The sequence below is a fragment of the Tenebrio molitor genome, chromosome 4, assembly GCF_963966145.1.
Source record: "Tenebrio molitor chromosome 4, icTenMoli1.1, whole genome shotgun sequence".
Lineage (NCBI taxonomy): Eukaryota > Metazoa > Arthropoda > Insecta > Coleoptera > Tenebrionidae > Tenebrio > Tenebrio molitor.
This window is the reverse complement of record NC_091049.1, coordinates 21,344,711-21,488,889: the sequence shown is the minus strand read 5'-3', so window position 1 is coordinate 21,488,889 and position 144,179 is coordinate 21,344,711. Positions and strand designations below refer to the sequence as shown.

General features: G+C 33.7%; 6 protein-coding genes and 4 long non-coding RNA genes across 24 annotated transcripts in view; 3 read left to right on the top strand and 7 right to left on the bottom strand.

The window, feature by feature from the left end:
- Positions 1-18,009: 18,009 nt before the first annotated feature.
- Positions 18,010-21,378, bottom strand: LOC138129185 (uncharacterized). The gene is made up of 2 exons (XR_011159137.1): positions 19,155-21,378; positions 18,010-18,480 (listed from the first exon to the last, which is right to left on the bottom strand). It is a non-coding gene; the product is annotated as an uncharacterized lncRNA (long non-coding RNA).
- Positions 21,379-32,263: 10,885 nt separating this feature from the next.
- On the top strand, positions 32,264-65,356 carry LOC138130024 (thiamine transporter 2-like). Of its 11 annotated transcripts, XM_069046386.1 has the most exons (8): positions 32,416-32,797; positions 55,793-56,769; positions 56,837-57,252; positions 57,310-57,380; positions 57,440-57,798; positions 63,611-63,926; positions 63,982-64,186; positions 64,500-65,356. In XM_069046386.1, exons 6-8 carry the CDS (start codon positions 63,624-63,626, stop codon positions 65,246-65,248), a joined length of 1,257 nt encoding a protein of 418 aa, XP_068902487.1. In that variant the 5' UTR covers positions 32,416-32,797; positions 55,793-56,769; positions 56,837-57,252; positions 57,310-57,380; positions 57,440-57,798; positions 63,611-63,623; the 3' UTR covers positions 65,249-65,356. The 11 variants fall into 11 exon arrangements, with proteins under 11 accessions (XP_068902489.1, XP_068902488.1, XP_068902487.1 ...); XM_069046387.1 differs by adding an exon at positions 32,360-32,409 and having other exon boundaries at positions 32,698-32,797; positions 56,837-57,798; XM_069046385.1 differs by having other exon boundaries at positions 56,837-57,380.
- On the bottom strand, positions 46,583-48,908 carry LOC138130023 (uncharacterized). The gene is made up of 2 exons (XM_069046382.1): positions 48,632-48,908; positions 46,583-48,457 (listed from the first exon to the last, which is right to left on the bottom strand). The coding sequence occupies exon 2, from the start codon at positions 48,455-48,457 to the stop codon at positions 46,598-46,600; it is 1,860 nt and encodes a 619-aa protein (XP_068902483.1). The 5' UTR covers positions 48,632-48,908; the 3' UTR covers positions 46,583-46,597.
- Positions 50,591-52,914, bottom strand: LOC138130026 (uncharacterized). Its single transcript, XR_011159463.1, has 2 exons — positions 52,612-52,914; positions 50,591-52,576 (listed from the first exon to the last, which is right to left on the bottom strand). It is a non-coding gene; the product is annotated as an uncharacterized lncRNA (long non-coding RNA).
- A 4,779-nt stretch (positions 65,357-70,135) lies between the features above and the next one.
- LOC138128925 (ATP-binding cassette sub-family A member 17-like) lies at positions 70,136-114,535 on the bottom strand. The gene is made up of 23 exons (XM_069045153.1): positions 114,376-114,535; positions 112,278-112,594; positions 112,033-112,224; positions 111,709-111,977; positions 111,413-111,653; positions 111,056-111,229; positions 110,809-111,005; positions 110,507-110,720; positions 110,084-110,238; positions 109,881-110,030; positions 109,504-109,714; positions 109,203-109,452; positions 109,101-109,147; positions 108,772-108,890; positions 108,325-108,562; positions 107,972-108,271; positions 107,687-107,914; positions 107,209-107,559; positions 73,204-73,688; positions 73,005-73,152; positions 72,074-72,317; positions 71,836-72,013; positions 70,136-71,776 (listed from the first exon to the last, which is right to left on the bottom strand). The coding sequence occupies exons 2-23, from the start codon at positions 112,582-112,584 to the stop codon at positions 71,609-71,611; spliced, it is 4,866 nt and encodes a 1,621-aa protein (XP_068901254.1). The 5' UTR covers positions 112,585-112,594; positions 114,376-114,535; the 3' UTR covers positions 70,136-71,608.
- LOC138128926 (phospholipid-transporting ATPase ABCA3-like) lies at positions 75,980-89,293 on the bottom strand. Of its 2 annotated transcripts, none has more exons than XM_069045155.1 (15): positions 89,043-89,293; positions 88,161-88,326; positions 87,990-88,106; positions 78,947-79,263; positions 78,702-78,893; positions 78,382-78,650; positions 78,086-78,326; positions 77,749-77,922; positions 77,501-77,697; positions 77,223-77,451; positions 77,014-77,168; positions 76,810-76,959; positions 76,492-76,702; positions 76,185-76,434; positions 75,980-76,128 (listed from the first exon to the last, which is right to left on the bottom strand). In XM_069045155.1, exons 4-15 carry the CDS (start codon positions 79,254-79,256, stop codon positions 76,029-76,031), a joined length of 2,478 nt encoding a protein of 825 aa, XP_068901256.1. In that variant the 5' UTR covers positions 79,257-79,263; positions 87,990-88,106; positions 88,161-88,326; positions 89,043-89,293; the 3' UTR covers positions 75,980-76,028. The 2 variants fall into 2 exon arrangements, with proteins under 2 accessions (XP_068901256.1, XP_068901255.1); XM_069045154.1 differs by having other exon boundaries at positions 88,171-88,326.
- On the bottom strand, positions 90,238-91,460 carry LOC138129531 (uncharacterized). Its single transcript, XR_011159241.1, has 2 exons — positions 90,432-91,460; positions 90,238-90,374 (listed from the first exon to the last, which is right to left on the bottom strand). It is a non-coding gene; the product is annotated as an uncharacterized lncRNA (long non-coding RNA).
- On the bottom strand, positions 93,301-94,409 carry LOC138129530 (uncharacterized). Its single transcript, XR_011159240.1, has 2 exons — positions 93,609-94,409; positions 93,301-93,549 (listed from the first exon to the last, which is right to left on the bottom strand). It is a non-coding gene; the product is annotated as an uncharacterized lncRNA (long non-coding RNA).
- LOC138128811 (thiamine transporter 2-like) lies at positions 99,791-101,525 on the top strand. Its single transcript, XM_069045012.1, has 3 exons — positions 99,791-100,149; positions 100,205-100,409; positions 100,722-101,525. The coding sequence occupies exons 1-3, from the start codon at positions 99,847-99,849 to the stop codon at positions 101,468-101,470; spliced, it is 1,257 nt and encodes a 418-aa protein (XP_068901113.1). The 5' UTR covers positions 99,791-99,846; the 3' UTR covers positions 101,471-101,525.
- A 24,980-nt stretch (positions 114,536-139,515) lies between the features above and the next one.
- The window catches only part of LOC138128019 (phospholipid-transporting ATPase ABCA3-like), an 11,263-nt gene continuing 6,599 nt past the window's right edge, over positions 139,516-144,179 (top strand). Inside the window, exons 1-11 of one of the 4 annotated variants that reach the window (XM_069044209.1) lie at positions 139,516-139,691; positions 140,457-140,558; positions 141,750-142,066; positions 142,120-142,311; positions 142,363-142,631; positions 142,687-142,927; positions 143,091-143,264; positions 143,315-143,511; positions 143,604-143,826; positions 143,887-144,041; positions 144,096-144,179. The exon at positions 144,096-144,179 is cut by the window's right edge and continues 66 nt beyond it. In XM_069044209.1, the coding sequence (XP_068900310.1) occupies positions 141,760-142,066; positions 142,120-142,311; positions 142,363-142,631; positions 142,687-142,927; positions 143,091-143,264; positions 143,315-143,511; positions 143,604-143,826; positions 143,887-144,041; positions 144,096-144,179 (1,842 nt within the window). In that variant the 5' untranslated portion in view covers positions 139,516-139,691; positions 140,457-140,558; positions 141,750-141,759. The remainder of the gene's footprint in view (positions 139,692-140,456; positions 140,559-141,749; positions 142,067-142,119; positions 142,312-142,362; positions 142,632-142,686; positions 142,928-143,090; positions 143,265-143,314; positions 143,512-143,603; positions 143,827-143,886; positions 144,042-144,095) is intronic. The other 3 variants (XM_069044210.1, XM_069044207.1, XM_069044208.1) reach the window with 3 other exon arrangements.

Sequence of the window (144,179 nt, the reverse complement as noted above, 5' to 3'; positions counted from 1 at the left end):
ATTACTTTGTGCTTAATTTATTTTTTCATACAAAAGCATACGGGAAGTGAGTTTTGGCGTACTAAAAATGGTAGATAGAAGTAAATTTTTGTACTCCTAGCCTCAAAATAGGTATTTCCAGATTTTCCTCGGAGAGCGGGAAAAACGATTTCCCGAACGCGGTGTTTATAATGACTTAGACAGACGAAAACGTCAATTAACTTTAAACAAAATAGACGTTTCGTCACACTGGCAACTGTAACATTAATTCTCACAATAAATAAGTATTTTTTTATAAAACCAATAAGAATACAATTCAAAAAGGTAAGAGTAATAACAGGGCCCTGAAAATAATTATTGTTGTTTTTCAACACTGAAGAGGAAGAACTTATTGTGTGATTGGAGACGCCACCGACGCCGACGCATTAAATTTTGATAATCTAGCAGTCAGCACGGAAGGTGCTACCAACCCAAAAGTAAAAAAGTTACTAACGTTAAATTATTTACTTTTTTAATATAATAATTTTCTTTTTAAATCTTTTTGGATTATACAAAAAATTGTCGCAATATTAACGTATTTTTGAATTACTTAAAAAAAGGCAGAAGTAATTGAGGCAAAAATGATATACAGGGTGTTATTGAAATACGTGACCAAATTTTAACCACGAGCTACTGGGTTCATGTAGAACTCGGAAAAAATGTTTAAAAAATTCTATGTCAAAAAATAAAATAACATTTATTTTTTGAGCTACATTTTTTTTTAAATTGCTTTTAGTCTTCTACAGGTCGCAAAATGTAGCTTGATACTTGGGAAATGGATGCGCAGTGAAATTGTGGGAAGTAGTGGGGAAAGACACACTGTAAACGAAGCCGTTGGAGGCTTTTCGGTCTTTCTTGCAGCTCGGATTTCTCATTCTATCTGCGCATCTCAAGTATCAAGCTACGTTATGCGACCTGTACGTTATCCCACAACCTCGTAGGTAAAACTTTCGGCCTTGAAAAAATGTTTCGATTGGGGCAATGTTTACGGATGTTTCCTGTAATTGTAAGTAACAATTATCCCAGAATAAGTAGTGAAATGAGTTCTATCATTGTAGGCAAAGCATTAATTAATTATTAATAATTAATTAATTAATAATAGATGTTGCAAGAGAAAGGCAACCAATAAAACGACTGTGTATAGCAAGTATACATATGTGTACGATTAAGCTAAGACAGACGTTTTGATGAAACAAAGGATACAGTAGCACTGTTGGTTTGTTTTCTTGTTGATCTCTCTGTACCTACTACCGTGAGATCATTAAATTTATAATTAAAGTAGGCTATGGCTTTTAAATTACATTGGCAACACTGTTGACGTTTAAGGTCCTCATGTTGAATCGTTTTAATTAAAAAAAAAATCACTAGAAAATAATACAGTTTTATTGACAATCACAGAAAATGTTGAAAGTGTTCTCCCCCGGCTTGGATACAACTGTTAACTCCCCATTTCATATTTTGTATTGGATTTACAAGCCATAGCCTACTTTAATTATAAATTTAAATGATCTCACGGTACTACTACACACAATTCCATAGGACTCTTGATATACGACACTTTGTAATCGTTCCAGTGAACTTGTTAACAAATGTGTTAACATATTCCTACGACTTAATATTTACCTGTTTACATTATCCTTGAACATAATCCCGGCCTTAACGATTGTATTATGTAACATAACTTTAACTGAGTTAGGGAAAATGAGAACACCGTGATCCGTTAGCATTTTTTTTAATACCATTTTTTTGAAGAATTTCGGTGAATTGTTGATAGTTAAAATATGTAGACGAAACAATTTACTTAATTAATTTGAAAGAATGGCTACAAAATGAAAAGGGCAAATTTAATAATAATAATATATTGTTGTTAGCGTAAAGTTAAACTGCTAAATTTTCGTGAAGGACAACTTGATTGAACAACTTTTATCACACACTAAACTGAAAAAAACGGCAAAAAACGCGAAATTAAAAAATATGCGTATAGATTAGAAATTTAAATTAGGTATTGATGAATCCTAATTTAGAATTAAGTATAGAAATTGAATATGTATGGATTGAAAACATGAACATTCTAATGTTCATAAAAAAACATTTTTAAATTTGTATTTAAATATTTTAATAATATAATGAACTACCCTATTTATTATTAAAACCTCTCTTAATATATTTTGTTAACGGTCCGCACAACACTTTACCTGAGCTGTCCCTTAAGTGTGACTGAAGCATTGTGAAAAAAAAATTACTAGCTACCTGCAGTAACAACATAATACTAGGGCCTTTTGAATTAGAACCAAAAACTTTTTGTGTAAAGAAAAAGGTTTAAAAATGTTATTATAATATCTTTTTTCCAACATCGATACTTCCATCAGCCAATTTAAAGAGGGAAATAGGCGTTTGCATCACTAGTGAGGAAAATGGAGAAAGTAAACTCACTAGTGAGGAAAATTTATTTAACAATCTACTACATTAACAATCTACTACCTACTTATTAATATAAAAATTTAAAACACTGTTATTTGCATTAACTGTAACTGCACATCCGGAAAATTCAAAAAATAGGGGAGTAAAATAATTATAAAGAAATTTAAAATTGAGACTCATTTCCATAAGCGATGTTGGAAAAAATATTATACACAATTCAGGATCAAAGTGCGATTTTTCAACTCGCAATACTATCCTCACTCACTTTCATCACTTATAGTGTAATATACTACTGTTTAGTACTCAATAGTTAGAAATAGATCTTCTTGAAATAGTTTCATAAAAAAATGCATAATATACTCGTATCGTTAGTCTTTTGAATCTCCGGAGGAAGACAATCCCTCAAGGAGTCAGACCATCACTTTGCGGATAAGTTTAACAAAGAAATTAGCAAAAAGAAATTAGGAATGACATAAAAAATTAAAGAAGAAAATCCTAATTCACCACAAACAGTACAATCATTACAAAATGTACTCACCTCAACTCAACTTACCTTATTTCTTCGGATATGCATCCTTTGGGCTATTTGCTCTTCCCTAGATCGACGAACTAGTTAGAAAGAAGCAGACGAAGAAGGTATTGCAGTAACAGAAAAATTTTGACCGACTTAGACGAAATCTTAATTAAAGAAGGATAATCTCACCACAGTGTGTTCTGGCAGCTGTGTAGGTCTATGTCTCTGTGTAATTTTCTTTCCTTATTTACCTCAGTAGACGCTTCAGACCTATTGATTCTATTAAAGAGTGTTAAATGTCATAAAGTCATGGTGTGCTAACATGAAGTCAGAAGTATTTGGAGTAACTTTCACACATACAAAAATCGGTTGCTTGTTACTGTCACAAATTTGGATCATTGAACCCTAGTTTAGAATATTTTGTTGTCTTTCAAGCTGGTGAATGATTTGGTATTAAAACTCAAGTTACAGAAACATTCTAATTACTAATGAAAACGTTATCAAAACTCGTTCAGAAATTGTTTGGTTATAAGCAGACAAAAAATACATACATACGTACAAATTTTTATTTTAATATATTGTATTAAGCTACATTTTTAACAAGAGCTTTAAATGTATCGTATTCATCTTCCACGTTAAAACACCTTGTTGTAAACAACTGCAGCGTGACATTCGAAGAAAGACCGAAATAAACTACTTTCGGAATTTGGTAGTTTGTCTTGGCGGTCTAGTTCCGCAAAAAGTAGGGATTTTGAGTCATCGGTTTCGGTTGGCATGTCAAGTGTCAATGTCACTTCTGTGGATGGCTCCTTAAAAATATTTTTCAATAACGTACAAACTGCAAAGAAGCAAAAGTTACACAGAAAGATTAATCCCAGTAATATACCTACACAAATAACATAATACAAAGAACTGAACAAAAATGTTTAAGTGTTGCCGAGACAAGAAAAGTTCCTAATACCAGTTATTAAAACAAGTGGTTTAACTTTTACTTAACATATATCCTCAGAAGTCAGCACAAAACATTTTGTGTATCACACGTCCAGAAACGGCTTTACCCATACTTGCCTTGTAGGCCTCGGCTATCGCCTCGGTCCACCAACCTTACTCGCGCTCGCAAAAGTGCCGTTTCTGGTCTAGTGATACAAATAACTATTACGTTATGAAGATTCCTAGTACTCAGTTTTGTTTATGAAACAAAAGTCTAATTCATAAACTATGCAAATCTATCTATGCATAAGAATAAAAGACAATTACATTATTTTTAATAAAATGCGTATCACTTGTGCGTAGAAATAGAAACAATGTCATGGAACTTTAAAAAAATGCTTTTCCATGTGAATAAATAAAAGGCATTGACCGTATTATCAAATTCAACAGTTACAGCATTTTCAGAAAAGTGATTATCTGGTAAACCACGAACGAAATTTGGGAATCGTGGTAGCGGTCTTTTCACATTTGCAAGTCTTTGCTTTTCTACCAATTTCTCCCTTTTCGTCATAAGCACAATAAAGCCGTTCTGCGTTAATGATAAGTTATCGAATTCTCCCCTCTTTTTAAGAAACCGTAGTGGATTTAAAATGATTTTTTCGATTTCCAAAGCTTCTAAATTCTCTATAATATGTACCATTAGAGGTAGCTGTCATGACAATTTAATACATATATTTCGAAATAATTGACCTGTTAAGTGCCACTTTCAATCAGCAAATAAGTCCAATAGAACTTTTTAAACATTGTTCTGACGTTTACGGTAATCTCTTCTACACTGTAGTGCACCGTTAGTACGCCATTTTTGGGACACCCTGTATATTTATTCTGGCATAACGCAGTTCATACCCACAGACGTCAACGTTCAAATATTCTACCAACTTTTCTTGACATTGTGACCTGTTCGATCAGGTCATTACAAAAATATGTTTTTCATGTGTCACATCCTGAATGTGGAAATTTTCGAGATAAATAAATACTTCGATTGTTACCTTAACCTTGAGACAAGTGTTTAAGAGGAAAAATAATGGCCAGAATTTATAAATTTTAATTATGTATTAATTTGAAATATTCTATGTCAAGGTGAGACCGGTTAAATTAGGTAAGGTCATGAATCTTAGGTAAATAGTTCCCGTTTGGGACAAAGCTTTACTACAAGAACTACACATTTATAAAAAAGTATAAAAAGGGACAGACATTTCTTAATGGTCTTGGTTATGGTTTCTGAACTCTCAGAAAGAAGATGTTGCTACATTCAATACTATTAAATGACTTAAAGCATTTTAGAATTTCTAGATTTAGAGCTAGACCTAGACATAGACATGGAAAAAATTAGCAAAGACGAAATTAGGGCGGCACTGAAGCAAATGAAGGATAGGACAGCACCAGGAGGAGATCATATAAAGAGAATTACTAAAAGCAGACACCAAACAAACACTGTCCAATACCATATGGGAAAAGGAAGAAATACCGAACGAGGGAGTAATAATAAAGATACCAAAAAAGGTCATCTCACCAAGCGCGACAACTGGAAAGCAGTAACATTACTACCAATAGTGTCAAAGATAATAGCAAGAATACTACTACGATTAGTAATAATTAAACCAGAAATAGGGAAAAAGTTGAGGAAAAGTCAAGCCGGATTTCAAGTAAGATGCTTCAGGAGAGATCATATACCTTGAAAATAGTTCTAGCACAGCCAAACAATGGCAAAGTGGCGTAAACATTCGACTTCGAAAAGCCCTTCGACACTGTCAATAGAGAACAAATGTGGACAATTCTAAGAATACTCGTATATGGGATGATGGGATGTCAACCAAGATGATACGCATGATAAAACACACTGTTCTTTATTATGATAATAGATTGGATAATCAAAAAGGTAACAGACACAACCGGAATAACATAGAAATTGCAGAAGAAATTGGAAGGTATCGAGTTCGCCGACGATGTGTGGTTACTAACCAAAAAGAGAACACCATGCGCAGAGGAAATAACAAAAACAAAATGGGGGAAGCAAGGCAGAAATACTAACAAATTAACAAGGATAAGTAAAACACAAAACACACTAACAAGGATAGGTAAAGCACAAGAGGCGTTCAACCAACTGGGAGGCATGTGGAGAACAAATGTAGTCTCAGCAGACGCAAAGATCAAAATGTTTAACTGTTAAAAGCTTATTGCTATACGGTGCTGAAACCTGGAAAGTTGCCAAAGGACAACGCAGAAATTTAAACCTTCATGAACAAGTCATTAAGGAAGATACTAAAGATACACTGGCCAGACAAAATCAGCAACATCGAATTGTGGAACAAGACAAAGCAAGAACCAGTAGGAACCACAGTAGAATGAAGGAAATGGAACTGGATTTGACGTACAGTAAGAAAGGCAAATGAAAACATTGTAAGGCAAGCACTAGAACATCAACTGTGCCAGGGCAAATACAAGATTTTTTTTGTCCGAAGAGTGCAGGCCAGAATTTATGATGAAGGAAAATATTTTGAGCATGTATTGTTGCTTTTATCACATCAGGTCAGTAACCTCATTACTAACTACCTTAACGCATCTATCATGTTTTATTGTTCTAAAGCATAAACAGGTTTTAGGATTCAAATTTATTTTAATTTTTACTCTGACACGTTGAGTTTCCGGAAAAAATAATAAATAATCATATCGTATATTTTTTGTTGGTTTATTTGACCGACGTATCTGACGTAACATTGACACTGTTACTTATCAATGATTGAGCTGTTAGCGCCAAGCCGTCAACAACCGGAAGTTACTCCAGTTAAAACCATTTAAAAATAAAATTCAGTGTTACCAACTCAAACAGTCCTTCTTGATCACCTTGTATTATACAACAATTTTTTTTTGCCTGGCATTGGAAGCTTCAGGTTATTCGGCTTTTACGCGAAAATTTTCGTTTCTGTGTAGAATGAGTCCTAACATTTTATTACTAAGAATACTAAGATACAATGTAGAAAAAAAATTGTGTGCAACACGTGCACTAAATGTCTGTGCTGTACTCGAATAAAATTCGGATAAGACTTTCATTTTCATGCAGCAAAGTATCGGGCCTTCAAATAAATATATATTTAGAGTAGGCCTAGGCAACATTCTAATTCTGTTAACAGTGTAAAGTAATTTTTGTAGGTAACCAATTATTCTCCGGAGTTACACAGGTTACATAGTAAGCTTTTTCCCAATTTCATATTGTCATATTCCGTGAAGGGGGAACAGGGAGAATGCACTAGAAAAATTAAAAATATTTTCTAACCTAATTTTATTTCGTTAAAATGTCAGGCGTTTCTTGTGTCATTTTCTACGCTGGAAAAATGTTGCAAACAATTGAATTTTCATAGGTTGCTCTAAATATAAATTTATTTGAAGGCCCGTTATCATTTTACCCAAAAAAGGAAATCATTATTATTGTTATTTAAATGCTGGCAGAAAATTGTGTTTTGTTCCAATTATTAACAACAACATTTTCATGGTTTACATATTCCTGCTAAGATTGTTTGTTTTCAACTTGTCTTGTTGCACTATTTAATTGCGTTCAAAAAATGTTTTTTCTAGCTGCAACACCTGTTGTACAACGTGCTTAAAATGTTTAAAAATTGCAGGTCTATCTAGGTTTACTAGTTGGACACGTTTTATGGCTTTCCATTTTTACAACAAATGTACTCAAACTTCATATTATATTGTCACGTTCAACTTGATAACAACGTGAAAAGGTTGCGCTAAATATTTATTAAGTGTTTATGCTCGTATTATCCTTGGAAGTAATGTAAAACATAGTGACTCTCATATAAATATTAAAATTTTCAGAGAATGAAGCGTGCTAACTCAAATGAGAACACAATTTTATTATCCAGATATTTATTAAATCAAGGAAGAATTGTTTACATCCTTTAAATTGCGCTGAATTTTTTTGATACTACCTATTTATGTAAAACCAGTTCTTGTTGACAATCAAATGATTTTTAGATCGACCAATTTATTTTACGAAACACTCGATTGAATATGGATTTTTATTTGTTGTTCTACAAAAAATTCAGTAAATACATAATCAGAATTATAACGACTTTTTTTTCTTCTCACGTCAGCTGAATCTAACGACCATTTTCTTCTAATTTGCTTTGTTATTGTCTGAGATCGGAATAATGTTCTTACCGTTCTTGATACTTAATATACCAATACACATCAAAACCTAAATCTTTACATAGCTTAGAATGCTTAGATAGATTAAAGGTAATTGAAATCGAGAACATCGCTTTAGGGTAAAGTAAAGTAGGATTTCCAAATAGCCCAAAAGTTGCAGAATAATATCAGTTAATTTTGTCGAAATTTTAAAAATGAAAATTAAAACATCTACAGTTAATATTGTGAAAGACATTTTATATTCAAATGTTTCAAATTAGTTAATAGTTTCACCAAAACATTTAGTGTGTGGCATTCAAAATGGGAATGTAAAAAACTTATCTTTTAAATATCATTATCACTACTAAACGCTTTTCATTTGTTTCTTATTATGTACTTCTTTGGTTACCTGTAAAGACACTATGGGGTCATAGCTTGCTTTGAAGGATTGAGGAGCAATAAATCATCCCAAAATGTGCCAGCTTATGTTTTCAAATGTACGGTGTGCTGCCTTGTTTGTATTTCCTTTTTAATAAAATAATGATACTTTTTTTCAAAGTTTGAAAACCTGACCCCATAGATTTCTAAGTTACAAGATTATAGACTTAACACAAATAGTTATTTGTATCACAAGACTAGAAAATGCCATTTTCCAAGTGCAAGCACGGTTTGTGGAGCAGAGGCGTCCGCCGAGGCGCCACAAGTGCGAGCACTTGCAAAACATTTTCTAGCCGTGTAATACACAAAACAAATTTGCCCCATATCAATATTTCACTCTCAAAAAAATTGTACAAAAATTCCTCATGACACTGACATTTTGTGCTGCCAATCTAAAATCTTCATTAAAAATTCCTCTTTAGATTTCCTGCCAAGGCGGGGAAATGCCATTTTCGACGATTTTGACGAATGGAAAATTAGTTAATTAGAAAATAAACAGTTTCTCAAAAATCAAAAGACTTAGCCAACAAGAACTAACTGGAGTATCCAACTTAACTTCAAATTAAAAAACGTGAATCAAAAACTTAATTTCCTAAGCATTATTTTACCATATACAAAGTGATCAAAAAGAAACAAATCAGAACAGGCGTTAGCGATCATGTCGTAGCGAATTCCATGCAAATAAGCGTTCAACGCATGGACGTAGACAATTTGTGGTTTCAAATCCTACTTTGTAATGAATCAAACCTAATGAATTTTAGACGTTGGAATTATAATTTTGGTGGGTTTTATCGGGACCACCTGTATTCTTATCCGATTTCACTATGACATTTAATTTCACTATTAATTTGTACGAAACTCTGAAGATGATGTTAATAACGGTCTTAACCAAAATAGGTGATAAAGAATTAATTAAAGTGACGTAACATGTCGCACGACTGATGTTAACGGTCTTAAGTGTGGAAGATTAAACCACAAAAATACCAGTGTTATTGACCTTGTCAAATGGTTTCATTCAAAGATATTCAAGAAAGAAATACTTTAATTTGATTCAAAAGGTTCACTGTTCGTAAAAGAAATATATTCACTCAAAATAGATGTTACTAAAATAAACTCATTGGACTTTGGTTTAATTATTTTAACGGTGCCATTTCTACGAAATTGATTTCTGGAAAATCCTAATGTCGCAACAAGAGGATACGCGTCATACCTAACTAGTCTCAGGTTCAGACTACAATGAAAACAAATTTTTCTACAATTGGTTATAAAAATAAGAAATAACCAATAATAAATTGTTTGGCATTTCTCAATACAGGGTGTTTTCGAAGTTGAGGTGTTCCTTTTAACATGTGATAGTATGCGTTGTTCTAAAGAGTTTTAGCCAAAGTCACCTTAGCAAAATGTGTACGGCAATGAAGATACAATAAGTTAATTTTTTTGAAATTTTTGAAACCGGTCCTGCTCAAATTTGCGCTGATTTGTTAGAAATTAGAATTGACAAAAAAAAACAAATGAGCATGGACGTTAATCAAAAATACTGTCAGAGTTGTCATCTAATTAGTCGGAATGGCTTTATCATTACGACAATAATGAGCTCACAGATATGTTGCTAATGTATGGGCAATGTTATCACGTTATCAGAATGCAGTTGCGGCGTCCAGAGAGAGTACGCAGAGCGATTTCCAGAAAAAACACCATCCTGGGCCACGTCAGTTATTAATCTAGTACAGCGGAGAAATAGACAGGACCGGACTTAAAATTTTAGAAAACAATAAAAATATACAATCAATTATCTCCGTTAATACAAACATTTTACTAAAAAGATTTAGGCTAAAATTCTTAAGAATAATGTATAGTATCTCGTGTTACGAGGAACCCCTCAACTTCGAAAACACCCTGTATAACGGATATACAAGGTAACGAAAACGAGACAGTCGTGTTTTTGTGAAATTAATTTGAAAAGAACACGTATAATAGACAGCAGATATCAAGAGATACACCAGTTGAAAGCATCGTGAAACTGTAATATTTTTATTAGTGTATTTCGAGTAACAGTTTATGTGAAAATGTTGTCCAAAAAATAATATCTTTACAGTAGGAAGATTATTATCTTACTACATTTTTTGCATATCGTAATGAAAGTAGCACTTTTTTAAACGAAAAATCGTAGTAAAAGTAGTACTTTTGTGCATCATTTTATTCCATCTCCTTGGAGATGATTGTCAAAGCATACCTACTTTTTTTTTAACTTACAACGATATACAAAAAAACTTATTTGCTTGATTAACTCGGGCTACGCCCTCGTTAAATCAACTTTCATAACTAATAGATAAATAACTATTTATAACTATTTACGTTCTACTACACTGTGTAGTTAGAAAATAAAACAATTTAGTCTTATAGTATCCGTTTCAAAACGTAAGAAGTGAAAACATAGTGACAGGAAAAAGGATATTTTTTGGAGAAAAGTATTGTGAAATTTTATTATTTCATTTTACGTTCACACATTTCTACAGAATGAGAAAAAAAGAATTGTTTTACAATGGGAATGAGGTTCAATGTCACATAACACCCTGTTTCGTTTTCGTTGCGCGACTCGGTATATTTTCAGAACATTATCATTTTGAATCATCATCATCATCATTTTTTCTTTCTTTGCAATGTTTTACATTAAGAATAACTAAGGATTCCTATTCTCGAAACAAATATCAGCAAATGTCATTCATGTCAAACGAGGGAAATTCAAACTTTACACTGTTACAAATGGTTTACTTTTTCAACACCTACTCAGCCCAGGTTTTCATTTGAACGTGTGATACTTTTGTAGTGTGTTAGTTAACCTTTTGTTTATTTTGGTTATTATAAAATATCCAAATAAATTATATTTAAATAGTAATTCCTAAATTTAGCTGCTTAATTTTCTCGTCAATCTTCGACTGCAGCTACGTAATCACTTTTGTTTTCGGCAGAATGCAGAATACAAAATAATATATGACTGGTACAAATCGCTTTATTAGATTCTTTTGTATATTTTCGTCGAAAGAAATGCTCAGGTAAACACAACGGAAGATCCAATTATTTTGGTAGCGTCACTAATAAAAAATAAAGGTTCCCAAAATAAGAGCAGTCATAGGGAACACCCAACGCAACTTTGTTGGAATCTGCGTCACACCTGTTGTTGAAACACAATTCATTTTTTAATGGATTTAGAAAACGAAAAAATATAGCAAAACATGTCTAGACTGTATAATTACAACCACGTTTCCCATTCGATAGACTTATTATCACTAATTATTTACTATAACTTTTTATACGAGTATGTGGACCCTTTTACAATTTGCAGTACTGTTCTAAAAATTTTATTAGGTACGATTTTTTGATTTTTATAATTCATAATACATATTTCATGATATAAGAGAAATTCCTTTTCGAAAGGATTTCCCTTGCTATTCAACGTGGAAACGCTGCAAGCATTCGGTGGACTTTTCCAGATTTCGCATTATTATCGGAAATTTTTGCATTGTAAATCGCAAATGTTATGTAATTATGTTATCAATACAAAAAAATTGTGGTGGAGCAACCATATTTATCACTGTGGATATGAAGTAATGATAATAATTTATGGGAATTTGTTTATACGACATTATGGATTACATACAATACTGAAATCAAGTAAGTATTGAAGTTACAACAGAAAACGTTCTCTGGGTGGCCATCCATCAAAGCACTGACAGCGCCAGATGTTGCTTAACCTCTAAGATCGAATTATAATTGTTACTATTCTTACTGTTATTATTCGATGTTGTAGTTTTGAATCTCGATCAAAAAAAGTGAAATCAGCAGCCGCACATTGTAGTTACATATTTCACCCTAGTGAAAATAAAATACATTTTTATAAAGAAGACAAAATAATAGAACAGACCTAAACATGCAAATATATTTAACACTGACGTCAAGTAATTAAGTTATAAAGTATTAAAGTTATAATGAATCAAAAACAGTTTCCCCGGCGGTCACTCATTCAAATACTGACCGCACTTGATATTGCCTAACTTCATTAATCCAACAATGATAGTGATTTCATGGCGCTATTATTGTTATAATTATTATTCATACACTCTGCCAAGAGGAATCAACGCACATGAATGAAAAATAGATATTATGCAATTAAGTGTCAGTGGTAAACTACCTAAGAAACAGTTGTACAATGCTACAATGAGATATGTCAAAGCATAAATCAACTTAAGAGATTAGGTATTTCTCTAAACCTTTCATTTTTCTTGGAGAGTTCTTTCAACTATGGTAATTAAAAGAATTGTAACAACAACATTTCCACATCGAAGAAATGCATATTGAACAATCTACAACGTCAGATGAGTGAAGAACCGAACAATGAATGCGTAGAAAAAATTTGAAAACAATGGAATGAAATATTTATTAAATAACAATTAAAATAGTATATTAAGTATCAAGAACGGAAAGGACATTAGACCGATCGAAGACAATTGTTGTCTGAGATCGGTATAATGTCCTTAACATTCGTGATGCTTATGACGTTTTTTGGGCGATTGAATATTTATTACAACGTATTCATAGAATAGGCAATGCGATATGTCTTACCCTTCACATCATGTTGCCATAATGTCGATTTTTGTATTGCGTTGCTACAGCAATCTGCAAACAGGTTTTTTTGTGAAAATACTGACGCCAATCGTGTTAACAAAGAAGCAGTAAATTATGAATCCATGATTGCTTTGCTTCCAATAATTTTATTTGTCACAACTGATCTTTACGAAAAAGTTAAAATACGACGATTAAAATGTATTCGAACGATGAGAAAACAAAGCGTACATGATCCTGATTTATGGCGAATGTAATAAAATGCTTCTGCCGTTGTGCGACTATGCAAACAATAAACATTTTCCCAAAAACTCTTCGTTTTTTCACAATTTCATTTAACCAAGCAAATGGCGTTTATGTCAAAATTTACGAAACTGCACTTAAATTAAAAAACAAATATCCACCACGTTAACTTTGGAAATGTATTGTGGGTTGCATTTTCAAATCCGTCGGACTCATATCACTCGTGAAATACCCTGTATACCACAATGAAAAAAGCACTTTTTTTCACGATCGGGAATAGAAATCAACTTCTCGGATGTCAACGTCGTGACAGAAGTAGAGCATTTTGTCCCTAGGAAGTAAATATTTGCTCCCTAGGGTGTTTTTTGACAGTTGTGACAAAAATCTAATTGTATTGTCAAGGCATAAATCTCAAAGACTACTAATTCCTTTAAATTCATAGAAAGATGACAACTGATTTGTCATCATTTTTTTATTCTTAAAATTTGAGATTTTTGTGCTGTTTCTACTCCTTACCGTGAAAAAAATTGTATACATATATACTTCTGGAGGGAATGCTCATTTTTCCCTTGGTGCTTTGTAGCTCTCGGGCTTCGCCCTCTGGCTACAAACTGCACCTTAGAAAAAATCATGCATTTCTCTCCCTCAATATAATAATACAGGGTGTTTTCGAAGTTGAGGTGTTCCTTTTAACCTGTGATAGTATGCGTTGTTCTAATGAGTTTTAGCCAAAGTCACTTTAGTAAAATGTGTACGGCAATGAAGATACAATAAGTAAATTTTTTTGAAATTTTTGAACGGGTCCTGCTCAAATTTGGGCTGATTTGTTAGAAATTAGAACTGACAAAAAAATTCAAATGAGCATGGACGTTAATCAAAAATACTGTCAGAGTTGTCATCTAATTAGTCGGAATGGCTTTATCATTACGAAAATAATGAGCTCACAGATATGTTGCTAATGTATGGGCAATGTTATCACGTTATCAGAATGCAGCTGCGGCGTCCAGAGAGTACGCAGAGCGATTTCCAGAAAGACACCATCCTGGGCCACGTCAGTTATTAATCTAGTACAGCGGAGAAATAGACAGGACCGGACTCAAAATTTTAGAAAACAAAAATATATGTACAATCAATTATCTCCGTTAATACAAACATTTTACTAAGAAGATTTAGGCTAAAATTCTTAAGGCTCTCTATCAGTACCGAAAATGTATACGAGAAAACACCCATTTTTCACCGATAAATAACATCTTTAATCTTCAATTCTAAAGGGAGATCGATATTTATACAGGATGACAAAGTTGTTTTCTATGTCAGGACAGGTTAATTATTTTTAAATTTTGATCCGAACGCCTTAAAAAACACAATAATTGAAAAACTTTTCATACATTTTTCTCCAAACCTATTTCTTTGCCAATCTTCAGACTTACACCAAAATCACGAGCATCTTGCGAACTAGGTAGGTGTGTGTTTACTTTTTTAGTAAATGGAATGTAATTCTCTCTATTTAAAAATAATGAATCGAAGCAACGTAACTTTTGCATCGAAAAATTCCTTTTCGAGGGGTGATTTATAAGCCCTCATAATTTATATTGCCCCCCTGGAGAGCGGTCGGACTCGCCGCCTCGCTACTGCTTTAAATAGACACAGACCTAGGTACCAATTCTGTTTGCCGATTTTGTCTACAAATACTTCGACTGCGTCTTTAAAATTTAATTTCATACTGTCCGGTAGATGTTCGATTACATTATCAATAGAGCATTAAGCATTAAAAATTGGTAAAATAGGCAGGGAAAAAGGCATTAAAAATTCGAAGATAAACATTGACAATTAAATGTTGCTATAAGTATTATTGTTTCAGTGATACATTATAGAAAAAAAAACAAACATCATTTACAACAATCAAATACATTTTCTCAAAATTCACTGATTTTTGACAGATCTTACAAAAAAACAACACGAAAGCATCACTTGAAAAAATAAGACTTCTAAAGTTCCGCACAAATTTATTTAATTTGTCGGTAACTTTCGACATTATGACAGAAACGATTTTTACTGTAAAAAATTTGAAAGTGAACGAAAGAAAGTAATTTCCAGGTAAAACGAGATAAAAGCAGAAAGGGGCATTTAAGTTACATTGTGGATTATAGGAAAACTCGAGTCAGGTAATGTAGATACCGTAATGGGATGGGATTTTCTATGAACTGTAGGTAAAGTTAGTTCGTTGCTGCTATGTATTCCATGAAAAACAAAATTTATGTCAAAATTGGCAGTTATATAAGCCAAATGGGCTTTTTTTAGGAAATGATCAATTTGAGTCCGGTAGGTGAGTTACAACAGGGAAGCAATACTTACCACTGTTTTATTTTTATAAATCAAATCTTACAGTGAAAAGTTAAAAAGTCAAAAAATATTCGGTCATTGTAACCGGTGTTTGTAAATTTCTCCGATGGTTAAACTAGGTACTGATAAGACATGGAAAATTTCTCCGATGGTCAAATTAGCTCCTAATTAGGCATGGTAAATTTCTCCCCCGGATTATGGAAGCATCACGTCCGACCGATCGACTACCCCACATAATCGTAGAATAATATCGATTCATGATGAATGTGGATGAGGGGCGGCTGTGATTTATTTTTATCATCTTGGATAAACTGACACAATTTTATTATTTTTTCTTGTCAGAAATATAACATGTTTGTTCCGACATTGAAATTTGAACAATGTTGTCTAATTTAATTTGATTAAAATTTTTTGTTTGTTTGTTAGAGTATATATTAAGGTACAGTCGCCAGCAATAAATTTTGTTCCTCAATGTCATTTCAAAAGTTGGTTAGATTGTCACAAATTTAAAAAAAATCCCCGTCTGATTATACTCACGTCAATAAAGTGTCAAAAAATTGAGAAAAAAAATGCAATTATTAATGTATCACAATAGAGCATTTTCTATTGCGTCAAAGAATGACATTGACGACTAAGATTTATTGCTCGCAACTGTACTTACCATTTGGTTAAAACAAATTATAAGAAATCAATTTGTGATAGAAAAAATAAATACATGCCTACTCTTGTGTCAAAATAATAAGCGCCTACTGAAGAGTTAATCCTCTCAGGTACCGAACAGACCACCGGAGCAATTTGCCACTTTCCAGAAAGGCTAGGGTTAATCCTTCAGAGCAATTTACATGTTTGAGGGTTGAAATCGGAGGAATTTACGTCTGCCCGTTGTAACATAACATATTTAGCCGTGACAACCAAAAACAAGATAGTGGAACGTATTGATATGAAAATACAGGGTGTGTCTGAAATAAGTACATTAATTTTAACTGGTAATAGAACTCATCAAAAGGAACAACTTTTCTCTCTGCTATTTTGGCGAAAAACGTTGCGTAGTGGCTTAAAAAAATAGGAAAGATTTTCCTAAAACCGTTCATATCTCCAAAACTAAGCTACCTAAAAACGTGAAACAACCAGATTCTTACGAAGTGGTTTTTTTGCTATACGGGTAGATTTCTTTGAATTTCGATTTCTGCGTTAAAACACGTTTTCTGGATGAAAATGGATCTCAATTAGCCATTGCAGTATTTAGTGGCGTAGGGCTATTTTAGTGAAAAATCTCTCCAATTTTTTTTGGAATTAAACATCGTTTTTCGGCAAAATGGTAGATAGAAAAGTTGTTCCTTTTGACGAGTTCTATTACCAGTTAAAATTAATGTACTTATTTCTGTTACGCGTTGTACCTATGTAACCTGTGTTTCAACCTGTGTTTATTGGCGTGTTTATTGGTGGAGTTCCAGTATCGACATACGATTTCGGATTCATGGATAGCTTGATTACAAATTAATTTGATCGCTCTTTATAAGATCACAAAATTCCAAATATATAATTCTTCTGGGAAGTTTTCCTGATCTGCCGTGTCCAAATTACCTTCCACCTGGCTGTTTCGGCTAGCTAAAGGATCATTATTGGACGACACCGTTATTCATCCCCGTTTCAGGTACAATCTTGAATATAAATATGCTGTGTTTGTTTATACATATTTCTATTTATTTTGACTGCGTCCTAGTGACTAGAAGTTGAGTTATTATCCGAGTGCGTTTTAAAAATGGGTGTCCATGGCAAGAATAAGATTTCTACAAACGGTTACCGGAAAAGTATAAAACGTAGAATGAAGGCAATACGTAATAAGAGGTAAATATAATGAATATAATTTCTTTCTCAATTTTACTCTGTCTTACTTTTCGCAACTGTACGACACTTGCAATCTGCAGCTATGTTATTTATTACAATTATGTTATTGTTACATGTTATTCTTATGCTTTTTTAGATCAAACCGTACTTTTCAATTGTTTCATTGCCAACAGACTCAGTCATTGTTGATCACGCTGTACAAAGACAAAAGCAAATAAGAATTAGTTAATTACTTTAATTTAAGCAGTAAAAAAACGTAACAGTGCTTTTGAAATCAACAATGCCAAACCGGACAACAAAACTAAAAAATTATAATCAAGGTTCGCGCAGGGCAAGCAACAATATCATATGCATACACACCGTACTGTCACTATTTACAAAACATAATTACAGAGCCAAAAATAATGTATATTTATTTAATTATGAAAATAAACTGATTTATAATTTCAAAATTTTTATTTTCTTACTTATAAATTTAAATCATATTCTGGGGAATCCGACGGAAATTTCGTAAAGCCGCTCGGGATTTAGAAACAGGGCAGAGTAGCAGGTAGTCTCCTTTGGGCGAAGTGCTCCTCTTCACACTAGGAGGTAACAAATACTAATCCCCTCATTATTAGCACTGCATGGTAGTGCCTGTCGTAAAACGGTCAGCAGGTGTTGTATGGTTGGTTGTATAGTTACGAAATAGATATTTTCGTTGGGTGATGGGCACCCTTAAGGCTGTTGCACAGTAATAAAACTTTTGGGCGAGGTGTAGTTCAAGTTGCAGAAGTATTCAGAATTCTTGGATCGGTCAAACACTGCAGCAGGTACCCTCTCGAGACCCGTCAGTCATAAAATTACCATTTTACAAGAACAGTAAATCTTCCTACTGTGAACAAATTTGTTGGCAAATTTTAGATTTTCTTGAAGGTTGGAGGTATCTGTGTACTTTAGTGGTTTAATCTCTTACTTCCGGAAAATTAATTTAAAGAATGATTTATTTATTGTTGGTTACTGTGCGGTTATTTTATGCTCCTGTCAATTTGACAATTTTTAATTTCTTTCACTTATTACGTTGATTACAAACATAACCTTTCGAAGCAATTGTCAACAAATTTGAGACATAATAAACGTTATTCACGTTGAGTGGAACATTTCAAGGTCAAATAATTTAATTTTTTGGCTCTGTAATTATGTTTTGTAAATAGTGACATGCAGGTAAACACCGTTCACGCTGGATTGAGGATTGCTAAATTCGCATTACGTTGATGAGGTGCATGTCACTATTTACAAAACATAATTACAGAGCCAAAAAAATAAATTATTTGACCTTGAAATGTTCAACTCAACGTGAATAAAGTATATACAGTGAGCGACAAAAGTATGGAATAAATTCCTAAAAAATAAAACAAAATTTTTTTTCAAAAAAATCTTTGGACAAATCAATTTTAGTTTTAAAAAATACATGTTTTAGTATGAAAGAAAATTCCAAGCAGTCATTTGTTTTCGAGTTATGACGTCATCCATAGTTGTTTTTAAATAGAAAACCCCTATTTTTTTTCTTGATTCTGATAGCCCTTTTAATTGTCTAAATGACAGTATAAAAATTTTGTTATCTTACATAAGGAAATTTTTGAGAAAAAAAAGTATAAAGTTGGAAAAAATAAATTTTATAACGAACAAAAACAAGTCAAAAAATCAAGTAGGTAAATCAAACAATCAAACGTATAGAAATTTTAATTTTGATTGGGTGCGGGAATAAAACTAGATAAAACTAAAACAAGGAGAATTTCTTCATAAACTAAAATTGACCTGTTCAAAGATTTTTTTGAAAAAAAATATTGTTTAATTTTTAATGAATTTATTCCATACTTTTCTCGCTCACAGTATACTGTTCACGTTGGATTGAACATCAGTGGTGCAAATCGCACACATGGGGCATTAACTTTCATATGAGTTATCATCAGTGTGCGGACGAAATAGTACCGGACAAGTCGACCAGTACAACTTTGCGTAATCCCTCGCGCGCACATAAACACGATTCAGCTGGTTCCCTGTTATTGTAAACGAACCAGCTGAATCGTGTTTATATGTGAGTGGGGTATTACGCAAAGTTGTACTGGTCGACTTGTTCGGTACTATTTCGTCCGGACACTGGTTATCATAGTAACAGGTCAGGTCATTTGCACCACTGATGTTCATTCCAACATGAACAGATATTGATATTAGTGTTATTTATGACCAATTCAAATTTGTTTCGGATCCTAGCTCAAACATACGTAAAAGTTATTAGCTAGTGACGTCATGGGTAACTGGGTAAAAATTGAACTGTAAATACCGTGCAATCAACAATTACTTAGATAAGAGGCAACTATGACTTTGACAGTGTCAGATTTTTCGTATCTCTGCTATCTTTAGCTAATAAACATCAAACAACTGTCACTATTAATCAAATTTTGATGCAAAAATAGTTGTTAGAGTCCAATTTTTACCCATTTGCGAGGACGCCATTATCTAGTAACTTCACGTATGTTTGAACTAGTCAGAAACTAATTTGAATTGATCATGAGTAACTATTATGTTTCAAATTTGTAACTAATAATAAATAAACGCATCGCATTTTTTTCTGTCATTTCAAACAGGAGAAAACGAGAAAGAAAATCGTGACGTCTTCCCAAAAGGCTATACTATATCTCTATATAAGAAAGATAGGATTACAATAGCGCCTGTTTTCATTACCTGCACAAATAATTTCCAGAAAAAAATCTGCTATCGGATAATACTTCCAACTTTTTCCATTTGCCAGAAATACTTGGAACCCTGTCAGAATCTATCCACTCAGACGTTTATTGAAAAAGATGATAGGTATTTACCTAGTTTCTGTGTAAATTAGTAGGGGTGCTAATATTCAATATTGAATCTTTACTGAGAACAACTAATTACCTACAGTTTGGCCGTTTACTCGACATTAGACACAGGTAGTTCGGCCCAACTGACCAACAACGGCTTCCAGATTGGAAGAATGGGGATAGAAAAGTTTATAAACATGCATTAATTTTATTTTATTATTTGAAAATAGAATTAAGTTTTATTATTGCTTTTAAATGGGGCAAGAAAGTAAAAAACATTTTGCTTGTTCAAGAAAGCGGAAAAGTAGAAAAGAAATTAAAAGAAAAATTAAAAAAAAAAGAAAAGGTTCTAAATGTGTTTTTACAGCTGAACATATAGACAATATTGCTAATTTCAACAATGATATTGATATAAGTTTAAATAATAGTTTAGAAAATTTAGATAACGATGTTTTTTAGAAGAAAGTGCTAATTCTCCAAATGAGACTAAATTTCAGTTGACAGGTCGTAGAATTGTTGACGTAAATCACTTATTTTTGACATTAAAATCAATTAAACACCAAGGTTTCGATTGCAGTTTCTATGATGTAGATATTATCAATGAAAAACGGTATGGTTTAAAAAGTTATTTCAGTTACAAATGTACTATTTGCGGGTTGGAAGGGACATTTAGTAGTGAACCCGACACCGATTCTTCGGAAATTAATAAATCGGCAGTATGTGGAATTATTGCGATGGGTGCCGGTTTTACTCAATTTTCCTATTTATCTGCAGCATTAGATATCCCATGCATGAGCTCGTCAACATATTTTGCTGTAGAAAATCAAGTATTAAATAATGTTAAAGAAGTTGCAATAAATGAGATGATTGATGCAGGGCAAGAAGAACTTAGGTTAGCGCTAGAAGCGGGAGAAGTTGATTCAAATGGAGTAGGCATGATTACAGTCATTGTTGACGGAGCATGGAGTAAACGCTCTTATGAAACGAATTATAATGCATTGTCAGGAGTAGCTTCTATAATTGGTGCTCGATTAAAAAAAGTGTTATATATAGGTATTAAAAATAAGTACTGCAGAATATGCGAAAAATTTGCTAAATTAAAAAAAAAACACCATCACATAAATGTTTTAAAAATTGGAAAAGCACATCAACATCAATGGAAACAGCTATTATTTTAGAAGGTTTTAAAAATTCTGTAGCTATGCATAATTTAAAATATACTAAAATCATAGGAGATGGAGATAGTAGTGTTTACAAAAAGATAAAAGAGTCGATGCCCTACGGTCCACATTGTTTCATAGAAAAAATCGAATGCAGAAATCAAATAATGCGAAACTATTGTAACAAAATTAGAGAAATAGGAAAAATGCCTAGAGTCGATTCTTGCGTAACAATATTTTAAAGTTTAGAACCGCTGTTACAAGTGCTATTAAATATCGTAAATGTCATAGAGGGATACTATCGCAAAAAATTGAGTATTTAAAAACCGACATATTAAACAGCCCTAACCATATTTTCGGCGATTATTCGAATTGTGCATCATATTTTTGTAAGAAGAATTATTATGATTAGTGATTGGTTATGATTGTGACAATCTTTTTATCCAAATGATACCACCGCACCGTCGCAATCCGACCATCTCCTTTACAGGTATATTTTACTTTTATTCATAAGTTGACCATCGCGGCACGCCGGCTCTGCCCCGAGGATGTTCCCGTGAGCCCAGTGCAAGTATCTTCCCAAGAAAAGTTGCATTGCGGGCGTTAAGTAGTGATTATGTCAACCCGAGTTTACGACCTCCAGGTAGTTGAGAAGTATAGTGGACTGCCTAATAACCGAATTTTACGCGTTTTGTTGAGGCTTTTGTTTATTTTTTTGCTTCCAATCTAATTTGTTTTTCCAAAAACTGAGACAGTAGCCCCATGAGATACGTTCTTCTGAATCCAATGCACTTTTTAAATAGTCTCTAAATCAAAAATTGAGCAAAAATAACTAGAATTACTGAAAAACGTTATTAATTTTTTTATAAAGAATGAAGCGATTTTTCAAAAAACTGAGACAGTAGCCCGGTGAGATACGTTAATGTTTAACAAAAAATATAGTCACCATAGCTTCAAACATAAAACTGTGGAAAAATAATTAGAATCCGTTTAGCGCCCTTTACCATTGCTTGGCCATCCACTAGGCAACAGCCTTAAGCCACGCGCCTACGGCTTGTGGCTCAATTCTGCAAACTCGTGTGAAATCGAATTTTCAACACGTGGTATACACGATATTTTTCCGACGACCACAAAAATAACGCTAATATTCGGCATCCCTTCAAACTTCAAATATCATTCGAAAAAGCTGCGGACAAAATAATTATGCCGTTGCGCGGAGATAGACATCGTTAATCATCGGCCCGTGTACAATATAAAAACACACAGCTGTCGGCCAATCAGATTTCTCAAATTTTTCATTGTACACGGTTAGGCTGTTCGTTCGTGTTCGTGTTGAAATCGTTTGCAATTTTAAATTTTCACTAAGGAAAAACCGTGTGAAATGTGCCATATTTCACAGTGGTCGTCTGAAAAAATTATTGCACATCTATTTCTTATTTTTAAACCAAAATATTGTTTTTTCAATTTTTCAATATTTTCAGCTTCAGGTTAAAGATTCTAGTACTTTAATTGTTAGATACAAAATCGTAGTGCAAATCGGTAAATCCCCTCTTTTCCACCACTTTTGATATAAAATAGCCGTGGTGCTTACAATAAGTTGCTGATGTGTGTGTAATGTTACTCAAACTGCGTACATTCCTTTTGAAAGACGAAGAATCGTGATAAAATAAATAAAACTTCAGTAGAATCCCAATTCTCAACAAAATTGTTGAGACAAAAGGTAATTACAATACGACTAATTTGCATTTACGTAAATCTGAATTATGTAGTTGTTTAACCTACCTTGCAAAATATGTGTGCGCAATTGTTTTCATCCTGATAGATAACATCACTTGAGTTGCTGTGGACAAACTTTATTAAATAGCGAACTTCTTGTTTATCATACTAGGAAAAGGACATGCCTGTAAGTAACTTAATCTTAATTATTTTTAATTCTAATCACATCGGAATAAAATTGGTCCAGTGCTGCTTCCCTGAGGAACGCCCGATGTATTTATTTTAAGGCAAAAGAGCAATTAATATTAACAATTTCAGTTCTATGGGAAAGATAAAATAATATTCATGAAAGAACGCTTAGCCCTGCAATATAATAACATACTCGTACACCCTTCCAGAATTGCTCGTCAAACGATCAGTAAATATCAGTTAACAAGTTTGTAGTTTTCTCGTTTAGAGTAATGGAAATATTTCCTTTCACGTTGAGCTTTTAAAAATGAATTGAGATAGGTCTACGTTGTGTTTTTAAAAGAAACATTTTTCCATAATCCTCATTCTTCCACTCCTTCAATTACGGAGCAATGACATTATCGTCATTTCAACGGTGCTTTCCAACTTTTACAGATTTGGATAAATGATAAAATTCTAATTTATGTCCATGTATTTATGTCCTCTGTAGCGATACATTTTTAAAAGTGCAAACATCCAAAAATAATTCAGTCTCTGCGAAGGAATTTTAATATCTGCACACTAAAATAACAAATTTAAAAAGATAAATGATGCAAATTTTAAACCAACAGGTTGAATATAATCATAATATTTAAATTATCTTATGACATTGATAGGCCGGAGATTTCCGTTCTCGAGGAAGTCTGAAATGTTTCCATTTGCGCTATTAAAGTGCAAATTGGTTCGCATTAATTTATTATTCAAAAAATTTGCCAGTGCATTGTCACGATTAAAAAAACTTGATTAACATACTTACGCATTCCTATAAATCAATAAGGAAGTTTCCTGCGGAAATTATTACAAAATAGTTAAGCTTGCTTGAAAATTGCGTTTTAGGAATTTATTTACTTAACCTTATTTAAAATATGTCACTCGGTTTATTAGGTAACCGGTTTACATCAAATTTCGAATTAAATCTTACAAAATGTTATGTTCGAAAAAATTCATTTGACTTTGAAATATTTGACAACGGTTGCCTTTTTTTATAAGTTATCCAAAGCGAAAACTGCATTTACAAATTGAATACTTAACATTTGACGCGGTCATGAACCTAAAACATTAAACTGGAGATTTGCAAGAAAATAAATAAAGACAAAATTTACAACTTAAACAAATAGCAAAAATTTGAACAGCAATAAAACAATTCTCAGTGTTTTTTTGATATAAAACTGTCGCTTACCTGATTGCATTATTAAGGTCTCACAAATGTTAATAAGTCAAAATGTCACAAGTCACTTGTTTATTGACGAAATTGAGTTTAAAAAAATGGTTTGTTATGCCACACTGAATTACTTGATTCATCTTGTTCAGGTTCAAGGTCAAAATAAAGATTAGGAGATTTTAAAACATTTAGATTCCATATGCCATGCCTTATATGTAGGTATGCTTTTTTCAATAATATTATCCGAATTATTCAAGTTTGTTGTCCGTTAACATTTTCCTTTTGTAACGACTAAATATAATTAAATCACTCTTTCACAATTATTTTTTCACGTTCTCACCAAAAAAACATACTTAAGTAGTTATTTAGGTACATTATAAGCTGCGAAAGTTTACTTTTATGTGCGAGGTTATTTAAAACTCCAAGCACGTGAAAGAGCTTTCAGTATTAAACTTTTCATTCTCCCATCGACATTTAATAAAATACAATGATTCAGTGATTATGATAAAATTAGTATAAGCTGGCTTGTTGTTAACGTTACTTTAGTAACAACAATACAAAAACATTATTTTATGACATTTATCAAATATCGTTGTCGTTGAATACTTGGTCATAATTTAGTTTAAAATGCATTTCATTGAAGAAGATGCATACAGGCTGGTTCACGTAGCCCGTTCATTAGAAACTTTTTGATTTTCCAAAATCATATTAATATGATAATTGGTAGTTGCCTATAATCGACTACTCCAAGTTCAAATAAATTTTTTTCAAAATGGCGGCATTTCTGGAAATACCGGCAATCGATGCCATCTTTGTTTTTTTTTTCTACGTTAACTTTTGAGTTTAGTACGTCAATACTTATCTGTTATCGTTTTTGACCTGTCATCTTTTTTTGCAAAAAAGTGAGGTTGCAGGGATTCATTAAAAAAATTATAATTCCTGAACCATCAGAAATAAATAATTTATTTTTACTTTACTGACTTGCCAAATATTTGGCCGCTCTTTTGCGCTATCAACGACATTTTTTTATGTTTCATACGCCTATTGCAATTTTTTAAAATTGATAATCAAAAAATGCCGAAAACTTAATTTTTTTAAATGGCAACTACCGTTTCTGATGTGTACTAGACATAAATGTAAAATTAAATTTTAAGGCCACTTTTATTAATATTATTTATGCCTATTTGCAGCCGTTTAGGCGTAATTTCAATTTTTTGAATAAAATATCCTTTTTTATAAGCAATTGTTTTATTTGAATTTTTATTCAAAAATAGCATTGCAATAAATATTAGATAACAACAAAACAATAAAAAAATAAGCAAATTAACAAACAAATATTTTAATGTAAATGATTTTATTGAAAATATTGTTAATTTGCTTATTTTTTATTATTTCGTTGTTTTGTTGTCCACTGTTTATTGCATGTGATTTTTGAATAAAAAATCAAATAAAACAATTATTTGATAAAAAAAGGAATATTTTACTCAAGCATCAGTGATTCAGTTAAAAAACTAAAAAAAGTAACATTGAAAATTAAAGAAATGGCTCGAAGTGTCTTTCATTTTGCTCTGACATCTTCTCGGTCTCACTTTCTTATTTTTCAAAAATATTTTGTGACATTTGTTCATTGATGTTACGACAACAGTTGGTAATCTCTACAAAGACAATACCTACTTTTGTAACACCACCGGAAATTATCTAGCTTTGGAAGAAGATTTTTCTTTTAAGAATAAACAGATCAGCAACGCAAGAAACAACAAAGCAGGCTTCGAAAACGGAAATGAGGTTTCTGTTGACAGCTTGTGAATATGTATTTGACAGTTTGCAGTTAATATTTCATAAATTTAAATGGGGTGGAAAATTCAAATTCTAGAGCCATCTGTGATCCCACATTCTTTTATAGACAGTTTGTATAATTAATAATTCTCTCTTTAGGTTTATTGTCGTACCTGGTTGAGTTAGTCTAGTGAAATTACCAAATGAAACATACAGATAACTATGTAAATTTTTTACAATCCTCGGTTTTACCAAAACTGATTATACCAGTCGCATAACAAATATAACTATTAATGTTATTCATGCACATTTTTTACGTTGAATATTGACATGCGGAACGCAATGCAGCAAAATAGCATAAAATGAAAGCGAAGTGAGAAAACAATATTGTTGAAACATAATGGAATTAAAATGTTCGTCTCAGAGTATTGTCATTATGAGCGTACGTGTATTTGGGACAGTCTATAAAGTGATCATTGATCAATCATATAGGTACAATGTGATCAAAAAGAAAACAAGTCAAAGCAGGCGTTGCAAATTATCCATCATATCGTAGCGGAATTCTATGCAAATAAGTGTTCAACGCAAGCGTAAACAATTTGTGGTCTCAAACCCTACTTTATAATAACACATACATAATTATGTGCCTCATGAATTTTAGACCTTGAAATTATTATCGTGCATTTCAATCAGTTCATTATTATTATCTGATAATGGAGAAAATTTATAAAATAATAAATTTATAAACAAGAACAACATTTTACACTCGTAAGAATGGGTAATTTACCAGCTTTATTGCCAAACGCGACGTCACTGGTAAGTAGATTTTTCGGTGAAATGTCAAAGAAACGTCAACGATGTGCTGTTGTTAACCTAGAGAACAACTTTACGATTTCAGCAAAGTTTACAGTTGTTGTAGGGAATTTATGTGGCATAATTTTAGCCGGCTGTGAAAAAAAAATTAATTTAAAACGTCAGTTTTTGTTTAATTTTCGCGTTTGATGTTTGAAAATGGATGTTGAAGAAAGTTTATCACTAAGGCCGCCGCAAATTAGGCAAATTGCACAAAAAATGTCCTTACTGCCGGAGAAGTCCAAATCCCAGTATGAAAATGAAATTTTTTGTTCATTGTTATTTATTAATTTGCTTTGTTCTTTGCGAGATTCATTTTTTGACGTATGTCAGTTGACAGTTCACGTTACCAACATCAATACAGTAAATTTTACTAGTCTATTCTAAAGGCTGTATGACACGATGCTAAATTTTGTAGAAAATTTGTTATAAAATGAGAGAGACCCTCGATCAGGACCAATGAACGATCAGGATCATAGTCTGTCTTTGTCATTTTTACAGAATTTTCTGTGAAATTTAGTATCGTGTCACACTAGCCTAACAGGCCGACGACTTATAAACACTCAAATGACGTCATTTGGGTGCTTTATTAGACTTATTCTAAACGCAAAATAGATGTTTGATGGTTTTTCATCAATGGTTCTAGCAATGATACAACTTTTAAAGCTCAGTTAACGGCAAAAAAATTGCCAAACTTGGTGTTTTTCTTTAATTCATTTAGTTAATAAATGATGTTTCCTTAAAGCTACATTCAAAACATTACAAGCCAACTTGAAAACAATTTTATTTAAGAATTAAATCTATTTTAAAATCAAAATTAAACGGTAATAATTTAATTAAAGCAGTTAATACATATGCTGTTCCATTGTTGACCTATTCTTTTGGTGTTATAAAATGGTCCAAAACTAATTTACAGAATATAAATATTCAAACTAGAGTTCTCTTTACAAAATTTTGTAAACATCACCCCAAATCTGCTATTGAAAGATTTAATTTACCACGCGAAAATGGTGGTAGGGGTTTTTCAAATCTAGAAATTCTACAACACAATCAAATTGCTTCACTAAAAAATTATTTTCTCAATAGAGCTCGTGATAACACTTTTTTTAATGCTTTGGTTTCAGCGGATAAAGGTTACACACCTTTAAATTTAAGTGATAATATAATTTCAGAAATTGTTGAGCCAAATATACCTGACACTATAGCAAATATAAAACAAAAGTCTTTACATGGGAGATATTTTAAAGAGCTAGAACAGCCAGAAATTAATATTCAAGCTTCTCATGCATGGCTTAAAAAATCAAATATTCATCCTGAGACTGAGGGTTTTATATTTGCAATACAAGATCGTGTTATAAATACAAGAAATTATAAAAAACACATATGCGGTTTACAATCGATCATTGATAAATGTAGGATTTGCGGAACTGAAGGGGAAACCATTGAACACATCATTTCTTCTTGCACCGTTTTGGCTCAAAGCGAATATAAAAAACGTCATAATATATTCGCAAAAATTATACACATGAATTTAGCAGTTAAATTCAATTTATTAAAGGATACACAACCACATTACATTTATAAACCAGAAAGTTGTTTAGAAAATGACAATTACAAATTATATTTTGATCGCATAGTTTTAACTGACATTCACATTCAGCATAACAGACCAGACATTATTATTTTAAATAAACAACAAAAGCAAGCATATCTTTTAGATATAGCTGTTCCAAATTCACACAATATAACACAGACATATAATACAAAAATTAATAAATATTTAGAACTCTCCGTTGCTATGAGAAATCTTTGGTGTTTAGAAAAAATTTCGATTTTACCATTTATAATTTCAGCAACAGGAATAGTACCGCAATCTCTTTTTAAAAATTTAAAAATTTTGGACTTGGAGAACACATTGGTGGTGGTTGAAATTCAAAAAGGTATATTATTATACTCATGTCACATCGTGAGGAAATTCCTTAACATTGACACAGAACATAAAACACAAAAAAGTCAAAATGTGGAGGCGAGACGTCGGTAATTATGTTGATAAGCATTGCACTATTACTTGATAGTATTATCCGTAATAGTGTATGTACTCCGGCAAAATTGCCGTGCCGCCGGGTGGAGGTGGGATACGAAAAATAAGAATAAGATTTGATATGAAGACAAGAAACAATCACTTATTGATGATGAAAATATTTTTCCACAAAAGATAACAAACTTTGAAATGATACAAATTTATTATTACAGGATCATCAACTTGGCGAATCGATCTATCAGTGAGACATCTGGTGTGAATTGTATGAACTAATTATAAGACACACTCAAGCCGGTAGCTATTCAAATGGTTTGTGTTTTTAAAACAAAACGACGGTTTAATTGACCAGAAGCACTTTTCCATTTATTCCCGCGTTAAGAGGTAAAAACAAAATATGTTTTATCTAATCCCGTGGGATTCCACTCATTTGAGTGGAATAAGGAACTTCATTACCGGACGCATTTCATTACTCCACTCAGTGGGATAAGTGAGCTTCATTACCCCACTCAGTGGGATAAGTAAGTTATTATTCCACTGAGTGGTGTAATGAAACTGGCGGAAATAAATAAGATTTACCTTTTTTTTTAAATTCGGGGCGGTCTTAGATAAAATTTTATACATAACACGTGGGCTAAAGCATATGACAGGAAACTCGTGTGATTACAGATGAACTCGGGCTAACGTCCTCGTCATCTGCAATCTTCACACTCGAATCCTGTAATATTGCTTTTATCCCACTAACTGTGTAAATAACTATTATCTTCAAGCGGTCGAAAATCGCGCCTTTGTGTATCTCCATAGAGACGGTTAAACTGTCATTTTTTTTCTGGGCGTAGTAGAAGTACTTCAAGTATTCAAGTCCTAGGAGTAGAAGTGTCCCAGAGGCGGCTCGACCGAGTCAAATGTAAAGTCATTTGAAGTATTTGTCACGATTTATTTATCAATTGCACAAAATATGTAATTATTACATTATCCCTTTGTAGGCCCGTTGTGGGCGTGTCCACGGCGTGGATATAGTATTATAGATATCATATACCATGATGTCAAAATTAAAAAATAACCCAAGACAACCGTTCACTGTTTAATTAAAATTGTTTCTGATAACAGCAATATTTAAATTAGGACTGCCAACTGAACCATGATAGTTAGGGTGTTTTCGATCGCACAGTATATTTCGATGCAAACAATGAAGAAATGATTAGAGGTAGGAAAAATTTACACGTATAGTAGGATATCTTCCGAACCAAATAGGTTGGACGGCACTTGGGAAACAACGAAAAGAACGGAAACAGTGTATAGGCAACCATGTATGAAGTTGGAAAAGAAAGAAACGTGTAGGCAAACAATTTAACACACCAGTGCAACATGTTGTCTTGGAATAAGATTTAAACTTTAAGATTTACGATACGAAATTTAAATAAAGAGAGATGAAAATATGTAGTTATCAGGTTGTTAATTTAATGCAAATAGATACAGTACTATGTAAAGTTTATTAACAAAAGCATTTTACAATGTTAGCAATAAAAAAAATTGCAACAATTACATTGCGGGTACGAGTTTCGTTAAAACGGATTGGCAAAAATTTGCAGTTTAGACGTAAAACTATTTTCTGCAAATAATACTCGTAATAGCAATGTTATCTCTGAGGGAAATTCTATTGCGGTTGTGTATAAAAAAAATCCGCATTAGCAAAAACAAAATTACAAACAGTTAAATTCAACATGAAGTTAACAATTGTGATGTATAAATATGTTTATTCTTTTAAACCTACTCACAATAATAATAAGAAACTAATGAAAACCTTGAAAACTCGGGGCCAATGACCTGTTGGATCCGGGATAGTTCAGGAATCTGCATTTAGATGAATCATAACCATAACCTAAAAGGAAACAACACAAGAAAATGAAAATCGCAATATATTTTTCATTCAAAGGGGAATAGCGGAAAATTCAGTTCATTTAATTTCACCGATTTCAACTGGGGGTGAACAACTGGGGTATTCTAGGGGACCGGATTGAACAGAACGAGCTGGAAACTATCATGCGTTCAAATGAAAATCTGAGCTGAGTAGGCGTTGAACAAATTGGAACAGTGTAAAGTTTGAATTTCCCGCCGTTTGACACAATCACATTTGTTTATTTTAATGGGCACATTATTGTTTTCAGCAAAGGGTGCCCTAAGATATTTTTTTCGAGAATAGGAATCGTTAGTTATTCTATTTTTAATGTAAAACATTGCAAAGAAAACAAACACAAAGATTTTTTGTTGATACATTTTAGGTTAGCTGTCAACACAACTGTCTATTTACGCCTTGCTATTTACACTTTGAAAAAGCAAAACAATTGACGGTTTTCAACGCCTCCCAGCCCAGGATTTCATTTGAACGCCCGATATTTTTTTCTCCGCTACGATCTAAACGTTTCCAGTGCTAGGGCGGGCCGCTTGGTTCTGAAAAACATTTTCTTTAAACTCCAATACATTATACATTAATAAAATCAGCTTAAATCTGCTTTTGATAGGTTATCATTTTCAAGCCGCGCAAAATTTTTTTCATATCTGTATTTCTTTTTCTTTTAAGATTTAATACATTTCGGTAATCATTTAATTTTTTAACTTTCTTGTGCCTGTTATTGTACATATTGTATTACAATATGTAGGTACTATAGTACTACACTCGTCCGCCATCTTCCTTCCACCATCTTAGCCACGTCATCGTCTACACATCATTTCTCTAACTTTTCAGCAATTGATCTTTTCCAATTTGAGAAAAGACCTCCGTAGAACATGTTTTACAACCAGTCAAAAAATGCACCTTTTAAAAATTGAAATTATTTTTGCCAAGGAAGAGTTACAGTTAATTTTTTTAATTGCATAGAAGTTTCCTTTACATGAGATTTTTCTTTCAATCAGGTCGAGAAAATGTGGTGTAATTTAAAAAAAATACTGTTATCGGGTATCGCGTCATTGAGTAAATTTGGTACACTAATGAATATGACTCATTTTCTTACACTTTTAAGGTGTTGGTGTAAAGATTAGTCTCGTGGTGTAGTTACTAATGGCGAATTCAGGTATAAATTTAAGACTTCTTGCAATTTTAACATGTGCTTGAGCACAGATCGGTATAAATAGCGAAAACAACGATATTTTTGATAAGGCACGACAAGTTCGCAAGTTGTTCATTACCAAAGTAAACAAAGTCAGCTGCTTTGTCCGCTTCAGTTACGTTTTATGCATATTTACATTTCTTATCAAAACTAAACATTTGCACGACAAGTCTTTCCGTCCAGAATTCTTTACATTATCGGAATTCCGCAATCGATTGCTCGACTTGTGCCAATTGTATTTTTGTGGTGTAGTGCGTGAAGATGGTTAAACACGAACCACCACCACCTTACGATTATCACCAGGCAACGCACCCGACAAGCCAGCACATTAGTTCACCATCGGCACCTCCCAGTAAGTATTTTTTCTACCAAAATAGTCACAAGAACGATTAGGTATTTATACAAAAAAAAAATCTCTACGGTAGTGGATTTTGTTTAGAATTACATCCAAAAATGTTGTATTTTGACATATTACAACAATTTATCATTTAAAAATTAATTAGTATTAAAATTAAACATTAATTGGTACTTCTTTAGATGCTTGGTGAACCTATGCCTTAACTGTTTAGAAAAAAAAAACATTAATTTGTAATAAAGTTATAGTTATATACCTATAGTTCAATTATTTCGTCAAATTACATATTTAAAGGTTTTTGCTTTTGAAACGTTAGGTGACGAGGCGATTAGCCGAGCGTTGTTTAAATCCCATAATATTCGAGTTATATTTCAAGCTTTATCGTATCATTGCATCTAGCGTATTATGAGCGCGTAACTAATGTATTATTATGACTAACTAACGTATTATAATTAACTAAGGAAGCTGAGTTATTCGAATATTATGAACTTCATAATTATCAATAAATGTGTAACATAAAGTAATCATAATCGTTAATGATACGATAAAAGTTATTTTTGCGTTACGGACCTGTTTTCATTCGATTCCTGCTTCGTCGGTAAGATCAATCAGAAATCAATGGAAACGTTATAGATTAACAGGACTGTTATAGATAAAAAAGGGAAGAGTGCTGTTGTGAACAGGAAATAAGTTCAAATAGGTAATTAATGAAGGGAGATAACGGGTGTTCAAATGAAAAGTTCATCAAGTTGGTTAGAATGACTTTTTGATGAAAGAAGATAGAGCGAAACAGGGATGATGCCTTCTTTGACGGATGTCAGTTGTGTTTTGGGTCTTTTTTTGAGTTGAGTTTTTGTTTTCTCAACATAAAAAAACACATCTAACCTAAGATCTTACAGATTCCTAGACATCGCTGCAATTTTTGTCAAATTAAGAAGTTTTGTATTAAATATTACCAAACATGTGGCCAGAGACATGTCCTGATCTAATTATAAACCTTTTTAATAACTTGGCACTCACAGTAGGTACACATAAAATAAATTTAGTCAAAACTGTCACCTCTTAACGTGGTCTCCATGCGTGGTCTTAAGCTAACTTTTATCATTGATCAGGTTAAATATTGTGATAATTTCTCCAAATCAATTTTAGTTGAAAACGGGGTTCCTCAGGGAACTGTATTAGGGCCGGTACTATTTATTATATATATAAACGATATTATTAAACATGTTAAACATTGTAAAATTAAATTGTTTGCAGATGATACAATGATTTATGTGTCTGGTAGGGATGTTTGCGATATGATGAACAAAATAAATGAGGATTTAAACAATATCTATAAATATTTATGTAATCATAAACTAAGTGTAAATGAGAATAAATGTAAATTTATTATAATTAAAAACGAATATAATGTTAGTGGGGATAATGTGGATATAGAAATAAATAATGTTAAATTAGAAAGAGTTCAAGAAATAAAATATTTAGGAGTGATCATAGACAGCAAGTTAAAATTTCACAGTTATGCGCTATACTTACAAAATAAAATGTCTAAGAAAGCATTCTTTCTAAGCAGAATTTCTAAAAATTTGTCATCATATACTAAACTTGTACTGTACAAATCACTAATAGCACCACACATTGATTACTGTTCATCATTATTGTATATGCTGCCAAATTACAGAATTAAGGAACTCCAAATTATACAAAACAGATGTATGAGAATTATACTGAAATGTGATAGGTATACATCTGTTCAATATATGTTGAATATACTACAGCTTATGGATGTAAAAACAAGAATAATTTACAATACGTTAGTAACTATTTATAAAATAAAAAATAAGTTAATGCCGAATTATCTGTTAAATAAAGTAACATATAACAGTAACTTGCAGAGGTATAGTTTACGAAATAACAATATGTTTAAAATTGACATCTGCAGAACAAATAGGAAGTTCAATACTTTGTTTTATAAGGGATTATCAACATTTAACATGTTACCTTGGCCCATCAAAGAGTGTACAAATGTAAATAGTTTTAGGAAGGAACTGATTCGTAGTCTAGTAGAATCCTGTGGTCACGGTTGCCGATTTCCTTTCGGATTCTAGATCGGTTCTTTTATATGATACTTTTATTTTTATTTTTGGGATGTCTGTTTATTTGTTATATATTTTTTCATTCTGTATTGTAGCATTTGATTTTGTTTTATTTTTTTTTGTATTTAAATAGCGTATGCTAATAAAGTATTATTATTATTATCTTATTAGAAAGACATACTTTATAAATCATAATGTTGTGAAAAATTCAAAGGCTACTTGAGTGATTATTTCCTTCAATATTGACCAATCAAAACGAGAAAACAAAAAATAACCTGATAAAAAATGTCGGTACCTGATTTTTTTTTTTAAATAATGCGTTTGGTTTCATTCTATTCAGGAAATAATCAGCCGTATACCCCTCGTGCAAAATTTTAATATCGACAATTTTTTTGCTAATGAACTCAAACATCCATAAATTATTCGGTCAGAAGACCAATTATTATCAAATAAAAGCCCTCGACTTCGTCTCGTGCTCTTATTTGCTAATAATTGGTCTTCTGACCTCATTTATGGATGTTTTCGTTCATTATCAAAAAAATTTCCGATAAAAAAATTTGCACTTGGGATATAATATGTGATAAGATTAATTTCAATGCGATAAATGCAACTTTTATCAAGGTATTAATGTTGTAATCTATCCACTATTTGCAACTATCTTAGGTACTTAAGTTACAATAGGTCAGAATAATTATGTACTTGCTTGAGCTTTAGCGAAAACAAAATCGCTTCTGTAAAAGAACCTGTCAGATTCCGTCTGAACTATGATATTAGATATAAGTTAATATTATTTCTATATAAAGTATATCTACCAAAACGCAATGTATGGATTCTAAATTTTTTTCAATTTGAAATTTCAAAATTTTCCAATACCTACAATAATAATGAAATTTGTAAATAATGTAACGAAGGGTGTATTGCCATTTACCAAAAAATTTTAATTGGTAGGTTAAAGTGAATGAAACATTGAAATAAAGTTAAAAAAAAACAAAACATAAATTCTGAAGCTTATTTAAGTATAGAAAATACAATGCACTTCATAGTTTTGACATTATAGTGCATTGTAATTAAATAAATTTATGGAAAAAATATTAGATGGGACTTGGTAAAGTCGTAGTAGGTGCCAAGCAGTCATTTATTAAAAACACAAAAGTCCCCAAAGATCAATTAATTATGTGCTATGATCTATGAAGTACACGTAGCTTGACAGAAATAGCTCGGCGCTTGAGACGCATAGGTGAGGAAAGGAGAGTCTGACAAGAATAGCTGCAGCTTTCATAGATTCAATCTGTGACACAAATCTGATTAATTAAATAGCTTTCGTTTATCATGGATGACCTCTACAACTCATTTTGTATTACCTATATGTATAATTGTTCTTTTTTTTAACTAACTTATAATTTCTACAACGTGTATAGCTTTGACAAGAATTTTGTTTCTGTTTATTAAAGTACATTTTTTCACTAGACTGTAAACGAGGTCAACCTAGGTCGTAAAATTTTATTAGATTAGTATGAGCGATTAAGGAGCAGAATGGTTGGGTTTGATCAAAGGTTGAGAAGCAGGGCCGCCTGCCATTTGCTGTACTCGTAAAATGCAAATATACAAAATGGACCTACAAGGGTGGTATTCGAAAGAATATTAGCCCAAAAACAAATTCATCGAATGTACTCTTTATTTACAAAAATTACAATTGTTTACAGAGTTTTTACTAATGGTATCTGATATTATTCATCATACATACGCAAATGATAAAGTTGACTGCTTTCCAGAAAATAATTCGAATATTTTTGTTTTCGTTAACAAACCGAAACCGAGTTCCAAGCACAACCTTGCTTAAAATATTACTTGCTAGTGGTAAATGAAGCCACGTACCCTAAACCACAAGATCTTTAACTGAAAGTACCGTAAGATTTTACGAGCTGCAACGAAAGTGAGAAAACTGTACTGCGCATTCGGCGCAAACGAGTTCCTCCAAATGCAGGTACCAAGGTAGATGTCAGGTCAGGTAGCGAAATGTAGAGGATTATCAGGGACGGGCTAATTTCACGAAAATGACATGGCAAAGCAGGTACGCTTCAAAGTACTTATTCTTTCTCAAAACTTTTCTGTGCACCTCCAGTGTGTTTTTCCATCTTTCATCACACTAGCTTTAAACATTTTTGCACCATTAATAACCAATAAAGGGTTTCCTTTTTCACTGTAAATAACTTTTTAAACATTCATTGTTCGCAGAGACAGAATGTTAACTTGTCACAAGAAAAATTGATCTAAGTGTTATATACTTACCCTTAATTTTAAGTGGGGTGGGTAGGGGTACCTACGTTATTGAAAATATTGGAAAAAATTAAACATTTTACTAAATTTTAACTGGTGGCTAATGGTCAGTCCAGATGGACCGCCGCCGCCGGTCGCTAATCCGATTACAGGTACTTGGAGGAATTCGTTTGCCGATAAGGATCAAAAAGGTAGAGCCCTGCAAAAATTTGACCGCGTGGAGGAACTCGTTTGCGACCTGCGCATTCACCCATCAAGTGCTAAGGTATTTCCGTCAAGCTGTACATAGTACCAAACAATATTATGTTATCCTAAATTTAGGGTGGTACAGTAGTACCCCCCGGCGTATCCGTACTACCCTAAATTTAGGATAATATTCTTTAGTAGTACAGCGTGATCAAAAAGGACTCTTTGAGTTGACAGTACTGATTTATATTTTTAAATGATATTACTGGAGTAACTTCCGGTTGTTAACGACATCACACTGACAGTTGACAGTTCTAGTTGTTTTTTTGTACCGTTGATTTTTATACATCCATAACCTACAATTTTGTCGCTGTTGATTCAAATATCTGTCAAAAGACGTATCCGGTTGCAGTATTGCAAATAACCGAATAACAAAATGCTCTTAATTGTATTTCCAACTCAAACAGTTCTTTTTGATCACCCGGTATGTACGGGCGTATTCGAGTTCCTGCCCGTGGTCACTTCTTTACTTTAATAAATCTTTTCTTATCAACTCCCAAGTTTATCGGGAATTACCGCGGCAGGTATTCGACAAGTGGCAGCCGCATGAGATTATAATCATTTTTCTTAAATACATAATACGAATTGACAATCAATTTTATTTGCAATATTTACAAGGGTAAATTATAATAACATGTGAGATTTAGTATATTTATGTGTTCGCTTTAGAACGTGTAATCAGGTTATGTAAAGAATCTTGATTTTTCTCTATATTGGATCAAACAATTTTAATATTGGGTGATTCAAAATGGTTGTGAATAAATATAGCAACTGTGTACGAAAATTTATGTGCGTGGGGTAGAGTTGACATTTGTATGACATTTAGTATGCGTGCATTGGATTCTTTTTTATACCATTCCAAATTGACTTGACAATTTTCAAAATTACGCGTCTAGGAACTGTCCGTAAACTTTACCGAAAACGAAAAGTTTCTTTAACATTTCATCGAAAAATCTACTTACCAGTGGTATCGCGTTTGGCAATGAAGCTGGTAAATTGCTCATTATTACAAATGTAAAATATTGCTCTTGTTTATTGAATACATTTTTTCCATTATCAGATAATAATAATAATAAAATGCACAATTATAATTCCAACGTCTAAAATTCATGAGCTTTGATTTATTATAATGTAGCGTTTCAGAGCACATGCATTGAACGCTTATTTGCATAGGATTCCGCTACGACTGCAACGCCTGCTCTGATTTGCTTTCTTTTTGATCACTTTGCAATGCAATGATATAATACCACGAGTAGGCAAAGTTATGTCGATTATTTTTGTGGTAACTGTCACGAATGTCACCCACGCTTAAATTTGAACATTCTCTAAAATTTTTTCTCTCTTCTCGGAAGAAACTCACACGACAATTTGCTGCCTCATTACCTCTCCAGGCTAATTCTCGTGTAACAATCACCAATCACGAAGAATTTGTGTTGTGTTGTAAACCATGAGGCGTTTTTTCATCCCATAATTTAACCATCTTTAAGTATTCTTCATTTCTTAGTACTGTTGAGCTTACTTCCCGCTTACTTACATCAGCTTGCAATATTCTTCTTCTAACATCCCTTGCATTTCTTGCTTCTCTAAACGCTGGATCTTTGAAAGGACCGAACTTAATTTTAAACTTATAGTAATACATTTCTTGTAAAGCTTTGGTCGTTCTGTTTAGTTTTAATTGATGAATTAACAGGTTTAACTAGAAAAATTACTCTCACCATATATGCATTCCTAACAAAAAGTTACAAAAAAATGCATGTTTTATTATTTATTTATCAGCATACAATTATATGTACCAAGAGCCGACTAGTTTGCCGTGCCATATGTACTGGGTACAGGGTGATTCAAGTTTTACCGTCCGCATCATAAACCCTATTAAAAAATTAGTCAAAATTACGAAACGTTGGGGTTACATTCCCTTGATTCAGAGCCATAAAATTTAGAAAAACTTTCGTACACGCTCATTATTCACAATTACATAATTCAAAGAACACATTTATGAAATTCGCATCAAAAGAAAATTATTAGTTTTTGAATTATTCCAATTTTAACATTAACAGCCAAAAATGAATAAAAGATTTCCAACTACAGTGTCATAAATAAATACCTCATTGTTGGTAAACATCTAACAAACATCTGTTGAGAAGTTTTCTAGATATTCTTAAGTCCCTAAAGGGTACCACAAACCCATCTCAAGCTCTTTTGCACTTTTATATTAAATTCCGTTTATTTCAAAAACCGGTGATGTTTTCATGATTTCAATGACACCAAATTCTTCCTAAATGTTTGAAGGGACTCTCAATGAAAAATTATGTAAATTAATTTAGCGGTTATCGAATTTAATGAAATATATTAAAAAATTGACATTTTTCCAGAATATTCTACAATCATTCCTGAATTTTTTGAGAATTTTAAATTGATTAGAAGTGGGTGTTCTCGATCGGGCGCTAAAACTTGAATCACCCTGTACATATCCATGTAAACTTTGTACTCATATGTTTAGTTGTTATCCAGTTCAATATTAAGTTTATATTTTTTATGGAACACTTACATTATTTATGTAACATCGTATATCATGGAAGGTGTAGGTAAAATCTGGAAATTCTACCACCACCTGGTCAATAATCGATTTATTAATTCAGAGGCACAAATTATTTTACAAGTTGCTTATTTTTATTATACTTTCTGTATGATTATTATATTCGTTTTTGTTGTTACACTTTTTAATAACATCCCAATTTATCAATGTTCTATTAACGGTGAACCGAGCTTCAGAAGTAATCAAGGAGTGCAGAAATTAAAAGCGTGAGTGAATCATTCCATGATAAGAAAATGTTGATAACGTGAATCGCGGAAGCAGTGCTTTGCAGATTACTGCAGCTCTGGTTCTTGCGATCGTTTTCACTTCGCCACCAGGGCTAACGTGAGTGGTACCATTTTTGTCGGCGTATGTAACAAAGTGCCCAATGAGCAAATACGAGCAACCGCCCCCATATAATCTGCAACCACTACCCCCACAAGTATTATCTCCGGAAACTCTCCCACCAGCTGCACCGATGCCTCAGCCAGCTAGTAAGTAAATTAAAAATTTCTCCTCTGGAGTGTAATATTTTATGTGATACATTGTATTAACTGTTACGCTTGAAAACCGTCATGTTACATGATTATTATTAACCGTTTTATAAATCGAAATGTGACGCGATGATGTGAGTGCGAAAGAGAATACTGTTGTAGAAAGGGGCAGTAGACAAATAATTATAATTATATTAATCAAATTCTCAATTGATATTACACAACAAACTTGATTCTTTATCAAGGTGTTGTAAGTTGGTAATCGTTAACAAATAATAATTTTAGTTGATATTACGTTAACAATGGTGTCATGGCGGTTTGTGCCGAGGGGAGCGTGGTCTGGGTATCAATCGCAGGGGAATTACTTCCTGTAAAATAATAAAACGGAGTGGTGAGCAATCAATTTTCTGAAAGTATTTAGTAAGCACAAAATACAAATTTTGAACAGTACATTTCAAATGCGGTACCACTTTTTTGTGGTTGCAGTCTCAAAATAGGTACTTCCCGGTAATCGGCAGACGGAAATGTCAGTTCACCTTGAACAAAATGCGCGTTTAATTATTATTAATCGTCTACAAATTAGCGAATCAGCAATGTTAAAATCAAGCTAGTAAGTCACAACAAACACAATCGATATATTGGTCTTGGTCTTTAAGTAAATGTGCGGCGCAAAATAGGATGTTAACTATTGTACGGTATTTGGGCGATAAACCAGTAAAACAGGGATTCTCAAAACAAGCTGGGAAGCTTGATATCGTTCAGTGTGAGCTACCAAGCGAGCACGAATTTCAGTCACATCCAAAGAAGTTCTTTCTTCAGGTTCCATGAGGCCCCCTGAAACAACTCTAAACCTCATTGACGCCTCGCTAGGGGAAACCCCCACGGCCTTGTTCAAAGTTCCATTTAAGCCATTATGAATATTTTCATCCCAACAGTCATCATCTAAATTGGCACCCATGGTTGCGAGGGAATCAAGAACAGCCCGATTAGACCTCTCCACTTGGCCATTACCGCGGGGCGTGGCAACAGCATTGAAATGAATTTTGGTTTGGATGCTACCACAAACCTCTTAATCATATCCTGCAAATACTTAATAGCTAACTTAGACTTAGTACTCTTGACTGGATACAGTAGTATAAACTTGGTGAAAGCATCTATAATGAGAAATAATTGTGTGTTGCGCGCCTTTGTCTTTACAAAGGGGCCTAGATGGCCGATATCCACCGTGTGGAACGGTACCGGAGTTTTATGTATAGGATGACAATTCAGACAGTTATCAACATATTTTCGAACGAACAGGCGCATGCCCTTAAACCAATATTGACTCGACACCAGATCGTAAGATTTATCGAATCCAAAGTGACCAGAATCGTCGTGGGACATTCGCAAAATTTGGAATCGGGAATCTTAGGGGGCACACACCTTAACCCTCGGCCAGTAATCTTATACACCTTTCCACCTTTTAGTGCATAGTTACAGAAGTCATAATTTTTGTTACTCGGACAGAACCTACGAAAATGGTCCTCGCCACCATATTTAAAACAAGTTGGCTGAAAGGACTTGGTACTGTCTTTGGCGTTGTCCGATTTTTTTTTGAAATCGTGCGGATGAGGACGAGGCTTTATATTGTAAGGCCCCAGTTTGAATTCAAATTGCCGCCGCCGAAACAGGCGCAAGAGGAACTATTCCAGTCTTTGATGGTGTACTGTTGGTACCGTGGATAGCGTAAGGTTGGTACACGAAAGACGCGAGGACTCGATACTCAGCTCTAGAAGTGAACGGTGGTGTTTGGTTAATCGGTCACTTTCATTGTTTTAGTTGAAAATGTATTTTTCGCTGTTACGAATCTCGAGTCGTGCTTTTGCTTGTGTATTGTAACAATGTAATCAGAGCCGTGCTGCGTAAAGATTTACCAATCGCAGGTGGGTCGCTACAGGTGCGAACCTCGTGTGTCGCCGACGTTTTGCTCGTGGGAATTCAGGTAGTATGATCTTGCCGACAACAAGTAGTGTCTAGCAGGTATGTCATTTCGTTTTGTTATTCCGATAAACTCGGGAGAAATAAATATACAGCACGTGGGGAAATTCTCGGGGTAAAGTCGTTTCGAGGTCAACGTCGCAATAAAGTTATCCCGAAACGGAATCGGTCGGACTTGTCCATTTTAATTTTGGATGTTAGGAAAGTAGAAACTTTTAACCGATCGGGGTTGCGTCCGTCATGGAAAATAGGGGTAATTGTTCACTTTAACTACTTCTGGAATTTTCGCGTTTTTTCTGGCTAGACAGCCTCAGGGCGTCCCCCTAGATCGTGTCCCACCATTCAAACCTTGTGCAAATGCCTTTTTTTCTCTCTTGTTGTGTTTCAAGGTCGCGTCAAGGTCGCGCCAAGTCTTAGTATAACTAAAGGGTAAGGAAAATTTTCATTTGCACAAGGTTTGACTGGTGGGAAACGATGTAGGAGGACGTCCTGAGGCTGTCTAGCCAAAAAAAACGCGAAAATTCCAGAAGTAGTTAAAGTGAACAATTACCAAAATAGGGAAACGGGCGTCCATTTCGGAAACGGTTATCCATTTGCCACAAGGAAAACTGGAGCACTTGTTTGGCCGAAGTTAGGGGTGTAGACGCGTGGGGCAGTTTTCCAGTTGCAATGAAAAACGAGAGAACACAAAATGGGCCGACGTGAGATTGCCGGCGTGGGGATCTGCGAGGCTTTTTTATGACGTGTGATCTTGACCGTGTAACTTCTCGAGCGCCCTCGGTGGAAGGCCTCTGGTTCATCTGGTGTGAGGATCTGCAACGGTGTTTCGGAGGACACAAGTCGAGGGCACTGCACCCATAACGAGTTAGGTGTCGCAGGAACTTGGACGACCCGACGTTACTAGGGTAGAAATTAGGAGACTGGGGGGTGTGAACTAGGTTCGAAACGACTTTAACCCGAGAATTTCCCTACTTCTTCTGAGTTTATCGGAATAACAAAACGAAATAACATACCTGCTAGACGACTTGTTGTCGGTAAGATCATACTACCTGAATTCCAACGTATATCGTATTGCTTCGTTTATTTCTTTGTTCTCCCCGTTTCCGAATCTTTCAGCCATTGTGGGAAGGATATATCTTTATTGTTTTTTGAAATTTTCACTATTTATTGACGAATTGTTCAACCTTAATTTGGCTAGTCTTTCACAAATATCTTCTTGTGCTCGTCCCTTTACGTTGTTGTTGATTTGTTGTTTCAATATTGAAGATCCATCGACACGAAGATTACGCATTAAATCCGTGCAAACAATTTTGTATTGCACAGTTTAAGAGAGACGGGCGGTTACGTTTTTTTCAGCAGATATGATAATTAAATTATTATAAGTAATGTGATTTATGGATAATATTATTGTAAACAATTTATGATATTACCTTGAGTTCATATGTACATATTTTTACAGTACAAAACTTTTGAATACATGTTATACTTTCACGCTGACGCTTTTTTAAAGCAATAAATAACTGAAATCAAGTGGGATTTACACCTGCATCCCACTAGATAAGAGGATTTTAATCATTGTCGTAAAAAGTCTGTTTGTGACATCCACATAATTACCAAGAAATCTTTAAATTTAATATTTTAGGAATTTGAGGCAATATAATTTCTAATCTAATTCTTATCGCCGCCGCTAATCGCTTACCGTTCACTACCTGCTACAAAGCCCCAAAATGTTTGACCGTCGGAAGTAACTCGGCTGCGTCCGAAACAAATTAAAGATCCGTCCTAACAGGTTCAACGTGGTTCAAGGTACCATTGCAGATATACATACATACAGTGAGTTTTTTTTAAGACTGGCCATAGGGTTTTACATGCTAATTTTTCAACCCCCTGTTAACTTTTGTTCCGATGAAAATATTCAAACCATTTTTGGAACAAAGTTGGAAGATTTTTTAAACTATCGGATAGATTACAATTCAATATCCCAAACTGTCGAAAAAGTTGTGAAAAAAATATTTTTTAGCGCGCCGAAAGCGTCCAAAAGTGGAAATCGGCAGGTGCTGGTTGAACCGACAATGGCGCTACTCTGGCGGCCGCTCGACGTACTATTATTCGGCGCCCTAAATAGTATATTAAGTATAAAGAACGGTAATGACAATGTACGGATCGAAGACAATTGTTTGGAGGAGGAGCTTGCGACGACTCCAATATTGTCTGAGATCCGTACATTGTCATTAACGTTCGTCATGCTTATGAGATTTTTTGCGCGATTGAATATTTATTACAAAACATTCCTAACTAGAATGCAATGCGATACGACGCCCTTCACATCGTGTTGTCACAATGTCGATTTTTGTATCGCGTTTCTAAGGCAATCTGCAAACAACTACCGCCATTGCAGTTTTTGTACGCAAATATCGTCAGTTGTGTTGAAAAACAAGCAGTAAAATGAGTGATATTAGTGATTCCGAAAACGAAATGGATATTGTAGAAGAAACTTTGAATGTGGGTGGCGTCACAGATAAAGAATTTTTGAAACTAACGACCTCAACGTGTAATTAAGAAGACAAGGAAAATTTGTGGTATGAAAATTTTGATAATACTAATGTCGCGGCAAGTTCGCTAATATTATTTCATTGCAGCGGCAAGGAATGCCGACCACAAGAGCCGTGTGAGTTTCCAGAAAGTGCCAACATCTTGTCTTCAACTTCTGTCTACATAAATCAAGAATTTTCGAAACCAGCGAACTCAATATGTAATCAAGAAGACAAGGAAAATCCGGAGTATGAACATTTTGACAATTCTAATGTCACGGCAAGTCTGTTACTAAAATTGTTTCGTTGCAGTGGCAAGGTAGGCCGACTACAAGAGCCGTGTGAGTTTCCAGAAAGTGCTAACATCTTGTCTTCAACTTCCGTCTACATAAATGAAGAATTTTCGAAACCAACGATCTCAATTTGTAATCAAGAAGACAAGGAAAATGCGAGGTATGAAAATTTTGACAATGCCAATGTCGCGGCAAGTTTGCTAATGCTATTTCATTGCAGCAGCAAGGAAAGCTGACTACAAGAGCCGTGTGAGTTTCCAGAAAGTGCTAACATCATGTCTTCAACTTCTGTCTACATAAATGAAGAATTATTTTCGAAACCAACAACCTCAATGTGTACCTACCTAATCAAGAAGACAAGGAAAATGCGGGGTATGAAAATTTTGACAATGCCAATGTCGCGGCAAGTTTGCTAATGCTATTTCATTGCAGCGCCAAGGAAAGCCGACTACAAGAGCTTTATGAGTTTCCAGAAAGTGCCCCCACATCTTGTCTTCAACTTCCGTCTACATAAAAATTATTATAATAATCGATTAATTTTGAATAAACTTTACTTACCGTTCTAGAACACCAAAAATTACTTACCATCGAGTTTATCGTTAGCAACGAGTAAACAGAGCTTACCATCTTGGAAACAGACGTGGTAAACAACCAAATAGAGTACAATCGCGCAAAAAATATTTTTTTCACTTAGCATGTAAAACCCTATGGGCAGTCTTAAAAAAAACTCACTGTATAGTGCAGCCCCCGCCAGTGGATTGTGCTGCAGCTGCACTAATTATTATTGGTTGTAATGTTGGTGACACAATTTAGAATGTAATTGTTTTTTTGTAATTTTGATTTGTGGACCAAACACCCCATTAAATAAAGATTCATTTTAGTTGATGAATTAACAGGTTTTACTAGAAAAATTACTCTCACCATATGCATTAACAAAAAGATACAAAAGTAAAAATGCATGTTTTATTATTTATTTATCATCATACAATTATATGTAGGGGAAGTGGGCTTAAAATGGGATACTTAACGTTTAACGTTATGTATAAAAAAAAATAAGTGTTGTAAAATTGTGTAAAGTAAATCTTGCTATAGTATAGTTATTGATTTAAACATATATTCATCAAAAACAATCTAAAATAAAAAACAAGTAGTTACATGTGGTTAATTAGTAAATGTCTGCAATTTCCCATTTTACCTACACAGTGTCGGTAAAATGGGAAAGTGCTGGAGGTAAAACGGGATATGGATTTAACACGGGAAATTATTCCTATAATAAGATTTATTTAGAAAATATATTTTTCAAAAACTTTATTTTTGTAGGCAAATATCACATGTGAATTCGTCATCATCATCACTTTCTACACCTGCACATTCATCATGGGCCCATTTGCCGCAACGACAGCACATTATCCATCCTTCTCCGCAGTGGTCTTTAGAATAGTTATTACCGCAAAACAGGCATTCCACATCAACGTCAGATTCGCTGCTACTGGATTGGGTCCTTGATACTCGTGCTTTGGTCACATTAGACTCCTGTTTCTTACCTTTCGATGAGCTGTTGTTTGCAGCGTTTTTGTTTTTGAAAGTTATTCTATTCGTTTTCATTTTGTCTGCATTATTTTTTCTGTTTTTCTGAACCAGGGATTTTTCTAACTCTTCTTTATAAGGGGTACTGGTAAGGATTGCAGCTTTACCCTTTCTGCTGACTTTCTTTTTTGATAGCTTTACATTCTTAGCTTTCGGATATGGAGCAATTGTTTCAGGACTGATTAAATTGCACATGCTGCTAGTTGATGGTTTTTCAACTTGAGTGATTATTTGCTCATCTGGTGTAGACTCTCTTACAAAGTCACGTTGAATTTGTTCCATTGCATCTTCCATTTCAGGTGACACAGCTGCAACTGCATCATTTTCAGTACTGTCATTGTTTTGAGGTGGGTCATAACTAGTTGGCAAAGCTGCAGCATACATATCTTCTGTAAATACTGTGTGGTCCAATGGATATAATCCAGTTTTCTTAAAACCATTAATGGCGTTTAAAGGTGTTGAGCCTCTTAGATATGCTTTAGCGAACAAAGATCCAACTTCGTTTATAGTAATGCGGCGTCCTGGATGGTTTCTCAACCATATTTCCACTTCTTGAGTATAAAAAGTGGTGAGTGGCCCCATAAACGAAACGTCGAGCGGCTGCATACGGTGACTGGTATGCGGTGGTAAACATAAAATTGTTACTCCATTCTGCCGTGCTTTTTCTATGGTTGCTATATTTTGGGTGTGTGTTTTATGCCCATCCAGTATGAGTAATACTGGATTACTTTTCGAAGTTTGAGTGTGATGAACGAAATGATCAAACCATTTCTCAAACAACTCTAATTGCATCCACCCAGATTTATGGCAAACTGATAGTGAACCTGGCGGAGTTCCATCAGCAAATTGAGGTTTCATTCGCACTCGAGGAAAAATTAGCATAGGTGGGACAAAAATGCCACTTGGACTCATACAAATTACTACAGTCGTTAACTCCCCACGTTCGGCTGATGTTAGGGAGCCTACTTGTTTTCTTCCTCTGGCAGCAATAATTTTTGATGGTCGAGATTGGACAGTAGTGATACCTGTTTCGTCCACGTTAAATATTCTTGATGGCGGGAAATTATGTTTCTCTTGGAGCGATTTCAAAATATCAAAAAATGAGCCAACTGCTTCTCGGTTGAAGCCTTGCGCTCTTGCCGCAGAAGTTGCTTCAGGACTGCGAAGAGACAAATTGTTTCTCTTCAGAAAGGAATGTAACCAGTGCCATCCTGCCAACTTAGTTTCATTATTAAAGTGATGAACGATATTATTTCTAACAGCAATTTGATACGCAAGACTTCGAATACTTCTTGTTGTTCGTCCATATAACATAGCTTCCATGTTTTTAACATAATCTACTAACTGTTTCTCTAGTTCCATTGGAAACGTTAATTTTCTGCTCCCCAGTTGTTTTGAATGGTCAAGTGCCTGTTTATTTTTGTTTTTAAAACGCCTTTCTAAAGTCGACTTTGGAACATTAAATTGTTTAGCAGCTTTTAAGTAACCACATGTTCCATTTCGCAACGCCTCTAGTGCCCTAGACATAGCTTCTTCGGACCAAGATTGGCGGTCGGTTTTTCGTTTATAAGTGGAAGGCATCTGAAAACAAATAAAAATAAATACTGGGCTGGTGTAGGTAAAACGGGATACTATCCCGTTTTAAGGCGTAAAAATTTCCCATTTTACCTACATTTGTCTTAAAATTTTTAAAATTACCGCGTGAAAAACAAATGTCTTTCAGAGCAATTTGGCCTGCATCGCTTGTTAACTAACCTTTGAAGACAATTTGATGCGCAGTAACAACCCAAGAGCACGAGTTGTTCTCTTCCAGGAGCTTATTCCGTAAACACTAATTATTACATTCACAACTTCCGAAACCAATAAAATCACTCTCTCTGTTTAAAACACAAGCGGATCGCACTTTTGACAGCAGACCACTAACACTAGCGTCCACACACACGCATTAGGTGCTAATACGAGTAGTTGCCAGCTCTCGTTGCGGGTTAAACACTGATATCCCGTTTTACCTACATACCCCATTTTAGGCCCACTTCCCCTACCAAGAGCCGACTACTTTGCCGTGCCATATGTACAGGGTACACGAAAAACTCTATTAAAAAAATTAGTCAAAATTACGAAACATTGGAGTTACATTCCCTTGATATAAGGCTCAAATGTGTACAATCAATTTTCCCGTATCACTTCATTCAGAGCCATAAAATGTTTGAAAAATTTGTACACGCTCATAATTCACAATTAATTCAAAGAACACATTTATGAAATTCGCATCAAAAGAAAATTATTAGTTTTTGAATTATTCCAATTTTAACATTAACAGCCAAAAGTGAATAAAATATTTCCAATCTACAGTGTCATAAATAAATACCTCATTGTTGGTAAACATCTAACAAACATCTGTTGAGAGGTTTTCTAGATATTCTTAAGTCCCTAAAGAGTACCACAAACCCATCTCAACCTCTTTTGTGGAAGTGACGAACAATTTAATAATTAATCATCGCTAAATTTTGCACTTTGATAATAAATTCCGTTCATTTCAAAAACCGGTGATGTTTTCATGATTTCAATGACACCGTCAATGACCTAAATGTTTGAAAGGACTCTCAATGAAAAATTATGTAAATTAATTTAACAGTTATTGAATTAAAATGAAATATATTAAAGAATTCACATTTGTACAGAATATTCTACAACGACGCACAATCATTCCTGAATTTTTTGAGAATTTTGATTAGAAGTGGGTGTTCTCGATCGGGCGCTAAAACTTGAATCACCCTGTACATATCCATGTAAACTTTGTACTCACATACAGGTTGTTTTTGAAATGCGTGCAAAAATTCTAACCACGAGCTACTGGGTTCATGTAGAACTCAAAATGACATTTATTTTTTGAGCTACAATTTTTTTAAATCGCTTTTAGTCTTCTACGTTGCCCTACAACCTCGTAGGTAAAATTTCGGCACATTTTTAAAATGCACCCTGTATATTATGTTTTATAAAATGTACGCCAATGCAAAGTAACCTATAGGAAATATGCTTTAGAACAAGGAAACCGCAATGGTATACGTTTTATAAAATATGATATACAGGGTGTATTTTTAAAATGTGCCGAAATTTTACCTACGAGGTTGTAGGACAACATAGAAGACTAAAAGCAATTAAAAACAATTGTAGCTCAAAAAATAAATGTCATTTTATTTTTTGACAGAATTTTTTAAATATTTTTTCCGAGTTCTACATGAAGCCAGTAGCTTGTGGTTAAAAATTGTACACGCATTTCAAAAACACCCTGTATTTAGTTGTTATCCAGTTCAATATTAAGTTTATATTTTTTATAGAACACTTCCATTATTTATGTAACATCGTATATCATGGAAGGTGTAGATAAGAGCTTGAAATTCTACCACCACCTGGTCAATAATCGATTCATTAATTCAGAAGCACACATTATTTTACAAGTTGCTTATTTTTATTATACTTTCTCTATGATTATTATATTCGTTTTTGTTGTTACACTTTTTAATAACATCCCAATTTATCAATCTTCTATTTACGGTCAACCGAGCTTCAGACTTAATAAAAGAGTGCAGACATTAAAAGCGTGAGAGAGTAATTCCATGAATAAGATAAGAAAATGTTGATAACATGATAACGTAAGCCGCGCAAACAGTGCTTTGCAGATTACTGCAGCTCTGGTTACTGCGATTGCGATCGTTTTCACTTCGCCACCAGGGCTAACGTGAGTGGTACCTACCATTTTTGTCGGCGTATTTAAGAAAGTGCACAATGAACAAATACGACCAACCGCCCCCCTATAATCTGCAACAACCACCCCCACAAGTATTATCTCCGCAAACTCTCCCCCCAGCTGCACCGATGCCTCAGCCACTTAGTAAGTAAATTAAAAATTTCTCCTCTTGAGTGTAATATTTTATGTGATATATTGTATAGCAATATTAACTGTTACGCTTGAAAACCGTAATGTTACATGATTATTGTTAACCGTTTTATAAATCGAAATCTGACGCGATGATCTGAGTGGGAGAGAGACAACTGTCGTAGAAAGGGGCAGTATCTACACAAAATAATTATAATTGTTGTAATCAAATTCAGAATTGATATAACACATCAAACTCGATTCTTTATCAAGGTGTCGCAAGTTGGTAATCGTTAACAAATAAAATACATAATTTTAGTTGATATTACGTTAACAGTGGTGTCATGGCGGTTTGTGTGACGTGAGTGTGGTCTGAGCATCAACCGCAGGGGAATTACTTTCTGTAAAATAATAAAACGGAGTGGTGAGCAACCAATTTTCTGAAAGTATTTAGTAAGCACAAAATACAAATTTTGAACAGTACATAAACATTTCAAATGCGGTACCACTTTTTTGTGGTTATAGTCTCAAAATAGGTACTTCCCGGTTATCTTCGAATTAAATGACGTAAGTCAGACGGAAACGTCAATTCACCTTGAACAAAATGCGTGTTTAATTATTATTAATCGTCTACAAATTAGGGAATCAGCAAATAAATTAGTACCGAATTTGATTCGTTTACTTCAGGTGGCGAAGAAATTTTCAGCGCCACCGAAGGGCTCACGCGGGAAATTTATCTTGCAGCATGCAAGTTAGATAATAGTATATTAAAACATGAGTTTTATAAAAATTATATTAAGACACGAGTAAGATTTGCAGCACGACTGCCGCAGGCAGGAGTACCTGTAAATAACGAGTGCTCTTATGTTTTATAAAACGAATTTTTTTTACAAATAAACTCAATTTTGGGAATTTTGTGACAATAATAATTTGGAGGTTTAGATAGAAGGTATGCAATGGGTACTACGCGACAACGCACCATCTTACTAGTTGTGTTTTGATTATGGTCCTGATGATCAGCAAGATCAATTGTTACTTATTAGAAACAATAGTCTCACCACAACACTAACATACAGAAACAGGATGCTCAGTGATGTGTAAATAAATGCACTTTTGCACAAACTTTACTAAGCAACTTTTATTGAAACTTATTAGGTACTCCTCACTATGTCACAGTTCGCATTCGATTGACTAGGTCCCCCCTTAAAATGCTGAAAAGGCGCAATAATTATGGAATGGATCTCGTGGTCAGAAATACGAGTACATCAGATTTGTTATGGTCTTGACTGTTACGTCATCGGTACAAAAGAATCAAATATAAATACTAGCTTTGTTTAACTATGACTATTTATAGAAACTCACATTTGCACATGATTTAACATGAGTAAAAGAAGAGAAAAAAATTGTAGATTATGCGAGTTGCTAAGTATGATACTATACTTCGTCCAGCGAGAGACTGGGAAATTTTAAATTGTAGACTCGTAACCCAACACTACAAAATGCACTAGAATACATTAATTAGAACATATTTCAGGGCAAAAAATATTACTGCTTGAAGGTAAATAAATAAATAAATAAATAAATAATTTACGCTAGGTAGTACTTTCTCTGCCTAGAATTTAGTGACTTTTACGACAACCAATCTCTCGCTGGACAAACTATACCAAGAGTAGTGTTGAGGTGACGCGCACTTATTGGTCAAAACAACCCTTCCGGTTACAAGAGCAGCGCTTCTTTCTCTGTTGTTTATCCTACTCAGTAAATCTAGCCAGTGTTTATGCTTTGTTGTTATATTGAAAATAACACCTTCATGCTTCATGAAGCTCGGGGTCGGAGGAAGTTTACTTTTTGATTTTACCTCGGCGACAATAAAAGTGATGAATTAGCTTAATAAACGCCAACACATGTGGATAGTCTCAAATTATTATCAGTAATCTTCCTTAGTTTATTTACAGATACTACCGATAAACGAGAGTTTGCGTAGTTTAAAAAAGTTAGGTGGTTCATGTAAAGACACTGTATTTTTATTAGTCAGTTCAAGAGTAGATTTGTTATTTTCAGTGCATAATTAAAAATTTAGAAAAGTTTAATATGCACGGTAAAGAAAATCCGCCACCGCCGTACAGTTATGAGCCGGCCCCGACTACTTCTATGGATCCACCACCAATCAGTAAGAAATTCTATTAAGTGAATGTATGTACTGAACGACAATAAGTTGAATGAGTTTGAAATCCCATTATGGTTATGTTAATTTTAGAGATTTTTCAATAAGGAAAAAATCGAAAACGTAGCAATCTTGTGAATCATATCAGATTACATAATCTGTTATGATAAGCTGATATAAAAACAAACGTTCCAATAATTGAAGTCGGGAAGTTGTATAGAATTTGAGTTGTAGCTGTTCTTTCAAACAATTTAAAATAAAATTTCTATTTTTTTATACAGGGTGGACCATCGTATAGCATTTTCTCAATAAACCATATTTCTAATCATCCTAGAAATTTGAATTTTGCGGTCAGTGATCTACACTGAAAGTACTACAACATGGATTTTTTATTTTTTCAAACAGACGCTCCAAATGGCGTCAGGACGCTAAAACATGAAAAAATTAGAATTATTAATTTTTTTTTATCGACTCCCTGGATTGAAAATACCACAGAGAACTCATTTCTGATATTAAAAATTATGAAGGAAGCATTGATTTCAAATTAATTGACGTAATAATTTTTGGTACCAAAATGTGAGTAATTTATGACGACGACCCTCGATGGGTCATATTCCTGATTGACAATGGTCACTTACCGCAAATAACCAGCTGTAAATCATAACTGGCGGTGCGGTCCTAGATTTGTAAGCTATTGGAGACCCTTGTAAATCAAACTTTACCACCGTTTGATGATTTCCATCATTTTAAAATACTACCATAAATATGCTACTACTTTGCTCGTAGATGTTAAATGTCAATTTATTCAGTTATTATCCTGATTTAAATGCCAAATTTTGTATAATCATAATCGACATTGCCCTGTGGATAAGATTGTAAGAAAAAAGTCCGGATTGCTTTGTTACTTTGATAATAAAATGCTATCAAAATCAACTTTCACATCAATTTTGTTTTCTAAAAAATAATTATGCCATGTTGTAGTATCAAAATTGAAGATCATTTCCTCCAATTTTCATCTTTTTTTGGCCATTTTAAATAGGTTAAATTTAAAAAATGCCATACGATGGTCCACGCTGTATAGACTTTTTGGTCGAAGCAAACAATGTGTGGACGAATTCTCGATTCTGAACGTATCACAAAATATTTATATTAAACTATTCCAGAATCGAATGAATATTTTTTTCTTATTTAAAAGTAGTATTTAATTAATTAAATATTGGCTTGGAGTACAAAAGAATGATTGTGGTAATAAATTAAAATATAAAAAATTAAATCTAGTCACTAAATAGGTCATAATAGGCTTTGGGGAAAAAGTAGAGCTGTGACAATTGAATTTGAATTTCTCATTTTTGGTAATTTCATCCTGTGCGTAATAGTATATTCAATGAGCGGATAATGATGGCTATTACTCGTGAGGATAATTTTCTGTCACGAGCCGCAGGCGAGTGGCGTAATTCATCTGAACGAGTAGTAGCAATCATTATCCGCCAAAGAATACTCCGTGTATGAAGAGAAATTAATAAACAAGTTTCATTATTAGACAAACTGAAACATTGTGAAATTAACATTTTAAAATTATTACTTTGTATACTTGATATTCAAATTTGCGATTGGATTTCATACGCTAGTTGCTATGATATTTGCAATTTTACTTCTTGATATTTGAGCATTTTTATTCAAAGGTTAAACCCTCGAGCTAAAGCTCTCGGGCCTAACCAGAATAAAAATTCCCAAATTCAATTCGTAAAATTGTCAAAACAAAAAGTTTTCGTAAAATTGAAAAATTTATCCGATAAAAAAATTAGGTCTTGTTATTTTACCTTCGATTAATGATTGATAGTTATAACTTATAATGCAATTTTTATGTTATCACTTATCAGGGAAGTGATAAGGAGTTAAGTTCTATTATCTTGTCTTTACAATAGCCATTAAAGCAAGTAATAAAGAATTTTTGGTAAACATAATAGGAACATGTTACCTCGATAATTCCTTTCTAATTTTTTAAATTTATTATCCTTCTTTTTTAATTGAAAAAATTCACGTAGAACTAACACAAAACAGTGTTATCAGATTAACACGATTTTTTGCCATTTCCACCCCTTATAGGATGTGACAGATCGATTTAGGCTGAAAACAAAGGATTTCCATATGTGCGGATTAATCTATTCGATCAAAGTAGACTAGGTATTGGTGTAAAAGTTTCACTGTTTTTTCTTTGCAGATGTAACCAATGTAACTGTATCAACAGCACCTCAGTATGGGGGAACGTGTCCTGTGTGCCATGCCGGCACCTTTAGTTCCGGTTTTACCTTATGTGGATGGTTGTGCTGCATTTTCTGCTTTCCTGTAGGGATTATCTGCTGCCTCTGCATGCGCAAGAAAAAATGCAACCATTGCGGTTTTACAGTTGGATAAAATGCAAACGTGTTTTTTTATTATAAATTTCAGACTAAGATTTTCATTAAATACATATTTTTTCGGAAAGTATATTTTATTCTTCAGTGGCTATCCTCTCATTAGAAAATGCTAAGTGCTTAATAAGTAATTTAATGGATTTAAATCCCACCATACGTTCAACCAGGCATCTAAACGAAATGACAATGAAAACCAATTTTTTAAAATATTTGTCCAAATATATCTTAAAATAAAGAATATTTATTTTACGTTACCATTCGCCAAAATAGTTATTTCCTGCAAGGTAATAACAGTACATTGTTTTACAAGTGTTGAAAGACTAGACAAGCAAGTGTTTTAATTGTAGCACGAAACCAAAGGTCAGAATATCTTCCCTAATTGCTTAGTTGTGAACAAATGCGAACTTGTCCTGCATTTATTTATTTTTATTTATTTCATCTAATATTTCTTCTGTCGACAGATGTAACAAATGTCAATATCTCGACCCACCCTCCAACTGGGGGTACATGCCCAGTCTGCCACGCTGGAACGTTCAGAACTGGATTTAGCATATGGGGATGGCTGTGTGCAATATTTTGTTTCCCGTGTGGCATCGTCTTTTGCCTTTGTTGCATGCAAAAGAAGAAATGCAACCATTGTGGATTCTCACCTTCTTAAAATCTGATTCCATGCCATATTACTGATAGTTAGAAAATAATGTAATTTTTAAGGTGGTGGCAGATTTTGTTAGCAGTAGTAAATTAGGATACATTACTTATTAATGTATGTTAAAGCTCTTAAACATGTGTTTTGATCGTAATAGGTCTATCTTTAGGGTCTTTAGTCCTAATTATAATATAATACATTCTCAGGTAGCAAATTGTGAATGGAAACATAATTGTTCGTGTACACATACCTATATTAATTTGAAAGTGAATACAGTATGTAGTTTTAAATGGAAAAAGTTTTATTTCAAGACATTTAAATAGATTTATTGCTATTAGCTATTGTCGATAATTTAATTATAATTCTGTTGTGCCCCACGTTTGTATTAGTTGTATACCGGATGTTCTTTCGAAGAGTTTGGATGGTTTTATTTCTGGTACCTTTAAGGCTATAATTTGTAATTTTAGGAGATACTTCAGTGCATAAGAAGACGTAACTTAGTACAAATATATACCTAGTAGTTCGCGCTAATCTCACCAACATTCAGAACTGGCAATACCGACGTTATCTTCGAGGTGGACGCCATGGGTGGCAGGCGCATCCCCCATTTCTCCCATCCATGGAGATAGCACCGTGATCAAGATGGCAGGAACACCAGGCGATGGGACTAGGATATCAAGAACAAAAGAGCTACACTCCACCTCCCCCATGGCGGAAGACTGCGTCTGAACGCTCGCTCATCAATGGTATCAATATATATCTGTGATAGTACCCGGAATAAGACTTTGTTAGGTTTGTTAGTACAGAACATAAATAAAAATACTTGAGTTAACTCGAGCTAACATTATTTCTTTTTCAGAAGTTTATTTTATTTTGGACGTCACGATTGGCTGGATCGCCTGGAGTAGACAAAAAGTTGCCGAGATTCCAGTGTTTGACATGTTCTGGTACTCAAGTACTGACGGTATAAGAAAAAAACGGAAAATCTAATTGTCAACTGTGCCTGAACATACTCGCACTCTTGTTTTTATATGTTGAAAAATCTTCTGTAGCATTTCTTGGTTTATGTCATTACAACAATGTGTCATTTCATTTTGCAATTCTAATAAATTATCAAATTCCTATTTGAATAGGTACTTGATCTTTTAAATAGCCAAATACTGAAAAATCTAACGGTGTAAGATCGGGGGAATATGGTGGAAATTGTGGATTAAGCTCCAGACTTATAACTCGATTATCATAAAACTGCAAATAAGCCAAAGCTACCCCTGTAATGTGAGCTGTCGCTCCATCCTGTTGAAAGTAACCTAAACTAAGTTCCTTATCATCTAGATGATGTATGAACAGTTCAAAAAATTCTTCTCTATATCGTTTACCTATTACAGAACCTTGAAAAAATACAGGTCTGTGGATTCTTCTTCGAGAAACTGCTAATAACCACACTAATTTTTTGTGGTTGCAGCGACGTCTCAACAAAATCATGCAAGATTTCTATAAGTACTCCAAATTTTAAATTTTGCGTGTTTAACATAATCGGAAATATGGAACCAATCTTCATCACTGAAGAAGGATAAATACAATATTCTGTCATGACTGAGATTATTTTTAAATCAGTTACAGCATTCAATGCGTTGAGGAAAATCTACAGGTAAAAGTGCATGAACAGTTATGATCTTGTATGGATGCACGTGTAATCTCTTTGGGATATGTGCTCACAGCTACACCAGCTTGCAAAGATATTTTTGGGAAAGATGTTTGTGGGTTTTTGCTCAAGTCGCTTAGAAATGGGAAATATCGTCTCAAAAAACTAGTATTAATCAGGTAAAGAGAAAGGACAGGAGCAAGGGTAAAAACGGTACAAAAACAAAAAAGTTTATGAACAAACTACAAAGTGTCTAAAAAAACGAATATCAAAAGTGTGAAATTCGAATATATTTGATTTTTGCCGCTCTGATACGAAATCGAAAAAGAGAGGTTATGTAACTCCATCAATGACAGATTTTTCGATTTTTATAATACAAGGATTTTCTGTTAGGTACAATATTGAAATGTTTCTACTTCCTTGACTTTTCCTCGATGGAACTTTCCTCACTTATTTGGTGTATTGTTGGTTGCCGCATTCCCTCGGATAAAATTTTTGCGGAAAAATACGAAACAAAAATAATGAGAAAAGAATATTTATGGATCCTACGTTGTGTTTTATTTTTCATTTTGTTTAATTAGGTTCTAACGAGAGGCCGTACCTTCGGAAGGATTTTCAAATAAGTAATGGAATTAAAACGATAGAAAATTCATTCACTTTGGCAGTGACAATAAATATGACAATTTAAATCATTACCAATTGTCGAATTTTCCGTTATTTTGTAAAAAAACCTAACAAAAAAAAAGTTCCAGTTAGTTCGTCATTACAAAAATGAATGCATTATATGTGATCCGATTTAGATTTGAATTATTTCCCCAATTAAATTGAACCCGACGCGATGCCCTGGAAACCTTCAGTCAAAGCCTGGTCTACTCCGGTGATTGAAAATAAAAGGGAAAAAGGTTCTAACAGACTTATAGGGTACCTCTCTTCACGTGTCAGCTGGCCTAGTTTGGTCACTGTCCCGTTTACGGGTGACACGGCGGTTTGTGCATTTATGCCGGACCACATCTAATTGAGTGCGACGGACACTCTCGGTAGCTTCTCCGACGGTGAAGGCCCCCAAGTTATGAATAATTAATGAAGCTATTTTATAATAAGTTGTAACAGATCGCCTTGGCGAGAGCACGTTTCCCCAATCGGTAAATGCAAGAAGATCACATACTTCACGATAAAGAAATTAATACAAGATTGTAAAGAGTGACGTGGTCCTCTAATACTCAAAGAAAATAATATACTTAATCTTTACTTTAGAACGTTGTTTGACTAAATAAATCGCGACTACAAATAATGTACTAGAATTAGAGAAATAATTTACCTTGTAAATGTAAAGCACGTGGTCACAAAATGGCTGCTGGAGGTACCGAACGTACCTCCGGCTACTTTTGGAGATCAAAAGCCTTGTTTCCCGTTCCGCATTCGGTTTTATCATTTCTGGCGCACCCCACTTTCGCAACACCTACTTGACCAAAGTGACCAAAGCTCGGTTCTACTTTACGCCGATCGCGACCCCTTTTCGATATCTCTACAACTTCTGAAATTACAGTTTCCGTTTTTCCACCATTATTTTAAATGTTTAAATTTAGACTTTTGTTAGGACCAGACCGAATGTACAAATTTGTTGTTGAATTAGAACTCTGAAAAAGATCACTAAATTACTGACTCTATCTATACAATAATAAACCTCAACATCAAGAAACAAATACAATTAAAAATGGAACAAACAGAATTAAACAGGAACACTGAATTGTTGACTCTATACGATAATAAAAATCAGCACCAAGAATTATACAGGATTAAAATGAAACAAACAGAATTAAGATGAAACAAACAAAATTAAAATGAAACAAATTAACATTATTTTGAAACCTAAATTGGGCTTGAAACGCTGTTACGGAAGTGCCATGTCATGCAACTAAATTCCGTTGATCTGCTACTTCTAAAAATTGTTCCACATTGGTTTGATTCCCCAAAACTGTTCTAATTACATAATTCGTAATTTTCATTCTCTCTCTCTCACTCACACCTCTGATTTCTACGACTACCTGGCTTTACCGTTACCGTGATGTCCGTGTTTTCTACCGACTCCCTTTCTACTTTGCTTTGTTACTTTTCTAACGAAAAGTGAAAACGATTCTAGTTATTTTCTACGATAAAGCTTTCTGTTTCTAATTTGCAATTCTCGCCCTTTAATTACAAATATGCCACAAATTTGAGAATCCTAAAAAAGTAAATTAACCTAATGAACATTGATTTGGTGGTTCTCTCAATTTGAAACCTGCTGTAACCTTTCGACTCCCTTGACTTTTCCTCGATGATTTTTTTTTCTCCCTCGTTTGGTGTATTGTTGGTTGCCGCATTCCCTCAGATGAAATTTTGCGGAAAAATACGAAACAAAAGCAATGAGAAAGAAATATTTATGGATCCTACGTTGTGTATTATTTTCCATTTTTCTTTAATTAGGCTCTAATGAGAGGCCGTACCTTTGGACGGTTTTCAAAGATGAAATTAAAACGATTGCGCGCACTTCACTTAAATTTTATTTAACAAATAATCGAGTATGGTGGCGTTTGGTCCCAACAAATGATAGAAATAAATAAATGACTTTAATAACAGAAGTTGGCGGAAATTTGACCCAATGAGATTTGACTCGCGGCCCTCGAATTGAGATCTGACTCATGAATAAATGACTAAGCTGGGCAAATATAGGAGTTTATGGCGCGAACAGCATTATACGAGTTGGAGATGGGAACTATGTGATCCGATTTAGATTTCAATTACCCCAATTAAATTGAACCCGACGCGATGCCCTGGAATCTCATAGATCACCCCGGTCTACTCCGGTGGTCGAAAATAAAAGGGAAAAAAGGGTTCTAACAGGGCCAAAGGGTACCTCTCTTCACGTGTCAGCTGGCCTAGTTTGGTCACTGTCCCGTTTACGGGTGACATGGCGGTTTGTGCACTTATGCCGGACCACAGCTAATTGAGTGCGACGGACACTGGCGGTCGCTTCCCGAACTCGAGAATCCAAGACATAAATAATGAATGGAAATGTTTTATAATGATTGCATAATGGTTCCCCTTGACAAGAGCACGTTTCCCCAATCGGTAAATGCAAGAAGATCACATACCTCGCTATAAGGAATTTAATTCAAGATTCTAAAGAGTCACGTGGTCATCAAAAGCTTCAAGAAAAGAATATCATCTTTACGTTAGAACGATAAAGAACTAAATGCTGTTGGGCTAATTAAATCGCGGCTACAAATAATGTACAAAAATTAGAGGAATAATTTACCTTGTAAATGTAAAGAACGTGGTCACAAAATGGCTGCTGGAAGTACTGAACGTACCTCCGGCTACTTTGGAGATCAAACCCCGAGTGAATCAAAAAAGCCTTGTTTCCCGTCCCGCAATCGGTTTTATCATTTCTGGCGCACCCCACTTTCGCAACCCCTACTTGACCAACGTGACCAATCAGCTCGGTTCTACTTTACGCCGATCGCGACGCCTTTTCGACATCTCTAAAACTTTTGAAATTACAGTTTCCGTTTTTCCACCATTATTTTAAATGTTTAAATTTAGACTTTTGTTAGGACCAGACCGTATATACATAATTTGTTGTTGAATTAGAACTCTGAAAAGGAACACTAAATTACTGACTCTATACAATAATAAAAATAAGCATCAAGAAACAAACACAATTAAAATGGGACAAACCGAATTAACAGGAACACTGAATTACCGACTCTATACAATAATAAAAATCAGCACCAAGAATTAAACAGAATTTAAATGGAACAAACATAATTAAAATGCAACAAACATAATTAAAATAAAACAAACACAATTAAAATGAAACAAACATAATTAAAATGAAACAAATTAACCTTATTTTGAAACCTAAATTGGGCTTGAAACGCTGTTACGCAAGTGCCATTTCATGCAACTAAGTTCCGTTGTTCTGCTACTTCTAAAAATTGTTCTACATTTGTTTGATTCCCCAAAACCGTTCTAATTAATGATTACTTCGTAAATTTCATTCTCTCTCTCTCACTCACACGTCTGATTTCTACGACTACCTGGCTTTACCGTTACCCGGTCCTCTGTGTTTTCTACCGATCCCTTTCTACCTTGCTTTGTTACTTTTCTAACTAAAAGTGCAAACGATTCTAGTTCTTTTCTACGATAAAGCGCTCTGTTTTTTAATTTGCAATTCTCGCCCTTTAATTACAAATATGCCACAAATTTGAGAATGCTAAAAAAGGTAAATTAACCTAATGAACATTAATTTTGTTGTTCTCTCAATTTGAAACCTGCTAACATCAAATTCATTAATTCAATTATCCCCTGATTTTAACTGGACCACCCAAATTGTCGAACATGTAATTACAATCAATTTATTGCAACGCTTCCTTTCCCCTGAACACTTGTTCCCCTTGGGCTATGTTTTGCCCCGGACGCGTACCTGCATTTTTCAAAGAAAGGTTGGCAGATTTCACTTGAGGAGTGTGGTGCCACTCTTGTGAACAAAGCAACAATAAAATTTACAATTGACCAGCATTTCCGTCGCAAATGAACGGTATTTAAAATATTTCGTTGAAATCATTTTTAAAAATTAAAAAATTATTAATTTATCGAACCTATTCGGACCGTTACACTGCTAACATCAAATTCATTAATTCAATTATCCCCTGATTTTAACTTTACTCCCCAAATTGTCGAACGAGTAAATTTTGCAATGTTTCTTTTCCCATGAAAACTGTTATCTTTGTGGTGGGTTCGGACCGGGCGCGTACCTGGATTTTCAAAGAAAGATTGGTAGATTTCACTTGAGGAATGTGGTACCACTCTTGCCGACAAAGCCATCAATAAAATTTACAACTGACCAACATTTCCGTGGCAAATGAACGGTATTTAAAACATTTCGTTAAAATTATTTTAAAAATTAAAATTCTTAATTTACCGAACCTATTCGGACCGTTACAATACTTTTCTTTAACTTTAAGTCTTGGAGAAATTTATTTGTTTACTAAGGTAGGTACTTATGTATGACTTGCATAAAATATTTTTAATTTTTGGCATTGATAAATTCAATCTATTTTTATCTAATTTGATTATAATGTGATAATCAGTAAAAGGCGACTTTCAAATTCAAACAATAGGGATAAACCAATTGTATGCAAGTAGATGATTGTAGTTTCAATTTATCGATAAACTCCTTTGACTTAGATCTAAATTTAGTTTTCAGTTAAGTTTAAAGTAAAGTGTCACCCCAATTACAATGTAAGAGCAATTAACAGTAGTTATTTACCATATAATTGTAAATTTACTCAATTAATCCCATTTTTAACCTTACCCAAAGTGATCTTTTTAAATTAAAATCATACGTCCAAAATATATTTTTTAAAACGTCAATATTTGCATCGTCTTCTGTTTGTTCTTGAAATTTTTTTTGAATTATCATCAACAAGCATAGTTTTTGCAAAGTTCGTGAAACAAAATATTTGTCATTCACTTATGAAAAAAAATAGTTATTTATTATACGAGTTTTATAAGACACCATTTTGTCGCACGCGTTTTTTAGAGCACGAGGAGCGCAGCAACGAGTGCAATAAAGCAAACAGGTGCGACAAAATGGCTTATAAAACCAGTATAATACAATATTTTTTTCTGTTGCCCCTTAAATTTTAAAAAAAGTTCAAAACATAATGCTAGGAAAATTATATTTGGCAAAAATAAGGGTTGGTAATGCTAGTAAATAGACGAACAATTGTAAGTTTTGAATTTAAAGTGTCGTGAAATGCAGTGATCACGTAGCAACAACTCACTACGAGTCACTGCCAACATTAAAAATTTAAGTAAATGTTCCTGAAACGCGTATCGAAAAGAGCTCCTTTTCGAAACCCGTTTGAGTGTTATACTGACTGTTATAGCTGCAAAATAGAAACACATATTTAAAAGATGTAAAAATAAGTTGAAATAACATTTCAGATAATCTTACATCATGGAACCGTGGCTTAAGATTTCGCTTACGTTAACTTTGATTGGTTTTTTGAAAGAGTTTCGCCCATCAGAAGCGTTTTACTACGAATATTTCGTCGGTCCCAAAAATTTCACAGAAGATCAAGTCAATAGAGAAGCTCTTCCTATAACCGTATACTCCACTCTAGTACTACAAGTGTTTGCGTTTTTGATCACCGATATGTGCAGATACAAGCCCTTAATTATCGTTGTAGGGTTGTCCGGAGTTATTCTGTACAGTTTAATGTTGTGGACCACGAGTTTGCTTGGACTGCAAATAGCTTTAGTATGTTAGTGTATAACTCAAAAAACACAAAGAATTTAATTGTTTGTTATGTTAGGGTTTCAACGGATTGTTTTACGGAGCAGCGGTAGCTTACTATACTTATATTTATGCTAAAGTAGACAAGGAACATTTCGAAAGAGTTACGTCACACACAAACGCAGCTACTCTGGCAGGACGAACATCTTCAGGAATATTAGCACAAATTCTAGTTTCAGTGAAATGGATGGATGTTGAGCAACTCAATTATATATCGTTGGGTGGTGAGTAAATAATAATAATTATGTATATTCAAATTAAAAATGATAAATTGATAATACAATCCAGAAAAATTATAGTGGAATGTAAAAAAAAAATAAAAATCATGTAAAAATGCTTTCTAAGGAATTATCTTTACTTACTTGATATAAATATCTGTAATGAATGATATATAAATCCGGCCTATTTGCCGTGCCCCTTTTTCATAACAACGTTTTATTTTAAATAATAAAGAATAAAAAAGTGTCGGTAGTATTTTGCTGTTTCTACACAGCGTTATTCAGTGTCATCATTTTAACAATAAACAATATTTTCCAGCTATGGTTTTGACAACGCTGTGGGCCTGCATTTTGCCACCAGTAAAAGAAAGTATGTATTTTCAAACTGAAGAAGTTCGTCATCTACCGTTTTCAAAAAAGGTCGTCTCCGCGTTTGTTGTTATTAAAGGCCACTTGATTCAAGCATTTACCAACCGAAAGGTTATTAAATGGGGAATGTGGCATGGTTTTGCAGTTGCTGGGTACACCGCGATGGAATATTATATCCAAACTCTCTATTCCCTATTACAAACTGAAGATCAAGATTTATACAATGGTGCTGTAATCGCCCTACAAACATTTCTAGGATTTTGTTCATCCCTCTTAGCTGGCTACGTCAATGTTACTTGGAGAAATAAATTAGATATGGCACTGGCTGCTTCTTCTCTAGTTGCAGGAATACTTACGATTGCAATCTCACAAACGGAGAACATTTTTCTGTGCTACTCACTCTACATATTGAACAGCACGTTGGTCTATTTTATGACCACACTGGTTATGGGACAGATTGCTAAAGAAGTAGTAGAAGACAGTTACGGTTTGGTAGTTGGCACAGTTACATTTTGGGGCCAGGCCTTTACTGCAATATTGACAGCAGTAGTATCGTCAGAGGGTACCGGTTTTAACTTGGATGTCAGAGGACAATTCGTTGTTTATGGAAGTTATCAGTTTGGTATTTGTCTCATTTATGTTGTCATAGCAATCACAAATTTTATTGTGAATAAAAGAAAAAAATCTGTGAAATCTTAGATTAGCTGAATCTAGAAATTATTTATTTATTAATTTCATACCATGACAAATTGTACCAAAATAATTAACTAATAAAGAAATAATGGAACGAAAATAATTTGAGGTATTTTTGGACTAGTAATTGTTGTTTAGTTACTAAGGCAGATTATCTACACACTTAAAACTCTTAAGTAGGTACTTAAAAAAGATAATTATTTGAACAATTTGGAACAAACAGATTAATTTACAAAAATTTGCTGAATGTGTTAACTCAGCATAAACCTAAGTATAGAATGTGATAAAAAAAAAAACAAATCAGTGCAGGCGTTGCAGTCATGTCGTGGCGGAATTCTATGCAAATAAGCGTTGAATGCACCAGCGTAGACAATTTGTGGTTTGAAACTTATTATACTTCATACATTTTAGATGCTGGAATTATAATTGTGCATTTTACTCTTATTACCTGATAATGGAGTGAGTGGGTGAGTGAAGTTTTACCGCCCGAGAGAAAACACCCACTTCTAATCAATTTAAAATTCTCAAAAAATTCAGGAATGATTGTGTATCACTGTAGAACAGTCTGTAAAAATTTCAAAAATTTTAATGAAACAGATAAAGATTTTGTTTTAATTCAATAAACGCTACATTAATTTACATAATTTTTCAATGAGAGTCCTTGCAAACATTTAGGAAAAATTTGGTGTCATTGAAGTCATGAAAACATCACCGGTTTTTGAAATAAATGGGATTTGATATTAAAGTACAAAATTTAGCTATGATTTATTATTAAATTGGGCGGTCAGTTCCACAAAAGAAGTTGACGTAGGTTGTTTATGGTACCTGTTACGTTATATTTTTCTATCCGGCCCTATGGCCGAATAAAATAACGATTTCGGTGTTAGCGTCGTGACCAGGAATTTGACCAAAGACGGTGCCGCTGGAACGCAAACAGAAGGAGAAGGTGAATGATGCTAATCTTACCTCAGACCTCGCTATAATGAATTCAAAATATGATAAAGTTTACAAAATTAAAAATTATTAACATCAAAAAAAAAAATCTGACTACAAAAATTGAAGCTACAAACACAATAGAAAATATTAAATATTTATAATGGTAAAGTTTTCAAACAAAAGTAATCCTATCTTGAACAAACAATAAGAAAAAAAAATGTCGAAAGATGGTATAAGAACTTGGTTGATCGGTCTTATCGCGGGCCGAGACCTCGCCGAGATAAGACCGTAAAAAAAAATGGTTGGTTCGCTATTGGTGGACGCTGTCCCTCTGGAGGCGGCGAGGACGACAGGACGGGGTTGCTCTCGAGTACGTTCTTTCGACTGAGAAACCTCCCTCGTACGGGTCCTGCTCAGACGATGATGTAGGACTTGAACGGCCAGAGGACCACGTAGTTGTCGGGGGAAATGCTTGGGTTTGCGCGGACTTTAGGGACTTAATAATTACTAGAAAAGTGGTCAACAGATGTTTCCCAACAATGAGATATTTATTTATGACACTGCAGTTGTAAATCTTGGTCATTTTTCGCTCTTAATGTTAAAATAGGAATAATTCAAACACGAATAATTATCTTTTGATGCGAATTTCATAAATGTGTTCTTTGAATTAATTGAGAATTATGAGCGTGTACGAAAAAAATTTTTTTTTACTCAAAATCGATTTTTTAAATTTTATGATTCTGAATTAAGTGAATAGGAAAAATTGATTACACACATTTAAAGTCTTATATCAAGGGAATGTAACCCTAAAGTTTCGTAATTTTTACTAATTTTTTAATAGGGTTAATCGTGCGAGCGGTAAAACTTCACTCGCCCGGTACAATAAAGAACATTTTACATTTATAAGCTTTATTGCCAAATTCCGCCACTGGTAAGCAGATTTTTCGGTGAAATGTCAAAAAAACGTTCATGATGTACTATTGCTAACCTAGAAAACAACTTTTCGATTTCGGTAAATTTTACAGACGTTTACTTGGGTTCGGTTTGTTGGAGTTCATAGGCGTCTACGATGCCTGCAATATCCGGTTCTAAAGGAAATTCAGCTATCGGATCAACTCGTTGACAATTACTTAATCGGCTTCTAGAGGAATATCAAACAAAAATCAAACAAGCCATTTCTGTTGGAACCTACAGTAACAGGATCATACTCGTGATATTTTTGATAACCGACATGTGTAGATACGAGTATAAGCCTCTGATCGTAATTTTGGGACTAGATGGAATCATGATGCAATAACTTCTCAAGGTTTCGTTTTACTCACGTTTTAAACTGACCCATTCGTGCCAAAAAAATCTCAATTTACACACGAACTCGTTAAATAAACTACTATTCCGTTTTATCGTCGTATTCCACTGTCGAGAGGTTTAACAGTGTTACTAAAAAATAATGTCTTGTGATTTTGATAGTTCGCCATTAAATTTTTTTTTAATATTTTCAATTCTTTCATATTTTGCATTAATTCTTCAGGAGGTTTTATTAGCCCTCCTTCAGAAACTTGGTCGGTCCACGTATTGCTCGTGATGGCAGTTGTGTCCGGTTCAATTGTTAATCTTTTATGAATCATAAATGGAACCGCCTAGAATCCTAGATGTTCAAGAGAAATTACCCACAACTGCTATGTAGTTGTAGAGTAGTCTTTCGGGAATCCGAAGAACTTAATTTCTCCAGAAAAATCCCAGGATTGGTTGCAGGAATTACAACCAAACACTGCACAGCGCATTTTTGTAAATTCTAAGCAAAATTTCGTTTGAAAACACTAGCAGAACACGCACGTGGTTCTTGAATAATTAGTCTCGGTCTCAGCTAGTCTCAGCGTGACGTCAGCGCTGATGCTGGACCCGCGTAATATCTTACCTCCAAGTTATTGTAGGTACCGTATGTTTTAAAAAATTTCTGGTCAAGTAGGTTTTGAAAAACAAGAGCATTAAAAACGTATGGCGTAACTTGAATAATTCAGGCGGAAATGTGTTTATCACAATATTCACAATAATTGTTTTGAAAGAACTGTCATAAAATGACATTTTCAGGAAAAACTTGAGAACGGTTCTTTTCTCCCTACGATTCTACGAGAATGCACCTTTACAAATAAGGATGCTCTTTGTCGCATAATGACGTCACTGCGCAAAGGAATTCTGGGTCCTGTGAGACAACAAAGATGTTGACCGTTAGGTAAAATAACTTGGACGAGTTAAACCAATGGAAATAAATGTAGCGGTCAACTGTTCTCTCACAAAGCGCAGATCTCACGCGCATATTTTCCATCTCTTATAAATGTAAAGGTCCATTATGGTTGGCCCCAAGATTTCGTACTGCACTACCGCGGACGGTGGTGCCCCAAATGTTCGCTTCGTTTACGTAACGGATTAAAGTTAGGTTATGTACCCAACAACAAAAACAAATATGCGCAATATGTGTAAATAAGTAATGTAATAACAATAAATAAATAAATAAACACATTATGCGGTTTGCAATCGATCATTGATAAATGTAGGATTTGCGGAACTGAAGGGGAAACAACTGAACACATAATTTCTTCTTACACCGTTTTGGCTCAAAGCGAATATAAGAAACGTCACGATATATTCGCTAAAATTATACACATGAATTTAGCTGTTAAATTCAATTTATTAAAGAATACACAACCACTTTAGGTATAGTTATACACCAGAAAGCTGTTTGTTTAAATGACAATTACAAATTATATTTTGATCGACTGACATTCATGTTAAACATAACAGACCAGACATTATTATTTTAAATAAACTACAAAAGCAAGCATATCTTTTAGATAAAGCTGTTCCAAATTCACATAATATAACACAGACATATAACACAAAAATTAATAAATATTTAGAGCTCTCCCTTGCTATGAAAAATCTTTGGTGTTTAGAAAAAATTTCGATTTTACCACTTGTAATTTCAGCGACGGGATTAGTACCGCAATCTCTTTTTAAAAATTAAAAAATTCTGGATTTAGGTAACGCATTGGTAGTTGAAATTCAAAAAGGTATATTATTATACTCATGTCATATCATGAGGAAGTTCCTTACTTGATAGTAATATCCGTAATAGTGTATGTACTCCGGCAAAATTGCCGTGCCGTCGGGTGGTGGAGAGTTAAGAATAAACAACAATTAACAATAATGTGTTTTAAATTACTCTAGAGCAAGTGTTGAAAATGATAGCCTTGAGCTTCGATGCTCAAAATTGTCGCAAATAACGAAGAGTCTCCCGTGCTGTGGCCCCGTCTTATTGAAAATACTCCTGAGTGAGTTGGAGTTGATTGATTAAAACATCAAGAATGTTGTTTCGGTACATTTAATGTGTTACTGAATCATCAAGATCCTTTCAAACAATTCTTTAAGACTGATAACTCAGTCTGCTGCGATAGTTGCCTAAGAGATAATTGGGGTTCGTCTTCCATTTGACCTTGGACAGTCTCAATGTTTTCTCAGTACGAACTTTAGGTCGAGTACTTCTGCTGAACACTGTCACTTTCTCAAAATGTGTGACCATTGGAAAATAAGATTCAACCATGAATATCTTTTGTTCAGGAATAAAAATCATTTTCATAGATACATTTTTTTTGACAGTTCAATTATTATTTGAGAAGCTAAGCCATACGTTTTTAATGCATTTGCTTTTCATGATCTACTTACTTAACCAGAAATGTTTTGAAACATACGGTATCATGCGCAGGCGAGTGGCGCAATTCATCCAAGGAGTAAGGGCCGCTTTACATCTCATATCAATGAAATGAGAAGTGACGACGAAAATTCGGTGGCCGGAATTATACGTAACAATCTGACAACTACTACAGTATGTATATACCTAACAATATGAGATGTTGATTATCTTATTTTGTCCTTGAGACTCTAGAAAGGGAAATAAAAATATTTCGACGTAAAATACACATTTATTCAAGCTAGAGCAAATACGTTTAACATGGGGGATAATAAGGGTAAAAGTATGTTCCCCTATGGTAATTATAAGTTTGTTTAATAATGCTTAATAAAACAGTTAACCTACGAACCAGTAATAGGAATTATTTAACAGTAGGTACCAATTGAATTTCTAAAAAAATAAACAATTTTCAAAATCTTATTTATCTAAATCACATAGCTTTATCACAGACACAGAAATATATAACGTGTGATTTATTAAATTTCACTTCTAGCCGGCTAGATGTGGAATCCATTATATGTATTATAATGGAGATATACCTAGTTGACTGGATGTGAAATTGAAAAAATTACTCGATATTTCTTAATTTGGTTTTCACTTGTCATCATTGACAACTGCTCGATCCTCGACAATAGAACTATAAATACCTAATAGACGTTTGTGGATCGCAGCATTTCCCTACTAAGTACTAAATACTCGTATTTATAACAAAAATAGAAAACTTTGGAAGCTTATTGACCACCATGTAACTGAGTTACGCCTTGTTTCCAATCACTTATAATAATTATAGGTTATAATTAACAAAGATTGGTCCGTAGTTGTGAATGACGGTGTGTACAATTAAATTATAATTAGAAACTTATACTTAACTAATTGTACTTAATTTGTGTTTCACTTATACCTAATGATCAAATTCTTGCAAACTCCAAGGTTTTTACGTACAGTTGGTTACAAAAAAAACGGGAACTGTAACTGTCGGAATAAAATTGACACATTTTTACAATTTTTTCATAGTGTGAAACCTTCTTACGAGAAGTTGGTTAGAATTATGGTCAAAATTCAATGACATTTTTAAAAATTACTTGATAGGTAATCAAGTAGACTGAATCATCAAGTAGAATGATCAAGTAGACATTTAATTGACAAATGGACAAAACCAAATTTACATTAGGAAAATTCTCTTTTCCCGTTTTTTTTTGCAACCAACTGTATAATTAGATAATTTGACCAATCAGATCATTAGCGTCTTTAAAAACTAAAATCTGTCAGGTCGATTTTTTTTTTATGGACGCATTCTGTGAAAATTCATTAAATCTCCATTACGCTTATCTTTGTGGCATCTGCTACCGAGCGATCATTTAAAAAATAAATCGAGTTTGCTTTGGAGCCTATGCTATAGCATGGGTTGCCATAGGTAACACGCCGACTCGATTTATTTTTTAATTGATCGCACCGTATAACTAGTGAAAGTTGTTCTGCAAATTTTCTCTAATTCTTCTTTGGTCTGTAATTGTTATTAATTATGATTGTAAACAGCAAAAAATTAAAGCATTTGTGTAAAGAATAATTTTCTAAGTATAATTTATAATTATAATTTCTTAAGAGATTGGAAACAAGGGGTTATTGTCAAATGCGAGTACTGTTGCATTTCCCTATACCTGTACATATTTTTACGCATAGATTAGTTAGACTTCTTCTTTTTTTTCGGCAACACTTAAAAATATATCCTCTAAGGATATATCGCTTATTATGTAATCTTCAATATTTGTATAACTCTCTTGTAGTTCTTCCAATAGACTAAATATCTCACTCAAACGTTTCGCAGTATTCTTTACGTGGAACTCCAGAGACTCCTAAAAATAATTACGTATGAGCAAATTCGCTTTACTTCCAACACAAAAGTTGCATTTACCCCATATTCTTCTTGAAGAACGGCTCCTAACTCCAAATATAAGCAATTTTTTATTGGAGCGGTATCACCACTACTGTTGTTCAACTTAATTATCACTTTATAACCATTTTGATATTTGGATTTTAAAGTGAGTAGATTTCCTTGATCATTTATTTGGCCATTTTTCATAATTGCAACTCTGTAAGTGCGCAATAATAACACCAATATCAGTTAAGAGTATTTAAAAACAGCCACTTACTCGTCGCACAAATTTTCACATTCCTCCATACTATGTGAACAAAGCAGAAATGATGTTTCCTGGTGTTTCTTAAAATGTAAAAATGTGTTCCAAAAATTACGGCGGCTGGCTGGATCAACCCCACTGGTCGGTTCGTCCAGTAAAATAACACTCGGTGAGCCCAGAAACGCTATACAACAGTTCAGTTTTCTTTTGTTTCCGCCACTATACTCCAAGCACGGTTTGTCTGCGTACTTGTTTAAATCTAAAATATTTTTTCCGGTGTTCGTTTAAAATTATAATTTAATATAGTACAATACGATGAGAAAAGGTAGCAGGTAGCTATGAAAAACAAAACTATTGAGAATATGAGGATTATTTTCAATCACAGCTATGATCGAAGTGATTTTGTCGAAACTTTAACACGTAAGGTTGTGTATGATAATTGATTAATGCAGTTCATACTTGCTTCGCTCCCTTTTAAAAAGATGTTTCTGTCATAGATATTTTGTGTTCTCGAGTTTAAATCATCTCATCATCAAAATTGAACGTGACTGCGTATTAAGTTACACCGCACGTGTGCAGACATTTTGATTTTCATAGCACATCCTATATCTTTACCTTTGTTGCCCATATTGTATAATGTTTTTCACACAATCATGTTGTTACTAGTTACTTACCAGTGTTGTTGACACAATCTGTATGTTAAACTTACCGTCCTAATGCGGTAAGTAAATTAATGACACCGATGCCTAATGCGATAAATAATTAATGACTTTGTCAAAAAAATTACTTCAAAGTCAATTCATTTCGTATAAGTGATTGTGCGAAAAACGTTATAGACTACACGGTTATTAAGTGCCATAACAGAATCTCGGAAGTTGAAAAATCTCGACTTCGTACTCTTCCTCGATTCTGTTATAATGCAATTATGTTTCGTAAAAATACATACCAAATCTGTTTAACAAAGCTTTAATGATTTTCTCAGCGGCTTCGTTAGAATACCCTTTGATGTTTGCGATAACGTACAACAATTCTTTTCCCGTTAGATAATAATTGAGACAATCCTCTTGGGGACAATAACCGATTTTTTTCGAATACTTCAAAGATACCCTTGTTACTCTCAAAGTGACAATTCACGTGCGTCTTACCTCAGCTTTTGAAATCGATGTTGATTTCCCACCTTCGGATATGGAGATTTTCCCTTTGTCAAAAAACAAATATTTTGTCAACATCCGAAATGTTGTCGATTTGCCTGCACCATTTACTCCTAAGAGCCCGAAGCATTTACTTTTCTTCACGTCGAACTTTAAGTTTTTCACGATTTGTTTTCTTCCATACGATTTCGTTAAATTTTGAACGCAGAGTGTTCCTGTTAGACTTGGTGGTTTGTCGTTTTCAGCACTCGTAGTAAAGTTTTCATAATTTGATGTACAAACGCAACAGTACCTTATAGTGTCTATACTGTATTTCAGATAATGTAACATTTTTTGGTATGGTTCTGATTTTAAAAATATTAAGATTATAAAATATAGTGCAAAAGATGATATCGTCATTTCCAATAGATCCTCTCCTATTCCCAACTTTTCGTTAGAAAAATAATCTTTATAATCCTCACATTGCGCCGATGATCCTCCTAGAAAAAAAATGTATTAACAGTATTTACCTGCTAATTTCTCAAAATATATCTTTCTTTTTCAGCGAGATCTGAACTGTTTGGCATTTTTAAAATGAAATAAACTGGTCTACTCGTAACTACCATCTCCTAAATATTATTTTTCAGTACTACATAAAAGTAGGGCGGGTTAGTTTCCATGTTTACATGTACATTTTTTATGCCAGATAGTATTTTTATTAAAACTACTCACCACAACATGGATTTCGATCAGTTTCGCAAATATGCTTCCTCTTATTTGGGTTCATATACTCCCAGTTAAAATTTTCAACGTATTTTCGAGAAAATTTGACGCAGATGTAACTCAGTCCAAACTGAGGAAAGATAGGTAATAAACCATGTTTTAGGAAACTTGCAAGTTTCACGTAGTAGTCATCATTAGAAAATTCCATCAGGTTAACAATAATAGTTGGTGTTAATCCAATAAACATTCCGTACATCAGGAACGAAGTGAATCCACTACTTAATGTTTTTCTGTAGCTAAATATGTAAACCAGGGGTAAAGAACAAATCAGGTAACACGAAAATATTGTGAAAAACGTCCCTGCAACAACTGCAATTAGATTTCGTTGGCGTACAGTTATTCAGCTAAGACGCCGAGTAAGACATATCTAATTGTTGAACAAAATTGTTGTCTTACGAACAGCTGTCAGCATCTTAGTTGAGTAACTGCAAATTCTAAATAAATCAACGTACAAATTTCGCTGCTCTTGTAAACTACGAATTCAAACGCTAACACGTCTATTAAACTTATCGACGCAAGCAGTAGTATAATTATAAAGGTTCCGGAAATATAATCATAGAGAATATTTACGAGCCAGTAGATATATATTTTTACTCCTGCGAGAGTCTGAATATGTATAAAATCTGTCGACGTCTCCGAATGCGGGAATATAATGAAATTAGTTACGAGTAAAAGCATACCTGCAAATTAACATAACATAAAACATGAAATAAAACAGAAATGTGTTTGTATACTTAGAGGGATCAGAATTAACCAGGTGCTTGTAATATTTATTATCGACAACTCTGAAGGTGAAAATTCTGTATAAAGTGGCTTTGGCGGGGTGTTGCGAATAGTAATTGAAAAACTTTCGTTAAAAAGAGCCTTCACGATCGCGTTCATTGCGAGGTTGATGGAAATTGGTACCCCATGCAACTCATTTTTGGAATACATGGAATTTACGTACACTTCACCATCACCCTCACTAAATTCTGCAGCAGCGATCATATGTTGGTTATAAAAAGCTATATTAGCGATGCCCGTCTCTATTATCCCTGCAATACATAAGTTAAGCACTGTGCGTGAACATTAAAAATCGTAAACCCACCTTTAGCCACATCCTCCTCAAGAACGGGGCTTCCCCCTTCGCGAAGTACAGCTTCACTGTAAAGTTTTCTCATCTTAAGTACCGTAGCATCTGAAGATTGGTTTCCACCGTAATACACTTTTGTTTTGCCGTAGATGTGTAAACTTAGACTTAATTGGGGATCCTCGTTGTTGTTATAAACATTTCCTGCCATGCTTAACCACATAGCCAACAAAAAAATGGAAATTGTCACAAAAATCTGAAATTAAATTCTTTTAGTCCATATATTAACAACTGTTGTTCCTAATTATTTTTAACAATTTATTTGGATTTCTGGTATTTGACACATATTGACAGAATTTTACCTCAATCACAAACATACCGACTAAATTTTGGAAAATTTGCATTATAAAGTACAACACGTGTTCAAGAATATTATTCTCAAAATGTTAATGGTAAAATACTCACCGCCGGAATGTACCAGTAAAATTTCCTTTTCATAAAATGAAATCGTTTTTTCATCAGCGACGTAAAAATATTGTATCTGCGACGGAAACTTGGCAATCTTGAACTCATTTTCTCGAAGCCTAAAAAAATAAAACAGTTCTATAAATAATAATATATGGGATTGCGCAGATATGCGGCCAATGATTAGCGCAAAATGGAGTATAGACGATAGTAGCGTTTTTTACATTTTTTTTTTGTATTTTTGGAATGTAAGTGTATACTTGTGATACATTGTTGTTTTCAGAATAAAAATCTCTATGAGGATTACTAAAAAAAATTATATGTTCCTATTTAAAAAAAGTTTTTTTGACAGTTTATCCTTAAAGTCCTTAAGGCCATACGGGAATTGACTAAGCCTTTTTGTAGCCTATTCATAACCGTTTAATTTGGTGTATAAATAATTAAAATCCTCCAATAAATAAGAGACTTATGAACTCGTATTTTTTTTGGGGACACTGTATTTAAATTTTTCATATGTAAACTGTTAGGAAACAGACATGACATTTCTGATGCAATAAAACAAGTTTACCTTCTCGTTTGTCCCAAATACTTCTTCGTTCTTCCCATCGATTTCATCTTTAGCTCTAAAAATATACATACGGTTATAAACATTTGTTTCTAAAGTACTTATTTATTTTACTTTAAAAAGACGTCATTAAGTGTTGTTATGTTTAGACTTATCGTATTAATGTCCCATTGGACCTTATTTTTTTCTAACAATTCAAGAACGGCTCTGTACTTTGGCTTCTCACTCAGTGGCAACAAATAAACAAAGGTATCACTATTTTCTCGTAACAAGTGCGCTCCCAGCACTTGCATTGAAATTTCTCTTGATATGTCGTCAAGATAGTGTTTCGAAGCAAGCATTAATGACAGGTGGTAGCCAGTATCTTAAAACAAATTCATGAATTATTTTGTGTATACAGAAAAAAACCAAATTCAATTACTATATCGAATTTTCAAGTGCATGGGAGTGTCATAGCACTGCAAGGAACCGTTAGCCATAATTGCAATGCGATCTCCTAATATGTCCGCTTCTTCCATAAAATGGGTGCTTATCAAAATTGTTTTGGTCTTTCTACATTCTAAAAGCAAGTTCCAAATCTTCCTACGCGATTCTGGATCCATACCAGACGTAGGTTCATCCAAAATTAGTACCTTAAAATAAAAGAAAACGTTTTTGCAAAATTCACGACGAAACAAATGTCTCATGTTGTATGTTCTTTCAAGGGATACCCCCAAAAGAAATTGTTCATATCACTCACTTTAGAATCACCGATTAACGCCATTCCGAGACACAATTTCCGCTTCATTCCTCCCGATAAAGTACAAGCCATACTATTTGCTTCTTTATCAAGACCAAGCATTACTAACAAGTCTTCTACTTCACGATCAATATTGTCTGATCCTTTCAACTGAAAATATTAAAAGTAAGTATACAAATCTGTCCTAGTTATAAGATTTCATACCATCGCTATAAACTTCAAATGTTCGCGAACTGTTAAGTCCAGAAATAGCAAATTGAGTTGAGGACACAGTCCCGTGTTTTTCCTGACTTCGTCTGTTTCCTTTTTAATATCCTTCCCATTTATTATGACAGTACCTTTAGTAGCGTTAATCATGCCTTTCCAATTAAAACATGATTATTTACACATTTTATACAATATTTATTACGTACCTGTTAAAATTGACATTGTCGTCGTTTTCCCAGCTCCATTATGGCCTAGTAATACCGTTATTTCGTTTTCAAAAATGTTCATACTCAAATTGTCGACAGCAACAGTAGTATTATATTTTTTACACAATTGATTAATCTGTATACAAATATTCTTCTGGTTTTCAGTTTGTTCATACAATAAACAAGTTCTTGATGTCGCATCTGACTCTCCAAATATTTTATTGAACCACTGAAATACAAACTGTTTCCAAGTGGATTTAAACAAAAATCTAACTTACTCTCTTAACATTCGGTAAAAAGAAATTGTAAGGTTTTGCAATTCCGTATTCCCCTGGTTTGACGTTTTCAATGTACAAAGTGAGTAACATGAACATTATTGTATCAAAAGTTAACATTAGAAGTACGTGTCCCATTGTTATATCATCTTCTCCACTACTTCCGGATTGAAACAGATTGTTCCATTGGATACCAGTTTCTAAATGTTATCGAATAGATATGACATTATGAAGAATATAGAAAAAATTACCTCTCATCTCGTACACTGATACTGCAGAATACCCATATTGAAGAGCCATATTAGGGAATAGTGCAAACATTATTTTATATTTCCATTGTAAATTATCACATGAGGTTACTAATGTTTGTGGTATAAAGTAAGAAAATATCCAAAATAGAATTCCAACCAAAGTTGCTACTGAGGCTACAGTAAAAAATATTATTAGCGTTAATACACAATACACAAAACAATCATTTTGTTACAAAGGTTTGAAAACGAATAATTTAATAAGCACTGTTTTAACTCTTCTGTTGAAAAAGAGCTTTTGAAGATTTTTTTTGTGGGGGATGTTTGTACTTGTACTTACGTTTATTCATAATCGTGGCGATCAAAAAACAGAACGTTATTGCTGCCGTACAGTAGAAAAAGAGAAACAGGAATAAGATGACGCCATTTGTAAACTCGATTGGTGGATAAGCAACACCCCAGAAAGGTACCTTCATCAAAATTATTACCACCACAATTGAGAACAGATTAGTTAGCAGAGCATGCATTAACCATCCCAGCCATAACATCCACGATTTCATTCCAACCATTTTTAAAAATTCCTTAAATGATAACATAATTAAGGATCAATCCACAAACTAACGTGTTAATAATAACCTTTGTTCCCGAACATGTATCTTCTCCTACACGTTGAACTACAGCGGGAAATAAAAATATGAAACTAAAAATGGTGATTAATGGTAGAAAATATATAAAGAATTGATTCAATCCTGAGTCCAACGTTTGTGGTGGATCTGGAAACTGCTGAATGGAAAAAATCATTTTTTTATATTTGTTGTCCTTTTCTGATGTATGTATTTTTATAAATGCCTGATCTATGGCAATCTGAAGTGCAGCGAAACCGTTCACAATATACCTTGACGCTTCTAGAACAAAGATATTGTAATTTATGTAAGACTGACACAAAGAAGACATACTAGCATCATCTTCAATGATCGTAGGCATGAAAAGCTTGTCTGTATTCCATGTGAAGTATTTATCATATATTCCGATTTCATAATTCAGTCTTATCCAATCATTTCCGATAAAATTAACTACAGCAATGGTACCAGTGTTATTTTTTCCAAATTGTTTTAAGAGATCCTCCTTTGAATTAAACTCTCTGATTGCTGTTGGTAAAATTCTTAGTTGGTTAAAATTATAAAGTACGTAATAAAATTACCTTCTTCTGGTATTTGAAACTTCTCTTGAACTATTTTTATTATGCCCTCGGTGAAGTCGGTGTATGGAGAGTACCATAAACTCATTTCCCCAACTCCCAAACGAGCATTAATCTTGTCTATTTCACTTTTTTCGTGATAAGTAGGGTCTTTTATTTCAATTTTATTCAGTCCACTTATTTTGGATCTGCCGTAAGCAATTAAAGTGAACAGTAAAATCGGTATTAAAATTTCTGTCAGCGTTAAAACCCAGTGTCTTTTCCGGATAAGTAAATTTTTCCATAAAATTAACTTCAACTCTCGCCACATCATGAATCTCCTAAAATTAATAAATTCAGAGAACTCGTTCAGTTGTTCAAAAATAGCATGTTTTAAGTATCATCATTCTACGGGAGAAGAAATAAAAAATCGGATTAATTATAACAAAAATCTCATTTTACATAAGCCAAGTTTAAGCTATTGGTGTTTCACCCGAAATGTTTAAATATGAAACTATATATTGTGGCGCCATCTGGGAATCAACAAAAACAATTTAGCCACAGTAAATTTCCAAAGTTAACGTGGCTATCTTAAATATAGTATTGTTTTAAAATGAAATTATTAATCCATGATGGCTTTGTTTCTAATAATTTCATTTGTCACAACTGACATTTACGAAAAAGTTAAAATACGACGATTAAAATGTATTCTGGCGTTCCGCGTTTATGCAGACAGTTTCCCAAAAACTCTTCGTTTTTTCACAAATTCATTTAACCAAGCGAATGACGTTTATATCAAAATTTACGAAACTGCACAGCTAAATATGTTTTATGTTCACGCTAACTTTGCAAATGTATTGTGGATTGCATTTTCAATTCCGTCGGACTCGTTATCCCTCGTGAAATGCCCTATTTACAGGGTTATTCACTGTAGACTTCCCGTGAAAATTTAATGTTATCCAAGACAAAATACAGTTTAAAACAGCGCCAGCGCCTTGATTTAATTTTTAATTTATAATCCATGATGGCATCATTGTCAATTTTTTCAGAGTAAAAAAATTCATAATAAAAAAATTCGTACTATTGGGGACACGGAAAACTGGGCAGATGTGTCATTCAGTTGTCAAAATTTCTAAACCATACCTTAGCTACTCATAAACAAGCTTAAATTAATTTGACAGTTTTTTTGAAAATATCAATCATAATGACAGTAAAGGTGCATTTACATTGACACTTTTTGAAATGACAATAGCAGACTGCCCAGGATTCCATGTCCCTCATTGTACGTCAGTTTTTAAGCGATTTTATCATATATTCAAACGATGAAAAAACAGACATGATTCTGATCTTTGGTGAATGGCGTAAGAATACTGTTCAAGCTGCACATGTTTACTCTTAAAGATACCCAAATAGGCTTATTTCTAGCGTTTTAGTCTAACATTGATTTCTTTCATTATTTCTTCTTATAATTTTGACTTTAAAAAAGTATTCTTTGCGTAAAGTACTTTTTTTTATTAATCTTCATATGCTGAATACAAAATTTATAATACAGGGTGTTTTCGAAGTTGAGGAGTTCCTTGTAACACTAGGTACTATACATTATTCTTAAGAATTTTAGCCTAAATCTTCTTAGTAAAATGTTTGTATTAACGGAGATAATTTATTGTATATTTTTATGGTTTTCTAAAATTTTGAGTCCGGTCCTGTCTATTTCTCCGCTGAACTAGATCATAACTGACGTGGCCCAGGATGGTATCTTTCTGGAAATCGCTCTGCGTACTCTCTGGACGCCGCAGCTGCATTTTGATAACGTGATAATATTGCCCATATACATTAGCAACATATCCGTGGGCTCATTATTTTCGTAATGATAAAGCAATTCCGACTAATTAGGTGACAACTCTGACAGTATTTTCGATTAACGTCCATGCTAATTTGATTTTTTTTTGTCAATTCTAATTTCTAACAAATCATCGCAAATTTGAGCAGGACCGGTTTCAAAAATTTCAAAAAAATTAACTTATTGTATCTTCATTGCCGTACACATTTTACTAAGGTGATTTTGACTAAAACTCTTTAGAACAACGCATACTATCACATGTTAAAAGGAACACCTCAACTTCGAAAACACCCTGTATATACTTAAAATTAGTTTCCGTTTTCTAGAAAAAAAAAATTGCAAGATTTTTGCAAAAATTAACAGAAATCATACTGTTCTTCTCTATATTATTCTGTATATACTGTATTCTGCTTCTGTAACATCTCGACAAACAGTCCAGCAATAATACTCGTCTACAGTGGAAAAATATTCGGAATAATTTTAACTAATTTTTGCTTGTCTACCCATGCTGAATACGAGATGATAAGTAAAAGTCATTTATTATTTTAAGTTTTCACGATACCTGATATCTTCCAAATTTAACGATCCTAACCTTCTTGAACTTGATAATATTGATATTTACTTAGTTAGTTGACATTAAATGTCGAAAATATTGTGTTTTACTGCTTTGTTCTGTATTACTAAGTGATAAAAGTGTTAAAAGAGACATTTTGCTATAAAATATAATTATTTTTTTTACTTTTAACACTTTTATCACTTAGTAATACAGAACAGAGCACTAAAACACAATATTTTCAAAGTTTGATGCCAACTAACTAGTCAATATCAGTATTATCAAGCTCAAGGAAGTTAGGATCGTTAATTAAATTTGGAAGATATCATTGATATCAAGTATCATGAAAACTTAAACTAATAAATGACTTTTACTTATCAACTCGTATTCAGCATGGGTAGACAAGCAAAAATTAGTTAAAATTATTCAGAATATTTTTTCACTGTAGACCAGTGTAACCTTACACGGAGCACAAAATGTCATTTTCACTTTTAAACGAAACTACTTTGAATCCTTATTTGTAAAACTTTAAACATGGTATTGTAACAGTCCGAATACGTTCGATAAATTAAGAATTTTAATTTTAAAATAATTTCAACGAAATATTTTAAATACCGTTCATTTGCGACGGAAATGCTGGTCAGTTGTAAATTTTATTGATCTTTGTCGGCAAGAGTGGTACCACATTCCTCAAGTGAAATCTGTCAACCTTTCTTTGAAAATGCAGGTACGCGCCCGGTCCGAACACAACACAAAGATAACAGTTTTTATGGGAAAAGAAACACTGCAAAATTTACTCGTTCGACAATTTGGGGAGTCCAGTTAAAATCAGGGGATAATTGAATTAATGAATTTGATATTAGCAGGTTTCAAATTGAGGGAACCACCAAATCAATGTTCATTAGGTTAATTTACTTTTTTTAGCATTCTCAAATTTGTGGCATATTTGTAATTAAAGGGCGAGAATTGTAAATGAGAAACAGAGCGCTTTATCGTGGAAAATAACTAGAATCGTTTGCATTTTTAGTTAGAAAAGTAACAAAGCAACGTAGAAAGGGAGTCGGTAGAAAACAGAGACAACAGGGTAACGGTAAAGAGAGGGAGTCCTAGAAATCAGAGGTGTGAGTAAGAGAGAGAGAGAGAGAGAGAGAGAATGAAAATTACTAATTAATTATTAATTAGAACAGTTTTGGGGAATCAAACCAATGTAGAACAATTTTTAGAAGTAGCACGTCAATGGAATTTAGTTGCATGACATGACACTTACGTAACAACGTTCCTGTTTAATTATGTTTGTTCCATTTTTAATTGTGTTTGTTTCTTGATGTTGGGGTTTATTATTGAATAGAGTCAGTAATTTAGTGTTGTTTTTCAGAGTTTTAATTCAAGAACAAATTATGTACAGTTAATTTCAAAATTATAGAGTACACCTAATTTTCTACAGTGTAAAATGCACTTACATTTTTTGTCAAAGATCAATGTCAATTTTGACAAACAAAATGCCTAATCTAACCGAATACGCGAAAGTGGTCATTCTTTCCAAATGAGAAGAAGTGTGATCAATCCGGAGGGTAGCCCAATATTATAACATCGCGAAGAGCACCATGTAGAGAGGATAAAACAAACAATATTATGGTGCTCTAAAATGTCAGCGACATTTATGTTGTCAAATTTACCTAACCTGTATAAAAATATGACGTCCAAATTTCAAAAAGGCATCTTCACATGTGGAAAAAACTGTAATACATCGACTTCTTGATTTTTGAGGTGTACTCGATAATTTTGAAATTAGCTGTACATTTGGTCTGGTCCTAACAAAAGTCTAAATTTAAACATTTAAAATAATGGTGGAAAAACGGAAACTGTAATTTCAAAAGTTCTAGAGATTTCGAAAGGGTGTCGCGATCGGCGTAAAGTAGTCACTTTGGTCAAGAAGGGGTTGCGAAAGTGGAGTGCGCCAGAAATGATAAATCCGAATGTGGGATCTCCAAAGTAGCCGGAGGTACGTTCGTTACCTCCAGCAGCCATTTTGTGACCACGTGCTTTACATTTACAAGGTAAATTATTTTTCTAATTCTTGTACTTAAATTGTGATTTCGGTTTAATTATTCACACAACATTAGTTAACTATCGTGTTAAAATAAAAATTATATTATTTTCTTTGAGCATTTGATGACCACGTGACTCTTTAGATTCTTGAATTAATTTCTTTATCGCGAAGTATGTGCATTTACCGATTGGGGAAACGTGCTCTCGACAAGGCGATCTATGTAGTTTAAATTATTATTAAAGTTCGGATTTTTATGCACAAAAAATGCTTCAAGCATTCACATAAATACTCGTATGTCACGTTTATCCAAGAAATATGTCAAATATATTCTTCCTCTCTACAATTTATGTATTTTTATGTATTTTATTTAAATGGTACTTTGTTAATTGGAAATCAAGGAAAAAGTAGTAAAACAACAAAATGTAATTAAAACATACTACGGGATAATCAAGAAGGACTGTTTAAGTTGGTAACACTGGATCGTATTTTAAATCGTATAACAGGAGTAACTTCCGCTTGTTGGTGGCTTGTCGGTGTTAATGATAATATCTATATCAGATATTTGTCAAATAAACCAACAAAACATATCCAGTTGCAGTGTTATAAATAATCGAATTAAAACATTTTCTTAATTGTACTGCCAACTTAAACAGTCCTTCTTGATCACCCGGTATTTGGACATAAAAACAATAATAATTACATAATGTAATAACTAATAATAATTAAACCTAAGTACATACTATGGGTATAACTCAAAAAGTCTTCAGTTTCACAATCTGATTTACTTAACTTATTATTATACCAGTTGATAATTAAATGTTTTTCTAAATTTTGAACACTCAATTCGCATAAAGACATTTGATCTGTCTCTAATTTTTTAATTAAGGTACTTAAAAACCATAGTGAGCTTTAATGCACGCCAACTGGTCTATAAGCTCACGGTTTTCGAATAAACTTTTGGATTTTTTAATTCAGCTGAATCTGAAAAATCTAACACAATATTTTTTATATGACTATAGTGATTGGCCTGGAATATTGCTGCGTCTAACCAGGTTCCCCATCTTGTAACTACTGGTTCTGGAGGCAAGGGGACGTTCGGCAATTTTTCTTTACACACTTAGACTCGAAGAGGTGCTTTGATAAAGATTTTTTTTACGTTCGAAATTAAAGAATTAACTAATGGAAACTGACATCTAATTTCATCGGCAACTCTATTTATTCCATGTGCTAAAAAAGTCACGTGAATGAAATTCTTATAAAAAATGTTTAAATTTGCACCTACTTTGATCATGTACTGTCGCGAACAATAAATTTTGGTCGTCAATGTCATTTCAAAATTTGGTTAGATTGTCACAAATTTAAAAAAATTCCCTGCCTGATTATGCCTATGTCAACAAAGTGTCAAAAAAAATCAGAGAAAAAAACAAGAAAAAATGACAATTAATGTCATACAACATGATGATAGGTTATGATATTTACGAGTGTTTTACAATGGAGCATTTTCGATACATAATTTTGTCTTAACGTACTTTCGTGGGGTATATTTTTCTTGCAAAATGTTTCCAAAAACTGTTTAAATTTATGATTTTGTACCTTATTTAAGGGTATATTTGCACTTAAGAGCGCTTCGCATAACCGCAAATTGAAGTCCTTTTGATCGGCTGTTCTTGAAGATGCCGACGAAATACATTGCTGTAAAGAAGTCTGCAAAATTTTTGTCTTCTTTATTCTCTCACATGCACTCTTGTGTTTCCAGGTGGCGACGTGCTGGTCTATTTGTGATTTTTTCTTACATGTTACCTTAAAAATAAATTCATACTTCTATTAACTAGTTGAACATTATAATCCAAATAATAAGTTGCTATATTTGGTTTTAAAAATTATTCGAAAAATTATGTATTAAAAATAAGTCGTTATTAAACTAAGTTTTATATAATTATATAATTAATGAGAACTTACCACTTTTCCACAGGCCTTACAGAATACTTCTTCTTTCTCCAAAGTTAGCTCTGGATGATTTTTGATCCACACAGACACAAGACAACCATTCGCTTTCGGCATTTTGAATTTTATTGAGTTTTACTTTCGCACGCTCAGACCTCAGATGAGTCAGATGACAAACAAATATGTATAATTCTTAAATTGTTTGCAAAATCTTTTAAACAGTAGATACGAAGAGAGTGGGATGTATTTCAACCAATGGAAATATAGGGTTGTCAGTAATTTTTGGAACAGTTAATATAGCATTAAACAAGAAAGAAATTCGAACCTATAACAAGTAAGTAAGTAAAGGCGGTAAAAGGGTTCAAAGGCTTTTAATAGAAATCCGACGCAACTGCAGGTAAAGTAGCTGGGTTACCTACAATGGACCCTCGGCTTGTAAAATATAATTCTACTTGTAAATCAACAGAATTCACAGAAACTAAAATAAGTTGCATTTCTTATCTTGTCAGTGGGAATAATTCCAGTGAACACTGTCGGAGACCGTAATAAAGTAATAAACTAAAGAATTTGTCAAAAATATACGATTTTATGTCGAAAAAGAAGAAAATATTCACTTTATGTACAAAAACTAAAAATATGTACTGAAACCATGTTTTATATAAAATATGTGATTTTTTTTATTGTTAATCTCATTATTTCAGTGTAGAATGTATATATTCAAAATATAGGGTTGATATTCCTAATAACAAAAAAGATGTTTTTTACACAAAATCCGAACCTTAATTATTATAAAGAAGGGGACATCTTAATTTATTATTCGTCGCTTTGGGACTTTCTCTCGGTCGGAGGAAGCTACCGCGAGTGTCCATCATTCACAATTAGCTGTTGGTCCGGCGTAAAACACAAAGAGCCATCGCCAAATTTAGGTGGATAGTGACCCTTTAGGTAGAGCTGACACGTAAAGAGAGGTACCCTTATAAGCTTGTTAGAACCTTTACCCCTTTTATTTTACCCTTTATTAGACCAGGCTAGACTGAGAGGTTCCAGGGCATCGCGTCGGGTTCCATTTAATTGGGGAAATAATTCAAATCTAAATCGAATCACATAGTTCGCATCTCAAACTCGTATAATGCTGTTCGCGCCAGAAATTTCTGTATTTGCCCAGCTTAGTCATTTATTCATGAGTCACATCTCAATTCACGGGACACAAGCCAAATCTCATTGAATCAATCAATCAATCAATCAATAAAAATTTCCACCAACTTCTGTTATTAAATTCATTTATTTATTTCAATAATTTGTTGGGACCAAATACCACCACACTGGATTATTTGTTAAATAAAATTTAAGTGAGGTGTGCTCAATCCTTTTAATTTCATTTTTGAAAAACCTTCCGAAGGTACGGCCTTTCGTTAGAACCTAATACAAAAATGAAGAATAAAACACAACGTAGAATGGATAAATATTTCTTTTCTCATTATTTTTGTTTCGTATTTTTCCGCAAAATTTCATCCGAGGGAATACGGCAACCAACAATACACCAAATGAGGGAGGAAAGTTTCATCGAGGAAAAGTCAAGGAAGTCGAAACGTTTCAGTATCTAGCAATTTAAGCTTTTGGTATTTTGTGCTGCATAACATTAAATTTTCGTAGGAACTCTGCGGTGAATAAACTTGTATAAATATAAATTCTTCTTTTTTGTTCACGATACAGTGTTTTTCTTTTGGTTTTCCTCTTTTATCAATTGTATTTCACTATTTCTTAAAACTATTTCCTATATCTATTAAGAAAGACTGGAACATTACTTAACTGCATTAACGCAGGTATAAAAAAATAATCGAGTCGCGCCCGGCCAGATAATAAGGATTCGTTTTAATTGTCAGGAAAATTGTGCATTGTGTCAAGAGATTTTTGTTAAAATTACTTTGTTTTACTTTTTGAGGTTCACTATGAATTTAGTGATCTACCAGCAGCGAGAATTAAATCTAGCCTAATCGAGTAGTCTAGGAACCGAACTTTTATATTCTCACTCAATATGTAAAGGGTGTTTTTTTTCAATTTGGCGTCGAAGTTGGCGTTGGAGAGTCGATTGAAAACGCACCACTCGTGTAAAAGCGTAAGATTTAAACAGCCGATTCGTGATCTGTTATCCGTATAGTGCAATCGCAATCAACTCTTCAATATGTTCATCATTATTACATTTCGTGCTTTATTGTCGCAAAAAGTTAAGTCTAATAAAAAAAAAAACAGAATGTGTCGTAAAGACGCACGATAGAAGTGAAACTTTTGTATTACAGGGAAACATTGTAATTATTCATCAATCACTTTTAAATAGCATATTCACAACAAAATTGTATATTTTAATGAAGAAAATAAATTATAAACAACGATAACACTAAACAATATCGAAATGCGTAACTCATTGTTCATTTTTAAGCCTCCAAATTAAAGAGAGAACCCCCACCACTTTTCGTCACACAAAAAGGTTGCCGATCAGAATTTCAACACCCTCCCATAAAAAGTTTCACTTCAAAAAGTTTCACTTCAAAAATCAATTATTTAAGACACTGTTATCAACTTCTAATAAATTTTGCCAATACCCTCTAAGTTTAAAATAGCTATGATATGATGATATCAGTAGATTAGAAATACCTAAAAGACAATACATCATTTCGCTTACCTTATCTAGTATCAATTTCACCAATGAATTATTCAAGTACCTATTGTGTTCTAAAGTTTCCCTTAATATCTTTAAATCCTGTAACCAGTTGCAAATATTTTTAACAGATTTGCTCGTCTGGAACAAAAATGAGTTGAAATCAGAGTTAATACACATTATATAGGCATTCACATTATACTACCTCTTCCACCCAAACGTGTAGCTCAGTAGGTATTTTCTTAAGGGTCCTTGACTCGGGCGTGATATTTAGGACAGACAAGATAGTTAGCTTAGGGGTTAGGGAGGGAAGAAAACCCTTGGTGAGTGAATGTATCACCCTGAGGTGAAGGCGACCCGACTGTAAATTCGGACAACTGTAGCTGAGGTTATTTAATTTGACATGTATACTAGCGATGGAAAAAATACGTTATGGCCCTCATTATTTCTCGTTTACCTACAATGGATCGTCGGCTCGTAAAATATAATCGTACTTGTCATAAATCAACAGAATTCGTAGAAACTGCAACTTTACCAGGGCCGTCTTGAACCCTCCATAGCGTCGTAATTTATAGTAGCAGGTAGCGTCTCCATAAACCTATTGTAATGTTTTTGTAATTTTTATAAACATTTAACTTTAGGATAACGTATTTTTTCCGTGGCAAGTTATATTGCGCGTTCAAATGAAATCCTGGGCTGAGTAGGCGTTGGAAAAATTAAACCGTTCAGAACAGTGTAAAGTTTGAATTTTCTGTCGTTTGACACGAATGTCATTTGTTTGTGTTTCATCGGGACATAATTGAACATGTTTGTTTTCAATACTAGGTGTACGGGTGGACTGGATAAGGCCCTTGAGCAGAAACGCAAATGCAAAGTTTTTTTATTTCGTTTTAACAATTTTTTAATTTGTCACTGAACTGTATTTTACGCGTACTATAATAAATTGAAATGTAAAAGAAATCTACTTTATTGAGGATATCAAAAGAGTAAAGACGAACGAACAAAAATAATAATGAAAAATTAAATTTAAAAAATATTAGTCTTTAAATTAATTTAATTAAATTTAATTTTACTTACCTCAGTGTTAATAATTTACATACATTTATCTACAATTATCTACAATTATCGGATGACAATAATAAATAATGTTTCACAACCAGTAATTATTATTATTATTATAAAAATTAAAAATTAAAATTTTTAATTTTTATAATAAATAATGTTTCACAACCAGTAATTATTATTTATACCAGATATAGTAAGTTAGAGGCACAAAGCAGGAGAACAATGACAATTCAGTGTCGATTCACTTTAAAACAAAAACACAAACAAGGTATTCATGGCACCGAGAAAATAAAAAATAATCTTATCAGAACAATTATTATTGAAGGTACTTACCTACTTACTTTATAAGAGGGAATTAATAAAAGATAATTTGCCGTTTTTTGCTATCAATAGTGATGACTGATGATCTCATTTCTACTGGGTGCCCCAAAATTCGCGGAACAACGTAGTAGTAGGTTGTTAAGTACACATTAAGAGATCAGGTAAAAATGTTTAAAAAAATCAATCTTCTTTTTTGTAGAAGCTATGGAGCTATTCGTTACACTAAATGTGGCAACATTTCTATGCATCCCAATAGTCTGCAAATATTTCATTTTTGTTGTATCCTTAGAAATGAGAGGGAAATATCAAAGCCGTGTTGCCGTATGCTATTTGAGGTAAAACGAACATAAAATTAGTACTTGGAAATGCTGGAAATACATACTTAATGAAGAAAATAATTGCAAACCTGATCACAATCGTTCAAAATTATTAGGCCACTGGGTAGTAAAAGATAAATAGTCAAAATCTTTTTTATTATTTAAAATAAATGAGATCAAAGCTGCACCTTTTGGGCCCCCATACCTTCAAATTTAAGAGGTATAGAATGTTTTAATTATTTTTCTCGTTATTTTCTAACATGAATTGACATTGCCTCATTGAGTTGTTCCGCGAATTTTGGGGCACCCAGTATATGTATGATGATCGCATTTCTATAAGTCGGTGCACACGAGTTCCCGTCAGCATAATACAGAGTGATCAACAAGAAACCAAATCAAGAGTGCTACCTCATCTTTTGTTTTATCGAAACGTATTTCTATCATGGATCAGCCGCTTTTATTTACTTGCTGTGGACACTCGTTTTGTTGGTTGCCTACCTCTCAAAAATCTATCATTAATTGCCTTTATAAATTTTTTGTAATTCATGAATAATAGATTTAAAAGCAAGTTATAATTAATTATTATTTATTATTGATTAAGGAAAAAACACACAGTTACACAAAATTCCTTCATAAGGCACAATCTTGAGTTACAAAATTTTAAAAATACATAATTATTTTTCACAATTCTTTGTTTTGTTGTTTTCTGTAAGAAAAGTGTAAAAGTTATTATTCTCTAATTTTTGGGTAATTGAGAACTTACTCGTATCTTTTCTAGCAGTGTTTAAAACATTTAAATTACTCCAAGGTCAATAAATAAGTTTTCACAAAAACTGCTCAAAATGTTCTCCATTGTGGTCCAGACAGAATCAAACTCGCCTCTCATAATTTCAAAAACCCTTATGAAGCTGTCAATTTGTTAAGGGTAATGTGTGGGTTTTATTTCTTGCAACACACAAAGGGAAACAAATTAATATCCTTCTTAAAAAATTTCTGATAAGTGCCATAACACAATTTAACTTGTTGTCTTAAACGCCTTATGGAAGTTGAGGGATGTTCCTTGATAATTTGTTGAACATTTTGCACCATTTCTAAAATTTGAACTAAGGACTGACCTGACTTCTTCTTAATGATGGGTTATGATTTGCTAAAATTAGGCACTATAATTTTAAGACATTGATAAACTTGTTGATAACCAATACTAGCAGGTTCGGACATCTGGCTTAAAAATTCTTCGGTGTAAGGGGGTACAAAGTAAGGCCAGTCTTCATTTTCTTGTTTCACCCTCTTTCGAAAATAATCTAATAAAAATGCCTTCTCTTTAATGACAAAACCCCTTTTACAACTTATTCTGGGATAATTATTGCTTACAACTTCAGTAAACGTCTGTAAACTTTGCCGAAATCGAAGATTTGTTTTCTAGGTTAAATCACTTAAATTGTCAACAACAACAACCTTGAATTTTGAAATGTGACATTTCAAGGAAGCATCTCCGTACCAGTAGCGTCGCGTTTGGCAATAAAGATGATAATTTACTTACTCTTACAAATGTAAAATGTTGCTCTTGTTAATCTTATAAATTGTTTCCCTTATCTTATAATAATAATAAAATGCACAATTATAATTCCAACGTCTAAAATTCATAAAGTATCATTTTTATTAAGTAGCGTTTGAGACCATAAATTGTCTACGCCCATGTTTTGACCGCTTATGTGCATATGATTTTGCTACGACGTGACCGATAATTTGCAACGCTTGCTCTGATTTGGATTCTTGTTGATCACTCTGTATTTTATACCTGGGCTTTGACATAGGCCCTTTAACCCGGCACACGAATTCCCGTCAAGGCAAAAACGCACCCCAAATTCTAGACTCGAATTCCCGTCAGAAAAAAATCTTGGTTATATATTGAAAGCACTGTTACGAAAGTAAGATTCAATGATGAATCTTCTATGTTCTGAAGTAAAAACCATTTTTGCGTTAAAATTTGGTTAATAGTGACAGTTGTTTGACGTTTATTAGCTGATTTAGCAAAGATACGAAAAATCTGACACTATCAAAGTCACAGCCGCCCCTTATCTAACTATATAATTGTTGATCACACGGTATTTGTAACTTTTTAAAATTTTAAACTTTTTTTTGGTCGACGTAATGGTAAACAACAATGGTACCTGGCAACGGCTAGAGGTTTAGGTAAGTAAGGGATTGAAGCGCTTTTTTACCCTTGACGGGAACTCGAGTTATGGATTATATCAGTTGATAATTACCTGACGGGAATTCTTGCATTAATTTATGACAAGAAATAAGTCAGACGGGAATTCGAGTGCGCCCCTATAAGTAAACATTCGGGGAAAATTACTGTCTTAGCAATAAAATATGTACAAACAATTTCTGACCAGTTACAGTTCTCCCTCTACAGAAGTCAATGAGATGGGGATCTGCAAGTTTTTTTGTTTAGACAACTATGCAGAGACCATTTCTTCTTGGATGAATTTAGAAACTTATTCTCGTAAACCTTATCTTATAGTTCACCGTGCCATTCCTCTTCTTTTTTACATATTCACGGAAAATAGTAGCCGCATCCACTGACCACTTGAAGGCCATGACATTATTTGGCAAAGAAAAATATGTAGGTATTGAAGTACGAGGAGTACCTAAATTTATAGAGAACTCATTTACAAAAAGTGAAACTTCTTTGATATGATTATAGTCCCGGAGATGAGCATCTGTGAGTTGTTGATCACGTTTAAAGTACTAAAACACAAGAAAACTGCCCGGTTTCAATTAGAAGCCAAGAATGAAGGTCGCTTTTCTCGCAAGCGACGGAGCAAAGGAAATTTCGGATTCCGAAGGAAAAAAGATCCGAAACTTTTCTGAAGGCCAAAAATGAAAGTGCCAATACGGTGGTTCATTTAGGACCCAATAGGAATCCTTATGTATTACGCCCCTCCCAATTGTACTCGCCAATTACAAGAATCGCACTGACTATGGTTTATAAAAAAAATTTCATAAATATCTTTAACAAATAAATACCATATGTTTCAAAAAATGTCTGGCCAAGTAGGCTTTGAAATACAAATAGCATTAAAAACGTATGGCGTAACATGAATAATTCAGGCGTAAATGTGATTATCACTAATTGTTTTGAACAAACTGTCATAAAATAACAACATTAGCAAAAGCTTGAGAGCGGTCCTTTTCCTACGATTGTACGAGAATAGTGAGTTAGTTAGTAATCCGTGATTTAATACTCCCGCCGCGCCGTTCTATCCTTCTATCCAGCCGTTCGTCTTCGTCGTATACGATACGTATGTAATAGGTTAAAGTTAGGTTATGTACTGTCGCGAGCAAAAAATTCTGCTCGTCAATATCGTTTCAAAATTTGGTCATCAGAGTGTCAAAAAATTGATTAATCAATGTCAATTAATGTCATACAACATGATGATAGGTTATGATATTTAACACCGTTTTACAATGGAGCATTTTCCATTGCGTCAAAGCATGATTTTGACGACCAGTTTTTTTTTGCTCGCGACAGTAGGTACTGTTACAGACCCTCTTATTAAGAGGCGCGGGTTTTGTACGTGACGCTGTGCAACTCCGCAGGGGGGAAAATGGTATTACACATATGCTTGATTTTTAACTGGTATATTGGTCAACTGATTTGTATATAGTTCACACGGGGGATCGCTGGGCTTCCGGTGCTGGGTCGCAGGTGGACAGCTCCGTGCTCGCCCGGAGCAGTCTCCGGCTAGGGTCGATGTCGGGGCTGGGTGATGTGGGCCGGTGGCCTTGATTGTTGCTGGGTGATGGGTCCAGGTGGACCTGGGGGAGGAAACGGCGTCTCTGGTCCCTAGTGGTGGTACTGCCGACGCGGAAGCCTGCTCGCCACAAAATGGCGTGGTTGTTACTTTCGAGGAGATAAAGAGTGTCAACTTACTGTTTCGGTCTGGTGACCCCCCTCGATCCGCTCAACGGCGATGTATACGAGTACTACGAGTGTCCCAGGATTGATCCGTACGACGGCGGTGACGCAAACCTTTTCCCCGGATTTGTCACGGTTATCCTGGGACACTAGTTCGCGGCGGGTCTACCGTTGGTGTTGCTTCTGCCGACAGTGACAAAATCTCTTTCTCCCCCAAGCTGACTCGTCATTTGCCCTCTCCAACCGTTGTACGATGGTCCTAATGCCGTCGTACATTAGACCTCGTAACAGTACCTACCCAGATCAACAAAAACAAATAAATCTGCGCAATATGTGTAAACATTTAATGTAATAACAATAAATAAATAAACAACAATTAACTATAATGTGTTTTAAATTACTCTAGAGCAAGTGTTGAAAATGATTGCTTTGAGCTTCGATGCACATCATAAGACGCCTCTTCTTGTTCTCAAAAACACGCAGCACTGTCTAAGGGGTTGCTTGCTCGCATTCTTCCTTAATTCTGCTTTTCAAATCAATTATGTGAATAGGTTCCTTGAAAATGGTGTTTTTAAATGAGGAAATCACTATTGATTATGTTCCCTTTTCTTCCTTTGTTGTTCACAAACAACAATATCCTTAATATTCTTTTTGGCGCAGTGTATACATTATGTCAGCTGACCGTTTTGGACATCTTCAACACCAAAGGCGTCCCACTTCTTGTGGAATACAATCAGCTAAATGATCTCAGCTCTGAGCACAGATGTCATGAGAGTTTAATAGGGATCTGGTGATGTGACGGTCCACTATACCAGCGAAGGTTCGATCGATAATAATCAAATCTAAGTAAAAAATACTGTGAATGGACTATACCAGCAACAAAGCGTTTCAGCAAAATTAGTTGCTTAGTTGCTTAGTTTACTTCCCTCCTAAGAAAAATTACCGAAAAGGTAATATTGGGGAGATTCAAGAATCACGAAAAAATTGAACAAACAAGTGTTACTGGTTTTGGTCAATTTTCTTTTCATGGTTCTGATTTCATCGTCATATCAATGTAGACATATCTATTGTTTTAATTTTAAAAACAAAGCAATAAGTTCCAATACATTTTTAAAAAATGACACGAAAGATACGCTTATCGCCAACGAACAAACGTATTAATGAATAATTTACACAATTAAGTTCACCATTTCATCCTGTCCATCCTTTTGTGGAGTTAAGTGGGATAATGACGATCTTTTATTAATCTGATGATTACAAGATTGTCATTCTTTATTTGTGGGATTACGACGATAATATTCATCAGAACTGCGAACGGTGATATTATTAACTGAAAAAAGTGAATGCTACTTTAATAAAAAAAAGAGATAAGACATCGTTCTAATAATAAGAAAAATTAGATTTCCATATCATGATCGCATTTTCTACGTTTAATGTGAATATCAAAAGTTATAAATGGCAAATTGGTCACAAAAGCAACGCCCAATGTACAAATTTTATTTATTTACGATCGTGTAAAAAGTAGACACTCTGCATTAAAAATCGTTGTCAAAATTGACGTTTAGTGAACTGACAGAATCGTGCCATAAAACTTTTAGTATACGCTTTTATGGCACAGAACTGTCAGAATACAACAATACAATTTGTTGGAAACATTGTTTAGAATTAGGTTGCTAAATGACGTGGTTCTCAAGGGACTTTAGTTATTCATAAAATTTTGAATCAATAATAATTATTTTATTCAAATTTATGTTGAAACCAGCGCGATGATCTCACGATCGTAGATAAAATGTTGTAAGACATACGTGTAAAAAGTTCCTTTTTCTACTTCGGTGTCACAATGAACATTTTGTGACACCGAAAACAGTTTCACAAAGATCAATTTTATAGCATCTTTTCTAGTGATAATTGAATTTGGGGTTGGTATTGAAAGTAAATTTCAGTGTTAAATGTGATGTCATTTGAACCTGAATCCATGTTTTGGATCAAAATAAACTATTAAGGGGGTAGATTATTATTATTACAACATCTAGGAGACCATTTAAAATTTAATTTTCTATGAAATGACATTGCTTCGTCAATACCAACCCAATTCCATTAAAATAAAAGTCACTAGATAGTAATTTTATATTTAAAAAAATTAAATTAATAAAGCCGAAGTTGAAAAAATCGCATGTTACACTCGTTGCACAAGACATGTTGTCGAACTCGTTCCTTTAGACAATAGACTGTCTTGTGCAACTCGTATAACAATATACTATTGTGGCACTCACATCCTTTAAAATACTCCCTCGTAGCTCGATCGTATTTTAAACCTGTTCATGCAGTAAAGGATAACTTTTTACTCTTATATCATAAATAATTATTTTATTTGATTATTTTGTTACATACATATTAAGGAGCAACAAGCATACATTTATGGATTTATATTTATATTTATTATAAATTCTTTTATCTTTATTAATCATCTGTACTCTCGATAATACCATTGTTAGACCTCGTGGAATTTTATTGTTTGATCTAGGTGATATATTTACTACATGTTTAGTAAAATATATCTCGAAATTTGATTTGAGTGTACCACGTCATGATGACGATGTGTCGGGTTTTTCGAAAACAAAATAATCGATTATAAATATTTAATCCATATCTTTAATGAGCAATAAATTTGCGACGTTCTTATTTGTATTGCATTTATTTAAATGTCAAAAGAGAACTTTTAACTTTGTCTTGTGACTACAAGGGTGATTAAAAAAACGTGTAATGATGACGTTATGTAAATTGAAATAATTCAGTTACTTTATACAAACGTCTATCTAATGCAGTATTTTAGCAGTACTTACCAGTAAAAGGATTCAGAAACAGTTGAACAGGGCGAAATTATACTAGGGAATTTCGATAAAGATTGGGATTGAATTTATTATGGCCCCGTGCCATGGACTGGATATCTAATGATAATGACTATTAATAATAATTATAGACAAGGTAGCCTCCTGTCATAATGCAAAGTGTCACTTATGTGGGTTTTATTGTTTAGCTTTACTTTTGAAATAAAATGAGTGTGTCTTATTTTTCGCCTCTAAACTCTAAAGGGTGTTTTTTTTAAATTTGGCGTCGAAGTAGGCGTTGGAGAATCGATTGAGAACGCACCACTCGTGTAAAAGCGTAAGATTTAAACAGCTGATCCGTGATCCGTAACCTGTATAGTGCGTTCACAATCGACAATTCAATGCCTACTTCGACGCCAAATTTAAAAAAACACCCCTTATAATGTCTGAATTAAAAAAGCAACGCGATGCCATCAAGTTTTATGCTCGTTTGGGAAAAACAGCGACGGAAGCTTTTGAAATGTTTTAGCAGAGGCATACGGGGCTTCTTGTCCTGTATCTTACGTTCTTCATCTTTTCGATGGCATAAAGAGTTTACCGAAGGCCGTGAAAGCTGCGAATTGCAAGATGATTCTGGTGCTCCACTTTTTTGCACTGTAAAGGTATAAAAACTGTGCCGAATCCCCTCTACAGTCCTGGCATCGCCCCATGTGATTTCTATCTGTACCTTCAAGTGAAAAAAGTAATAAATGGACGACGTTTTGAGACTGAAATTGATGCTGTCAAGGCTTTAGAGACGATTTTGAAGAGACTCTCAAAGAATGGATTCCAGCACGTCTTCGAGCAGTGGCAGCACCCATGGGATAACGTAGTTGCACTTCGGAGGGCGTATACAGGGTGATTTTGAAAGTTGTGCAGATATTTTAATCACGAGCTACTTGCTTCATGTAGAACTCGGAAAAAATACCGTGTGAGCAACAAGTACTGATTGAGTTGGCAATAAATTCTGGTGATTTTTGGTGACTTTTATGTCATGTTCCAACGAGAAAACCATTTTATTAATAAAAGATTACAAAAACCAAGACGTTTAAATTTGAAATGTATACCAGGTGTCAATATTGTCAATAAAACAAACCGAAATAGGTACAATTCACAGTCTTGAAAATTTTATGTAAATTTTTTTTTTTGCCAACTGTAACAGTTATTGTTGCTCACCCTGTATTTAAAAAAATTCTGTCAAAAAATAAAATGACATTTATTTTTTGAGCTACATTTTTTTTTTAATTGCTTTTAGTTTTCTACGTTGTCCTACAACCTCGTAGGTAAAATTTCGGCACATTTTTACACCCTTGTACTCGTATATCATGTTTTATAAAATGTACGCCAATGCGAAGTAGCCTATAGGAAATATGCTTTAAACCAAGAAAACAGCATTGGTGTACGTTGTATTGTGCTGTCTCGTAGTACCGTGTAGTAAAAGTTCAACTTCGTATCAACTTGGATTTGAAGAGCGTTTAGAAGCCAAGCTTCCGCTAGTGACTTAGACTTGTGGGCCAAGAAGCTTCAGTGGGTGTCGTATCCATGCCTTTATCGTGGGTAGTGTTTAAAGCACTACGGGTTTGCTTGATGGCGGAAGCTACGACATTGATTAGTGTTTTAAGAATATGCTTTGTACTGAACTACTTAGGTTACGGTCAGGTTCCTTTATACAAAATTTCGTAAAAGCGTCCACCAGGACGAACGAATACTTGATGCTTGATACTTTCATTATTTAATAATTCGGTAATCATATCTCGTAATATAATTTTCTAAAACTCGGCCATCCTGTAATGATGACAAAGATGCGGTCGTTTATTACTTTTGATCTTTAGGGAGACCGTTTGGGTTTTTTCTAGTTTTGAATAACGTCGAGATACGAGTAATAAGGAATTTTTCCCCTTCTGATAAATTTATTAATGAACATTTCACTTCTTTGTCAGGATCCAGTAAAAATTGAAATTCGAATAAATTGTAAGGCGAATCGAAGAAATGCAATCAAGGACGTGTTTCTTGAACAAGCTTTAATTAACCCATGAATCCGAAACTTCCATTAGTTCAATCTGATCACGTGTTCAGTTAATTTCGCATTTGATTACAATTAACTTAATTTCGCTTATATAGGGTGTTCCAAAAATGGCGTACTAACGGTGCACTACGGTGTAGAAGAGATTACCGTAAACACCAGAAAAATGATAAAAAAAATTCTATTGGACTTATTTTCTGATTTGGCGGTCTTTGAAAGTGGCACTTAACAGGTCAATTATTTTGAAATATATGTATGAAATTGTCATGACAGCTACGTCTAATCATACATATTATCACAAAGTACAAGATCACTCACTACCAATATCTAATCCTGCATAATAGAGAATTTAGAAGCTTTGGAAATCGAAAAAATTATTTTAAATCCTCTACGGTAACATTGCATGGTAATGATGTATGAATATATCTTTGTTTACATTGTATTATCGTTAATAATAATAACAAAAATAATTGATTTTTTTTGTACGAAACATGTTTTCCATATTTTTTTCATGTACATTTAAGCATCCTCGATAAGGTAGTAAGTAGTTAGTACGCCATTTTTGGGACACCTGTATAAACTGGCCCGAAAATAATTATGGTATTTAATCAACGCTAGGATGTTGTGCAGGTGACTCGGCTAATCGCCTCGTCACCTGGCAACGTCCTCGCGTATTATAAATCCCATAATCTTCTCATTATATTAATAGCTATAAAGTGTCGTGAAATGCAGTGATCACGTAGCAACAAGTTACTATGAGTCACTGCCAACATTAAAAATTTAAGTAAATGTTCCTGAAACGCGTATCGAAAAGAGCTCCTTCTCGAAACCCGTTTGAGGGTTATACTGACTGTGTTATAGGTGCAAAATAGAAATAGTATATTATATACCAAGGTGGAGAAGTTCATGATTATAGCCGGAGCGCAAGATTAGAGCCCGAGGCGCACCGAGGGTTGTAAGGCGCGAAGGCCATAAGGGACTTCTCCACCGTGGTTTATATACTATTTTTTTCACTACGAGATACGTTAAAACCCTTTCTGATAATAATTATTAATCAAATTATTTTGTCGGATGCGACGGGTCCGAGTTGTCATTTCTTGACAGTTGGTATGAAAATCGTCTACGTTAACCAATGAAATAGACGACAATCTTTCGTTGCTAGGTGACGGTTGTTCTATTATTCACCACTAGTTAATAATGAAAAATTATTTACCTGTCACTGGGCCAACGCAGAAAAACGAAACTTCTCAGTGTTCTATGACAACCGATAACGCTAGACTTTATTACTAGTAGTGAAAAAAAATATTTAACAGATGTAAAAAAAAAAAATAAGTTGAAATAACATTTCAGATAATCTTACATCATGGAACCGTGGCTTAAGATTTCGCTTACGTTAACTTTGATTGGTTTTTTGAAAGAGTTTCGCCCATCAGAAGCATTTTACTACGAATACTTCGTCGGTCCCAAAAACTTCACAGAAGATCAGGTCAATAGAGAAGCCCTTCCTATATCGGTATACTCCACTCTGGTACTACAAGTGTTTGCGTTTTTGATCACCGATATGTGCAGATACAAGCTCTTAATTATCGTTGTAGGGTTGTCCGGAGTTATTCTGTACAGTTTAATGTTGTGGACCACGAGTTTGCTTGGACTGCAAATAGCTTTAGTATGTTAGTGTATAACTCAAAAAACACAAAGAATTTAATTGTTTGTTATGTTAGGGTTTCAACGGATTGTTTTACGGAGCAGCGGTAGCTTACTATACTTATATTTATACTAAAGTAGACAAGGAACATTTCGAAAGAGTTACGTCACACACAAACGCAGCTACTCTGGCAGGACGAACATCTTCAGGAATATTAGCACAAATTCTAGTTTCAGTGAAATGGATGGATGTTGAGCAACTCAATTATATATCGTTGGGTGGTGAGTAAATAATAATAATTATGTATATTCAAATTAAAAATGAGAAATTGATAATACAATCCAGAAAAATTATAGTGTAATGTAAAAAAAATAAAAATCATGTAAATAATGCTTTCTAAGGAATTATCTTTACTTACTTGATATAAATGTCTGTAATGAATGATATATAAATCCGGCCTATTTGCCGTGCCCTTTTTTCATAATAACGTTTTATTTTAAATAATAAAGAATAAAAAAGTGTCGGTAGTATTTTGCTGTTTCTACACAGCGTTATTTAGTTTCATCATTTTAACAATAAACAATATTTTCCAGCTATGGTTTTGACAACGCTGTGGGCCTGCATTCTGCCACCAGTAAAAGAAAGTATGTATTTTCAAACTGAAGAAGTTCGTCATCTACCGTTTTCAAAAAAGGTCGTCTCCGCGTTTGTTGTTATTAAAGGCCACTTGATTAAAGCATTTACCAACCGAAAGGTTATTAAATGGGGAATGTGGCATGGTTTTGCAGTTGCTGGGTACACCGCGATGGAATATTATATACAAACTCTCTATTCCCTATTACAAACTGAAGATCAAGATTTATATAATGGTGCTGTAGTCGCCCTACAAACATTTCTAGGATTTTGTTCATCCCTCTTAGCTGGCTACGTCAATGTTACTTGGAGAAATAAATTAGATATGGCACTGGCTGCTTCTTCTCTAGTTGCAGGAATACTTACGATTGCAATCTCACAAACGGAGAATATTTTTCTGTGCTACTCACTCTACATATTGAACAGCACGTTGGTCTATTTTATGACCACACTGGTTATGGGACAGATTGCTAAAGAAGTAGTAGAAGACAGTTACGGTTTGGTTGTTGGCACAGTTACATTTTGGGGTCAGGCCTTTACTGCAATATTGACAGCAGTAGTATCGTCAGAGGGTACCGGTTTTAACTTGGATGTCAGAGGACAATTCGTTGTTTATGGAAGTTATCAGTTTGGCTTTTGTCTCATTTATGTTGTCATAGCCATCACAAATTTTATTATGAATAAAAGAGAAAAATCTGTGAAATCTTAGATTAGTTGAATCTAGAAATTATTTATTTATTAATTTCATACCATGACAAATTGTACCAAAATAATTAACTAATAAAGAAATAATGGAACGAAAATAATTTGAGATATTTTTGGACTAGTAATTGTTGTTTAGTTACTAAGGTAGATTATCTACACACTTAAAACTCTTAAGTAGGTACTTAAAAAAGATAATTATTTGAACAATTTGGAACAAACAGATCAATTTACAAAAATTTGCTGAGTGTGTAAACTCAGCATAAACCTAAGTAAAGAATGTGATAAAAAAAACAAATCAGTGCAGGCGTTGCAAATTATCAGTCATGTCGTGGCGGAATTCTATGCAAATAAGCTTTCAATGCACGGGCGTAGACAATTTGTGGTTTGAAACTTATGACTTCATCAATTTTAGACGTTGGAATTATAATTGTGCATTTTACTTTTATTATCTGATCATGGAGAAAATGTATACAATAAAGAAGATTAACATTTTACATTTATAAGAATTGGTAATTTACCAAATTGATTGCCAAATCCCGCTACTGGTAAGGAGTAGAAAACAACTTTTCGATTTCGCTAAAGTTTACAAACGTTTACTTGGGTTCCGTAACAATAATGTGTTTTAAGTTACTCTAGAGCAAGTGTTGAAAATGATTGCATTGAGCTTCGATGCACATTGGAGGACTCCTCTTTATCAAGCGGGGTAAGTGCAGGCCACAGATCTCGATTGATCAACCTGTCGTCACAAAATTGTCGCAAATAACGAAGACTCTCCCGTGCTGTGGCCCCGTCTTATTGAAAATACTCCTGAAATAGTTGGAGTTGATTGGTGAAAACATCAAGAATGTTGTTTCGGTACATTTCATGTGTTACTGAATCATCAAGATCCTCTCAAACAATTCTTTGACAAGTTGACACTGATAACTCAGTCTGCTGCGATAGTTGCCTAAGAGATAATTGGGGTTCATCTTCCATTTGACCTTGGACAGTCTCAATGTTTTCCTCAGTACGAACTTTAGGTCGAGTACTTCCGCTGAACACTGTCACTTTCTCAAAATGAGTGACCATTGAGAAAATAAGATTCAACCATGAATATCTTTTGTTCAGGAGTGAAAATCATTTTCATAGATAAAATTTTGCGAATAAAATTATTACGGCAATTAATGACGTTTTTGACAGTTCAGTTATTATTTGACAAGCTAAGCCACGTTTTTAATGCTTTTGTTTTTCATGATCTACTTAACCAGAAATGTTTTGGAACATACGGTGGCCGGAATTATACGTTACAATCTGACAACTACTACAGTATGTATACAGGGTGTTTTCGAAGTTGAGGGGTTCCTTGTAACACGAAATACTATACATTATTCTTAAGAATTTTAGCCTAAATCTTCTTAGTAAAATGTTTATATTAAGGGAGATAATTGATTGTATATTTTTATTGTTTTCTAAAATTTTGAGTCCGGTCCTGTCTATTTCTCCGCTGTAATAACTGACGTCGCCCAGGATGGTGTCTTTCTGGAAATCGCTCTGCGTACTCTCTGGACGCCGCAGCTGCATTCTGATAACGTGATAACATTGCCCATACATTAGCAACGTATCTGTGAGCTCATTATTTTCGTAATGATAAAGCCATTCCGACTAATTAGATGACAACTCTGACAGTATTTTTGATTAACGTCCATGCACCTTTGATTTTTTTTTTGTCAATTCTAATTTCTAACAAATCAGCGCAAATTTGAGCAGGACCGGTTTCAGAAATTTCAAAAAAATCAACTTATTGTATCTTCATTGCCGTACACATTTTACTAAGGTGACTTTGGCTAAAACTCTTTAGAACAACGCATACTATCACAGGTTAAAAGGAACACCTCGACTTCGAAAACACCCTGTATACATAACAATGTGAGATGTTGATTATCTTATTTTGTCCTTCAAACTCTACTAGAAAGGGAAATAAAATAGATATTTCGACGTAAAATACACATTTATTCAAGCTAAAACAAATACGATTAACATGGGGGATAATAAGGGTAAAAGTATGTTCCCCTATGGTAATTATAAGTTTGTTTACCTAATAATGCTTAATAAAACAGTTAACCTACGAACTAATAATAGGAATTATTTATTTAACAGTAGGTACCAATTCAATTTCTAAAAAAATAATAAATTTTCAAAATCTTATTTATCTAAATCACATAGCTTTATCACAGACACAGAAATATGTAACGTGTGATTTATTAAATTTCACTTCTAGCCGGCTAGATGTGGAATCCATTATATGTATTATAATGGAGATATACCTAGTTGACTGGATGTGAAATTGAAAAAATTACTCGATATTTCTTAATTTAGTTTTCACTTGTCATCATTGACAACTGCTCAATCCTCGACAATAGAACTATAAATACCTAATAGACGTTTGTGGATCACAGCATTTCCTTACTAAGTACTAAATACTCGTATTTATAACAAAAATAGAAAACTTTGGAAGCTTATTGACCACCATGTAACTGAGTTACGCCTTGTTTCCAATCACTTATAATAATTATAGGTTATAATTACGAATTATAATTAACAAAGATTGGTCCGTAGTTGTGAAGGACGGTGTGTACAATTAAATTATAATTAGAAACTTATACTTAACTAATTGTACTTAATTTGTGTTTCACTTATACCTAATGATCAAATTCTTGCAAACTCCAAGGTTTTTACGTACAGTTGGTTACAAAAAAAACGGGAACTGTAACTGTCGGAATAAAATTGACACATTTTTACAATTTTTTCATAGTGTGAAACCTTCTTACGAGAAGTTGGTTAGAATTATGGTCAAAATTCAATGACATTTTTAAAAATTACTTGATAGGTAATCAAGTAGACTGAATCATCAAGTAGAATGATCAAGTAGACATTTAATTGACAAATGGACAAAACCAAATTTACATTAGGAAAATTCTCTTTTCTCGTTTTTTTTGCAACCAACTGTATAATTAGATAATTTGACCAATCAGATCATTAGCGTCTTTAAAAACTAAAATCTGTCAGGTCGATTTTTTTTTTATGGACGCATTCTGTGAAAATTCATTAAATCTCCATTACGCTTATCTTTGTGGCATCTGCTACCGAGCGATCATTTAAAAAATAAATCGAGTTTGCTTTGGAGCCTATGCTATAGCATGGGTTGCCATAGGTAACACGCCGACTCGATTTATTTTTTAATTGATCGCACCGTATAACTAGTGAAAGTTGTTCTGCAAATTTTCTCTAATTCTTCTTTGGTCTGTAATTGTTATTAATTATGATTGTAAACAGCAAAAAATTAAAGCATTTGTGTAAAGAATAATTTTCTAAGTATAATTTATAATTATAATTTCTTAAGAGATTGGAAACAAGGGGTTATTGTCAAATGCGAGTACTGTTGCATTTCCCTATACCTGTACATATTTTTACGCATAGATTAGTTAGACTTCTTCTTTTTTTTCGGCAACACTTAAAAATATATCCTCTAAGGATATATCGCTTATTATGTAATCTTCAATATTTGTATAACTCGCTTGTAGTTTTTCCAATAGACTAAATATCTCACTCAAACGTTTCGCAGTATTCTTTACGTGGAACTCCAGAGACTCCTAAAAATAATTACGTATGAGCAAATTCGCTTTACTTCCAACACAAAAGTTGCATTTACCCCATATTCTTCTTGAAGAACGGCTCCTAACTCCAAGTATAAGCAATTTTTTATTGGAGCGGTATCACCACTACTGTTGTTCAACTTAATTATCAGTTTATAACCATTTTGATATTTGGATTTTAAAGTGAGTAGATTTCCTTGATCATTTATTTGACCATTTTTCATAATTGCAACTCTGTAAGTGCGCAATAATAACACCAATATCAGTTAAGAGTATTTAAAAACAGCCACTTACTCGTCGCACAAATTTTCACATTCCTCCATACTATGTGAGCTAAGCAGAAATGATGTTTCCAGGTGTTTCTTAAAATGTGAAAATGTGTTCCAAAAATTACGGCGGCTGGCTGGATCAACCCCACTGGTCGGTTCGTCCAGTAAAATAACACTCGGTGATCCCAGAAACGCTAAACAACAGTTCAGTTTTCTCTTGTTTCCGCCACTATACTCCAAGCACGGTTTGTCTGCGTACTTCTTTAAATCTAAAATATTTTTTCCGGTGTTCGTTTAAAATTATAATTTAATATAGTACCTACAATACGATGAGAAAAGGTAGCAGGTAGCTATGAAAAACAAAACTATTGAGAATATGAGGATTATTTTCAATCACAGCTATGATGGAAGTGATTTTGCCGAAACTTCAACACGTAAGGTTGTGTATGATAATTGATTAATTCAGTTCATACTTTCTTCGTTCCTTTTTAAAAAGATGTTTCTGTCATAGATATTTTGTGTTCTCGAGTTTAAATCATCTCATTATCAAAATTGAACGTGACTGCGTATTAAGTTATACCACACGTGTGCAGACATTTTGATTTTCATAGCAAATCCTATAGCTTTACCTTTGTTGCCCATATTATATAATGTTTTTTGCACAATCATGTTGTTACTAGTTAGTTACTTACCAGTGTTGTTGACACAATCTGTAAGTTGAACTTACTGTCCTAATGCGGTAAGTAAATTAATGACACCGATGCCTAAAGCGATAAATAATTAATGTCAAAAAAATTACTTCAAAGTCAATTCATTCCGTATAAGTGATTGTGCGAAAAACGTTATAGACTACACGGTTATTAAGTGCCATAACAGAATCTCGGAAGTTGAAAAATCTCGATCGATTCTGTTATAATGCAATTATGTTTCGTAAAAATACATACCAAATCTGTTTAACAAAGCTTTAATGATTTTATCAGCGGCTTCGTTAGAATATCCTTTGATGTTTGCGATAACGTACAACAATTCTTTCCCCGTTAGATAATAATTGAGACAATCCTCTTGGGGACAATAGCCGATTTTTTCCGAATACTTAAAAGATACCCTTGTTTACTCTCAAAGTGACAATTCACGTGCCTCTTACCTCAGCTTTTGAAATCGATGTTGGTTCCGCACCTGCGGATATGGAGATTTTCCCTTTGTCAAAAAACAAATATTTTGTCAACATCCGAAATGTTGTCGATTTGCCTGCACCATTAACTCCTAAGAGCCCGAAGCATTTATTTTTCTCCACGTCGAACTTTAAGTTTTTCACGATTTGTTTTCTTCCATACGATTTCGTTAAATTTTGAACGCGTAGTGTTCCTGTTGGACTTGGTGGTTTGTTGTTTTCAGCACTCGTAGTAAAGTTTTCAACATTTGATGTACAAACGCAAGAGTACCTTATAGTGTCTATGCTGTATTTCAGATAATGTAACATTTTTTGGTATGGTTCTGATTTGAAAAATATTAAAATTATAAAATATAGTGCAAAAGATGATATCATCATTTCCAATAGATCCTCTCGTATTCCCAACTTTTCGTTAGAAAAATAATCTTTATAATTCTCACATTCCGCCGATGGTCCTGGAAAAAAAATTGTATTAACAGTGTTTCCCTGCTAATATCTCAAATTATATCTTTCTTTTTCAGCGAGATCTGAACTAACTGTTTGGCGTTTTTAAAATGAAATAAACTACTCTACTTGTAACTACGATCTCTTAAATATTGTTTTTCAGTACTACATAAAAGTGGGGCGGGTTAGTTTCCATGTTTACATGTAAAATTCTTGAACTACTCACCACAACATGGATTTGGATCAGTTTCGCAAATATGCTTCCTCTTATTTGGGTCCATATACTTCCAGTTAAAATTTTCAACGTATTTTCGAGAAAACTTGACGCAGATGTAACTCAGTCCAAACTGAGGAAAGATAGGTATTAAACCATGTTTTAGGGAACTTGCAAATTTCGCGTAGAAGTCATCATTAGAAAATTCCATCATGTAAATAATAATAGTTGGTGTTAATCCAATAAATATTCCGTACATCAGGAACGAAGTGAATCCACTACTTAATGTTTTTCTGTAGCTAAATATGTAAACCAAAGGTAAAGAACCAATCACGTAACACGAAAATATTGTGAAAAAAGTCCCTGCAACAGCTGCAATTAGTTTTCATTGGCTTACAGTTATTCAGATAAGGCGCCAAATAAAACACGTTTATGAACAGTTTTCGGCACCTTAGTTGAACAACTGCAAATTCTAAGTAAATCAACGTACAAATTTCACTGCTCTTGAAAATCACGGATTCGTACGCTAACACATCCAGTAAACCTATCGACGCAAACAGTGGTAGAATTAATAAAATTACGGAAATCAAATCATAGAGTATATTTATGAACCAGTAGAAATATATGCTGACTCCTGCGAGAGTCTGAATATGTATAAAATTTGTCGACGTTTCCAAATTCGGGAATATAATGAAATTACTCATGAAGAAAAGCATACCTGCAAATGAATATAACGTAACGCTGAAATAAAACAGCAATAATAATGTTTTCTTACTTAGAGGCATCAGAATGAACCAGATGCTTGTAACATTGATCACCGACAACTCTGAAGGTGAAAATTCTTTATAAAGTGGTTTTAGCGGGGTGTTGCTAATGGTAATTGAAAAACTTTCGTTAAATAAAGCCTTTACGATCGCGTTAGTTGCGAGATTGATGGAAAGCGGTACACCATGAAGCGCATTTTTGGAATACATGGAATTCACCAAGATTTCACCATTGGTATCATTAAATTCTGCAGCGGCGACCATATGTTGCTTATAAAAAGCTATATTAGCGATCCCTGTCCCTATTATCCCTACAATACATAAAGTGAGCACGGTTCGTGAGCATTAAACATCGTAAACCTACCTTTAGCTACATCCTCCTCAAGAACGGGGCTTCCCCCTTCGCGAAGTACAGCTTCACTGTAAAGTTCTCTCATCTTAAGTACCGTAGCATCTGAAGATTGGTTTCCACCGTAATACACTTTTGTTTTACCGTAGACGTGTAAACTTAGACTTAATTGGGGATCCTCGTTGTTGTTATAAACATTTCCTGCCATGCTTAACCACATGGCCAACAAAAAAATTGAAATTGTCACAAAAATCTGAAATTATATTCTTTTAGCCCACATATTATCAACTGTTGTTCCTAATTATTTTTAACAATTTATTTGGGTTTCTGGCATTTGACATACTTTGACAGAGTTTAACCTGAATGACAAATATGACTTGCACTACTAAATTTTGCAAATTTTAAACCATGAAATACAACACGTGCTCAAGAATATTATTCTGAAAATGTTAAAATACTCACCGCCGGAATGTACCAGTAAAATTTCCTTTTCATAAAATAAAATCGTTTTTTCATCAACGACGAAAAAATATTATATCTTCGACGGAAAGTTGGCAATTTTGAACTCATTTTCTCCAATTCTAAAACAAATAAAACATTTCTATATTATTGATGGATACAATTGTCGCAATATGAATTCATTAATGTAAAAATAAGGACGGCTACCCAACTAAAGGGATTTATGCAAATATCTTAAATATATTTGAATTTTTCTTATTTTGTTAAAACTGTTAGGAATTGCCGATGACACAAACTGACACGAAATTCCTAATTGAATAAAACAAGTTTACCATTTTCGTATACTTCTTCGTTCTTCTTGTCGATTTCGTCTTTAGCTCTAAAAAATATATACGGTTAAAAACATTTGTTTCTAAAGTACTTATTTATTTTACTTTAAGAACACGTCATTAAGTGTTGTTATGTTTAGACCTATCGTAACAATGTCCCATTGGTCCTTAGTTTTTTCTAACAATTCAAGAACGGCTCTGTACTGTGCCTTCTCGCTCAATGGCAACAAATAAACAACGGTATCACTATTTTCTCGTAACAAGTATGCTCCCGGCACTTGCTTAAAAATTTCTCTTGACATTACATCAAGATACTGTTTCGAAGCAAGCATTAACGAAAGGTGGTAGCCAGTATCTTAAAATAAGTTCATAAATTTTGTGCATAAGAAATCACAAATTGAATTACTGTATTTAATTTTCAAGTGCATGGGTGTGTCGTAGCACTGCAAGGAACCATTAGCCATAATTGCTATGCGATCTCCTAATATGTCCGCTTCTTCCATAAAATGGGTGCTTATTAAAATTGTTTTGGTCTTTCTACATTCTAAAAGCAAGTTCCAAATCTTCCTGCGCGATTCAGCATCCATACCCGACGTAGGTTCATCCAAAATTAGTACCTTAAAATTATTATTTAAAAATCAAACAAGTCAGAACAAACTCTTTTAAAGAAATTAAAATAAAACGTTTTTACAAACTTTACTTGCAATAAATGTCTCAAGATATCTTTCGTACTCGTATGTTCTGTCAAAGGATACCCCAAAAGAAATCGTTCATATCACTTACTTTAGAATCACCGATCAATGCCATTCCGAGACACAACTTCCGCTTCATTCCTCCCGATAAAGTACAAGCCATACTATTTGCTTTTTCATTAAGACCAAGTTTTACTAACAAGTTTTCTACTTCACGATCATTATGGTCTGATCCTTTCAACTGAAAATATTAAAAGTAAGTATTCAATCTGTCCTAGTTAAAAGACTTCATACCATCGCTATAAACTTCAAATGTTCGCGAACTGTTAAATCCTGAAATAGCAAATTGTGTTGAGGACACAGTCCCGTGTCTTTCCTGACTTCGTCTGTTTTCTTTTCAATGTCCTTCCCGTTTATTATGACAGTACCTTTACTGGCGTTAAGCATTCCTTTATAATTGAAACAAGATTACTTATACCTTTAATGTAAGATAAATTACGTACAGTGGGGAGCACGGAATTTCGCACACCAATTTGTATGTCATTAAAAAAAACTATCTAGTCTAAGCTTTATTGTCATTATAATCAATCATGATATATGTGATCATGACTGATGTTTCACCTAAACTGTGACGAAACTGCCGCCAGTATCTCATTTTAATAAAATTATGCCAGTGAAATGTCCAATGTGTGCGAAATTCCGTGCTCGCCACTGTACCGGTTAAAATTGACATCGTGGTCGTTTTACCAGCTCCATTATGGCCTAGTAACACCGTTATTTTATTTTTATAAATGTTCATACTCAAATTGTCGACAGCAACAATATGATTATATTTTTTACACAATTGATTAATCTTTATACAAACTTCTTCATCGTTCAATAACGAACTTCCTGGTGTAACATCCGTCTGTCTAAATATTTTACGGAACCACTGAAAGTTGTCATAAATGCGAATATAATAAAATACTAAATACAAAGTTAATTGTTTCCACGTGAATTTAAGTAATAGTTTAACTTACTCTCTTAACATTCGGTAAAAAGAAATGGTAAGGTTTCGCAATTCCGTATTCCCCTGGTTTGACGTTTTCAATGTACAAAGTGAGTAACATGAATATTATAGTATCACAAGTCAATATCACAAGTACGTTTCCCATTGTTACATCGTCTTCTCCACCACTTCCGGATTGAAACATATAGTTCCATTGGATACCAGTTTCTAAATGTTATCAAATAGTTATCACATTATAAAGATTATAAAAAAATTACCTCTCATCTCGTACACTGATACTGCAGAATACCCATATTGAAGAGCCATATTAGGGAATAGTGCAAAGATAATTTTATATTTCCATTGTAAATTATCATATGAGGTTACTATTGTGTGCGGTATAAAGTAAGAAAAAATCCAAAATAGAATTCCAACCACAGTTGCTATCGAGGCTAGAGATAAAAAAAAATATATTGGCGTTAATACACCATTACACAATTAAACAAATACACAAAACAATCATTTTGTTACAAATCTTTGAAAACGAATAATCTAATAAGCACTATTTTAACTCCTCTGTTGAAAAAGAGCTTTTGAAGATTTTTTTTGTGGGGGATGTTTGTACTTATACTTACGTTTATTGATAATCGTGGCGATCAAAAAACAGAACGTTATTGCTGCCATACAGTAGAAAAAGAGAAACAGGAATAAGATGACGCCATTTGAAAACTCGATTGGTGGATAAGCAACACCCCAAAAAGGTACCTTCATCAAAATTATTACCACCACAATTGAGAACAGATTAGTTAGCAGGGCATGGATTAACCATCCCAGCCATAACATCCACGATTTCATTCCAACCATTTTTAAAAATTCCTTAAATGACAACATGATTAAGAATCAATCCACAAACTAACATGTTAATAATAACCTTTGTTCCTGAACATTTATCTTCTCCTACACGTTGAAGTACAGCGGGACATAAAAATATGAAACTAAAAATGGTGCTTAATGGTAGAAAATGTATGAACAATTGGTTCAATCCTGAGTCCAGCGTATGTGGTGGATCTGGAAATTGCTGAATGGAAAGAATCAAATTTTTGTATTTGTTGTCGTGCTCTGATAGATGCATTTCTATAAATGCCTGATCTATGGCAATCTGAAGTGCGGCGAAACCCTTAATAATGTACTTTGACGCTTCTAGAACAAGGATATTTTAATTTATGTATGTAAGACTGACACAAGAAAGACGTACTAGTATCATCTTCACTGATCGTAGGCACGAAAAGCTTGTCTGTATTCCATGTGAAGTATTTATCGTACATTCCTATTTCATAATTCAGTCTGATCGAATCATTTCCTATAAAATTAACTGCAGCAATGGTGACAGTATTATTTTTTCCAAATTGTTTCAAGAGATCCTCCTTTGAATTAAACTCTCTGATTGCTGTTGGTAAAATTTTTAGTTGATTAGAATCATAAAGTATGTAATAAAAATACCTTCGCCTGGTATTTGAAACTTCTCTTGAACTCTTTGTATTATGCCCTCTGTGAAGTCTGTATATGGAGAATACCATAAACTTATTTCCCCAACTGCCAAATGAGCATAAATCTCGTCTATTTCACTTTTTTCGTGATAGGTGGGGTCTTTTATTTCAATTTTATTCAGTCCACTTATTTTGGATCTGCCGTAAGCAATTAAAGTGAATAATAAAATCGGTATTAAAATTTCTATCAGCGTTAAAACCCAGTGTCTTTTCCGGATAAGTAAGTTTTTCCATAAAATTAACTTCAACTCTCGCCACATCCTGATTGTCCTAAAATTAATAAATTCAGAGAACTCGGACAGTTGGTGTCTTTTTAACAAAATATTATGTTTTAAGTATCATTCTATAGAAGAAAAAAATAGGATATGTCAAATTACATTAATTGTGCCAGCAGGCTTTCAAAATTTTCAAAGTTTAAATTTGGGGTCTTTCAAACGTCATTATAGTTGTTGTTAATGCAATGGAACTTTCAGCGCTGATTACTACTTTTATCTACGATCGTGTAAAAAGTAGGCACTTTTTGCATTAAAAATCGTTGTCAAAGTTGACGTTTAGTGAACTGACAGAATCGTGCCATAAAACTTTTAGTACACGCTTTTATGGCTCAGAACAATCGAATTTGTTGGAAACATTGTTTAGAAGTAGGTTGCTAAACGACGTGGTTCTCAAACGACTTTGGTTGTTCATCAAACATTGAATCAATGATAATTATTTTATACAAATTTATGTTGAAACCGGTGCGATGATCTCACGATCGTAGATAAAATGTTGTAAGACATACGTGTAAAAAGCTCCTTTGTTGCACTCACATTCTTTAAAATACTCCCCCGTACCTCGGTCGTATTTTAAACCCGTTCGTGCAACAAAGGATAACTTTTTACACTCTTAAATAACTATTTACGATTGACTACTGTTATATTAGTATATTAGTATCTCTTGTAAATTCCATAACAAAGAAGTTTGGCAGTGACATCACGAAAAATAAAAGCTGTCAAGTAAATTGTTGATGGTTTTAGATAATTACAAGAGATTTTTGTTAAAATTACTTTTTTGTTATTTGAGGTTCACTATGCATTTGATGTTCTACTACCAGTGAGAGTTAAATCTAGTTCTACGAACCGACCTTCGAATATTTATCTTCTCACTCAGTGTACATATATAGGCAATCACGTGTCCATCATTAGTACATTATCGCAAATAGTTGAGTCCAATAATTAAGATCAATCATTTAGAACAATGTTATCAATTTGTAATAAATTTTGCCAATATCTTGTGGGTTTAAAATTGCTGCGACATGATCACATCAGTAAATTAGAAATACATACTTGTACCTACTTAAAAGACAATACATCATTTCACTTAGATACTTTATCAGTTTCACCAATCAATTTCTCAAATATTTTGTTCTAAAGAGTTTTCTTTAATATCTTTAAATCTTGTAACTAGTTGTAGATATTTTTAACAGATTTGCTTGACTGGAACAATAAGGAGAAACTAAATACAGCAATAAAAATTGTTGTTACCAGGTTTGATGGGAAATCATCCGATACTTGATCATTTAGAAACAGTTACAACTCTTTGTTTCGTATCACAAAACAAGTTGATGAACTAGAAGAAATCCTCTAGTGAGTGTCTCTATTACCCTGATTCGTGACAGATATGTCAGATGTTATCATTTACATGTTTGTACCGTTCCAAGTGTGCAAACCCCGATACGCGAGTCCTGACCTCTGCGTTGTCCTGTGACTGATAGAATAAGGCGGAGGTGAGGTCGATTTTAAATTCGTACAACTGTAGTTGGCCTTTGGGCAAAAACGCAAATGCAAAACTTTTTATTAGGGTTAAAAAAATTTTGAATTTGTCATTGAACTGTATTTTATGCTTTCTATGAATTGCAATATGGAAAACATCGGCAAACAAAAGATGTTATTATTATTCAGGTTTATTGAGGATATCAAATATGATAAAACGATTGACAATAATGGACAATTTTTTAAAAGTAAATTTTGAAAAATATTTGTCTTTAAACAAATTCAATTTTAACTACTTACCTCAGTAGACATATGTCTCAACAGAACAATTATCTGCAACTCGCCCTTAGATAAATCTGGGCAAGACAAGTTATTATTATTATTATTGTATTAAATAATTACCATAACACCACATTTAATATTTAACAATCACTATTTGACAACGGTTTTTGATTCACTGTCGATTCACGTTGAATCGCTATTTTTTCAAAGAAAATGATATTTGTGGGTCTGATAAGATAAGATCTTATCCATCTGATAAGAGAAAATTAAACGACGTTAATTTGCCGTCTTTTTTTACTTGTGATCTCATTTCTATACATTCTATAAGCAAGTGTTCACTCACTTAACAGTTAAAGGGTGTCTCTGTCTTAACAACGGAATTGGAACTATTTTTGACGAGTTACAATTGTCTCTCTACAGAAGTTAAACAAGATTTTTCTAAATTTTTAATTTAATTTTTATTGTCTTTTTTCTTGCTGGAAATTGTCAATGAGATAATGTTTGCAAGTTTTTTTATTTAGAGCACTATGTAAAATCCGTTTGTTTTTGGGTAAATTTAGAAACTCATTCTCTGTAAACGAATACTTTGTCGTCCGGACATGATCTTATAATTAACCTTGCCATCCAGCTTAAAACCATTGTTTTATTCTTTTTAGGTGTTCACACTAAATAGTACCCATGTTCACTTACCACTTCAGGGTCATGAATCATGATGTTATTTGGCAAATTAAAACATATACATAGCTAATGAAGTAATTCACTCTCAGGAATGAAGTAGTAATCGAGAGGATGCATCACATCTCTTGCAAAAATGTGGCTGAGGACCTAAATTTATTGGGAACTCGTTTACAAAAAGTGATACTTCTTTGACATAATTACAGTCCCTGAGATGAGCATCTGTGAAGTGGTGATCACTTTTAAAGTACTAAAACATAAGAAAACTGTCCGGACAGTGCTACCTTGATTTAGAAACCAACAACGAAGGTTGCTTTCCTCGCAAACGACGAAGCAAATGAAATTTCGGTTTCCGGAGAAAAAACTTCTTAAACTTTGCTGTCGTTTTACGTCAGCATAATTTGTATTGCATACACAGGTCAGGCATTGTATACGCGCACGTCAGAAATCACGACTTATAATTAAATAAAATTGTCGAAATTTTTCACACTTACCTGGGTATTGGTAAGGTACATTTCATAATTTTTTGATTATTTTTCACCTACAAACAAAACCAAAAAAAAGTAAATTTTACCAAAAAGTCAAATTCTGATTTTTATACTAACCTACCCAGATTCACTTCCTATAATTATTATTTATAAAATCAGCGCAAAAAACACCAATAAGATTTTGAATTAAACGCAATTTAACATTTTAACTTTGAAAATCATTTTTATTTATGACTTCCTACTTGTGCTGTTGTAAATTTAGGTGACAATGGGAATTGTCAATTTTATGTCAAAGCTGAAATAAGAGGCTCAAAACGGTTGGCTAGTAGTGAATGATCCTTTTGTTGGCAAATTATACCATTTGGGCCATAAATCACGCGTCTGGTTTGCATTAAAATAAAAAAATTGTAATTGTGCCACCAGAGTTTGATACACTAACAGGTACAGATTCATTTAGTGCAAAAACTTTATAGGTAAATTAACAGTTAGATCGAAGGTTGTAAAAACATTACTTTCCGATAGTCGTTCTAGGTATCTAAGTAGTTATCAATTAACGACCAAGCATACCTCTTTTTTACTGTGTGAGCTGATGATGTCCGTGGGAGAGAGTCGACTCTCGCAGAAATAGGCAGCATGTAGTATCGAGTCGTACAACAGGTAGGTACGAAGGTACACAGGTACGAAGAGAAGTGCGGGCGACTTACCCGTTCGGGTGGAATACCATATTTGTAAATAGAAGCATGTTGAAAATAACATTTCGAAAACTCTGAGTATTCTTTTCGTACCTCACACGGCCAAACCAAAACCCATAACTGCGTTACAACGGAAATTAATGAAATGATGATTTACTAATTGATAGAGATTCAAATTTTTGACCTTAAAAAATAATCGAGCACCAACAACAAACAGAACAGACATCAATCTTTTTGTAACTTACAGTAACGTATTCAGTATGCCTGGTTTAGCAAACCTAAGGTTATCCTATGTGCTTAGCTTAAATTACTTACTTAAATTAATGATATTGCAATTTGCATATCTTAGGTTTCTCACATATAACATTTTAATTTTTTTATGTACGACTTTATTGTCATCAAACGATAATGACCCAGTTTTCTGATCTTTAAATAACAGGCTCTAGGGCGTTATGAGTTCTTTGTTGCTTAGTTACGACCAGATTTAATGTACAGGGTGATTCAAGTTTTACCGCCCGCACGATTAACCCTATTAAAAAATTAGTAAAAATTACGCAACTTTATGGTTACATTCCCTTCATATAAGGCTTCAAACGTGTGCAATCAATTTTCCCATTCAGAGCCATAAAATAAAAAAAAATGATTTTGACCAAAAACAAATCTTTTTCCGTGCACGCTCATAATTCACAATTATTTCAAAAAACATATTTAACAAATTCGCATCAAAAGAAAATGATTAGTTTTTGAATTATTCAATTATTCAAATGATCAAGATTTAGAACTGAAATATCATAAATAAATACCTCATTGTGGGAAACATCTCTTGCAAACTTTTCTAGTAATTCTTTAGTCCCTTAGGGGTACCATAAATAACCCACGTCAACCTGTATTGTGGAAGTGACCGCCCAATTTAATAATAAATTTTGCACTTTAATATGGAATTCCATTTATTTCCAAAACCGGTGATGCTTTCATGCTTTCAATGTCATCAAATATTTCCTAAATGTTTGAAAACATTCTCAGTGAAAAGTTATGTAAATTAATGTAGGGGTTATTGAATTAAAACGAAATATTTACTCGTTTCATTAAAAAAATTGAAATTTTTACAAAATGTTCTACAGCCTTACATAATCATTCCTGAATTTTTTGAGAATTTTCAATCAATTGAAAGTGAATCACCCTGTACATAATGGCAAACAACTTTTAACTGATTGGTATAAATTAATCAAATCATTGTCAATCCTAAAACACACGAAACTAGTGGGACATTAAACGTTGAAGACACCACAGGCGTTATAATGATACGCCCTCTGTCGGCGTACATCCCTCGAGCCGGAGGCTTTCGGGTTTCACTCTGCCAACTCTGCCGACCTCGCCCGTTATGACCCTAATAATTATAGCGTTTACATTATTTCCATTTTCCAATAAAATTTCCTTCAAGTTTCTGCACACGAAAGTGATCGAACATTAAATATTTTAATTATGCTAAGCCTGTTTTTGAAGGAGTAGCAGAGTAGCAGTTTACACTTAACAAAAGTTTTGCATCTTTCAATATCTTTTCTTAAAATATAAAAAAAAGAAACGGATTTCAAAGTGTAACTTGTCGTAAAAACTGTAATATTTATGGTAGATAATTGAATATTCTTTGTTTCATCAAGAAACTAAATACATGTTTGTGGGTGTGAAACAAGGGCACAGGTAATCTCGCCACCAGTAATTACCTTAATCTTTTGCGCATCCCCGTCGAGTAAAATCCCATCGGTAATTTCTCCACCAATATTTTTCAATACATTTTTATGTGGTCTGACAAATGAGTATCATTATAAATCCAGTTTAATTGGTCAGTGGTTACGTGTAATTTTCGCGTTAACCTATTTAGATCCTGCTGAAATAGGCCATTGCTTTGCAAGGGATTTAGTTGAAACCATGCCTAAAGATGTCAGATTCGAAAAATACGCAGATTATTTAGTTGATACTTATATCTCTGAAGATTCACTTTTCCCGCCACAAATTTGGGCCGAAAACTCTGCATGCATTACACGCACTACAAATGCATGTTAATCATTTCATTATAATTTTAATGACTCTATGTATAAAGCACATCTAAATTTATTTCTGTTTTTAGAAAAACTGAAAGAATTTCAAATGGACACTTATGTGAAAATACAAAGTTTATATTTGGTAGCAAAAATTCATAATAAATATGCATGTCAAAGAAAGGCAAAAATTTATAAATAATATGATAAAACGACATAATAATAAAGAATTAAGTAAATTAGAATTTTTAAAATGTGCATCTTTCCATTGTAATCTTAAATAATAAATTGATTTTTCATAACAGAATGTCCCAGAGTTGCGAAAAAGCTCCATAACTTGTTTGTTATTAAAGATATCAATTTTTACTTTTTTCTAGATCATAGCTACGCTTCTACTGCACATTCGGAAAATATTGCGGTATATATTGTTACCACCGGCCCTCGAGGTGTCATCGGGACCGGTGTCGTTTTGTTGACCGATGTCTCTGCTTCGTCGGAACGACTCCCATAAGAGCCGATTCGTCCCGTCTCTCGAAGCGTTCTTCCGTCGAAGAAGATCGCCGTCTCGTAGCCCAGCTCACTTTTACCGGAGCCGGGCTCTGAAAAGAGCCGCAGTCTCGTTTTTTGGGGAGAGGAGTGAAATGACACGGACTTTTTTGAGTGTAAAAAGCAACTTGACTTTTCTCGGCCGGCGCCGCCTATTTTTTGGAGAAGTTGGGACTAAGCTGAACTAGCAAAACCGGAACGCAAACGGTGCCCGGTGACAATATACAGTGTGTCTCAATATTATAAAAACACTAAAGTTATATTTTTTTAAACGGAACCTACCCAGTTTGATTTTAATTTTGAATTCTATGCTAAATTATGAATCAAATTTATACAGGTCGTTTTTACTTATCTGCCATCGTTTTTCATCAGTGGCGCTTTTTTACCAGAATTTCGAATTGCAGGGGTCCCTTCGAAAATTCGTACCTTCCAAATCGTTGCACATAAATTAAAATGATTGACGCTGTTTGATTTCTGAATGTTTGCTACACTTCTAAAGTACTAAAACACAAGAAAACTGCCCGGTTTCAATTAGAAGCCAAGAATGAAGATCGCTTTTCTCGCAAGCGACGGAGCAAAGGAAATTTCGGATTCCGGAGGAAAAAAGATCCGAAACTTTTCTGAAGGCCAAAAATGAAAGTGCCAATACAGTGGTTCATTTAGGACCCAATAGGAATCCTTATGTATTACGCCCCTCCCAATTGTACTCGCCAATTACAAGAATCGCACTGACTATGGTTTATAAAAAAATTTCATAAATATCTTTAACAAATAAATACCGTATGTTTCAAAAAATTTCTGGTCAAGTAGGCTTTGAAAAACAAATAGCATTGAAAACGTATTGCGTAACTTGAATAATTCAGGCGTAAATGTGGTTATCACTAATTGTTTTGAACAAACTGTCATAAAATAACAACTTCAGCAAAAGCTTGAGAACGGTCCTTTTCCTACGATTGTACTAGAATTAGTGAGTTAATTAGTAATCCCTGATTTAATACTCCCGCCGCGCCGTTCTATCCTTCTATCCTGCCGTTCGTCTTCGTCGTATATAGTCTATTTTTTAATCAAAGAACCACGACCTGTTGATTTAGGTTTGTAAATATAAAATTTTACTAAATTTAGGAAATTTAATGATATCTATTGGCTATCCCAGCGAACGTCTGTCAATTTTAATGTCCTTGAAAGTACGCAAACTCGCAGCTAAAATTTGAACGTGTTATTAAAAATGCCTCGCAAAGTAAGACATTTATTAAACTCTCAAATTAGTTGTTATTAGTTGTTATTAACTTTATTAACATGCTGCGCTACTAATATCTCTATAATAACCTCAATTTTTATATGATGAGATTTTTCACCCTATGTCAAAAATGTACAATGTTGTCAGCTCTATTTTGGGTGTAAATTGCGGTGTTGTGGTTCTTTGATTAAAAAATAAACTATACGATACGTATGTAATGGGTTAAAGTTAGGTTATGTACTGTCGCGAGCAAAAAATTCTGCTCGTCAATATCGTTTCTAAATTTTGTCAACAAAGTGTCAAAAAATTGATTAATCAATGTCAATTAATGTCATACAACATGATGATAGGTTATGATATTTAAGACCGTTTTACAATGGAGCATTTTCCATTGCGTCAAAGCATGATTTTGACGACCAGTTTTTTTGCTCGCGACAGTAGGTACTGTTACAAACCCTCTTATTAAGAGGCCCGGGGTTTGTACGTGACGCTGTGCAACTCCGCAGGGGGGAAAATGGTATTACACATATGCTTGATTTTTAACTGGTATATTGGTCAACTGATTTGTATATAGTTCACACTGGGGATCGCTGGGCTTCCGGTGCTGGGTCGCAGGTGCTCGCCCGGAGCAGTCTCCGGCTAGGGTCGATGTCGGGGCTGGGTGATGTGGGCCGGTGGCCTTGATTGTTGCTGGGTGATGGGTCCAGGTGGACCTGGGGGAGGAAACAGCGTCTCTCGTCCCCGGTGGTGGTACTGCCACAAAATGGCGTGGTTGTTACTTTCGAGCAGATAAAGAGTTTCAACTTACTGTTTCGGTCTGGTGACCCGCCTCGATCCGCTCAACGGCGATGTATACGAGTACTGCGAGTGTCCCAGGATTGATCCGTACGACGGCGGTGACGCAAACCTTTTCCCCGGATTTGTCACGGTTATCCTGGGACACTAGTTCGCGGCGGGTCTACCGTTGGTGTTGCTTCTGCCGACAGTGTTCGAGTGACAAAATCATTTTCTCCCCCAAGCTGACTCGTCATTTGTCCTCTCCAACCGTCGTACGATGGTCCTAATGCCGTCGTACATTAGACCTCGTAACAGTACCTACCCAGATCAACAAAAACAAATAAATCTGCGCAATATGTGTAAACATTTAATGTAATAACAATAAATAAATAAACAACAATTAACTATAATGTGTTTTAAATTACTCTAGAGCAAGTGTTGAAAATGATTGCTTTGAGCTTCGATTCACATCATAAGACGCCTCTTCTTGTTCTCAAAAACACGTAGCAATGTCTAAGGGGTTGCTTGCTCGCATTCTTCCTTAATTCTGCTTTTCAAATCATCAATTGTGTGAATAGGTTCCTTGAAAATGGTGTTTTTAAATGAGGAAATCACTATTGATTATGTTCCCTTTTCTTCCTTTGTTGTTCACAAACAACAATATCCTTAATATCCTTTTTGGCGCAGTGTATACATTATGTCAGCTGGACGTCTTGGACATCTCCAACACCAAAGGCGTCCCACTTCTTGTGCAATACAATCAGCTAAATGATCTCAGCTCTGAACATAGATGTCATGAGAGTTTAATAGGGATCTGGTGATGTGACGGTCCACTATACCAGCGAAGGTTCGATCGATAATAATCAAATCTAAGTAAAAAATACTTTGAATGGACTATACCAGCAACAAAGCGTTTCAGCAAAATTAGTTGCTTAGTTGCTTAGAAAGATTACCGAAAAGGTAATATTGGGGAGATTCAAGAATCACGAAAAAATTGAACAAACAAGTGTTACTGATTTTGGTCAATTTTCTTTTCATGGTTCTGATTTCATCGTCATATCAATGTAGACATATCTATTGTTTTAATTTTAAAAACAAAGCAATAAGTTGCAATACATTTTTAAAAAATGACACGAAAGATACGCTTATCGCCAACGAACAAACGTATTAATGAATAATTTACACAATTAAGTTCACCATTTCATCCTGTCCATGCTTTTGTGGAGTTAAGTGGGATCATGACGATCTTTTATTAATCTGATGATTACAAGATTATCATTCTTCATTTGTGGGATCACGACGATAATATTCATCAGAACTGCGAACGGTGATATTATTAACTGAAAAAAGTGAATGCTACTTTAATAAAAAAAGAGATAAGACATCGCTCTAATAATGAGAAAAATTAGATTTCCATATCATGATCGCATTTTCTACGTTTAATGTGAATATCAAAAAGTTACAAATGGCAAATTGGTCACAAAAGCAACGCCCAATGTACACATTTTATTTATCTACGATCGTGTAAAAAGTAGACACTCTGCATTAAAAATCGTTGTCAAAATTGACGTTTAGTGAACTGACAGAACCGTGCATAAAACTTTTAGTATACGCTTTTATGGCACAGAACTGTCAGAATACAACAATACAATTTGTTGGAAACATTGTTTAGAATTAGGTTGCTAAATGACGTGGTTCTCAAGGGACTTTAGTTATTCATAAAATATTGAATCAATAATAATTATTTTATTCAAATTTATGTTGAAACCAGCGCGATGATCTCACGATCGAAGATAAAATGTTGTAAGACATACGTGTAAAAAGTTCCTTTTTCTACTTCGGTGTCACAATTAACATTTTGTGACACCGAAAACAGTTTCACAAAGATCAATTTTATAGCATCGTTTCTAGTGATAATTGAATTTGGGGTTGGTATTGAAAGTAAATTTCAGTGTTAAATGTGATGTCATTTGAACCTGAATCCATGTTTTGGATCAAAATAAACTATTAAGGGGGTAGATTATTATTGTGACAACATCTGGGAGACCATTTAAAATTTAATTTTCTATGAAATGACATTGCTTCGTCAATACCAACCCAATTCCATTAAAATAAAAGTCACTAGATAATAATTTTATATTAAAAAAAATTAAATTAATGAAGCCGAAGTAGAGAAAATAGCATGTTACACTCGTTGCACAAGACATGTTGTCGAACTCGTTCCTTTAGAACACTCCTCACTGCGTTCGTCGTATTCTAAACCCTCTCGTTCGACAATAGACTATCTTGTGCAACTCGTATAACAATATACTATTGTGGCACTCACATCCTTTAAAATACTCCTTCGTAGCTCGGTCGTATTTTAAACCCGTTCGTGCAATAAAGGATAACTTTTTACTCTTATATCATAAATAATTATTTTATTTGATTATTTTGTTACATAAGTACAGTTGCGCAAATTTCGGGCACTATTTTTCTGTCACTTCAACAAAATCTCTGTAAAGCACCTTCTACTGTAATCATGACTGACATTAAATCATCGCTTTGATATGTTGCCTACCCGTTATTATGCCACAAATGACACTTTTTGAATGCCAAAAAGACAAAAACATGACAAGAGTAAAACATAAGGTTATTAACGTAAAGGTTGTTTTAGAGTTTATATCATGACATTGACAATAGTGCCCGAAATTTTAATTCCGCAACTGTACATATTAAGGAGCAACCAGCATGCATTTATGGATTTATATTTATATTTATTATAAATTCTTTTATCTTTATTAATCATCTGTACTGTCAATAATACCTTTGTTAACCTTGGAATTTTGTTGTTTCCTTATCTTTTAAATGATTAGTAGATCTAGGTGATATATTTACTACATGTTTAGTAAAATATATCTCGAAATTTGATTTGAGTGTGCCACGTCATGATGACGATGTGTCGGGTTTTTCGAAAAGAAAATAATCGATTACAAAAATTTAATCCATATCTTTAATGAGCAATAAATTTGCGACGTTCTTATTTGCACACGTATTGCATTTATTTAAAAGTCAAAAGAGAACTTTTACCTTTGTCTTGCGACTACCAGGGTGATTAAAAAAACGTGTACCTAATGATGAGGTTCTGTAAATTGAAATAATCCAGTTACTTTATCCAAACGTCTATCTGATGCAGTATTTTAGCAGTACTTACCAGTAAAAGGATTCAGAAACAGTTTAAAACAGGGCGAAATTATACTAGGGAATTTCGATAAAGATTGGGATTGAATTTATTATGGCCCCGTGCCATGGACTGGATATCTAATGACTATTAATAATAATTATAGACAAGGTAGCCTTCTGTCATAATGCAAAGTGTGACTTATGTGGGTTTTATTGTTTAGCTTTACTTTTGAAATAAAATGAGTGTGTCTTATTTTTCGCCTCTAAACTATAATATCTGAACGCTATGCCATCAAATTTTGTGTTCGTTTGGGAAAAACAGCGACCGAAACTTTTGAAATGTTTTAACAGAGGCATACGGGGCTTCTTGTCTTGTATTTTACGTTCTTCATCTTTTCGATGGCATAAAGAGTTTGCCGAAGGCCGTGAAAGCTGCGAATTGAAAGGTGATTCTGGTGCTCCACTTTTTTGCACTCTAAAGGTATAAAAACTGTGTCGAATCCCCTCTACAGTCCTGACATCGCCCCATGTGATTTCTATCTGTACCTTCAAGTGAAAAAAGTAATAAATGGACGACGTTTTGAGACTGAAATTGATGCTTTCAAGGCTTTAGAGACGATTTTGAAGAGACTCTCAAAGAATGGATTCCAGCACGTCTTCGAGCAGTGGCAGCACCCATGGGATAACGTAGTTGCACTTCGGAAGGCGTATACAGGGTGATTTTGAAAGTTGTGCAGATATTTTAATCACGAGCTACTTGCTTCATGTAGAACTCGGAAAAAATATTTTAAAAAATCTGTCAAAAAATAAAATGACATTTATTTTTTAAGCTACAATTTTTTTTAATTGCTTTTAGTTTTCTACATTGTCCTACAACCTCGTAGGTAAAATTTCGGCACATTTTAAAAATAGACCCTTGTATATCATGTTTTATAAAATGTACGCCAATGCGAAGTAGCCTATAGGAAATATGCTTTCAACCAAGAAAACCGCATTGGTGTACGTTTTATAAAATATGATATACAGGGTGTATTTTTTAAAATGTGCCGAAATTTTACCTACGAGGTTGTTTAATTGAATTTTTATTCAAAAATTGCATTGCAATAAATAGTAGATATGTAACAACAAAATTATAAAAAATAAGCAAATTAACAAAAAAATATTTTAACGAAAATGCTCAATGTATTTTTTTGTCATTTTGCTTATTTTTTTATTATTTTTCTGTTACATATTTACTATTTATCGCAATGCGATTTTTAAATAAAAATGTAAATAAAACAATTGCTTAATAAAAAAAGTGGCCTTAAAATTAAATTTTACATTCACATCTAGTATCAGAAATCGTAGTTGCCATTTGAAAAAATGAAGTTTTCCACATTTTTTGATTATCAAATTTGAAAAATTGCACTAGGCATATGAAACGAACAAAAATGTCACTAGTGGCGTAGAAGATTGGCCAAACCTTTAAGAATTCAATTTAAAAAAAAAACAGTTTTGTATTTCCAATGGTTCAGGAGTTATAGTAGTAGTAAAGAATGATACGGTATTAGATTCACCACCTAGTATTGTAGATGCCTTTGCTATGCATTTTAGATCAGTCTTTTCAAATCCTGCTTCTGATCATGATATCTCGGATCTTGATTACTCGACTTTAAATAATAATTTAATTTTGAAAATTTTTTGTGAATCTGATGTATTTAGAGCCATAGATTTATTAAAAGATTCGTTTACTATGGGTCCGGATATGTTTCCGTCATTTATGGCTAAGGACTGTAAATTAGTGCTTGTTGTACCTTTATTACATATTTATAATCTTATACTAAAGCGTAAAGAATTTCCAGATGCTGGAAAATTTCCAGAATAACTCCAGTATTTAAAAACGGTAACAAGAATGAAATACTCAATTATCGACCCATTTCCTTAATCTGTAGTTTTGCTAAGATCTTTGAGTTTATATTACATAAATTCATGTACAGTTATGTTGCTGGGAGTCTATTTCACAGCATGGGTTTTTTAGGGGTCGCTCTACGGCAACGAATTTATGTATATTCACTGATTATGTATCTAAAGTTCTTGACAATCGTTTTCAGGTCGATGTTATTTACTGCGACTTTTCAAAGGCTTTTGATATGGTTCATCATTCAATTATCTTGCGTAAACTGCAAAACTTTGGAATCTCATATGATTTGGTATTGTTAATTAAATCACTGATAGACTCACTGATAGACGTAATTATGTTGAATATAAGGGTTTCAGATCAGTTGAGTATATTTCAACGAGTGGGGTACCGCAGGGTTCAGTTCTTAGGCCGCTGCTATTTCTGTTTATAAATGATCTTGTGAGCTGTACTACTTTAAAATCTCTTTTGTACGCGGATGACTTAAAATTTTTTAATATTATTAATGCTTACACAGATTGTGACACTTTACAACTTAATATTGAAAGTATTGAAAATTGGTGCAAGAATAACAAGTTAGCTTTGAATATTAACAAATGTAAAGTCATGACATTCTCTCGTAAAGCTAACCCTGTCTTGTACAATTATAGCATAGATGGTCAGTTGTTAGAACGTTGTTAAAAAATTAAAGATCTTGGTGTGTATTTTGACTGGAAGTTGACATTTAATGCCCACATTGAATATATCACAAATCATTGATACAACCTTTTAGGATTTCTTACACGGAACACTGTTTCTTTTGATTCCAATGTTTTAAAAACTTTTTACAATGCTTTTATTCGTAGCAAGTTAGTTCATTGTATGGAGTCCAACCTACCAAAAATACATTCATATGCTTGAAGCTGTTCAGAGAAAATTTCTTAAAAAATTGTATTATCGTTGTTATCATGAGTATTTCGCCCATGGATATTGTTATAATAATTTATTAAATGAGTTTGATTATATATCGATAAATGATCGCCGTACACTAGGTCAAATTATTTTTGTTTGTAAAATTATGAACAATTCTAATTCGGATGAAAATTTACTTTCATCTTTGAACTTTAATGTTCCTAGACTGAACAGCAGGAGTATGTTAACTTTTTACTTGCCATATGTCAATACTCGTCACTGTGCTAATGGACCCCTAGTTGAAATGGAGGCACTCGAACTGCGCACAGATTAGGAACAGGTAGTCAGGTTATCAGAAGGGTTGCTTAATCTTCAACTGAACTGCGCTCAGTACTTATGCAGGTACTTTTTTTGTTTGTTTCGTTCGACGTTGCCTCCTGTGGATTTTGCCACAGGATAGCGACAAACAGACGCCAAATGTTGGGATTTTCCCAGTTCTTTGAGGGCCCACCAACGTATCGAAAGTAGTACTTGTCGGCGGCATCATAATTCATAAACCAAATTGGACAGGCCGCTCTAACAACATTATGAATTTCCAAAAACTATCTATTTCAAATAGTTGTCCATTGTCCATTGAGCAGATAGGAGAACCGAGAAGGGTGATGGCCAATAACAATTTTCAAAAAACTGTTTAGTGGGGGCTGGAAGGAGTGGTAAGAAGGTGAGAAAAAATTATAAATAAGTGAGGTATAAGTAACAAATATAAGTTATTTGTGAATTTTAGTTTTACTAAAAGCGTAAATATGGAAAATTTTGATACTATGTTAAGTCAACGTGGACAGTTGTTGTTAATTTTTGAAAAATACAAGTCTAGAAAATACAGAGTTTTAAAAACAAGTGAAGAAACAGTGTGGCGGTGTACAAACAAAAATTGCATAGCAACAGTTTACACTCTAAATTCAGTTTTTTCGAGAAAAAAAGATACTCACAATCACAATTTGGAAGAAGAATTATTGGTAAGACAAAAAGTCAGTAACTCCTTAAAGAGACAAGCCCAAGAAGACATTTCTGCCAAACCAGCGAAATTAATTCGGAAAGAATTAAATAATCAAAGAGACGCATTAGAAACTATATCTGTCACCGATTTTCGATACATAAGAAACAATATTAATCGTGCACGATTACAATTAGTGCCAAAATTGCCAAGATCGGCTGAAGAGGTACAAATATTTTTAAATACTGCGAACTTAAAAACAAGTAAGGAAGAACCGTTCTTGTTGTGTAACAATCTATCAGAAAATATCGTTGTGTTTTCTTGTAAAAGCAATATCGAATTTATGTGCCAACAAGACACTCTTTACATGGACGGCACATTCGAATTTTGCACAAAATTCTTTGGGCAACTTTTTACCATACATGCATTGTGCAATGAGGTTTATGTGCCGGTAGTATTTTGTTTATTGAAAAATAAATCAAAAAGTACATATTTAAGACTATTTAATATATTAAAAGAAAAATGTGATTTGATGCATTGTATTCTAAACCCGAAGACTATTGTAATTGATTTCGAAATGGCAATTCATTTAAGCGTCGAAGAAGTTTGGCAAGGATTTCAAATTATTGGATGCCGATTCCATCTTGCACAATCATGGTACATATTATTTCATATTTCTTTTTTATTTGTTAAGCAAATAATACATAACTTAAAATGATTTTTTATTACAGGTGGCGTAAAATACAGCAACTGGGACTAGCTTCAGAATATAAAAACGAGCAGTCTCCTATTGGAACCTGGCTAAAACATTTATTCGGCCTGACATTTCTTCCACCGGCGGAAGTGGGAGATTGTTTAGCGGAAGATTTCATGTGCGAAAAACCAGAAAATTCGAAACTTGACCAGTTTGCTGATTATTTGGTTGACAATTACATCGACAGTGAATCTAAATTTCCCCCAGAGATATGGGCTGAAAACAGTTGCAGCATTTTAAGGACGACAAACACATGCGAATCTTTCCATTCTAAATTTAAAAGAGAAAATTCAAGCCCATATCCAAACATACATTCATTTTTAAAAGTATTGTTGGAAATGCAAACCGACACATACATATGTAAAACTTAATTCTATTAAGCGAAATGAAAAGAAATATATTCGAGGGGAAATATTGTTATTTTAAATTTAGACTTTTTTAGGACCAGACCGAATGTACATAATTTGTTGTTGAATTAGAACTCTGAAAAAGAACATTAAATTACTGACTCAAATATAATAAGAAACTTCAACATCAAGAAACAAACACAATTAAAAATGGAACAAATAGAATTAAACAGGAACAAAAATTGTTCTACATTGGTTTGATTCCCCAAAACTGTTCTAATTAATATTAATTCGTAATTTGCATTCTCTCTCTCTCTCACTCACACCTCTGATTTATACGACTACCTGGCTTTACCGTTACCCTGTTGTCTCTGTTTTCTACCGACTCTACCGGCTAAATTTCGAAAATTCGTTCAAATCGGTGATCGGGGAAAACAAAAATTTAAATAATTGTCAACGCTTGCAGTACCTAAAATCGGTTCTACGAAACGAGGCCCTACGCGCAATCGAGTCCTTACCTATAACTAATGAAAATTATACAATTGCATGGGAAGCACTTGAAAAACGTTTCAAAAACACGCGTTTAATAGTTGAAGACCATGTTCTAGCACAATGCTTCGCGAGCTTTTGGATACAGTAAACACTAACATGGCCGCGTTAGAATCATTAAACATACCAGTTACAAGTTGGGATGCAGTAATTGTGCTTATCATTTTCCAAAAGCACAGCACAAAACGCGAGTGGCAAATGACTTTGGATAATAGCATACCCACTTACAAAAAACTAATTCAATTTTTAGAAAAACGCTGCACGGTGCTGGAAGCTTTAAATGCAACTTCATCCGACAAACAAAACAATGTCAAAACGAATCATCAGCAAACTGGTAAACCGCGAACACTTACGGATGCAAGTGTAAACAAAAAATTACTTTGCACGTTTTGTAAAAATTCAAAACATCATATCGGTCAGTGTGGTAATTTTTTGGAACTCAACGCACCCGATAGAAACGCACAGGCTAAAAGATGAAATTTATGCACGAATTGTATACGCGATAATCATAAAGTCGCGAACTGTTTTTCGAATTCAAAATGCCGAACGTGTAAAGGCAAACATCACACATTGTTACACATAACGCAACCTGCACAACAAAATGACGAGTCAATCACAACAAGCTATCATACGTTGCCAGTAAAAAATGTAACCGAATCCGTCCTGTTATCTACTGCAGTGATTCTAATCAAAAATCGCAAAAATCAATTTTTAGACACTGGTTCTATATAACGGAAAAACTCCATAAAAAAATTGGGACTAAACGCTTCTCTCGTAAACTTCACAATCAAGTGTCTCAATGGAACAACCAGCACTGCAAAACGCGAAATTTCAGTTAATTTGAAATCCAAAATAAATGGCTATTCAATGGACTTAAAATGCTTGGTTATACCAAAAATCACGGATAATTTACCGTTGAAAACAATCAGCCCATCTTTCTTGGAAATTCTAAAGAACATTTCGCTAGCCGACCCTAAATTCTTTGAAAGTAGCCAAATAGATTTATTGATAGGCGGCGGCTCCTTTTGGAAATTGTTATGCATAGGACAGATAATCTCTCCGAGAGGCCGTAGTTTTCAAAAAACCCACTTTGGGTTTATTGCGGGCGGTACTTTTGGAGTTCAATAATACAACCACTTGTAATCTGGCGGCAACAGTAAAACGCGAAACAAATTTAGAAAAACAGGTACGAAATTTTTGGAATTTGGAGGAAATCCCCAGTATTGTTGGCGACACGGAGAAATTATCCGTCGAAGAGATCGCTTGCGAACGGCACCCGCGATTCGGAAGGTCGTTTCGTAATACGGCTCCCTTTCAAAAACAATAACCTAACAATCGGTGATATGAAAAATTCATCATTAAAACGGTTCTAGAGAGAAAATTATGCAACGATCCTGAAATGAAAATTCAATATTCAAATTTAATGTCTTTATACCTTGATTTAAATCACATGGAAGAATCTAAAATAGCAAACAAAAATGAATGCGTCTATCTACCTCATCATGCTGTGGTCAAAGAATCCAGTACAACTATACAAAATTAAGAGTGGTATTTGATGGATCACTAAAAAGCTCCAATGGGTTCAGCCTTAATGATAATCTGATGTGTGGACCTGTAATACAGCCCGCTCTATTCACAATTGTGGTTAACTTTAGAACTTATCAATTCGTATTAAGTGGTGACTTAACTAAAATGTATAGATCCGTGCGTCTACACCCTGACGATTTTAAACATCAACAAATTTTCTGGCGTAGTGACCCCAATGAACAGAAGCTTGTAAATGTAAACTCTCACAGAATAAACAGCAGCCCTAACTTGTGTGTTTGAATCTCAAATCATCCAGATTAACAGGCATTCTGTAGATCAAACAATCGATCGTACAGAATCAAACATACCTGTTGTACGAGTCGATACTACGTGCTGCCCATTTCTGCGAGAATTGACACTCTCGCACAGACATCATCACATCACACAGTAAAAAAGGGATATGGTTGGTCGTTATTGAAGACTACCTAGAACGACTATCGGAAAGTAATGTTTTTACAACCTTCGACCTAACTGTTAATTTACCTATAATGTTTTTGCACTAAATGAATCTGTACCTGATAGCGCATGAAACCGTGGTGCCACAATTACAAATTTTGACTTGGTTAGCTAAATAATTCGCATTTTTATTTTAATGCAAACCAGACGCGTGATTTATGGCCCAAATTGTATAATTTGCCAACAAAAGGATCATTCTGTATTAGTCAACAGTTTTGAGCCTCTTATTTACAGCTTTGCTATAAAATGGACAATTCCCATTGTCACCTAAATTTACAACAGCACAAGTAGCAGGTCATAAATAAAAATGATTTTCAAAGTTAAAACGTTAAATTGCGTTTTTTCACTACTAGTTTCAGAAGGCGTCATTATTGACTCTCGAACCGACCCCAGAAGTAGAATTTCTCTCCCAAGGTTAATAATAATTTTCATTATTAACCAAGGTCAATAATGAACAGCCGTCACCTAGCAACGAAAGATTTTCTTTGATTTTATTGGTTAACGTAGACAGACGATTTTCAATTTTCATAGCAACCGTTGAAAAATGAGAACTCGGATCGTCGCATCGGACAAACAAATTTAATTAATAATTATTATTAGAAAGGGTTTTAACGGATCTAGTAGTGAAAAAAATAATATATACACCACGCTAAAGAAGACAATTTTAAGCCTCGCTTCTTTATTCTCTACCTCGGCTTAAAAAAATGTATTCTCTACCTTGGCGTATAACATACTATTAGTTCAAAATCTAATTGGTGTTTTTTTTTCGCTGATTTCATAAATAATAATTATAGGAAGTGAATCTGGGTAGGTTAGAATAAAAATCAGAATTTGACTTTTTGGTAACATTTACTTTTTATTTTATTTTTTTTTGGTTTTGTTTGTAAGTGAAAAATAATCAAAAAATTATGAAATGTACCTTACCAATACTCAGGTAAGTGTGAAAAATTTCGACAATTTTATTTAATTATAAGTCGTGCGCGTATACGATGCCCGACCTGTATATGCAATAAAATTTATGCTGACGTAAAACGACAGCAAAGATTAAGAAGTTTTTCCTCCGGAACCCGAAATTTCCTTTACTTCGTCATTTGCGAGGAAAGCGACCTTCGTTGTTGGTTTCTAAATGAAGGCAGCACTGTCCAGACAGTATCACTTTTTGTAAACGAGTTCCCAATAAATTTAGGTCCTGCGCCACATTTTTGCAAGATATTAATGTGATGGATCCTCTCGACTACTACTTCGCTCCTGAGAGTGAATTACGAGTACTTCATTAGCCATGTACCAAGTGACTATAAATGATTGAAGCAAAATAGTGGATTGGCAACACTGATGCAATTGGTAGTGCAAATCTTCTCGTGCATCATCTGTCAATCATTTCTATTTAGGTTAGGTTAAGTCACGAAGTATAATTGAAATTTTTTAATAAACAATTGTCAAAACGTTTTTCTCATTGTTTTCTCATTGAACTATCTATTTCCGTTCGAGCTAGCGACAAACCTTATCGCTAGCGAGATAACTTTTTGTTGCGTTTCGGTATCGGTTGGTGACTTAACATTTGATTGATTTTACAACAATGAATAAACAGTGCTGTCACTGCTTTGAAAATATCCTGGATTCAGATCAATTTACTGGTTATCATGGCTGTAAATTACAATTACATGTTGACTGTTTAACTTTAACAGAAATAGAGAAAAAAGTTTTACCATCATTGCGTTCCAATAATATTAAATTTTTTTGTAATCGCTGCAATGTGACGATCTCTGCTGTTTCTGAGGTAAAAACCATGATTAACGACTTGAAACAATCATTTGATACGCGTTTAGAAAATTTCGAGTCTCTGATAAAATCTAATGTTCTTCAGACTTTAGATCAAAAAGAAGATACAATCAATGAATCGGTTGAAAGATCGATACGCTCTTGCAGTGTGGTTCTTTACAACGTTCCAGAATCTACCTCTGATGACGATTTCAATCTGGCAAACGATATTTTGGAAGTTCTGGATCCATCTCTGGCTGTTATGCCCGATGATGTGTCCAGAATTGGAAACTCAAAAAGTAATTAACCGCGATTATTAAAGATTAGATTCAAGAATGCTGACATGGCCAGATTATGTTTGAGAAAAAAATCAGTGCTCTTGGGTAACAAAAATTTTTCTAAGATATATATTAGCGATGATAAAACAAAGCAGCAACAATCTTACTTGCAGCAATTACGTGATGAGTTGGCCGACCGCGTTGGAAAGGGTGAAAATAGTTTAACCATAAAATACGTGAATAAGACACCAAAAATAGTAGAGAAAAAAAACTAATCACTGGCAAACCTTTTACTTGTAAAATAATGTATACTAATATCGCTTCCCTCATGGCTAAGTTTAATGATTTTTCAATGGAAATAGCTAACTCTACACCTAACATAATTGCTTTGACTGAAACATGGTTTAATTCTGATGTAAGTAATAATATGATTGGATTAAACAACTACAAACTTTTTCGAAAAGATAGAATAAATGGCAGAGGAGGAGGCGTATGTCTATACGTAAATGAAAATCTCATAAAAAAATAAGTTTCAGATAACTGTTTTAGATATATCAGTTGAACCGTATGATACGCTCTGGATTAAATTTTCCAGTAATTTATTTTCTTTTGTAATAGCATGCGTTTACAGACCTCCACTTAACGCCTCTTCAAACTCAATCGAAAATGATCGTAAATTAATCAACGTTATAGAAGATCAATTTAAAAACCTCTCAAATTTAACAATTGTTGGAGATTTTAATTATCCCAATATCAAATGGAAAGCAGACTGTTACTCCTCTAGTTCTTTTTTGAATTCACTTTTTACTGATATGTTAAATGATAACAATATTTCTCAAGCTGTTTCAGACTTTACACGATTTAGATATAACCAAAAATCCTCTCTCTTAGATCTTGTCTTAATATCAGATTGTAATCTTATTTCTAATCTTAGCATCTCTCATCCCATCGGTTTTTCTGATCATTGCAGAATTGAAATAGATTTGCAGGTTATTCTTTACTCTAAATGTAATATTGAGTCTTTTGTTTATAAATTTACTGACTATGCATCGCTTTCTAAATGTCTGGATCTAACAGATTGGAGCATCTTATACAATTCTGCTGACGTCGAGGAACAATGGAATTTTTTTCTAAATACGGTTAACAGTTTAACCACCAAAAACACAAAAACAGTAGTAAGTAAACGTTTATTTATGAAACTTTGGATTACAAACGAGCTGCTTAACAAAGTAAATTTAAAGAAAAAACTCTGGAATAAATTTAAACAAAGTAAGAATAACAATGATTATAATATCCACCGAAAATTTTCAAACAATTTGAGCTTTGAAATAAGAAATGCAAGAAGTAAATACGAAGCTAAACTACTTAAAAAACCTCAATCATTCTACTCGTATGTTCGAAAACATACCTCCTCAAAAGTAGCTATACCTATCATTCGAAACAAAGACAACGTGTTGTGCTCTAATTTTTCAGAAACAGCAAATGCATTTGCAGATTTTTTCGCATCTGTTTGCTCATCAGACTCAACTGTATCGTTGCCTAATATCAGTAGTTTAAAATATAAGAATTTATTAACTGACATAAGTATAACTAAAGAGATGGTTAGACAACAAATTAACAACTTGTCTGAAAATGTAGCTCCTGGTCCGGATAAATTAATTTCTAAAGTTTTAAAAACAAACTGCGACCAAATTTTGGAACCATTAACAAAAATACTGCAAACGTCATTTCTCACTGGTAGACTTCCCAAGCTGTGGCGACAAGCTATAGTTACTCCAATTTTCAAAAAAGGTGACAAACTCGATGTCAGCAACTATCGACCCATTAGCTTGACTTGCCTTGTTTGTAAGTTACTGGAAAGAATAATAACTCATTATTTGCTTCAGCATTTTCATGATAACAGTCATATTCCAACTTACCAGCACGGATTCCTGCCTAATCGATCCGTTATCACTAATCTTGTATCTTCACTTAATAGTTGGACTAAGATCTTGGATCAAAAAGGCTCTCTTGATGTCGTATATTTAGACTTTAGCAAGGCGTTTGACAAAGTTTCCCACATCCTATTGCTGCACAAATTGCAAGCTCTTGGTGTGAGGGGTAGATGCATTGAATGGATAAAAGCGTTTTTGTCGGCGAGAACATTTGTGGTTCGTGTTGGTAGTCATTTTTCTTTAGAAAAGAGTGTTGCCAGCGGCGTTCCCCAAGGCTCAGTTTTAGGTCCAATATTATTCCTTGCTTATACGTCTGATTTGTTACTGTCACAGCAAACTGGTTATTCAGCATATGCTGATGATCTTAAATTATTTGGTTGTCCAACAGACAAAGAGTGTGACCTACAGCACAAAGTGAATATACTCGTACTTCACGAGTGGTGCATAAACTCCCACTTAATACAAACAAATGTACAGTGATGCACTTTGGCAAAAAAAATCCAAAGATCACATATAAAATAGACAACACTGATCTTCCAATTGTAGCATCACAAGTTGATCTTGGAGTGACGGTAACGCAGGATATTTCTTGGACAGAGCAAACAAATAAAGCCGCTAGGAAAGCTGTTGGCACCTTATACCTTTTGAAGAAAAATTTTCCCTCCCCTTCACACAGTTTAGTGAGTAATTTATATAGCACCTATATACGACCTCAAATGGACTTTCCCATATCAGTCTGGCGTCCCCTTTACAAGAAAGACCAACTTTTATTAGAAAGAGTGCAACATGCAGTAACTACAGGGTCTCTATAAATGATTGTCGGGTCCAGCCAGCCATGGAAAGTTGTCAAATTTTGAATGTGCCGCTTTGTTCGGCAATTAATGAATGTCACATTTTCAGGTTAGGTTGTTGGCTTTTAACCAGAGACAAGTTTCAACTGTGCTTTACTCTTGCTAACATTAATGTATTTATTATTTAATATCAACACCCACAGGGGAACAATTATTGCCCCCATCGTACCGCCACACACTGTACAGGAATTGGTATGAGAACAAATCCAAACAGATAAATATTGAGAACACCTTGTCCTCGTATACCACAATACAATACTTGATACTGCCTTTTTGTCTGCTTTAGTGCTTTCACATTTCTTGTTTTATGCTAGTGGTAAATACGACCTAGACTGAATTGTCGAATATGGTATTGACTCCCATTTTTTCTTCCAATATAAATAACAGTGTTTTTCACAACAAGTAAGTCTTACTGGTTTTTCTATAAAATCAAATGTATTCAACAACATAATTTACAACACTAGAAAACGATAACAAATAGGTATTTTTTTATAAAATAGATTGAGAATGTCCCCCATTAACTTCTAAACACTTGACAATTGTTCATTTATTTTCAAAAATATTTTGCAGCTTTTCTTAGTTAAGGGTATAGCAACACTGCTATCCACAGTTCCACACACCAAATTGGTGTGGATTCTCAGCACTCCAAATTATGAAATTGAGGTGATTTTCAAACTGAACACAACTTTGATAATCTGCAGGTTGGAGTTCTTGTACAACACTAATTTTATAAAGATGCAGTTGTAGCCTATTTTTAATGATTTTGTGACAAGTGCATGGTGGTACACCAGATTGTTGAGATAAACAGGCTATTGATATCTGTAGTCTTTTCCACTATTTCTTTCAAATCCTTGAGTATTTCATCAGATACTGGTGCTCGTCCTAATGATTTACCCCTGCTAATTGTTCTGATTGTTAAAAATCTGTTCACAATGTTGTTCAGATATTTTGATGGAATTCATTTTTACAAACAGATAATTCCCCATTATTAAACCTTCCATTTCGAAAGTAAAAAACAACAATGAACGTGTTCTGTTCAACAGAATAAACCATTGTATATAAACCATGTAAAGAAAATAAAGCTAAAATAAAACATAAAACATTAAAGCATAACCTCACAAATTTTGCCAGTGTATTTACCTCTAAAAGCGGACGTACTTGCAATTTTTATTGAAAAATACTGATTTTTGGTGTATATTAACTGTGATTAACTGCGATAAAACGAATATAAGGAACCAAACCTCGACTGACAAGCGCAAACGAAACGTCAGTCACTAATGTCAGAAGTGACCGTGAAAACGAACTAGAATTTGGCATCGGTTTCAAAAAAGCGGAACAGTAAAATTTTTTTCCAAGGCTGGCTTGACCAGACAATCATTTATAGAGACCCTGTAGATGGTCGCGCGATTTGTCACACCTGCCATACGAAGAACGTTTAAAAATATTAAAAATTCCGCAAATTGAAGAGAGATTCGATAGAGCTGATTTGATTCAAATGTTTCGATTAACGCATAATCTTTTTCCTGAAGAAATGGAAAACTTTTATTTATTTAGTGAAGGAAAACGATTACGTGGGCATGAATTTAAAGTTGCCAAGGAATCATTTTAAAACAACTACCAGGCAACATTTCTTAACAAATCGTGCTTTTGGAAATTGGAACGCTCTTCCAAGTTTGATTGTCAATGCTGAAAATGTTAGCCAGTTTAAAAAGCGTTATGATCAACACAAGGGGAATTATGATTAAAATTTGCATATACCAGCCTCCGCTTTAGTTCATCCGACAATACTGATTAATTAAATTTTACTTCTTAATTGCCTAAACAAAAAATTGCGTAAAAGGTTTGCCTCCGCAATTTAACTTAATTTAATAATAATAATAATAATAATAAACGTTGTCATATTGGTATGAGCCAAACAGTGATTTTCACTAGTAATATTCCGAGTGCCTGTCAAATTATCGACAATTTGACATGCACGAGAGGATATTTTGGCAGACTATTTCCTGAGAAAAATTTACATGATAAGTAAGTACAAATGAACGTAATTCTTTTTAAAATATAAAATTAATACCAAATGATTTTTTAATTAGGACTACGCGAAAATTTGGCACTAGTGCAAATTATCGATAATTGCACTAGTGCAGTATTATCGCTGTAATTTGATCGCTATTGGCTAAAATTCAAATATTCGAGCTTTTTGATTGGCTTAAATTTTTCGAAGGAAATAGTCATGATAATACGGTTAGTCACACTGAGTGTCAACATTGTTTTAATTTAACTGAGCCTGCGCTCTGACGAGCGAGAGTTTATTTCAAATTCAAATTCGAAAAAGATTTCTGCTGATTTCTTATTCAATTTGTTTTGAAAATGAATTCGCGGAAGAAAGATACGGGAAGTGAAGTGAACATAACCTTAACTATGATTCGGTGTCAAATTGTTATACAGCTGGTCCATATGTACACATTTTAGGGTGATACAGAGTGGTTTTTTGCTTAATTTTGACATTGACAATTGTTTATTACAAAAATTTCACTATACATTAGCGTTGGAAAAAAAATAGATTTTTTTGACGTTTGTTTCAATTTTGAAAATTGCGTGTGTCATGCCAACGATGTTACTAACTAAAGATTTCAAATGTGTTACCAACATAACAAAATAATTTTCAATCATTGATAGTCACTCGGTATATGTTTTAATTTGCCAAATAGCATCATGACCCTGAAGTGGTAAGTGAACATGGGTACTATTTAGCGTGAACACCTAACAAGAATGGTTTTAAGCTGGATGGCAAGGTTAACTATAAGATCATGTCCGGACGACAAAGTATTCGTTTACAGAGAATGAGTTTTTAAATTTACCCAAAAAGAAACAGATTTTACATAGTGCTCTAAATAAAAAAATTTGCAAACAGTATCTCATAGACCATTTCCAGCAAGAAGAAAGACAATCATATTATTATAAAAATCTTATTTAACTTCTATAGAGAGACAATTGTAACTCGTCAAAAATAGTTCCAATTCCGTTGATAAGACAGAGACACTCTTTAACTGTTAAGTGAGTGAACACTTGTATAGAAATGAGATCACAAGCAAAAAAAGACCGCAAATTATCGTCGATTAATATTCTCTCATAAAGGAGTTATCTGCCGATAAGATCTTATCTGTCCCATAAATATAATTATCTTTAAAAGAATAGAGATTTAACGTGAATCGACAGTGAATCAAAAACAGTTGTCAAATAGTGATTGTTAAAAATATTAAATGTGGTGTTATGGTATTTTTTTTAATGTAATAATAATAATAACAATGAAAAAAATATATAATAATAACTTCTCTTGTCCGGATTCATCTAAGGGCGAATAGCATTGTTATTATCATTATTATTATCATCAGAAAATTGTCCTGTTGAGACATATGTCTAGTGAGGTAAGTAGTTAAAAATAATAATTTTGTTTGCCGATTTCTTTCGTATTGCAATTTATAGAAGATACAATACAGTTCAATGACAAATTCAAAAATTGTTTAACCCTAATAAAAAGTTTTTCATTTGCGTTTTTGCCTAAAGGCCTTATCCAGTACACCGGTACACCCAGTAGGTACACGTCAAATTAGACCCCCTCAACTACAGTTGTACGAATTTACAATCGACCTCATCTCCACGTTATTCTCAGTCACAGGACAAAACACAAGTCAGGACTCGCGTATCGGGGTTTGCACAGTTGGGACCGTACAAACATGTAAAGTTGACTCAAGTTGCCAGAAACTACTTTCCCTTTACAACAGGACTTTTATGGCATTAGTCATTTGAAATTACTTTCAAACTGTACTTATAAGGAAAATATTCAATCCAGACTATGATTTTCTGGTCCCTTTGTGCCTTTATTTGGTTCAAAAATATTGAAAAAATGCTGTTACAAATGACAAGTGGTTTTTTGCAACTTGAGTCAAATTTAAATGATAACATCTGACATATCTATCACTAATCAGGGTAATACAGACCCTCACCAGAGAATTTCTTCTAGTTTATCAACTTGCTTTGTGATACGAAACAAAGAGTTGTGTTGTAACTGTTTCTAAATGATCAAGTATCGGATGATTTCCCATCAAACCGGCTAGAATGCCTGTATAATGTGTGCTAAATCTGATAACAACATTTTTTATTGCTGGATTTACTTTCTCCTTTTGTTCCAGTCAAGCAAATCAGTTAAAATTATCTACAACTCGTTACAAGATTTAAAGATATTAAGGGAAACTTATTTGAGTAATTGAGTGGTGAAACTGATGCTGGATAAGGTATTTAAGTGAAATGATGTATTGACTTTTAAGTATCTATTTATAATTTACTGATGTGATCACGTCGCAGCAATTTTAAACTCACAAGATAATGGCAAAATGTATTACAAATTGATAACATTGTTATAAATGATTGATCTTATTTATTGGACTCAACTATTTGCGATAATAAAGCACGAAATGTACTAATGATGGACACGTAATTGCCTATATAAGTACACTGAGTGAGAATATAAAAATCCAAGGTCGGTTCGTAGAACTAGATTTAACTCTCACTGGTGGTATAACACCAAATGCATAGTGAACCTCAAAAAACAAAACAAAGTAATTTTAACAAAAATCTCTTGTAACTATCTAGAACCATCAACAATTTACTTGACAGGTTTTATTTTTTGTAATGTCACTGCCAAACTTCTTTGTTATGGAATCTACAAGAGATATTAAGTGCATCGCATTAGCCTCCTTAGTCTGCCCCACTCGATTTTTTTACCTATACTTTCCAGTATACTAGTATAACAGTAGTCAATCATAAGTAGTTATTTAAAATATAAGTGTAAAAAGTTATCCTTTGTTGCACGAACGAGTTTAAAATAGGACCGAGGTACGAGGGGGTATTTTAAAGGATGTGAGTGCAACAAAGGAACTTTTTACACGTATGTCTTACAACATTTTATCTACGGTCGTGAGATCATCGCACCGGTTTCAACATAAATTTGTATAAAATAAAAAAAATTGATTCAATATTTCATGAATAACCAAAGTCGTTTGAGAACCACGTCGTTTAGCAACCTACTTCTAAACAATGTTTCCAACAAATTCGATTGTTGTATTCTAACGGTTCTGTGCCATAAAAGCGTGTACTAAAAGTTTTATGGCACGATTCTGTCAGTTCGCTAAACGTCAAATTTGACAACGATTTTTAGTGCTAAAAGTGCCTACGTTTTACACGATCGTAGATAAAAGTAGTAATCAGCGCTGAAAGTTCCATTGCAGTAACAACAACTATTCACATGGATAATGACGTTTGAAAGACCGTAAATTTAAATTTTGAAAATTTTGAATGCCTGCTGGCACAATTAATGTAATTTGACATATCCTATATATTTTTTCTTCTGTAGATTGATACTTAAAACATAATATTTTGTTAAAAAGACACTAACTGTCCGAGTTCTCTGAATTTATTAATTTTAGGAGATTCAGGATGTGGCGAGAGTTGAAGTTAATTTTATGGAAAAATTTACTTATCCGGAAAAGGCACTGGTTTTTAACACTGACAGAAGTTTTAATACCGATTTTATTATTCACTTCAATTGCTTACGGCAGATCCAAAATAAGTGGACTCAATAAAATTGAAATAAAAGACCCTACTTATCACGAAAAAAGTGAAATAGACGAGATTTATGCTCATTTGGCAGTTGGGGAAATACGTTTATGGTACTCTCCATATAACGACTACACCGAGGGCATAATAAAAACAGTTCAAGAGAAATTTCAAATACCAGGCGAAGGTATTTTTATTACATACTTTATTATTCTAATCAACTAAAAATTTTACCAACAGCAATCACAGAGTTTATTTCAAAGGAGGATCTCTTGGAAGAATTTGGAAAAAATAATACTGCCACCATTGCTGCAGTGAATTTTATCGGAAATGACTCGATAAGACTGAATTATGAAATCGGAATGTACGATAAATACTTCACATCGAATACAGACAAGCTTTTCATGCCTACGATAATTGAAGATGATGCTAGTACGTCTTTTTTGTGTCAGTCTTACATAAATTAAACTATCTTTGTTCTAGAAGCGTCAATGTACATTGTTAAGGGTTTCGCGGCACTTCAGATTGCCATAGATCAGGCCTTTATTGAAACACATCTATCAGAGAACGACAACAAATACAAAAATGTGATTCTGTCCCTTCAGCAATTTCCAGATCCACCATATATTTTGGACTCAGGATGGAACCAATTGTTCATATATTTTCTACCATTAAGTACCATTTTTAGTTTCATATTTTTATGTCCCGCTGTACTTCAACGTGTAGGAGAAGATAAATGTTCGGGAACAAAGGTTATTATTAACATGTTAGTTTGTGGATTGATTCTTAATCATGTTGTCATTTAAGGAATTTTTAAAAATGGTTGGAATGAAATCGTGGATGTTATGGCTGGGATGGTTAATCCATGCTCTGCTAACTAATCTGTTCTCAATTGTGGTGGTAATAATTTTGATGAAGGTACCTTTTTGGGGTGTTGCTTATCCACCAATCGAGTTTTCAAATGGCGTCATCTTGTTCCTGTTTCTCTTTTTCTACTGTATGGCAGCAATAACGTTCTGTTTTTTGATCGCCACGATTATGAATAAACGTAAGTACAAAAAAAATCTTCAAAAGTTCTTTTTCAACAGAAGAGTTAAAACAGTGCTTATTAGATTATTCGTTTTCAAACATTTGTAACAAAATTATTGTTTTGTGTATTTGTTTAATTGTCTAATTGTATACTAACGCCCAATTTTATTTTTTTTCTCTAGCCTCAATAGCAACTGCAGTTGGAATTCTATTTTGGATTTTTTCTTACTTTATACCGCACACAATAGTAACCTCATATGATAATTTACAATGGAAATATAAAATTATGTTTGCACTATTCCCTAATATGGCTCTTCAATATGGGTATTCTGCAGTATCAGTGTACGAGATGAAAGGTAATTTTTTTATAATCTTCATAATGTCATAATTATTTGCTATCATTTAGAAACTGGCATCCAATGGAATAATATGTTTCAATCCGGAAGTGGTGGAGAAGATGATATAACAATGGGATACGTACTTCTGATGTTGACTTGTGATACTGTAATATTCATGTTACTCACTTTGTACATTGAAAACGTCAAACCAGGGGAATACGGAATTGCGAAACCTTACAATTTCTTTTTACCAAATGTTAAGAGTGTAAGTTATTTTATTATTCAAATTCATGTGGAAACAGTTAACTTTGCAATTATTAGTATTTTATTATATTTACATGTATGATAATTCATAAGTTTCAGTGCTTCTGTAAAATATTTGGACACTCAGATGCAGATCCGTTATTGGACGAAACTGAAATCCCGGAAAATATTTGTATACAGATTAATAAATTGTTTAAAAAATATAATCATACTGTTGCTGTCGACAATTTGAGTATGAACATTCGTGAAAATAAAATAACGGTGTTACTAGGTAATAATGGAGCTGGGAAAACAACCACAATGTCAATTTTAACTGGTACGTAATAAATATTGTGTACTCGTAAAACGTGTAAATAATCTTGTTTCAAATATAAAGGAATGATCAACGCCACCAAAGGTATTGTCATAATAAATGGGAAGGACATTAAAAAGGAAACAGACCAAGTCAGGAAAGACACGGGACTGTGTCCTCAACACAATTTGTTATTTATGGATTTAACAGTTCGCGAACATTTGAAGCTTATAGCGATGGTATGAAATCTTTTAACTAGGACAGATTTGCGTACTTACTTTTCATATTTTCAGTTAAAAGGATCAGACAATATTGATCGTGAAGTAAAAGACTTATTAGTAGAGCTTGATCTTGATGAAAAAGCAAATAGTATGGCT

Bases quoted from the DNA above. Each gene is read 5' to 3' on its own strand.
- LOC138130023 (XM_069046382.1), bottom strand. From the start codon at position 48,457: ATGCCTTCCACTTATAAACGAAAAACCGACCGCCAATCTTGGTCCGAA.
- LOC138130024 (XM_069046388.1), top strand. From the start codon at position 63,624: ATGGAACCGTGGCTTAAGATTTCGCTTACGTTAACTTTGATTGGTTTT. The intron at 63,927-63,981 runs GTATGTTAGTGT...TTGTTATGTTAG, and splicing joins TTGGACTGCAAATAGCTTTA to GGTTTCAACGGATTGTTTTA. The intron at 64,187-64,499 runs GTGAGTAAATAA...AATATTTTCCAG, and splicing joins CAATTATATATCGTTGGGTG to CTATGGTTTTGACAACGCTG.
- LOC138128926 (XM_069045155.1), bottom strand. From the start codon at position 79,256: ATGATGTGGCGAGAGTTGAAGTTAATTTTATGGAAAAATTTACTTATC. The intron at 78,894-78,946 runs GTAATTTTATTA...TTTTACCAACAG, and splicing joins GTTTCAAATACCAGAAGAAG to CAATCAGAGAGTTTAATTCA. The intron at 76,435-76,491 runs GTAATTGAATTT...ATTTGTTTTAAG, and splicing joins GCACTTGAAAATTCGATATA to ATACTGGCTACCACCTGTCA.
- LOC138128811 (XM_069045012.1), top strand. From the start codon at position 99,847: ATGGAACCGTGGCTTAAGATTTCGCTTACGTTAACTTTGATTGGTTTT. The intron at 100,150-100,204 runs GTATGTTAGTGT...TTGTTATGTTAG, and splicing joins TTGGACTGCAAATAGCTTTA to GGTTTCAACGGATTGTTTTA. The intron at 100,410-100,721 runs GTGAGTAAATAA...AATATTTTCCAG, and splicing joins CAATTATATATCGTTGGGTG to CTATGGTTTTGACAACGCTG.
- LOC138128925 (XM_069045153.1), bottom strand. From the start codon at position 112,584: ATGTGGCGAGAGTTGAAGTTAATTTTATGGAAAAACTTACTTATCCGG. The intron at 110,031-110,083 runs GTATGAAGTCTT...TAATATTTTCAG, and splicing joins ATTTGAAGTTTATAGCGATG to TTGAAAGGATCAGACCATAA. The intron at 108,891-109,100 runs GTAAACTTGTTT...TATTTGTTTTAG, and splicing joins CGAAGAAGTATACGAAAATG to AATTGGAGAAAATGAGTTCA.